At 44.3% G+C, this 131,258-nt stretch overlaps 1 protein-coding gene across 4 annotated transcripts; it reads right to left on the reverse strand.

Moving 5' to 3' along the window:
- Nucleotides 1-1,309: 1,309 nt before the first annotated feature.
- CD47 (CD47 molecule) lies at nucleotides 1,310-62,329 on the reverse strand. 4 transcript variants are annotated; one of them, XM_066622412.1, is made up of 12 exons: nucleotides 61,817-62,329; nucleotides 59,750-59,802; nucleotides 56,502-56,852; nucleotides 54,057-54,083; nucleotides 47,521-47,544; nucleotides 30,226-30,315; nucleotides 25,762-25,863; nucleotides 21,849-21,932; nucleotides 21,087-21,182; nucleotides 19,844-19,936; nucleotides 17,689-17,720; nucleotides 1,310-4,400 (listed from the first exon to the last, which is right to left on the reverse strand). In XM_066622412.1, the coding sequence occupies exons 3-12, from the start codon at nucleotides 56,737-56,739 to the stop codon at nucleotides 4,392-4,394; spliced, it is 795 nt and encodes a 264-aa protein (XP_066478509.1). In that variant the 5' UTR covers nucleotides 56,740-56,852; nucleotides 59,750-59,802; nucleotides 61,817-62,329; the 3' UTR covers nucleotides 1,310-4,391. The 4 variants fall into 4 exon arrangements, with proteins under 4 accessions (XP_066478509.1, XP_066478506.1, XP_066478507.1 ...); XM_066622409.1 differs by lacking the exon at nucleotides 59,750-59,802 and having other exon boundaries at nucleotides 61,817-62,328; XM_066622410.1 differs by lacking the exons at nucleotides 47,521-47,544; nucleotides 59,750-59,802 and having other exon boundaries at nucleotides 61,817-62,327.
- Between the last annotated feature and the right edge of the window lie 68,929 nt (nucleotides 62,330-131,258).

The following is a 131,258-nucleotide window of genomic DNA, read 5'->3' on the forward strand; positions in this document are numbered from 1 at the left end:
GGAGCTGAGTTTCAGAAGCCTGCTTTCCCAGCAGCAGGGCACAGAGGAAACTGTTTGCCTCCCCTTGCTACTGTTATCAGTTCATCTTGCTGGAAAATGGTCCCACTGCTGGGTTCTTGAGATGGAACTAGTCTGTTTTAGAGAACCAGCTACAGCGTAACAAGAGGAGGGAGACGATACGGCAAAGGAGCAACAGGACAATGGCTGTAGCATACATTGCTGTTCAAGCTGCTGATATGATACATGTACATTAGAGAGTGCAAAGTGTAATTTACTGGATGCCTTTAAAAGGGGATTGGACAAGTTTCTGGAGGAAAAATCCATTACGGGTTACAAGCCATAATGTGTATGTACAACCTCCTGATTTTAGAAATGGGCTATGTCAGAATGCCAGATGCAAGGGAGGGCACCAGGATGAGGTCTCTTGTTATCTGGTGTGCTCCCTGGGGCATTTGGTGGGCCGCTGTGAGATACAGGAAGCTGGACTAGATGGGCCTATGGCCTGATCCAGTGGGGCTGTTCTTATGTACTGTGCTGTGACGCCCCCTTCTTTCTATGTCGATCACAGATTGAGATGCACTCTGAAGGAGTTGCCTGTACAGTTTATGTCCACTCTTTGATAGCACTGGTAAGATACATTGGAGTTTTTTTTACATATATATGTATTATACACAAATGAATATTCAAGGAATATGCTGTAACACCTCTGAATGAAAGGGAACTGTCAAACGCAATCTGCTTACTTGAGTCTGGCAAGCATCCAATATGAAGGTATAATTTCCTTTCACCCACAGCTTCTCCTCAAATGTCTCAAGCCAAATAATTAAACAGCAGTTTGTTTTGTTTTCAACTACTAAATACTGTATATAACTAGACTGAATAATGTACACTATGTACCACAAAGCTTGAAATGGAGTAAAGAACAAAGTAGCAGGACTCCCCGAAGCAGGGTGTTAAACGCTTGGTGAAGTCCATTTCCATTGTATTTGCATTGAAGCTTCTAACTCTCAGGCATTTAATGATCTAAGCGTTATTTCTTAAAGATATTGAATTTTTATAAAACTACTATACAGTAATTTAGGCTGGTACTGAATACACCGTTTCAAACACTGGTCAACCAGCACATTACTGACCTTCTCCATTTTAAAGGTTCACATTTTCAATGAAAAAACAGTATTGTTATACACACTGTTAAAAAGGGAATTTGTAGCAATTTACAACCATTTGCAGGGTTGCTGTGATGGAAAAGCAGTCTAGCAGACCTTGAAATTGTTGTTGGGAGCTGGGTTGACTCAAGCAGAAACACAAAAAGTTTTAAAATTGTTTTATTTTAATTATAGTTATATTTACAAAGCTATGTTCAATAAATAAACATATGCTATGATGGTTAAAAGATTGAAGAATTTTCCAAATGGTCAAACAACAAGGATTTGGCTTCATATCTATACAAAAACTGAACCCACACAATCATTAACACAGCCATAACCACTTTGGTTTCTTAAAACATGAGGGAAAAGAATTTAGGGAATAGAACACAGCTTTTTCATGGCAGCCACAAGAAATCTATAGCAGGGCTCTTGCACGCAGCACCGTTATCATAAGGGCATGTGCAGAAATCAAGACTTTCCATTAAGTCTCAGTCACACATTTCATTTACAGGAAAAAAATTTGGTTTCACTACCAGGGTTATACTGTGACTTTACAGCAGCTTCCTTTTATACAAGTCTTAGACAAAGTTATATATGATTTGCAAGGCAAATGAAATAGCAGAATTTCAATTTCATAGGTAGCATGAGATGAACCAACTTCCATGTAATCCAAAAATGGAATGTTATGGGCGGGATAAACTACACCTACTCCAGTGCTTTGAAACTCACTGTTTGCCAACTACTACAAAACATTGAATTTGGTTTGCATTCAGAATAGTGGCAAGACTGACCCCCAGTAAATATCCTAATGATGGACAGCAGTTATCTTAAGCATTATGGCCAAGTGGACAACCTAGTCACTTACCCTGCCATCTTTATATGAATATTCATGAACTTTCTCACAAGGCTTGTTGAACAAGTGGTCTCCATTCTGGATCTTGCATTGCTAAGACTAGACATATGAATGAACCCACCCTCCTTCTACCAGTTTAGTAGTAGTTAGAGACTGAATTACAGCATGCCCCAGGGACCTAGTAAAAAGACTGGAAACATGAGCTACTAACTACCTGATGAATCTAAAAATAAACTAAATATCTGAATCAGAGGCAATATACAATATTCATGTTCCCAGGGAGCCCAGCATTCCAGATATGTGAACCAAATTTCATTCATCAAGAATTCATCATTCTCTAGTGGGTCCCCTTTTCAAACAATCTTTATGCTAATTAATTGCTAGACTCAACTTATACATCCAGCACAGGGTAGGTTGAGATTTGTCTTCCACATTTGCAGCATCAGGACTTTAGCTATGAATGAAGCCCAGTGCACCCAGCCTTCCTTCCTTCTTTTTTGTTGCACAAGAAGGGTAGTGAATACTGAGGGGACAAGTGCTGCTTTAACTGCTTATGAATTATATATATGTTTTTGTAAGCTGCTTTGAGTGCCCATCTGGGAGAAATGCGGGGTAAAAATGGAATAAATATTGTTCAAAAAAAAAACACAAAAACAAAATACCTTTTAAAATGTGAAAACAATTAAGTTTTTTTATATTTAATTCCTGAAATCTAATCTGAATATACAAAAATCAGTTAATTTCAAGTTAAGGGCTCAGAACAACAACAGTGTTGTTTTAACTAAGGCAACTGCTCTTGCAATAGATTTATAGTGGATGAACTCTCAGTGGACAGGTGATAGGCAAGACAAGGCATTTTTATGGAATATGCAATAGATGCTCAGTGGATTCTGTACAGGATATTTCAGTGTCTGCAAGAATTGACCAGGCACAAGAACAGAGTTACTTGGATCCTCTTGCATAAAACCTGTGCAAGTAATTCATTAAAAGGCAAGATCACAGGGATTACAGGCTGCAAATTCTTGAACTGAAAGCAATTTGGAAAGCTGGCAGCTTATGGTCTCTTAGAAGAGCTCCTGTTTCTATATGTATACTTCTGAGAAGTACTGACTGTAGAAAATTATTTCTTTTTTTAATGCACAATTCTCAGTTTTATGAACATTAAAGGATTACATTCAGCACTATGCAAGTTGAGATTTGAGTCACTAAAGCTGACCTTGGCTCCTGCTTTCACGGGGCATTTCAATTAAAGAACAGAACAATGGGAAAAGTTACTTGGGCTACAACATTGATCACTAAAGCACACAAGTAGTACAATATATACAGCAGGAATATTACCACATAGGTGGATGGGGACTTTTGTGATCTGAAAGAGCTGGAAATCAATCTCTTCTTTAGAAAAGACAAAGTGCCATAGTTTTCTTTAAAAATATGATCCTAGGGACAGCATTTGTTTACCCTGTACTATATCCACTGCTATTCACACCATACAGGTATGAATAAAGCTTATATAAATAGTTCTCTTATCCGAATGTTATTTCTGCATTTGCCATAGAAAACATCAAAAGATAGATTGGCTTGGATTGGTTTTTAAGAGGACAGTGAGTAAAACCAAGAGAGAAAATACTATCCATTTATCATGCAATACAAAAATTTGCTTAAGTGGTCCCATAGAAGTTTGGTCTGTGAACTTAAGGTACTTTTCAAACATACCAGTGCTGGTTTTGCTCAAGACCTTTTTAGATACAAGACCGATGTTGGCAGGTAGCCTGAAAATTGGTTTACATTAGTTCTGTACTATCAATGAAGGACAAAATAAATTGGTACAGGGCAGTTATTCCAAACATAAAAAAAATTGAGCAACCAGTCCTTCTACAATCCACCTTCAGCACTGTTGCTGTGCAGCTGCCACAATTTGAGGCTGGAGCACCACTTTGCATACAAAAATCAATGTTCGGTGGCATAGAAAATGGTCCAGTGCAGAAGGCAGCTAACATATCAACACTGTTGACACTGTGGTGGCTGAAAGTAGTCCATCTTGAAATTTGGGTTTTATGCAAAGTGGCAGTTCAACACCATTCTCAGAAGTGCAATACTAAAGAGACACAATACAGTGGGTTAAAAGAGTCTTTTGTATGCTTGTCCTCATCCACCCCCCAAAGAGAAAAGCTCACGTGCAGACACTCACTGCTCTTTTGAACTCTACTACAGCTGCTGTGAGACTATAAAATTACATCATGTAAATCATTACAGCACTTCTCCCCACATGCAAAACAACTAATTTCCTGATTTTCTTCTTCTTTGAGTAGTGCATCATCAAGGCCACGGTGTATGAACAAAAGTCTCTCTCTCCACTTGTTTCCAGGACTGTAGCAGATTCCGTTACCTTACTAGGCGTGCTAGAAAAATCAACACAAAAACATTATGCAAGATCACACTTTGAACGCTGTACTATGCTTCTTTAAAAGGCAAGATCACCTTGCAACAAAACCCAATGCATCTCAAATTGTTCTAGTAAATTGCTTTTATACCTGTAATACTGGGGAAAAAATTAGATTGAGACAGTGGATATTTTCTGAACAAAAAGCGCTATCAACTCATTTTACCACTATTTTTGTTCTGCAAACCTATCAGTATGTGGATTTCAGAAACAATTCTGAAATCTCTACACTTTTGACAATCAGCTGCAAACTGCTACTGCAAACCGTAGTATGTGGTTGGTTGGTTTTTTCCCCCAAAACCATTTACACATACTCTTGTTTACATATAAGCAAAATGTCTTATAACAAAACCAGTTTTACCAGAGGCCAAGTAATGATATATGCAAACAAGAGTTAAAGTTCCTACAGAATATTTCTAGTCACAAGAACATTACTGAACTTCTAAATAAAGATCCCAAACACTTATAATATTGGAACTGAAATAAATGTGAGCTTTCCAGATTGGAGAAAACCCATGAGGAGAATGTGCAAACTCCACAAGACAGTGGCTCCGGCCAGGAGTCTATTTTTTTTTTCTCATCAACTTTATAATGAAACAACTTAAAACAACTTTAAGTGATGACTTGCTATTAGTTTGTTGGATTACTGCTATAGAAGAAGAGTGCTAGTGACTATTCCATTACAAAACACCACCACCACCACTGTACATGATGCATGGACCCACTACAACCCCAACTCCTCCTATTGTCACAGACTGTTCACTGGTCATCAGTGAGCAAGCACCTCCTAGCAGCAGTCTATAAATGAAAGGTCTCCAAGGCAAGATCACAGGGATTATAGATTATACAAAATTCCAGCACAAGCATATTTGACTTCAGAAAGAGAGGATTTCACAGAAGCAAGGGGACTAGTAAAAAGGAAGCTGAATGAAGAGGGCTAAACCTCTCCAAAGTGTATGGAACTTATTTAAAGGACACAAACAGCACAACTAGAATACAGCACTAAATAGGAAAGATACCATCAGGGCCAGGAGGATGCCAGCATAGCTCATGGGTAGCAGAGCCTATGAGAGGAATTTTATCAGGGGGTACAAAGTTTCTTCTGGGCTCCTTCCCAAAGAGGGAGGGGGGCAATGGGATCAAGCAGACGGGGGGGGGGGAAATAGGGGAGGGGGAGGGTGCTGACAGCCAAAATAGTCTTTGGAGGCCAGGTCTTCTAGGCTTCTTGATGCAGAGCCCAGGTCTACCCGACCACGTGGCACTGGCAGCTAGATAAAGTCATACTGAAAACCAAACACACTCCGAAGTCTCTCCAAATAGATACTGTTAATGATAATAATAAAAAAATCTTTGAAATGTAGAAAATCCATTGCAGAAAAATAGCATCATCGTATTTAGGCTCACACTAGAATGGACCAAAATGTACTTCTGCAGCAGCTGTAACCCCACAGCTGGGTCCCTGAGCTTCTATACACTCCCTCATGGTTATGAGATCCACAAGCCAAAGAACTACTGTGGCAGGCCAGTTTCCTCCCAGATTTGACACTGTGTTAAGGAGGGTCATGGATGCATTCCTGGGCCTGGTGTGCAAGGCTTGCAGCAGCAATTAACACTGCATGCACGTGGTTGTGCCCCAGCATCATGCATAGGCAGTGAGTTCAGGTGAGACAGGAAAATGTCAGATCCCAGGAACTTTCTGGGCCCTTTCCTTTGGCTCCTGGGCCCCCTTTCTGAGGTTGGGCTGGGTACAAATTACCCCCTTACCCCCCTCTCCTAGGCCCTGATGGTGGAGTAAAGGAAACTATGAAAAGCAGGAAAGCGTCTTCAGAAAATGGAAGCCTTGCCCGTGTGAGACTGTTGTCAACACCACTTTTAGAAGTGCAAAACTAAAGATACACAATACATTGGGTTAAGTGTATCTTTTGTATTCTTGTCTTCATAAAAGTATCACCAACTGACACAAGAAATGTAGGCTGACAATAAGGGATGTAAAAAAAAAAAAAGATGAGGAACGCACGGCTAAAAACTTCAAGGCAAACAATAAAAACGTATTTAAATGTCAGAAACTGGAAACCTGCCAATGGCTGGACCTATAGAGAACAAAGGAATAAAGGTGAAAGTTAAAGGATATGGAGAGACAGAAAAACTGAATGAATTATTTGCAGCTGCCTTTGCTATGAAAGACATACGGTAGATGCCTGCCCCTGAACAGACCACCTTGAAGATGGAGCTTGAGGAACTGTGTCAAATAAATGTAACAAGGGATGAGATGCTAAAACACATTGAAAAATTAAAAATTAACAAATCACTAGGTCCAGATGGCATCCCCTCATGAGCCCTTAACTAACCCAATTGTGAAATTACAAACCTAACAAAAAATATGCAACTTGTCATTGAAATCAGCCTCGGTGCCAGAGGACTGCACGGTAGCCAGTGTGACACTGCTATTTTTAAAGGGACTTGGGAAATTACAGGCTGATGTAAAGAGGCTGCCTGGGAGTTTCGCACACACAACCACTCAAGTGTGCCTAAACTAACCCAATGCCCTCCACCTCGACCTTCTCTCTTAAACTGGAGCAGTGGCATTACCAGTGCATTTTACACTTGGGGCAGGTGCCACCCTTCCGCTAAACAACACTCCCCTCCCCCACATTCACAATGACCATCAGGAAAATAAACAGTGAGTTCTGCTGTCAGTGATGGCCCAGAGTTGATGCTGCTTGGCACAGGCACCCCAGAAGTAGTTTGGCAGTGACGCAATGACATTGTAGCATCACCACGTCGTGAACTGCTTCTGGTGTGGAGCCAATCAGAGGCGAGGGTCGAAGACACGGTGGCATGGGTGGCAATGATGCCGTCGTCCGGGCTATGTCATGTCACCTCCCGGAGCACCACACTGCCCTAGCCGGGTGACACATCTACCTGGAGGTCTGCAGCATGGTGGAGAAGTGTTTTGAGAAACCTTCCAAAGGTTTCCTATGGCTTAGGAATTTTACCTCAGTGATATTCCAAACTTGATAGCTGCCACAATTTCTCAAGTATACAAGCCAGAATCCTCAAATGAGGGAGCAACAAGGAACCTATGGGCTCTTTACCAAAGCTGACAGGGTGAGGGGGGGATTACACAATCCCCTGCGTGCCTTCCTTCTCAGCATTCACTTTCAGCACTTCTTTCACAACACAAGTAGAATGACTGCAATTAGCCTAAAGACAGAATTTAAGCTGAACAAGACCTTGAACATCAGAAGGCAAACTAATAGATTTTAAGTGGTTATGAAGCTGTGGTATATCACTGCTGGGGTTAAAAAAAACACAGAAACATATGCTTTTCTAGTTCATCTCCAGAAATACTGAGTCAAAGGTGAAATATTTCCCTTTATGTATGAGAAAATAGCAAAGCTTGAATCAAAGTGTGATGAGAACTGCGGAAGAACTATCGCTGCTAATTGTGTACATACACTTCTATTAAAAAACAACAACAACAACTGTGCCAACACACCACAATCACACAATAATCCACAAGGACTTACTGAAAAAAGAACAACTGATACATTCACACAAGATTTACTCACCATCATTCCAACATAACTCCTTTTCCATCTTGAAAGCCAAAACAACAAAAGGTTAGTAGTTAGATAAGCAAAGAGTTCAAAGCAGTTGAGAAGCAACAATATTAGAGTAGATTAGAATTTAAAGTTACTTTCTAGCATGCCAGAATCCCAAGTAATGTGGAAGAAATTAGAAGGCCAGCACTCTCCCCAATCCAAGCAAAACTGGTCCTTCTCTTGATTTTACATCACCGTAATGGAGATTTTTCCAAGGCCAGCTGGACCAAATGAGGACATCAAAGATCCAAAAGGCAAGAGACAGAAAGCAAAGTTTTGCCTAACATTAGGTCAGGAACTCATGCACCCCATGCAAGAGACTGTTTTCAATATCTCTATTCCAGAAAACAGAGCCCCTTTGATTAAGAGATTCATTCCTTTTGGCAAGAGAGTTGAAAGATCACCGTGCAATTTTCCTTAGAATAGCCAAGCACAAAGGTTCAGAACAGCCAAGGTCCACTGCACCACAGGCTTATACCCAGAAATGATAGTAAGACTAACATTAATTAACCACCAGTGACTTCAAGCCATCCATGATTTTACATTTAAAAATAAAAATCTGTTTTAGCCATAATAGCCAGAAACTGGCAGCTTATGCTATCACAAAAACCAGAGAAGTCTGTGAGATACAATACAAAATTCCAGACAACACCTACCATTAAGTGGTTCTTCTACAGCTTTCTGTAAAATATTTAAAATATATATATATATAAAGCCTTCATGTCTATAGTATGGATCTCCAAAATTAAATAACTCTAATTGACATATATAGTAAATAGTGATTCTACAAAACAAATAGAAGAAGCAGCAGAAGGTTAATGACAGATTGTGTTATTTCCTGGGTATTAGTGACAACACGCCTGCCACATCAGAAGTGCTCCAGGGGCAACTGCTCCTCCTCGTTACATTTTGACTGCAACAGAGAAAGCAAACACTAGCAAAAATAAGCAACGGCATTAGCAGCATCACGCACGCAATGAATGGCTTGGAAGGTACGTTGTTTACTTGGTAGTAGACTATCCAAAACCAGGTACATGCTGTCGAACCTCAACCCCAATGTTATAATCTTATCAGAAGATGACCTACGTCAATATCTTAACCAATGTTTCCTTTTAGTTATGCGGCCCTGTGGCCACATACGAGCTCTGAGCCAATGTTCACGGCCCTCAGCAACCTGGAAGTTCAGCAGTGACATGCAATTGACATTGCCAAGTGTTTGGGGATGGCTACCCAGGAGAAGGGGTCTGCACATTGGTGCAGACCCTGTAGAAGGAAAATAAATCATATCCTAACACAGGATAAAAGCTTTGGACATTAAGTTAGTATATAAGCTGTATAGGAATCTTTCTGATCGAAAGGCAGGGGGTGAATTATCAAAGACCATTTCCCCAACACAATGTTATGAACACGCACACCAAATGTAATAACTTTAACCAGAATTGCTGACCTTTTGCACCCAACATAATGCCACCAAATTCCCTTCTACATTGCTGATCTCCAACTAATCTTTTTTTTTCATAATTATTACACAGCAACAAGACAAGCAGTACCTGAGATACAAGTACAACCATCTTGTCATCAAATGCACTGTAACTCACTTAACCACACTAAACAGGGTCAAGAGAATCTTTAAAACAATCAAAATTATTTAACAGGCTTACTTTGGATGGAGCCTGTTTCAAACCCTGTTTTCTATTTGACAATTCTGTTGTCACTATGTGTATTATGTAGACTTTGTAAGATTACAAAGCCTTGCTGCTTAACAAACCTAGGTTTGGAAAGATATCTTTTATGCAATGCATAGACTATTTTATAACCCGTGATCAAGAACAGCATACAGGATACCATCCTCCAAGGATAATCAACAGCCTATGGTCTTCTTCTCACAAAGACTCCTTCCATTTGCTATATGCACAGAGGACTGTGTGCAACTTTGTCCTATCCCCTGCCCTTTGCACATTTAGGCAAAGTGAGAATTGGGTTTTTACACACACACACACACACACACACACACCCTATCAGGGACTGAACATGCACAGAGTGAACAGGTGCAGTGCTCATGAGAGAAGAGTCATTACATAACAAGGAAACTTTACAAAGATGGAGGCAATTTACCAGGCTGCATTAAAATTTTAATAATTCATATAATTCAGTTCAAATTAAATGTGTTAAAGCTCTTCAGTTTGTTAAATGTCCTCTTCTCTCCATTTAACAAAACAATTATTTTCCAAAGATAATTGGAGTTTTAGTACTGGAATGTCCCATTTCTGCTCCCCTTATCTTGCATCTTGCCAACAGTTCTGAGAGGTAGCAGGCCTTTGGTGGGTTCAAGTAGCTTTGACTTTTTTAAAAGTAGTTTTTAAGAAGTTTTTATGAATTGTATTTTCTAGCTCATAAAGTTATTCCTTTTAAGTTAACTGAAATATCAACCAGAGTCCTCAAACGTGGGGCTACGCATGCCTATTTCAAATGTTTCTAACCTCGTAACTTTAGGAATGTCTTGGGGGCTTCCATGATATTCATCCTCTTTTCTTACTTCTATGGTTTGCTTTAGCTGTAAGATAGCACTACATCTTCACTGGCACTAACCATAAAGACCGTTAGTGCTGTGCGCGCTATCGGCCATTGCCCCGCCCCACCTCGTGCGGGCAGGCTGAGGAGACAGGCTCCCATTGGACCGCGCAGTTTGGTGCGGTGGGGGCTGAGCTCACATGGGCAATTCCTGCCCACAGGAGCTCAGTCCCGGGAGCAGCAGCAACCCCACCCGCCCTCCCTTTGCAGTCTGAGATTAGCTGGTTGCTCTCGCAGGGCCGGGTAGGAATTTTTTGCTGGCACCTTGATTGGCCGTAGGTGTCAGTTTTTTCGCCTACCCCAGACAGCTGTATTGGGAGGTGTGGTTCTGATAGGTTCTCTTTCCTCTGGTCACTTGGCGTGATGCATGCGGGGCGAGGTAGGTAGGGCAACTCGGTGTCCATCCAGGGCAGCAAGGTCAAGGGGGGCGAGCCAGAACCGCCCACATGATGCCTAGCCGGCTCGAAGAGGTAGGCTGGCAAACCCCCGTGACTGGTCTGGCTACACTTGCATGGTTTGCCCAGCGAGCCAGCTGGCCAGCTCCCCTGCCCCCTTTGGGGGTGACGTAGACAGGCTGTACCCAGTCGATCGACTGGTGGCAGCCCGAGTCAGTTGGTTCGCCCTTGAGCCCCGGGGGAGGTAGACGGCTAGGTCCGTTTCCCCCAATTTTAGGCCCCCGCATGCCCTGCTGCTGTTTTGTGTTGTTGTTGGGGATAAGAATAGGCCCTCAGTTTGGCTGTACTTGTCGTAAGAGGCGACTAAACAGCCACCGGGTAGATGGGACTCCTTAGCCTGGGAAGGCAGCTCATCTGAGAGAAGGAAAACTCTGATCCCAAAACTCCACTGCTTTGTGGCTACATCCAGTTATGGAAAAGGCTTCAGGAGTCAACCTCGAGGCAAAATCCAGAGCCGGAGTCCCTGAGGCAGTTCATGGCTGAACACAGTCACGTTCTAGCAACTCCTGCGACGCCGCTGGAACCAACCGTATTGGCTTCTTCCTTTCCGTTGGACCATTTCAGCGACATGGAGAGGGGGGATTTGCTGCATGGGAAACAGTCTATCCTCCATACCTACTTTACCCAGGCTTCACGCACTGGAGAGGACACTGTTCAAGAACACTATTCAGAGCACGATACCATAGTCTTCCGAGACTGAAGGATGCCAACAAGATGTTAATAAAGTGGCCCTAGTTCAACCCAAGAAACCTCAGCCTGGCATCTTATTTGGGGGGTCAGGGGTAATGAACATTTATCAGAATTGCCCTTGAAACCAGGTTTTGTACATTCTGATTAAAAGGAAATCTTATTAGTGCTAAGATAGCCCTAATACTACACCAGGGCTAAAGCAAGACATGGAAGTGAGGGAAGAACGCACATAAGACAGGGAAGAGGGAGCCAGAAGCACCATAGTTAGAACATTGGGAGTACGTTGTCTGCATTAGGCCCCTGTGTTGATGCCTCTGAACTGCAATCTTCGAAGAGTACGATCAAGACAGTTCACATTAGATGGGTAAATGTTTTGTCATGCAAATATATTTTTATTACTGTATTTGTATTTTACATTGCATGTTGTTCTGGAGGAGGATATAAATCTTTTAAATAAGCAGATCAAACACATTCTCTCAAAAGACAACCTTGCAGGAAAATGAGCTCTATCTCTTCTTATTAATGAAACACAGCTAGTAAAATCCTAATACTACCAATGTAAGATTTCCAACTTAAGGCACAAAGTCAGCCCTCCCAAGCTGCATACTTGTTTCTTAAAAGGAAGTACAAATTCCTCAAAAAAAACGAGTGCACACCGAATTCTAGATCAGGGATGTCCAAACATTTTGGCAGGAGGGCCACATCATCTCTCTGACACTGTGTTGGGGGCCGGGGAAAAAATGAATTAATTTACATTTCAAATTTGAATAAATTTACATAAATGAATATATTATAGATTGAATTTATATGACTGAATGAAGGTCTTGCAGTAGCTCAAGGCCTATAAAAGGCCATGCACAAAGCAAGGCTAACCTTTCCTTTGCTTCCACTGCTGCATCACAGATGTGAAACAGCAAGTAGTGGAGGGAGCCCTCATCCCACAGCTCAGGTGAGAGGTTGAACAGTCGTCCTCGTGCTGAGAGGAGTTGCGTTGGGCACAACACCCGTGGAGCATGGGCTCCAGCAAGTCTCCAGAGGGCCAGAGGCTCACTGGACACTGGGGGCTCCCCGAGGGCTGGATTGGGAGCCCCTGGGGGACACAAGTGGCCCCCACGTCGGGGTTTGGGCACTCCTGCTCTAGATCAACAGAACCCCCAACCAGCAACTCTTCTGACTGAAGTAGGTTGCATTCTGATCACCCATATCACTGACCCCATACATATGTTCAAGACCCCTTCTGCATTCTGAGGAACAGATGAAAATAAGAGATTATGTGCCGATGGTACTCAGCTCCAATATATCCCCAGTCCATATCCCCAGATGATTCCATGGCTTTAAGTGGTAAATGCTAAATAAACCTGGGGGATCAGATGGAACCTTCTGCTCAACAATCCAGATGCCAAAGGGATGGAGCAGCAGTTCCCCAACATCAATTTCTGGAACCTCCCCTCAAGGAAGAACTAGACCCACTGAAGCACCTTCCCCAATTTCATCCCTAAGAGGTGGACTAGAGTTTTTGAGGATATTGAAAGCTGCAGAGAACAGGGTCACATCTCCTTGGTTCATCTCTTAGTATAGGTTTGTTCACAAAACCTGTCCCAAACTTATATCAGAAGCCAGACAGGAAAGGATCTCGATAATCAGTTTCAGTTTGCCTTTTGAAACATGTCAGGGACAACTTTTGCTTGCCCTAGATAACCAGTACCCTCCAGAAATATCTGGTGCTAGGAAGTCACAACATACTGTCTCTCCATTAAATAGGTAAACTGGAGAGTAGCTGATGATTTTTCAGGTTGGCTGAGTCCAATGAATGCCAGATGCTTGTCACAGCTGACAAGAATCTTGAAGGTGGCAGAGGCACCTAACAGCAAAAAAAGCATAAGAACATAAGAACATAAGAACAGCCCCACTGGATCAGGCCATAGGCCCATCTAGTCCAGCTTCCTGTATCTCACAGTGGCCCACCAAATGCCCAGGGAGCACACCTGATAACAAGAGACCTCATCCTGGTGCGCTCCCTTGCATCTGGCATTCTGACTTAACCCATTCCTAAAATCAGGAGGTTGCGCATACACATCATGGCTTGTACCCCATAATGGATTTTTCCTCCAGAAACTTGTCCAATCCCCTTTTAAAGGCGTCTAGGCTAGACGCCAGCACCACATCCTGTGGCAAGGAGTTCCACAGACCGACCACGCGCTGAGTAAAGAAATATTTTCTTTTGTCTGTCCTAACCCGCCCAACACTCAATTTTAGTGGATGTCCCCTGGTTCTGGTATTATGTGAGAGTGTAAAGAGCATCTCCCTATCCACTCTGTCCATCCCCTGCATAATTTTGTATGTCTCAATCATGTCCCCCCTCAAGCGTCTCTTTTCTAGGCTGAAGAGGCCCAAACGCCGTAGCCTTTCCTCATACGGAAGGTGCCCCAGCCCCGTAATCAGCTTAGTCGCTCTCTTTTGCACCTTTTCCATTTCCACTATGTCTTTTTTGAGATGCGGTGACCAGAACTGGACACAATACTCCAGGTGTGGCCTTACCATCGATTTGTACAACGGCATTATAATATTAGCCGTTTTGTTCTCAATACCCTTCCTAATGATCCCAAGCATAGAATTGGCCTTCTTCACTGCCGCCGCACATTGGGTCGACACTTTCATCGACCTGTCCACCACCACCCCAAGATCTCTCTCCTGATCTGTCACAGACAGCTCAGAACCCATCAGCCTATATGTGAAGTTTTGATTTTTTTGCCCCAATGTGCATGACTTTACACTTACTGACATTGAAGCGCATCTGCCATTTTGCTGCCCATTCTGCCAGTCTGGAGAGATCCTTCTGGAGCTCCTCACAATCACTTCTGGTCTTTACCACTCGGAAAAGTTTGGTGTCGTCTGCAAACTTAGCCACTTCACTGCTCAACCCTGTCTCCAGGTCATTTATGAAGAGGTTGAAAAGCACCGGTCCCAGGACAGATCCTTGGGGCACACCGCTTTTCACCTCTCTCCATTGTGAAAATTGCCCATTGACACCCACTCTCTGCTTCCTGGCCTCCAACCAGTTCTCAATCCACGAGAGGACCTGTCCTCTAATTCCCTGACTGTGGAGTTTTTTCAGTAGCCTTTGGTGAGGGACCGTGTCAAACGCCTTCTGAAAGTCCAGATATATAATGTCCACGGGTTCTCCCGCATCCACATGCCTGTTGACCTTTTCAAAGAATTCTATAAGGTTTGTGAGGCAAGACTTACCCTTACAGAAGCCATGCTGACTCTCCCTCAGCAAGGCCTGTTCGTCTATGTGTTTTGAGATCCTATCTTTGATGAGGCATTCCACCATCTTACCCGGTATGGATGTTAGGCTGACCGGCCTATAGTTTCCCGGGTCCCCCCTCTTTCCCTTTTTAAAAATAGGCGTGACATTTGCTATCCTCCAATCTTCTGGTACCGTGGCTGTTTTGAGGGACAAGTTGCATACCTTAGTCAAGAGATCTGCAACTTCATTCTTCAATTCCTTAATAACCCTTGGGTGTATGCCATCAGGGCCCGGTGACTTATTGATCTTTAATTTATCAATGAGGTCTGAAACATCTTCTCTTTTAACCTCTATCTGACTTAAATCCTCGGTTAGGCGGGGCCGTTCGGGCAGCGGTATCTGCCCGAGGTCTTCTGCCGTGAAGACAGATGCAAAGAACTCATTTAATTTCTCTGCCATCTCTAAGTCTCCTTTTATCTCCCCTTTCCCTCCCTCACCATCCAGAGGGCCAACCGCTTCTCTGGCAGGTTTCCTGCTTCTAACATATTTGAAGAAGCTTTTATTATTCCCCTTAATGTTGCTGGCCATGCGTTCCTCATAGTCTCGCTTGGCCTCCCCTATCACCTTCTTACATTTCTTTTGCCACAGTTTATGTTCCTTTTTATTCTCTTCATTAGGGCAAGACTTCCATTTACGGAAGGAAGCTTCCTTGCCCTTCACAGCCTCTCTAACTTGGCTGGTTAGCCATGCGGGCACTCTCCTGGATTTAGTGGAACCCTTCTTTCTTTGCGGTATACACCTCTGCTGGGCCTCTATTACTGTTGTTTTAAGCAGCCTCCATGCACTCTGGAGAGATTGGACTCTTTTTACCCTCCCTTTCAACCTCCTTCTAACCAGCCTCCTCATTTGAGGGAAGTCCGCCCGTCGGAAGTCAAGGGTTTTTGTTAGAGATTTGCCTGGTATTCTTCCCCCAACATGCACGTCAAAACGGATCGCAGCATGATCACTGTTCCCCAATGGCTCAGTAACGTTTACATCTCTAACCAGGTCCTGCGTACCGCACAAAATTAAATCCAGAGTCACCTGTCCTCTGGTGGGCTCCTTGACTAGCTGATCTAAGCCACAGTCATTTAGCACGTCAAGAAATCCGGTTTCCTTATCGTGACCAGAACACAAATTGACCCAGTCAATATGAGGATAATTGAAGTCCCCCATGATTACAACCCTGTCCTTCCTTGTCACCTCCCTGATCTGTTTCCTCATTTCAAGGTCCCCATCCGATTTCTGGTCTGGAGGACGATAGCACGCCCCCAGTATTACATTGCTGCACAAGCCTGGTAATTTAACCCACAGAGATTCTACGGTGGAGTCGGACCCACCTTCAATCTCTACTTTGCTGGATTCTATCCCTTCCTTAACATAAAGGGCCACCCCACCTCCAACACGCCCCTGCCTGTCCCTCCTGTAGAGTTTATAGCCCGGGATTGCGGTATCCCACTGATTCTCCGCATTCCACCAGGTTTCCGTTATGCCCACTATGTCAATATTTTCCCTTGTCACCAGACATTCCAGTTCTCCCACCTTTGCTCGTAGACTTCGGGCATTCGCATAAAAGCATTTATACACGGAATGCCCCAGGATGGGCTGCTTATTCGCTCCTTTGTCCCCGCATCCTCCATGCAGAGGCAGGGCTTAGTGCTGTGTGCCTATATTAATTCCTAGTACTGCATTTTACTCCTCTGCCTCAGTACTCAAAGATTCTATAGGGTACAATGTGAATAATAATCCACCTACAATATTTGCATTGATTGCACCAATTCTGCAATATTTATTAGAATGAACACCTTAAACATAATTTCTAAACTCAGTACACTGAGTCATCTAATGACATCCCTTGGATAATAAAGTTGCAAAACAGTGCTTTTCAACCAGTGGTACTAGCACCCTTAGTGACACATCAAAGTATGGCAGAAACCACTGCCATGCTCCACCTAGCCTAATCCTGCTGGAAGTAGAAATGGGTGGGGCAGTGATTTTCCAGTGGGAAAAACAGGGCTGTGCAGATTCCTGAGCCTTCAGAAAGAGACACAACTTGGGGAAAGGAGGGTGCAGAGCAGTGCCTCCACAGTGGGGCAAGCTGCTTATTCCTGCGTACAGTTACTAGCCTGGTGGCTCCTGCAAAAAAAAAAAGAAAAAAATGGTACTGGCAAAAAACAAAAACAGGCTGAAAAGCCCTGTAAAATATTTGATATTTTACCCTAAATTGCTGAGGCTGGACAAGTCTGTTACCACTGCAAAGTTCAAATCTTTCATACACTAAGTACTCTATATACATGAACGTAACTTCACAATTGTATGTGTTTAAAACAGGTATTTCCACTATAGATAGGGTTTAATGAGTTCAGTGGATGACTGATCGAAGTAAATCTCAAACCTAGAATGAGGCGGGAAAAAGATATGATTGTAAGCGTTATTCCAAAGCTGAGCGAGTCAAGTCTTGGTTGTATGGTTCAATCACTAGGAATGGACTAAGCAGTCAGATAACATACCAAAAACCATTACTACAGTTACCAATGATTTTGCTTGCTACCAACCTCATTCCAGCTAGTCATGAAAGGCTCATTACAAATCCTCTGAGCCACCTACTCACCCCAAAGGCATTAATTTTAAGCTTACCCTTGGAAGTTGATGATCTTTCATGTTGGAACCTACAGTTATAAGAAAAAAAAGAAGAGATAATTAAAATTTGTATAGCACTTTGAGTGTGCAAAGCACTTCACATGTATTATCTTGATGTGATACTGAGGCTGAGAGGGACTAATTTATCTAAAATCACCCGAGTGAGTGCATTGCAGAGCTGAAATTTGAACTGAGGAAGTCCTGATTCACAGCTGTCTCTGCAGCTCTATGCTACACCAGCTGTCATATATAAAGAGAGTGAGAGCAAATGTAGCAGGTGTTTTCTTATGGGATACACAGACAAGTTCAACATTACATTCACAAATCTTCGGATCACTATACAGGCAGGAGCATAACAAGAACAAGAATGTCAGCTTCAACATTCCAGTCAAAGATCTTCTGCAGTGTTTCCACCCTTAAGGGACTCCATCAAAATGGAGGAATTCATCAAAAGGGATGCAATTCAGTAGTATTTTTTTTGTACCAGGAAAATCATCTGCTTAATACTTCCCTGCCCAAGACATTCCGCTGCCCCAACCAAGACTGAATTTTGCTGGCCACTCCAACATACTAAAATATTGTTATACTTGAATGACTAGGGGCACAATCCCAACCCCTTATGTCAGTGCTTTCCAGCACTGACATAAGGACAATGCAGCTCTGAGGTAAGGGAACAAACATTCCCTTACCTTGAGGAGGCCTCCGTGAGTGACACCCAACTGCAGGATGCAGCACTTGTCCCATTGGTACCGCTATGCCAGTGCTGGAAAGCACTGACATTAGGATTGCGCCCTAAGCAGCATTCATTTATTAACACAATTTAAAATATAAAATGAACCTTGATTACATATTCTCACTAGGTAAACTCAGCTGGGATCATGGACAAATTGCCAGTATCTCCAGTTAAAATGATCCCATGTAGCAAGTCTCTGAAAGACCCCTGCTTGTGCGGTCAATACTAGCCTAAATGGAGCAAATGGTCTCTGGTAAGGCAGCTTCCTATGTTCTATCAACTGATATATTTTATTGGCAAATTCTAGTGATTAAAGAATATTCTACAATTTAAATAAAACTTTAAATTGTAGAATTTTCTTCATTGGCCACCTTGAGCCCTGTGCCGATCAAAAGCAAGTACAAGGCAAAAACCAGGTGCGTGTCATGTACAACTGCTACATACGGAGAATGTAAATTTTTAAGTCATACACCAGAAGCCAGAATGAAGTTTAGAAGGAGCCACTTCAACAAGCGTAAGGTGCCTATATTGATCCAGTGCATAATCTAAGGATGAAGGAGGCTACTCAGTATTTGGCTGGGCTCTGGCTGGCAGGAGTGAGGCTTATGTTGCGGACTGAACACATATACATTCACTCACTGCAAGGGATATGACTCTCTCCCTTACTTTTCCAAATTAGTCTCCCAAGTACTGTATACGAATACAGTCATTCCCCAGCTGCAGCCAAGGGCAGTCTTTCCAAGTACCCAAATCTTAGGCTGACCCGGCAGTGCTCAAAGTTGCAACCACTACGTGGCCAGAATGTAGCTCCCTGGACTGCACTGAGCATTCAGCTCAGATGCCGCATGAAGTCCTCCTCATTCAGAGGACAGGGATGCTCTGGGCAGTAGCACTGTCTGCCCGAAGCCCCAGAAGGCTGCACAACAAGACATCTGGGCAGACGTGACTGCCCAGAGCGTCCCTGCCCTCTACACGAGGAGGACTTTGCGTGGTGCCTGAGCGGAACCAAAAGGTCCGCTCACTGGGTGGACAGATCTGCACAAACACCAGATTCTGCCCCCGGGCTGTGGTTTGCACAGCTCTGGGTTGACCCAATCCCAGCCCACTGACAGATGCAAGAAGCCTCTCACTGCCATGCCAGCTGCACAAGTGCAGAGCTGATACAACTGTGCTACAGCAGTCCAATGCTTTAAACTTCCATGATGCTTTCAAGGGTGGACAGAAATGCCAGTGGCATGTACATGTGCTCCTTCCCTGATACATGAAGGTTTCCGAGCAGTAATGTGCCCAGAAACATTAATACCATAGCCAAATCAACCTGGATTTGTAATCCGCTAGTTAATCACCTCCAAAATCTCACAAGCAGGAATTCCCTTTCTTACATATTTAAATATTTACTTTAAAGAGAAAAGTACTTACCAACAATAGTCACATAGATCACACCTATTGCTGCTACATTATCAATAATTACTATGCCTGCAATCAGGGCAGCTGACTGTTTTGCAACGCATACTGTTGGAAACAAAAGGGGTATTTAGGATTAGCATTTGAGAGCGAAAGATCAAAGATGTGCTTTCTTACTGAAGACTTTTTGCAATCTTTTTTTTAATCTCCTATGATGATTTAAGTGATATACAGGGACTCTAAATCTCAGTTCAGTGCTTCTCAGTGCAATCTCAGCACTGCCAAGACACACCAATGGAAGACTGGCACTTCAAGCATCCTGAAGTGACACCAAATCCCGTATATCTAACACTTAACTACCTCATGTGTATAGTGAGTCAGTTTAGTCTAAGGCACACACCGAACTAGTAGATAAAGAATTACAAGAATTTAGCTGCATTCTAACATACAAGAAATGCATGCAGTAACAGCTACTCTTTGAATTACTATGTATCTGCAACCATCAAGTAATAATTAGCTCAGTTATCCTTCTGAGTAATCACCAGTCATTTGGAGAGTGTAGGCCCCCTCCGATCCCTACTACGGGCCTCGCTCTCACCCTTGAGGCAAACTCACTCCTGACGCACAGGTAAACGTTCAACAATACACTAGAAGTGAATGTGCAGAACTCCACTACATTAGACTGCACAGAAACCACAAAGAACCATTAGCTTCTATATCTGTTTCCTTGATGAAGGTGGCACTATGACAAGAAAAATGTATAAATAAAAAAGGTTCACATTTCTCTCTTCTGTTGCTGCACCTAAAACTGATTACATGTATACATGTATGGGCACAAGTGTACAAACATACATGGCGTAGCCACCAAGTCAATGGACATAAATTAAAATACGTAATTACAAAAAAGGACAGCAGTGGCTTTGGGTGAAGTTATGGGATATTCAGCCTTAAAAAGATTTGTCTTAAAATGTTAAATCTGTTGGCCCTACTTGCAAGATGCAGCAAAGCATGGCACAGCCACGCTAATGAAAATGTAACTCCACCTTCAGGCCATTGTTTGTTCATGAGATAAAACAGTAGTAAGCGCACTGATGGATTTGGATCTACAAAATCCTTTGTGGATTCCATAATGCGGAAATTCTCTTTTTGCATTATACTTGTCAGTGAGAAGGCAAACTGATTTCTTTTGATACTATATACAGTTAATATTTTAAACAATGTTAAAGCTATCCATATGAAAATAAAATATACTGCTTACCTGATACACATAAGGCAAATCCAACCAGAGCAATTAAATATCCAAGGGCTTTCAGAACTATCAGAATAATTGCAAAGCGTGGTAGTTTCTCAAAAACTGGAAAAATAATCTCGTATTAGGAACAGCAAAAACCAAACACATAAATGAAAGAGAACTACAGATCTTCCAAAATATAATTTAAGCCAGTGCAAATGTACTTCCGCATGAGATAATGCATATAAGCAAAAACAAGGATCCGCCATTTGCACACCTCCTAGAACTGGGTCTTATTACTGAATTTACTGTACCACAAGAGGTATAATATATCAAAGGCCACATCCCCTGAACAAGTCGACTTCCAATATTTGAGTATAGACCTGGCTACATCAAAGGAGACGTGGACTCCCACATACACACGTACATACTGGGTTAGACAAATGCCTTAGACCAGTTTCTCATCTCTAATGATGGACAGTAATGGATGAAACCAAGTTTCTTTACAGCTTGAAGTAATGTCACGGATTAAAATAAAGTACTTCTCTCTCTTCATAGGTCCCAATGCAACAGTACAACCCCTAGGTATGTTGCACCTTTGCTACCATTTGCACTGACTTTTCCCTGAGATGGTCTGTAATAAAAGTTCCTGGGATTATGACTGTAAAAAGCTACCATATCCCACAAATGCAAGGATTTCTCTTCTCCTCTTCTATCCACCCAACCCGTGTCACATATTATTATATTCTAAGACTGATTTAATGAGCTGATAAGTCAGCAGATTCTCACCTGATGCTAACAGAAAGAAGAGTAAGGGCACCAGAACGGCAGCAGGGATTACAAGCAATCCAAGGCCAACTTTTTGTGCCCCACCTGTAAAAAAGGCAGTTAAAAAAGGGAAGAAAAAAAATGAATGTCGTTAAGCATAAAGCAAAAAAGGAAGAAATAGTTTTGACATTTTTCCAAAAACATACAACTTCTATGCAAATTGTCTAAACTTTAGCCTATGTATGATCCTTCTCCCCTACATGACACCCAGCAAATGGCCTGTGTCAAATGCATCATTTGGAGGGCAAGATTTTTATATAAATAATGGTGACCCTGCTCCTCTTTTAAACATTTGTCCTGGTTTGGGGTCTGCTTCCACCAACCTAGTGAAAATCTAAGATAGACAAAGGGAGTGTGTTGCTGTTGGTTGTGCTGGATCGTTCAGCAGCTTTTGACGCCATCAACCACATTATCCTTCTGAATTGCCTTGCTGGGATGGGACTGTAGGAGCTTAGTGCTGCATTGATTCTCTTTTTATCCAAGGAGTAAGTCTCATAAAGTGATGGTGGGGTAATGATTTTAAATGTCATAGTTATCTACATGCAGTTTCCAGAGGGCTCCATCTTGTCACCTGTGTTATCCTATATCTACATGAAATCACTGAATGGCACAGGTTGTCTGAAAGTTTGGTTTGTCACCAGAATCTGAGTGGCATGTAGCTCTATCTTTCTTTTCCACTATTCCCAGAAAGCAGTTACGGTTCTAAACTGGTGCCAGAACTTGGTTATGGATGGAACTCGGCCAAACAAACTTGGCCTCTATCCATACAAGAGTTAGGCACTGTCTGTCAGTAGGAAAGCCAATTCTGGATTAGTGTTCAGCCTGTTCTACATGGGGTTGTACTCTTCCAGGTTAACCATTTGGAAGTACTCATGGATGCTCAGCTGCCAGTCCTTAGTGCACCTTTGGTTGGAACTCTAATGGCATCTCTTCCTGAAGAAGGCAGATCTGGCTATAGTTACCTATGCCAGATTTACATGCTACACGGGGCCTCCTCTGAAGGGTGTTTGGAAACTGCAGCTAATACAATAGCCTGGGACTAGTCTACTGCTGGATGCTCAGCAGAGGGACCATGTCACTCCTCTGTTGTTCAATCTTCACTGCTACCCAAACTGTTTCCAAGTATTATGCAAAGTGCTAATGACCTTGAAAGTTCTATATGGCTTGGGCCCAGGGTACTTAAAAGGTTCGCTTCCTTCCACTGGAGTGTGCCCACTTGTTATGGTCAGTACCTGAAACTCAATGGCAGTGACACATGACAGAGTTTACTTAGTCACTGCACCTACATTGTGAAACATCTTCCCCCTAAGGTTTAGGAGGCTTCCCCCTGTTCCCCCCCCTTTAGATTTTGTCACATCATAAATACCTTCCTATGTTGACAGGTGTTTGGCTTGAGCTAATTAGCCTGTGGATTGTATTGTTATGTTGTTTCTCTGCTACTGCCACTGCTACTTATTTTACCATTTCACGTTCAGTTATTTTACTTGTAAGCTGCTTGATGGCACAGAATCGGGTGAAAGATGACAGATAAATGCTAATAAATAAGAGGCCACTAGTGTAGAGGAATAAACAAAACAAAACACTTGTGCTCTCAATAATTTACATCCAGTCTAAATGATATGACTGTTGCACAATTTAAAAAATCATGCAGTTTAATCATGGATGAATTGAAGGGGATTCTCAAAGTTGAAAGGAAATCACATGATGGCACAGCTAAATGATTCAAAATATCATGTGGATAATAATCTAACCAAGAGAAAAGCATATCATTCAGACAGGGTCTTAGTCAACAATTAACAACTGTATACCATGCTTAACCATTCATAACTGGTACTTAGCAGGAAAACATATTAACACTGGTAAAGGAGAAAGCAAAGACATAATGGGACTATCAAAAGATCCTTATCCCTTAAGGGAGATGAGTTTATTATATTCCATAAGCAGTAAATTATGAAGGTGACCTATTTAAACTTCCCTCAGGGAAAAAATCATTACAAGTCACATATTTATGTAACGGTTAGCAATAGTATTAAAAAGCATCCCAAACTACTAAAAATATATCAAGAACTCTAGACAGGAAAAAAATCTGAATCTGACTTGCTCCTTTTTGTCTGAAAAACTGCTGAATTTCTACTGTAACAGCTCCTGCTTTGCCTTTTGTAGATGGCAGGGATACAACCAGGAATTGAAGTGATTTTTTTCTGTTCATCTTTTACACATAACAGCACTCTTCTCAAAAGAAAGGAAATCCAAACACTCAGAGCAAGTGAGCATACAAGTTATTACTTCCTGTATGTAATCTTAAACCATGTCAATATTCTGTATAAATAACTGGCATGTGGTTAGGTGTAAATAAATGTTTCACAGCAGTGATTTTCAACCTTTTTCATCTCACTGCACACTGACTAGGTACTAAAATTGTCAAGTCGGTTTTTTGACAATTGACAAGGCACACTATGCTGTTGGTGGGAGGCTACATCCCCCAATGGTCCTACTAATAAATGACCCTCCCCCAAACTCCTGCAGCACACCTGCAGACCATTCGTGGCACACCAGTGTGCCATGGCACAGTGGTTGAAAATGGCTGTTTCATAGGAACAGGTGCCCAGGATTTGAATTCAAAATTTAGCTAGGCACTAAGTTTTGGAATAAAGCACCTGTGAATAAAGAAGTTGGACCAAGGATGTAAGCATTACATTTATCCTAACAGGCACTATACTAAAATATATACATTCAAATACTTTACACCAGCTGTTCTCAAACTCCTACAGAGGAGTTGGGAACCAGGTAAATACTTGCACGGGCAGGCAGGGAGGGAGGCAGAGACGCTGCTGTACCAATCACAGTGCCACTGCTACCAAAGGGCTTGTTTTCTTACCTTGGGGGCAGTGCTGGCCTCCTGCAGGATTCTGGAGGTATGCAGCCCCCTCCAATCCTCTGAAGCTTCTGTAAACATCTCAGATCAGCAGCTATTTCCATTTTCACAGGAAAACTGGAAGTAGCTGCTGATTGAACAGAAAGACTATTTACAGAAGGCTCAGAGGATATTGAAGGGGGCTGCAAGCCTCCAGGGCTGTGCTGGAGGCCAGCGCTGCCCCCAAGGTAAAGAACAAGCCCCTTGGCAATGATGTACTGCTATCGGAGTAGGGCCACTCCCTGTAAGGGAGAATGCCCTGCTTCTGATTCCCCACCAGTTTGGGAATCGCTGTTTCAGGCTATTGGAAAAACTTGACATACAGCACATAAAATGAACATGACGTACTTTCTTGCTCAACATGATGCACTTTCTTGGTTTTATTAAAGTCAAAGCAAACATGCAGAATCAGATTCCAACTGATTTGGGGCAACTGAAAAACTGAAAGAAAATCTATATCATTGTTATATGTTCCCTTGCCTGCAAATCTAGGTTTTGTTTTGTCTCTCATTCTTACATGGGTGAGACTAGGGGATGACCTCCAGCTCATAAGCATTATAAGAACAGAAGTCATTCTTTTTTTCCTCCCAGCTCCAAGGTATAGAATCTACTTCCTATATTATCAAATTGCAACTGCCAGTTACTAGCCTGATGATTATATAGCAGTGATTTTCAACCTTTTTCGTCTCATGGCACACTAAAAAGGCACTAAAATGGTCAAGGCACACCACCAGGTTTTTGACAATTGACAAAGCACACCATGCTGCCAGTGGGGGCTCACATCTCCCACTGGCCCTATTAATAAATGACCTTCCCCCAAATTCCTGTTGCACACTTGTGGACCACTCGCGGCACATCAGTCTGCCACGGCACAGTGGTTGAAAATGGCTGTTATATAGGATATATGATTTCCTTATTTCAAGAACTGCCACTTAAGTCATTTGCGCTCTTGACACTTACCCCTTAGGAATAGAACAGAACCCGTCACAGCAGCAACTGTGACTATTAGTCCTGCACAACTTAAGCAGATCTTCTTAAAACCTGTCATGTCAAATTTTAATGCTTGAAGAAAAATAAAAGAGGAAACAGTTAGAAACAAAGTACTTAGAAAACAAACACACAGATTTAAAATTATGCCTGCTGGAAGAAAAAGCTTCAAGTATGGAATATTAATGTTGAATGTTTCTATAAACAATTTTGGACAGCACTGATTATAAATGAAAGGGCATAACAATTCTTATGTGATCATCACAGGCTACATAAGTCTGGGAACTGTGCAGAAGACCTGCTTGATTCTGAATAGTCACAAATTTGCAGAGGTTGTATAATCTTCTTAGTCCCAATGGGTTGCATGTCTCAAAGCAAGAGCAGGCCAGTACAGAAAATGCTGACAAATTTCAAGGGCTTGTACCAACAATTAGAAACATTTTTTTCTCCTTTTGTTGCATGATACACACAGTTATCTTTTCTACTATAATGCTGTCACTGACAAATCAGTTTTCCAATAGTTACATTTCAAATAGCCATCTGCAAAATCAAGGTCTTTCCCCTATCTCTCTAATCCATCATCAGAAACCAGCCAGTTCTACTATGATGAAGATATAGAATGTTTTTATACAACTAGTACAGACTTCTAATAAACAGTGCCCATGACATCACTGATGAGACGCATCTTCCCAATCCCTTGCAATTTTAGAACAGGTTTGAAACAGATCAATTTAAATCAAGCTTTTCACCTGTAATTCACACATTGTCTGGACAAATGTGAATACCAATCAGAAACAAATTTCAAAACCTTCTATTTTGCATCTCACATGTCTAAATAGCGGATAAACACAATTGTACAATTAAAATATTTCCATTTGGCTTTCTCCGTACACATTCAAGAAAACTAAGCCACATTGTTTACTTGATTATATGCTCAGAATTTTCCAGAAAAAGGCTAGTACTTAATGGACAGAACAAACTCTCTTACTAGAGTTTAAGAAAATCACGTTGCTATTTGGCTCACAATCACAACATCCATAATTTTAAAGATGAACACACCACATGACAGGTATTCATAATATGTATGATAAGGTACCAAATTACTTGGGGTTCAAATGAGTGGTGCTGCTGAAATGCAGAATGGAATCTCCCTGGGTTCAAGATCAATGTACCTTGTAATTTTTCCAGGGACTGCATGGAGCCTGCAAGAAGCTGTATGAGGGCAGTTCTAGAGCACCATGTTGGGAATCGCGCAGGACTCCAATGTCAGCTGTGTGGCTATGTAGCTTAGAAGGCAGGCTGTCCAGGACCCCATATGGATTGACAGCACTATGCCCTGTAAGCTGCCACACAGCTGCCACTGAGGTCATGTTCAGCTTCTCTTGGCACCCCAGAACTCGGTGATAATGGTGGCATCATCGACGGGTTCTCCAGAGCTGCCCCTGCACAGCCACCACAGAGCTCCAGGCACTTCCTAGAGGGAATTACAGGGAACACAGACTGTCAATCTCTTAGATGCACTAAGAAGTCCTCAATTATAAATACAATCTATGGTCCATTTTGAAGTATGTATAATACATGACCTTCAAATAAGTTATTTTCCTTCTTTATTTTGCACCAAAGGGAAGTCTATCTCAGGAGTCATGAACTGTGCAAGAAATAATTGTAGTTATTAACACGGCATGCCCCTCTGCAAAGCTTTTCTAACTGTAAAAAGACTTGCAAATCCTCCGTTAAGTTTGCACGCAGTTTGTATGTGGCTGTACAGACGCAGGGCTAGTACCATGACAGCACTCACTCCTACAGCTCTGGAAAAGTGATTATCTGCACAATCCATATGCGTCCAGGAAGGCTTCATAATGGAAAAAAAAATGGGGAGGGGGCAGTAAAACTCCATACACTCACACTACACAACCATATGAAGCCTCTTTAGAGACACGACATTCCAGAATCTAGACTTCTCAGCTAAGTAGTGCTGGTTTTTCCTAGCAAAATCTATAGTACTCTCTCCATGTGGCATGGTACTTTCATGATTCTGTTTCAAATTATAAGGCCTCCACAAAGAGTTCAATTCACATGTGAGAAGCAGATTGGAATCCCGAGTTCTTTCTGCTTCCACTGAACATACTAGTCTTTTAAAATTACAACTAAATTAGCGCTGATATAGAAACATTTCATTTCAAAGGCTGATGCTTTGTAGATTTAATACAGTTCTTTAGGAATGTTCCAAAAAGAGGAAGTTGGAAAAACTGTGCACTCGCTGTTACCAGCTGCGCTCTGTTCTGCCCTTGGCACTGTTAACAAATTGCCAGGTATATTTCTATTCTAGAATGTTCACTGTGGCTGTGGCATGAGGTAGAAGAGACACAGCATGACTTTTTTGTGGGGGAAAAAGAGGCAAAAGGAACCTCATAAGTACAATTCTAAAGAATAGCATTTAAAAGCTGAACAGTTGGCAGTAATTTCTTCTTACTACAGCCATGTTTTCCAGTATATTAATGCAGTAGCTGGCTTTGAAGCACAGCAATAACTAGAAATGCTCAGGAAGGGACTTTGTTACAATGCTGAATGTTTACTGAATCAGTGTGCCATGAAACAATGCCTATAGGCACTGGGTTAGCATCCCCAAGAAACATTACATAACACAGATATAAGTATTCTCGAGCACAGAAGTTTCTAGCACAGAGGTTTGGAGTTTATTAATGCATACACTTTAAGTAAGAGTGATATCTAAAGTGATTAGCCATTTTAAAATACATGGTGTTGCGCTTAATTCTTGGACTTCTCAAGACCTTATACATATGTACTGGGGTGGTGGGATCTTGTAAATAAAAGACTGAAACTCAGAGATCTAGGCAGATGAATACTGCAAAAGGAAAACATGTATGATTCTATCCAGAATGAGAACTATACTATTTCTGTCCAAGAAGCTCATATTTAAAGGCAAATGTGCTTCTAGTCTGGGATGAAGGGACAGCCCTAGCATGCTCACTTTCAGGATAGAAAGTGGTAGATCCATAAGTTTCTCCATTTTATTCAAATGGAATGAAGCTGAAGAGAGGTGGGCCTCTGAAGGGTTAAAGACCCTGCTGGGAGCAACTCCCCTATTTAGGAGAGTGGGGTAGGTGAAATGTAGAGGCACAGAGAAAGGTCTGCAGGGTGAAAGGATGTTCTTCTAGTGCAGGGGTGCCCAAACCCCAGCCCTGGGGCCACTTGTGGCACTCGAGGCCTCTCAATGCGGCCCTTAAGGAGTCCCCAGTCTCCAATGAGTCTCTGGCCCTCCAGAGATTTGCCAGAGCCCGGACTGGCTGATGCAACAGCTGTCAGCATGAGGGTGACTGTTTGACCTCTTGTGTGAGCTGTGGGATGAGGGCTCCCTCCACTGCTTGTTGTTTCGCATCTGTGATGCAGTAGCAGCAGCAAAGGAAAGGCCAGCCTTGCTTTATGCAAGGCCTTTTATAGGCCTTGAGCTATCACAAGACCTTCATTCATTTATACGTTCATCTTTAATATATTCATTTATGTAAACATATGTAAATTTATTCAAATTTTAAATGTAAATTAATTCTTTTTTTCCCCGTCTGACACAATGTCAGAGAGATGATGTGGCCCTCCTGCTAAAAACTTTGGACACCCCTGTTCTAGTGCTTTGACAAAATGGAACGATATGAATGAGCCAATGTTTTGCTGTGAACAGGGCCCATGAGAGGGGGTGCAGGGGGCCTGAAAACTTCCTGGCATCTCTGAAAACATTTGCATATATTATTTGAAGACTAGCATTCGCATTTTGTGTAAGCTTATATAGTTTGATGTTTTGTAACTTGTAGAAATTATTGTCCAATTATTGTATGAATAATTTGTATGATTAGGGTATGATAATTGTATGAACCTTTTCTGCTTGATGTTTGAGGAATGAGGGAACTCTACAGGCCTTTGTTGCTGTTTTTATGCAGTTGCTGTTTTGAAATTCTTAATGGCATCTGTATTTTTGTATTTTTGAAAAGTTTTATTAATTGCATTCAACTGCTTTTAATATTTTTATTTAACTGTCATTACTTTATTTTAGATTTTGTTGTGAACTGCTTTGAGCACTGAAGAAATGATTTTAAAATCTTTTAAATAAAATAACTAAACTAAGAGCCACAGACAGGCATCAGCTTACTGTTCACAGCAGATCATTACTAAAGGTATTATTTCCATTCACTGAAGTTACAAACTAAGGGCAAGAGACCTCAAATTAACTGCAATGTCACCTTTTATTCTATTTTCCAAAACTGGGGAAAATGTTGTTAGAAGTTATATTAAATCCACACAAAAACGTGTACCCTTACATGCTGAGTGCCAATTTTTTTTCTTTACTTCACAGGTACACATATGCAAAGTAATTACTATAAATTCAAATCCAGCATTTGAAAGAATAAGGAATTTAGTACTTACCAACAACAACTAACTGGATCCAATACAACACCGCAGCCAACAACATGGCAATAACAATGAAAGTTTTCTCCCATCGTTGTAGCCACTCTTCTACAAGTAAAAGTAATATAATATAAATGACAAAATCTTGTTTACTGTAGAAATATAAAGATGAACTAGGCTTACTGTACAAATTATCAGAGATTCAGTAACAGCTTTGAATTTTGCATACAAAGACTTATGCACTTATACAAGATGCTCCTCTGTACAAGAAGTTCCTGGATACATTTTAGTATACATTTTAGTAAACCACAGAAGAAACTAACCATTCACAGCTGACATGCAAATTATTCTAAGTTGCAATTTCAAAACCATTATATATTTTTGCCCTGTTCTCTTGGATGTCACACTTATTCTAAAAAATTTTCTCTCTCCATTCTCAGGGGAGACAGAACAAATTGAATGCTACAAGACTTCTCTAATTTCATCCTACACATTTTACACACAGCATCAAGAAGATAATAAGCCTTTGCATTTCATCTGCTAGTATCTCCAAAATACGGACAAAATGCATGTACTTGCATTAAGAGATACAAATATACAATTTTAAACTGACTTCAAGTGAGTACAGGTACCAAGACTATGACACTATTATCAGGAAGTGAATACAAGTTGCTCAAGTTCAGGAACTTGACGTATAAGTGTTCATGTATAAGTGTTGACCCAAGAAATAGTATCCATACAGTCTGTCTTAACATACTTAAATTTTAAAAAAGTTATAACAGTCAAAATTCTTCATTTTTATTATTATGATCCATCATGCTTAATTCTGGGTCAACAAACTGAGCAAACTGAAAACATGTTTCATTACAGTGGCTCGTTACCCATGCCAAATACTTATAGAATATTATACTACTACTACAGTTATATTCATAATATTAATATTGCATGCCCTTTCTGAAAACAAGAGCTGTTTGACTGAAAAAGGCAAGACCTTTGTTGAGAGAGAAAATTGTTGGGGGGAAAATTGGTGAAGGAATTATTATTATTATTAATTATATTAATTAATTTATATATATATATATATATATATATATATATATATATATATATATATATATATATATATATATATATATAATTAATAACAACAACAACAACTTTATTTTTACCCCGCCTTTCTCCCTGAAGGGAGTCAGATAAAAAAGTAGTCAGGTAAAAGAGCATAGCGCAGCAAATTAGAAAAGGATCAGGCCTGTAACCAGATATTAAAAGATGTTAAAGAGATGTTTAAAAAGATGTTTAAAAGGCTAGGAACTCAGAAGGCTTATCTAAACAGAAAGGTCTTCAGGCCTCGCTGAAAGGTTTCAAGAGAGGGAGCAGTTCTTAAGACAAGGGGAAGGGAATTCCATAGTGTTGGTGCCACTACTGAGAAAGCCCTATTTCTTGCCGCCACCCCACGTACCTCCCTAGGCGGCGGCACTTGTAAAAAGGCCTTCTCTGATGACCTAAGAAGATGAACCGGTTTGTACGGGAGTAGGCGATCTCTAAGATACCCTGGCCCAGAGCAGTATAGGGCTTTAAAGGTCAAAACCAGCACCTTGAATTGGGCCCGGAAACGAATGGGCAGCCAATGCAGCCCCCGGAGAAGCGGGCTGACAGAGTCAAACCGCCTACCTCCAGTAACTACACGGGCCACCGCATTCTGCACTAGTTGCAGTTTCCGAACCGTCTTCAACGGCAGCCCCACATAGAGCGCGTTACAATAATCTAGCCTCGATGTCACCATGGCATGGATCACCATGGCCAGGTCTGCATGATCCAAGTATGGCTGCAGCTGGCGCAACAGCCAAAGCTGAGCAAAAGCCCCCCTAGCCACAGCTGCCACCTGGAAAACCAGGAGCAGCTGTGAGTCCAGGTGGATCCCCAAGCTGCAGACCTGCTCCTTCAGGGAGAGTGCAACCCCATTCAGTGCAGGCTGATACTCCAGCACCTGCATCAAGGATTTCCGAACCAGGAGAGCCTCTGTCTTATCCGGATTTAATTTCAGCTTGTTAGCCCCCATCCAGATCCTCATTGCCTCCAGACAGCGCTCCAGGACCTCAACCGCCACCCTGGAGTCTGGAGGAATGGGATGGTTGGGTCGCAAAGCAACGGACACTATGAGGGACACCTTACCTTGATTTGGCTTCTTCAATTCCGATGAACCTACGGAGGCAGGAAAGGCTTAGGCAAGGTCTTGCGGTGGGGGCTGTGTGCTTTTGGGGTAAAGTAATCAGGATCATTCTGCACTGTCCACTATGGCACCAGAGGACAGAGGGGAACAGTATCAACATTGCACACCCAGGAAAAAGGAAAGGGATGAGAGAATCAAGGAGACATTCCAGGGAAAAGAGAACTTTGTGTGGTTGGAAAAAAACATTGGGAAAAGCAGCTAAAAAGAAAGCATTTGAAAAAAGAATGTTGGAGGGGAGATAGATTCTTTAGAGCAAACTGCTGGTCAGATGCTTTGGAAGAAGCTGAAGTACACAAGGATCATTTCCTCAAGTAAGATCATCAGAAAAGCACCACTGAGGAACAAACTTTCAGGAGAGTGTAACTAATTTGAGTGGCCTCTTAGAGTGTTTGCATTATGTATTATACTCTAATGCTGGGGTGTCAAACATAAGGCCCAGGGGCCGGATGCGGCCCACAGAAGCTTTTCATGTGGCCCTCAGGCTTTCAGCTGCTGAATAGTGCTGAGGTGTTACTGCTGAAAAGGCAGCCCACATGAAAATTGGGCTCTCCCATATCTTGAAATATGATCAAGATTCATATATTTTCTCTTTTGTCATTTGCAGCTAATGAGTTCCTAAGTGAGAAAAATGTGCTTATTTTTGGTTATGACCTGTTTAATGACATCACTTCTTGCCTAATGACATCATTTCTGACCCTCAGCAGGCAACATGAATGCTATGTGGCCCTCTGTATGAAATGAGTTTGACACCCCCTGCTCTAATGCTTACCTTCAACCCTTTATGAACTTGGATCACTTTTAATGTAAAGCATCTAATAAAATTATTTGGAAGCAATCCTACTGTGCTGGGTGTTGACTGGATGGGGACCAAGCGCTAACCAGACAAATCCAGTTGTTACAGAAACTGGCCACAGTAATGTTACCAAGTGTAAAAGACAGTTTCTGCACCGCCTTGTCATCACAACCTTGGACAAAAAAATCCATGCAATGAAGTTAAGCCTATAATATACTTGATTTTAAAACTGACTTTTGATCAGGTCAGGCCTTGAAATTTAAGTGGGGAAAAATGATGCAAAGAAACTCAAAGGAAAATTTAGAAAACTCAGCATGCATGTACTTCTAAGAGCTCTGCTCCTAACTCTGCTGTTCCCAGATTCCCAATACTTTCTCACTAAAATGAAAGAAACCTGGAAAAACACAACAACAACAAAAAAGGACCCAACTCCCTTGAATGAAACAAACTGACAAGGGCACAGCAACAGATTCAGCTTCCACATTGCAGACTATCTGATGTCCACAACAGTTACAACGTTGGTATTTGTAACATGATTTCACTTGGATGGATCTTACAACAGGCCCACAAATCTAAAAGGCAGGAATCATGAGAAAGTCAAGAGAGGGCAGTGCAGGAATAGGAACATTTTTTGGAAAAGACAAAATGGACTTAGATGTTCTCTTGAAGACAACAAGAGAAGGGAATCACGAGGAGGATGGAATATGAAACGTCTTTGACATATCAGACCTACTGAAAGGCATGAGCTGAAGCAGGCATAGTTTGCCATTCCATTAGAGACCAGTTCAGTTAGCAATGTACTTAGGGAAATAAGCCATAGCCTTAGTTTTGAGCACCTTGCCTCTTGGTTACATGGTCTGCATCATGCTCTCTTACATCTTTTCAGCGCAATCTCTTATGACAGTTATGTTCTCATAAGACAGATCAGATGCATGATCAACTCTGGTTTTGCTCAACTACTAGTTTTAGAGAATTGAACGGATGCAATAATGTATCATACTGATAGAATCAACTGAAGGTCAATTAGTACATTTCCCAAAAATGGTACATAGAATAAGCACACCCATCAACCAATAAGTCACCCGATTACCTCTTATTTAACGACAGTCAACAAACTCTGAACATGCTACAAGACCAAGAATGCCACTATGGTGGCGGCTTGTCATTTTTTAAAAATGTCATAATTCTGTTATTTGTTAGCATGGGAAGGAGAAAGGACTGCTTGCCCCATACCTAGGCAACAGACAGAGCAAATCTAGCTGCATCTCTTATTGGCTGCTTGCTATAACTGATGGCATCCTCAAACAAAAGAAGCAACACAAGTAGTCATTGGAACAAAGATCAAAGACCATTTAAATTGATAATTCCAGTCCTTCCTGACCAACAGAACCCAGAGGCTGTTATTGGGAGGTTGTCTATTTGACACCCTGATCTTTGGTATGTGAAATGCTTGAGGGTTCTATTCTGTCTCCGTGGTTGTTTAACATCTAAATGAAAGTGCTGGGACCACTGCAAAACTGTGCCTACAAGTCGTAATTCAGCCAACTAATCCAGAACACCATGGTCAATGGTGCTGAAAGCCACTGAGAAGTTCAGCAGGTCCATCAGGAATGCACTCACTTTCTAGTCCCACCAATAGATCATATACCAAAGTGATCAAGAATGTTTCAGTCTCAAAACCTGGTCTGAAACTGGACTGAAAGAGATTTAGATAATCTGCTTTGTTCAGGACCCTCAGAAGTGGAGATGTAACCACTGCTCAATCATCTTGCCCAGAAACAGATCAAGACTGATCCATGGCTATCTAGCACAGTAGGATCCAGGAAGGTCTCTCTCAAGAGGGGGTGAACCATAGCCAACGCCAGTACAGTGGCAAAGCCCCCTTCCTCAGCAATGAATTAACCACCCTCCCTGTCCATTCATGCCTGCCCCCCTGGGCAAATCTAATAAGCCAGGCCAGGCAAGAGTGTGATGGGATCACACTCCAAAAGATGCTGTCCACAGACTTGGGTTGTATAAGTTGAAAAGAATCTCAAACAACAGGACTCAAAGGCACCTTCAGTACTGTCAACAGAGAGTCCAAGTTATGACAGATGTGAGGGATTTTTATCTATGAAGTCTGTGGAAACTGGTCACAGTAAGCAACTGAACTCTTTTCTTTTCTTCTCTAGGGGACTGGATGGAGCAAATCTCAAACAATTTGGAACAGCTCAGCTGGACAACTTCTCCACAGTTGCAACGGCAGCACAGAAAAAAAGCCTTCTTTGTAACATCACTGCTACGGTGGAGGCTCTTATTTGAGCTTTAGTCAGTGTTTAGTCGGATTCTTCATGAATTTTCTACCACTTTTGCTCAAGATGGCTGCCAAACTGTTTCACTGCTGGCAGCTTCCCACAAAACCAGGAGACTGCACTCGCTCTATGATGAGGAAGGCAGAGATTACTCAGGAGCAACCTGATCTAATGCTTTGGTCATTTTCTCATTCCAGAAGTCAATCAGGGCTTCTGATGAGTCACCAGCCCTGGCACCAGGATAGTCCCCCTGAGCCATCTAAAAACTTTCTGGATCAAACAAAACCTCTGGGGACAAACCATAAAATTAGGTCCCCCGTTAGAGATGTGATTTTTTTGGTGATAATGAAATAAAAACACACAACACTGCTTCCTGGACTACTCATTTTTGTAAAAAAAAAAACAAAATCTGCAAAAAATCAAAATGTTTAAGAACACCTTTATTCCCCATTTCTGGCAAGGTAAGGGCCTGAGATTAGTTTAAACCCTTCCAGGAAGTGATCTGTCCATGATAAAGGAATGATCTTACTCTCCTGCATGTTTAGGTCACCATCTGACTGCTTAGTAGTAGGGAAGAAATCCCAAAACAATTTTGTCTTTCCTACCCACAAATGTAAATTGGAGGCTGATCAAACTTGGGTTATTTATTTACTCCATTTGTATTCCACTTTTCTCCCTGAAGGGCATCCAAAGCAGCTTGTTGGCATCCTTCAGTCTCGGAAGACTATGGTATCGCGCTCTGAATGGTGGTTCTGGAACAGAGTGTCCTCTCCAGTGCGCGAAGCCTGGGTAAAGTAGATATGGAGGATACACTGTTACCCATGCAGCAAATCCCCCCTCTCCACATCGCTGAAATGGTCCAATGGAAAGGCAGAAGCCAATACGGTTGGTTCCAGCGCGTTGCAGGAGTTGCCAGAACGTGACTGTGTTCAGCCATGAACTGCCTCAGAGACTCCAGCTCCGGATTTTGCCTCGAGGTTGACTCCTGAAGCCTTTTTCATAACTGGATGTAGCCACAAGGCAGTGGAGGTTTGGGACCAGAGTTTTCCTTCTCTCTGAAGAGCTGCCTTCCCAGGTTAACGAGGCCCATCTACCCGGTGGCTGTTTAGTCACCTCTTATGACAAGTACAGCCAAACTGAGGGCCTATTGTAAGCCAAAGCAGCTTACAAACATAAAAACAAAAGTTATTCATAGAAGACACTGGCACTAGTTGGCTTTCCATTTCATTGCTAAGCATGTAAAATATGCGACTCTGTGCCCAGGTAAAGAAGCTGGAAATTCTTTAGCTGTAAGATCAAAACACCACAAACAATCCAAAGTGTCCCATTTTATAAGAAAAGAAAGCTATGAAAGGTCTATAAAAGGTTGCTAAAAGGTTAGCATTTGATCTAGTTTTTTCAAGCATTCAGGTTGCCTGCAGCCTGCCTCCATGTTGTTATAAGGTTGTATGCTTACAGTGACCTGTACAAGAAAGAACATTTTCACTCTGGTAAGGATTTAGACAACAATAATGGTCATGCAGAGCCACCCTTCCCCAAACTGCAGATATGGGAGCCTGTCTGAAGTTTGTTTTCCCTTTCAGTGTGTTTTTCCTTGCTTGAAAAGTACATAAGCTATGTGATTTGTTCTTGATTTGTAATAACCAAGCTATGTGTGATAATCAAGCTATATAAGCAATGTGATTTGTACCTGAGATAGAGACCATTCTGTTGGTCTCTCCTTATGTTCCTTAAGCCATTTCTGCCCAACGTTGCACATATGCAACAGGGACCAACTGTGTACACACCTGTGGGCCAGGCAGAAATGGGTTAAGTCAGAAACTCAAACCTAATCCTGTATTCTCTGCTAACTCTGAGCATGTACAGATCTTTTCTTTAACAGCAGCAAGCATCAGGCTCAGTGAGTGTTCCGCCATATGCATCATTCCGCCATATGCATTTACATAATTACACTTAAATTATGTACACTTAATGCATATGGAAGTACACTACATATTTAAAGTAACTCTTTAAATGTTTCAGCGTAAGCTATAGCAATTTTTCACATTTATTTATTATTCATTTTCAATATTTTTATTCTGCCTTTCTCACCAAGGAGACCCATATCAAGCCAAACTCAAACACATTCTTTGCGTCATCCATTCTTGCACTTTCCTGGTTTATGTACTTGAAAACAGGGATATAATCTTCATTATAGTTGTGTTCCTACTATCTCCCCCTTCCTGGTATTATGCACTGTTCACATTTTTTTATTTTGGTGGTTTCTACAACTTTCTTCAAACTTCCATTTTTAATCATCTTCCAATATTTGACATATAACATTTTGCTGTTACTAAGAGATTGAGGGCTCAATTCTTTCGAACTTTCCGGCACTAATGCAGCTACAATGCAGCCCCAAGGTAAAGGAACAAATATTTCTTTACCTTGAGGAGGCCTCTGTGACTGCCGCCCCAACCACAGGACATAGTTCACATCCTTTGGCTTCCTTTTGGCCTTTTACTGGAAAGTTTGACAGGACTGGGCTCTCAATATTATGTCTAGTCTAATTCTGATTACAAAGTCTTCATCACACCAAGTCAAACAACCTATAACAAAATTCCTACATTGTTCATGTTGGGTGGCATCCAAATGAGAGCTTCTAGCACTGGGAGCTCCCTGTGCAAAGAGAACCTTTTTCATGAACAAAAGAAGTTCTTGGAAGCAAGAACAGGGGTCCCTTCCCCAATTAGGATGCTCCTTCTGTTTACAGAGGAAGCTCCCAATCGAGGAAGCACTCATTGGAATGCAACCCACTGCCTGAATAATTATAATTCAATACTGTTTTATTTCATTCCATCCACATATGTATGCAGTTTACTCCCACCACTTTGATGTCCAAATTTGCCTTCAGTGTCATCATAAATCTTACCAAGTAGAAATAAAATATATCATAATGGTGACGTCTTAAAATGACGCTCTTCTAACGAAAAGCACACTGAAAACAGAGCGTGCTTTCCAAGCAACTATGCCCATACATCTTCTGGTATCTAAGCTCACAGATCTTTCTGCTAATTATTCTTTAGAAGTTTAATTCTTCTTTAAAGATCACATAATACAGCACAGAAACAATTCTTTCCATCAAAATTTTACCAACTTCTTAAATTTAGATATTCTCCAAAGATATTCTAAACAGACCTGTTGTTAAAAAGGGTTTGCAATTCTTCTCTCTGAAAATGCCAGCAGTTCCCATAGCTGTTCCAGGCCACTAATTTCAGGTTAGTGGTTCATACCACTATAGCTACAACTGCCTTGTGGGCCCTGCATTTTGGCTTGGAGTCCTAGGCCTGAGAAAATAGACAGTCACTATCTTAGATTATTTAGCAAATACCTCAAAGGCATCAGCAATAAAAGTCTAGCAAAAAGATGAATTCCACACTCCTTTTAGATCCTACAGGCAAAAGTCTAGGATGCTGCAATATTTTGTACCAAAAGCCATAGACTGCAGAATCAAAAGGAAATTGTTTCCTCTGTCTGCCTGTAAAAGGTCGTCCACCAAGTCTACAAAGCTGGCATCAGTCTCATGATCTGAAATATATATCTAAGCAGGAAAGGTTGGGCCTGTGGTATTACCATATGCACTATTAACAGGCCACCAAAGAACATGTATGAATAGTTTATAGATCTATTTTAGTTTATAGATATATGGGCAAGAAGGGGTATCTTAGTATATAAATATTTCAATGTTCACGTTTAAGAATCTTAACAGCTTGGGGGACGGGTTGCCCAAAATAGTTGCCAGCACTAAAATAAGGTCCTAGTTTTCACTTAAGCAAAATTACTGTGTGGCAACACTGTCAATAGTAAAGACAAATTGAGGCACATTAAAACCATTTCTGCCTAACGTTTCATATACACAACAATGACCACATGTGTACACCTGTGGGCTGGGCAGAAATGGGTTAATTTGCTAAGGGTGCAACCCAAGGTGTGCCTTATGCCAGCCTAAGTGCCCTTCTCTGCTCTACTCGGACTTGCGCCACCTCCAGAGGTGGCGCAGGTTCAAGGAGACCCATTGGGGCGTGCATCCCTTACCCATGGGTAAGGGGAAGAGCTTCCCCTTGCCCGTGGCTGAGCCGCTGCAGCCAACAAACCTGTGTTGGATGCAGCGAAAGCCTCCTGGCTTGCCTGCTCCAGCGCAGGTTTGGACTGTGCCCTAAATGTCTTACTCTTCTGCAGTATTTTTTATACATTACACACATGCAGACATTTGTCTGCACAATATGTAAGAAAGAAAATAACATTGTTTGCATTTCCAGAGGAATATTTGATCTCAGAATTGTTTACAAAGAACTCCACAAAAAAAATTAAGAGCATGAGAAATGTTAACGGATGGTTTTAAACAAGCTGCCTGATGTATGCAAACTGAATAAGGAGTCAATTCAAGGTCAAAAATTTATTAGAAAAAATGAAAATTCAGTGTTATCATTACTTGGTCATTCCTGAAGTCAAACAAGTATAGCATGGTTGTAGAGATGCCATGCATTTCACTGCTATTTTCTTTCTTACCAGATGGTGGTGTCATATTTCCTTCATAAATGTGAGCGCTTTTAGAGTTACAATTAATAGGTATGTTTGGTTTGAGATCCAGGGAAGCCAGATCAACGAAAGCTTTATTTTTAAGAAGCGCAGGTTTTGCCAATAAAATAATTTTGTTAAGAACATTACCAATTCAGAGAGTACATTCCTTGCATGATGTAGCGATTTTTAGAAATTCAACACCTAAGGGGATGAAAGGAGGTAAAAATGCATTTTCAATGATTTCTCAGGGACTCTTGGGCCTGGTTTGGTTGACTTGACTTGGTTTTTTGCTTACAAAGTTACCCATACAAATTCTTAAAAACACAGTTCAAGATTTCACCATAATCAACCTCTAAAGGGGCGAATCTAAATTTGGGAGTGAATGATAGAACCCTTCCTATTACTTAGGCCTGGCTGGCTTTTTCCCCTATGCTACTGCCTGAGAGAGGCCTGTGACTTACATGGCACCTGAGGTCAGGCTGGCCCTTTTAACTTAACCTTTTTAATTCAGTATGGCAAAGGGTAGCAACAGTAAAACAGAAAAGTTTTAGTGTTTAGTCATTTTAGGGTGCAATTCGCACCCACGCTGGAGCAAGCAAGCCAGGAGGCTTGCGCTGCATCCAACTCGGGATTGCAGCAAGTAATGGCTCAGCCACAGGCAAGGGGAAGCTCTTCCCCTTACCCGTGGGTAAGGGCTGAGTGCCCCTATGGGTCTCCTCGGGCCTGCACCACCTCTGGAGGTGGCGCAAGTCCGAGGAGAGTGGAGTGGCTTGAAGCCGCTCCGCTTGACCTGGGGATGGGGGTTGGGATCTGGAATAACTGCCGGGTTTTCATGATTTTTTTACTACAGTCTTCTCTTTGTTATTTCTTCATCAAATGTTATATTTTGAATTTCACTTCATCATTTTTCTGTATCAATACACTTAGCTTTATTCAAAGTATTATACTTTTTCTTAATTTGTTTCCCTTAGCTTTTGTGAATACCTTTGCTTCTTAATTCAGGAGGTCTGGTCTAGAGGGTAGAGCCTCCGTTTGCCTGAAGATAACAGCTGAAGGTTGCCAGTTCGAAGGTTGCCGGCACCGTGAACGGCGAGACCTTCAAGCAGCTGACAAGGCGAGCCGAGTTTTTCCATCTGCTCTTTGGCCATCCTTCAAGTGAGATATGAAGGATTGTCAGCTTGCGTGGGAGGAAAACTGGAGGCCAGAATGTGATACCAGATCATAAAAGGATCCATCTGAAATGTTGCAGTTCTTGAAAGACAGAACCTTCTTCGATTGTAAAAATCCCTATAGGGATTTAGTATAGCCTGCCTGTGTAAACCGCCTTGAAATAAAGTCTGAGGAGAAATCTGACAACCATGAAAGGCAGTATATAAATACCTGTATTATTATTAGTATTATTATTAATTCATAAACTTCACTCTTCTAATTACTGCCAGGTTCGGACTAACCAAAGTGGTTCTCTTTCAGATAAAATACCAGTAACTAAGGGGGTACGCCAGGGCTGTATTCTAGCCCCGTTATTATTTAATCTTTTTTTGGTAGATCTGTGACCCTATTTGACTCATTGTGAAAAATTTGCCCCTACTCTGAATTTACCCATTCTGCTTTATGCGGATGATGCTGTTTTGCTCTCCGTCTCTAGAACTGGGCTGCGACAGCTACTAATAGCATTCCATTCCTACTGTAAATCCAATGACCTGTTAATTAATACAGTGAAGACTAAAATACTGGTCTTCTCTAAGTCTTGGAAACCTGTACCCTGGTACACTGGCAATAACTCCTTTGTAAGTTAGTAAGTAAGCGAGTAAGATCATTCAGATATTTGGGGATCACTTTCCACCACCGACTTAACTGGCTCTTACATAGGAAACTGGCAAAAGCATCAGCTGCACTCTATCGTAATGCAGTTGCTCACTTCCACTATAATAGTGGTAAGCAATACGTTCCCATAGCACTGCAGATCCTCCAGGCTAAGATCATGAGTCAGTTATTATATAGGGCCCCAATCTGGATTGAAGCTGTAAATTGGGAGCTTGATCAGGTGATGGCCTCCTTTCTAAGATGCATTTTGAGTGTACCTAATATGATTAGGTTATCGACGATGATCCTTGAGTTGGGCATCCATCTTCCCTTGACTATGGCATGGTCTTTGGCCTTCAAATTTTGGCTACATCTTCATCTTAACATCCACCCTGATTCCTTGCTTACTGACCTTCTAAAGGACCCTTACATTTCTACCTGGCATAGACTCTTTGAAGTTAAACTTCAAAATATGGGCCTTTCTTTGGAATCTCTAGCAGACACTGACCTTAATCGAGGGTATTTAACTTTAAGGACCAAATTATGGGAGGAAGAATCTCAGTTACTTATTCGTAACCTTAATCCCACCTGCTCCCCGTGTTATTTTGGCTTGACTCCCTCTTTTGGTTATGGTTTTAACTACTTCCAAAAGTTACTGAATCCTTGCAAGAGGCAAGCCTTTATGCTTGCAAGACTTAATATTTTCCCTTCCTCAGTTCTCTCTGGAAGGTTTCAAAATATCCCATTTGAGGGTAGAATTTGCAAATTTTGCCAATCTGGAACCCAACACTGTCACTCACATTTTGTGCCACTGCTCCACTCATAATTACCTCCACGAAAGCCTACTGGAGCCAATTTTGTCAAGCTTTATCAGCCCTTCCGAAGGTCGTGTGGGCTTCCTCCTTGAGGATAGCTCTGAAGTCACTACTAACTTGGTAGTAGATTTCCTGCTGGCTGTTATCAAGAAACGTAGCCACTCGTAAACTATCTTGTGGGATGAGTTAATGAAGGCAAGCTATCTTGTGTATTTTACTGTTCTAAATGCCAATAAAGGTTTATGAAATGAATACCTTTGCAAAGCATGGGTACAATTTATTTATTAAACCAAAAAAAATTGATGAAACCAGACTTTCAGTAATTACAGGATGTTGCCTGACATGGGGTAGTTGCACTAAATTTAAATTGTTCATTGCAATCAAAGGAAAGTTTATTGGAGTCAAAATGGATTTTAAGTACAGTAGTTAAATTCCATAGTGAAGCATGGATATCACACTAGTTCCTATATATCTCCTTTCAAAATTCCAACAGTCTTCCATATTTTATATATATGAAAGACAGAAATAAAATTTGTCTACATTTTCTACAAAACAAATTCCAGAACATTAACAAACTAGTGCGTTAACTTTAAGTGTCTTGCCTTACAGTTCACCAAACAAAGCCACAAGACCTTAAATACCACTGCTTTTGCAAATCAGACCATCCCTCTCTATACATGGATTTGGGACTTGCAGTTTTAACTAACTGCAGGTGCCAAACCACTGGATTTGGCGCTACCTCGACCCTCTGGTCTCGAAGGCCTTCTGAGAACCAGGGAGGCAGTGTGCAGGCCACAGGCCTCCAGAAGACTGAACAACATAAGTGGCTATTTTTGGCCCTCAGACAGCCTTCTAAGGCAGTCATTTTTCAACCACTACACCGCAGCACATTGGTATGCTGTGAGCGGTCCACAGGTGTACCACAGGAATTTGGGTGAAGATCATTTATTAGTAGAGTCAATGGGGGAATGTGAGTCCCTCACTAGCAGCATGGTGTGCCTTGTCAATTTGTCAAAAACCTGATGGTGTGCCTTGACAATTTTAGTGCCTTGTCAGTGTGCCGTGATATGAAAAGGTTGCAAATCACTGTTCTAAGACCTCCAGAAGGCTGAAAATAATCACTTCTGGTTTTGGGGTGGCGTGAGAGGCTGATCACAGAACACAGGTAGAGTACTTGTGCAGCCCTACTTAATATGGTTGCTTGCAACATGCTGTGAGGTAACACTTAGAAGCCTTCCAGAAAGACCTGAAGATCATCTTATTTCAATCTTTAAATAATGTATTTGTTTATTGCAATCTTGTACATACATCACCAGATCCGGTATTTGTTTAAAGTTAGCTAAAGCAAAACATTCAAGAATAATGTGTGAAGCACACAAGACACATATACGTTTCAGAGAATTCCTTGAAATGTGCCCTGAAGATTCTGAAGGGTCCTGAAAGCACACACTGGATTCTAGAAGCAAAACTGTTTGTTGGGGTTCAAACAAAGTTTCCTTTTATTCTACGAACATATCTACTTCTGTACTTAGGAAGCAGCCAGAGTATGCAGATGCTTCTCTTGAAGTAAAGCAGAAGTATTTTTATAACAGTGTCATCAATTCTCAGGAGCAGCTTGATCCAGCTCAACCTCTGTAGTCAAAACACTGGCCAACATCACATGCCATACTTCCAAGACAGCAGGACTAGAAAAATACCTCTATGGCCGCAATTCTCAACCTTTTTACATCTCATAGCACACTGACAAGGCACTAAAATTGCTAAGGCACACCATTAATTTTTGGGTTTTTTTACAATTGACAAGGCACACCATGCTGCTGGCAGAGGGCTCACATCCCCCAGTGACCCTACCACTGATAAATGACCCTTTCCCAAACTGGTGCAGCACACCTGTGGACCATCTGTGGCAGACCAATGTGTTGCAGCACAGTGGTTGAACACCACTGCTCTATGGTGTATCACCCAACCAGAATTCTCTGCTGTTGAATCAGCTGCTACCACTGTGGAACCCGTCAGCTACCTGCTCCTCCAATCCAGAAGGAAGGCGTTATCACTTGCTTTGCCCCTGAATTGCTGTGGTCATTGTTGGTTAGAGGTTCAAGAACAGCAGATGAACAATAGAATTCCTTCCCCTATGAGCTGAGGAATGGCTCCTTTGTTAGAAGCCTTCCAGCAAGACCTGAAGACCTTATTTCAAAAAGCCTTCAGAACCCAGTAGGGTTTTTAAAGGGTACACTCTCTGGTGCTGACCAGTGCATTACAGCCAATGGTTTTTATTGGAGGAGTGTGGAGGAGTCAGCTGGCAAGAAATGGACAGCATCCTGAGATGGGTTTTGCAGCTGTCAGTTGATACTTGGAAAGCGCAAGAACTGTGCAACCAGGACAACTGGTTCTATGAGTTTCTCTTATAGAATAAAATTTATAAAAACCTCATCTAAAAAAAAATGGGGTTTATGCAAACTGGCTTAAATCTGCAAGTCTAAGAGAAAGGCAGTATATAAATCCTGAAATAAATAAACATTGCTACTGTTTGCCACTGGTTGACTTTTAATATGGTGTTTTTATGTATTTTATAGTTTTATGTATTTTAATGTATACTTTATGTATTTTTAATGTGTTGGGAGCTGCCTTGGGTGCCCTTCAGGGAATAAGGTGGAATATAAATCGAGTAAATAAATAAATAAACTGGAGAGGCCACCTAACTGCCTTTGCTATGTTCTGGGGGGGGGGGGGAGAGGTTCCTCCCCAGGATAAAAAAAATGCATACACCTCTCTCTCTCTCTCTCTCTCTCTCTCTCTCTCTCACACACACACACACACACACACACACACACACACACAATAGCACCTGCTGTGTTCTCTTCTTAAATCTTAGATCTCAGGAAAAAAAAGGAGAGGTAAAAAAAATTGAAACAGAAGCAGAAAGTGTGGCTAGCTGCTGTAAGAGTAGAAGACAAAGAAGGGTAATTGGGAGGAGGGGAAAGCCAAGAGAAAGAAGATTTTTCCAATATGTGGTCTTGTATATTGGCATATATTCCAATATACTTAAATACATTGTTACTATATTCTTTGTTTTCCATTCTCTAATCCTTAAACCCATCCCCACCAAAATCATGCTCAACATGCATTAGTACCAACGGTAATAAAATGCTATCTCACACTAACAGCTTCTTAATAAGACAAGGGAATATGACCTTTCAGACACATCTACAATCAGGGGCCCCACCAAGTCTTATAATGTAAGGGAAAGATAATTCAATCTGTGTTTAACAAATTAGAAGGGAAGCTGTTCGGTTGTTCTGTTCCATTATTCCTTTTATTCCAGAGGTGATTGAGGCTTGCACCAGCTGAAAAATATTGGTCAGAGAGCAAACAGATACACTTGGCTCAAATATGAAAACTTAAGGACAGCATTTTGCAGTGTAAACCTGCCTTACCCATTGCCTTCTTTTTTTTTCCAGAAGACACAGAGGGAAAGAACCTTCTGCTGTCTGCTTGCTTGTCTCCATCTCCCAAAATACTGTCCTGTTTCCACCTATAATTTTGGATTTACACAATTCAAATTCTGTAACTGAACTTAGGTCTTTTATTTATCTTGCCAACGCTCACCCTAATTTCTAAGTCTTATCAGTTCCTGGTTCATTTATATTCTCAAAGAGCCAGGGTTGAATGTGGGAGAAGGTAACTGAATAAAATGAAAAATACTGCCCATAAAAGTATTCCCTTCTAAACCAAATCATGCAGTTTGATATATATTTTTACAGATAGAAAATATTTATAAACCACTTTTCAACAAAAGTTCATATAGCAGATTACATGACCAAATGAAAATCATTCGTGATTTATTTTTTTTCTGCCAGGAACACTGCAGTGAAATAATTTGATGGGAGAGTCCCAAGTTGCTAATAAATTGATTCAAATACTGAGATAATACAAAGCTAGTCCATCCATGAGGCCTAGTGAAGCCTAGGAATGGAAGAGGAAGAGTCCCTTCACTGCTCCCAGGCTCTGGCTGACCAATCTATTTTGAAGAAGTGGCAGGTAGAGGAGATGGTGGTGCGAAAGAGTGCACGCAACTCACATGCCCCCAAGAGAAAAAAGTGGGAACAAAACATTAGACACTCCAGAAGCTGTATCTGCTTGTGCAGAACTTCATATCAGGTTCTTGAATTGTCATGCTTGTTGGGAGCATGGTTGGAGATTCAAGAACAAGTTCAGGATTGGAGGAAGAGGAAGTATTTTATTGTCCTCCTCGTGGGAAGAGGTTTCTTTCCAAGGAGGAGCACACATGCGCATGTACATAGAGAGCTGCTGATTGAGCCAACTGCTGGGGAGTCACTGACCTAGAACTGGTCTGCTCCTTGGAAAAGATACTCTTACCTTTGTGCCAGCTGCAGCCCCTGCCCACTGCCAACAGAGACTGGGTAGGTTGAGGTCTTTGGTTCCTTGCCCATCTGCCTGATGCAGAGCTGTTACTGGGCGGTGGGTTGGTGTCAGGGATTTTATAGACCCATGCAGAGTTACTGGGAGGACTGTGCCACCCTGGAATTCTCTGGGCTTTTGTTTCTCACTTTACCTTTGGGTTTAAAATATGACCAATACCATGCCATTGTAGCAGCGATGCAAGTGTAACCTGGGCACAGGATTATACTTTTAAGTAATTCAATCCATTATGTAACAAATATATTGTTAATATGTTCTGGGCTTTCTTCCCTTCCCCCTTCCAAAGAGAGTATACTCAACACAGATCAAGGTTACTTTACACTAACTTCTTAAAAAAACAACCCATGGGGAAAACGGGAAATGACCTTTACCACATACCTTCACTAGTAGGTTCGCAAGGTCCTGTAATGAAAGGGGAAGATAATCAAATCTATGTCTAACAAACTAAAAGGGAGACTTTTCTATTATTCTGTTCTGGAATATTGGGGGAGATGTGATGCTTGTGTGCTCCCACCCAAGCTGCTGTTCCACACACAGAGAACTTCCTTCCCTCAAGCTTGCAGCTTCTTGTGGCTGCTTTTAAACAAAAAAAGCATACCATTAGGCGACAGTTACACATATCTCCCATGTAACATTCTATTTTAGCTCCTAAGAATCCTGACGGCATGCAAAGATAAACTTCATCAAAAAAACTGCCAGATGACATCTATCTCATTCCCATCTGTTCTCTGTATCCGCAAACAGCCTCTACACTGGCTTCTTAGGAACCAAGAAAGTTCAGATACATAAAACACTCTATCTGCACAAGTAGAAAATGCATAAATGACAACACAAGCTCACAAGTTTCTACTGGAAGATACTTAGTTAACCTGAATTCACAAATATATATGTGAAAATGGTTTAAATATGCCAAATATGTGAAATACCCCACAGATTTGGACATGCCAACCACCACATGCTTTACTTGAGGTCAAGCATTCTCTTTGAGAAGCTTCTTCTTGTGGATTTGGAAGCTAAGAGCAGGACACAAAAGTCTTGCCTAATTGGAGCAGACCCCATAATAATAATCTGTAACAAGCTATTATAATTACAGATCTTTGGATATGTTTCAGTTGTAGTTTTGACCTCTGACCCCTAAAACACTTGATATAATCAAAATCACTGGTCTAACTCCATTTGACATAAATTTCCAGAATCATTCAAGAACGCTCTTGGATTATTTCATCAATATGCCAAAATTGTAACATTACAAGAGCAAACGTTAACTAAGAGCACAATCCAATACATGTTTACTCAGAAGTAATTCCCATTATAGTAAATGCATACTTACTCCCAGGTAAGTTGGGTAAGATTGCAGCCCAAGAGGCAGAAATGACACATAAGAACAAATGGACAGTTTTATAGCAAAAAAAAAAAAGTTAACTTCTGAAAACAGACGTTGTTTGGTGTGATCATTCAGCAACATAAATGCAGCAGCAGTTGACCAAATGATTCCCTGAGAATATATTTTATCTATTTTAAAACCACCTATTTTAATAGTGACCATATCATCAATGGCAAAACATTTCATGGGATAATTGTTATTTGGGATAGTCCTTTCTTTTTCATAAACTGGTTACCCATTAAATGAATTGGTTGATCACCAGTTCTGGTGTGTTAAACAAATTTATCTCTATACATTCAATGAATGATTTCTATTTTCAACTTGTCCATCATGACCCCAGTAGCTAAAACCCCACAAGACTGCTCTACACTTAAGAACACTGGGTTGTATCCTAAGCTTTGCTTTCTTCTGTCTGCAAGGAGTTCTTTACAGGAGAAAGAAAACCTTTGCATACAATCCATTACTGGGTTTATCGACTAAACTCCTACAACATGTGACTCCTTAATCTCGTTCGTTCATATCTCTCCAGCCTAATGACTACACAAGCCCCCAAAACCACCACCTACTGGGCTTCTTCACCACCAGAACTAGCATTCCAGCAGCAGATCCTGCATTATGGCTGTTGTTAAAGCCATTCTGGCAGCGCAAAAAGCCACGAACTGCAGGAATACTGGTGGGGAGGCTGCAGAGTCCAACTGCACAGCAGAAGAGCACCCAATGACAATGGTGAGTAAGCGGCAAAAGAGCTGGGGCAGATCCGAGGAGACCCATTAGTGAGCAGGAGACTCCCAAATTGCCTTTCCCAACAGGATGCAGCACAAGCCTTTTCAGTGCAGCTGCACAGGGGAGGGAGAGGAAGGGTAGGATTCAGCTATCAATCCAGTCTCCAATGCAAACTCAAAACTCACAGGTTCGGAATACACTGATAATGCGGAGAAAACAGGCAACAGCTTCCCATTGCTTCACAGTTGTTAAAACATGCAAAGTTGCTAGGCAAACTGCCAAGACCCAATCACATCAGTGTGGCATGGTGCTACAAGATAATCTGGATGACTGAAGTTTAAATTCTTAGCCAGCAAGTCGATATTTCTCAGCCAACTCTTACGTCCCAGAGTTATTCTGTGGTTATCAAGTTTGGTGCAATAAAAGTTTTTCTCCCTAGAAAGAATTCTGCAACTTTATTGAAGAATATTATAAAAGGAAAAAAATCTTTCAACAATGCACTCATAATTTGCAACTACTTAACAAGTGACAGGCTAATGAACATGAGTATTCCTTTCTTTTAAAAAATGGAACATATTAAATTTTTATTCTAACCTCTCTCAAAAGGAGTTCAAGGTGGTGTTTCCCCAAGCAATTTTAGGTTTAAATCCCCTTGACTAGAAAAACTTCAACTTTGTTTCTTCAATGGGTCAGCCCTCTGCAACTGCACAGAGACAACAGGTCTTTATGTTCCTTTTTTAAATAACAAATGTAACCAAGACTGGTAAAGGGTGTCTATTTCCTTTTCAGCTTTTTCAGTGCATGCCTATTAAAGATTCAGGTGGAAGGAGTGGTTGTGTTCAGACAGGGTTGCATCTTCTCCACCATTAAAAACTTCCTAACAGCAAAATTCTTGCCCCAGCTGCAGCAAAGTATCTGTTCTCAGAGCTGAGCGGTGCAAATTTTGGACTCCACTCTGATTATTTTTCTTTGCTTTGGCACCAAAAGATGCATTTATGGTAGATTCCCCTACTGAAAGTAATGGGAAATAAAGAAAGCTTATAATCTAACTGCCCGGTCCTATGTAATTTTACTAGAAGGTCAAGTACCACTGAATTCAGTGGGGTTTATTCATAGGTAGGTGTGTCTAGTCTAGCAGCAAATTAAATAAAATGGATGTGACAGTCTCAGCCCATTCTGGGCAAAATGACAAATGCATGCAAACACACACAAAGCCAAGCAAGCAAAAAACAACCCCAACAGTAAGCAGAATTATGAGAGCTGATGTCATGTACTTTCTCTCACCCAAAAAAAAAAAACCAGGTTCCACATCCTTATTCATCCATGAAGTAACCACAGGCCACTACCTCTTAGCCCTCAGAATTATTATGGAGATTTAAAAAAAAAAAAAAAAAAGAGGGAGTGGAGTCACATGCACTGGTCTGAGCTCATGTTCCTAGAAATGAGAAATATAAATGCTTCTATCCATTTCTTAATGGAATGCAACAAATAATTCTGTACAGTAGTCATGTACTGAGACAATGCAGTGGCTCAGAGACTGAGCAGCAAATTGGAATGTCTTCAGTTCAAATCTTGCCTCCATCACAAACTCAATAGGCGGCCTAAGGTAACCCACCCCCGCTCTGCCTCTGCTTCATCTTTCCTATTTGTACTATGCTGATAGTAATGCTTGTTTGCCTTAGAAGGTTGGGGTGTGTGAGTGTAAATGGAATGCTAGATGCAGGGAGGTGGCAGCCAGATGCAAGTATCTTGCGGTCTTGTGTGTGCTCCCTGAGGCATCTGGAGGGGCTGCTGTGAGATACAGGAGGCTGGACTAGATGGGCCCTGGGCCTGATCCAACAAGGTTCTTCTTCAGTTCTTGAAGGCATGAAGCACTTTGCACATTCTGAAAGCACTACAGTTAAACATCAACGAACAGGGTCCTGGGAATGTTTATTCCAGAGGAACAGTCTTCGCATTAAACAGCATTTATATCAAAGCAGAGCCTCTACGCCTTGGACTATTTTTGGCAAGCTACCTAAGCAAGTTTCTGCAAGCGACTAACTTTGTGTATCTTTGGATTCCAAGGAAGAAAAAAATAACTTTTCAGAAGCAACATAACTAACAGTGCGTGTAATCCTGGGCACATTTGATCAGAATTTAATCCCAACAATGTAAGTGTGCATATACATATTAAAGCATTTTGGAACATCAGCAAGTTAGTGGTGCTGATGCCATATTACAGCTCTTGGTCCCCTTCACCATTACTGGAAGTTTAATTAAATATTTTGTTCTTTAAATCATTTTCACAAAGACTGCACTTTCAGTTTCAGTGCTCCTTGCCATTCTTTGTCAGCACTTGCAAAACCATCAAGCATCAGAGGAAAAAACGGGAATGGACATACTATCAAAAACTCCAGTGCAACACTACACTGACATCCTTCCCACAACAGCACAATGATAGTTAGCGTGAACCACAACAAAGGGTGGAGACGTTAGTGGGACAGGAGTCCACAAAATATCTTAATCCCTATATCCAGGCAATGGCAGCAGATCACTACACCAACATCACAGCTGGAATAGGACTTGAAAAATACATAAGAAACTATGGGGAGGGGAAAAGCTAATATCAAATTCTCATGCCATCTGATCCACTTTCCTGCAACAGAGCATAGGATATAGTCTACACTCTGCAGACAATAACAATACACTGACTCCAGGCTAAAATCCCAGCCAGGAAGTTGAGACCTCAAGGACACGTAGCTAAACCTCTATGGCCTCATGTCATACACACTTACTTAGAACGTACGCATGAGAACTGTTGCAAAGGGAACTATGCAGAATGAACGCTTTGCACAAACAGCACGCCACCCTCAACAAGATACTTTAACACTGGACTTCTCAGACTTCTTAGAGCAAGTACTGTGCCCAGGAGCACTCTACACTCAAGCGGAACCTCAACTCCAACAGGGGGAGCAAGAACAATGCACCCCACACAGGTAAGCAACCAAGGGCATAGAATCCCATGCTGCAACACACTGACGCCATATATTTTTCTCAGACCACACAGGAACGCAGTATCAGGCCTGGCAGCACCACACAATGCGATCCCAGCAGTTCCTCTGTGGGGTGGCTGACCTACTTGTTCCTGAGAAGTATCAGCCACTTTTCAAACTCCGCAACAACCAGCAAAGTAACAGGTATAACTAGATTTCATTGACACCTCCTACTCTTCTATTCACCAATAATTTTCAAAAGGCATAATAGCCCTGCTGGGATGAGAAAGTTGGAACCCTGGTTGTGCGTTTCTGTTTCATCAGATGCTGCTCCATTTCTGAGACTGTGGAACTTTGACTAGATCACACTTGTTGTCACACTGATGACAGACAAGGATCCCCTTCCCATCTTGCTTCAGCTGTTCTCAAGGCAGCTGGCAGGCAGGCAAGGAAGGCAGCTGGCAGGCAAGGTGGGAATCTGCAGGGAGAGGGGAGGGACCTCGCTGCTACCATTATGCACAAGACAAGACAGTTGGGAAAGGGGGGGAGGTAGCATAATGCCAACTACACCAGCGTTACTGTGCAGCAGCTGCCAGCAATGATGCAACAGGCACACACCTGTGTATCTGTGTGTGTGTGTGTGTGTGTGTGTGTACTGCTGCAATAGGCACTCTGTGTCATATGTAAGCCCAGCGTTTGGTCCATATAGCGCTCCTCCAATTATGAACGAGTCTCCCAGAGCAGCTTGGTGAACTGGCCAGTATGGCCACTATCTCCTCTTTTGCCCATACCGCGTGTTTCTGGCCAGTCATACAGAAAATGAATGTTTTCTTTGTTCTGGCAAGTCCCTTGAGTGGGCTTGAACTGGACTTGCCTGGCTCCCAGCATGGGCATCCACAGCAGCAGTGTGGCTTCGTTGAGCACTGCTGAGATTGCCTTTGGGGCTCATCCCAGTCCCTTCCCTGGCAAATGGGTTTCTTTCAACAGGTAAAACTCTTCCAAATACTTGTCATGTGTGTTTATTTTGCATGGCTGCCACTCTCTTGGGAGCTATCTTCCTCCCCTTGGTCTGCTGCATTCAAAGAGATATTTCTTGGAAAGGTGTGCTTGTATAAGTGGGAAAAGGAGACTTCAACACTAGGTGTCGGGATTCCTAGCAGTGCTCTGCTCTTGCTGCCTGCAGGGTGAGACTCTGTGGCATCTTTGTAGTGTATGCGGTGTCATGGATGTCTCCCCATGGTTGAGAGGAGGGTCTATATTACTCATAGCTGAGTTCTTATGGGTGGGGGACAATGACCCAACACTGCCCATTCATTGTTGGACCTGTGCCTGCCAAAGCCTTCCGCTTGGTTCACCCTGGTGATACTTCTTTGGAGGTCAGCATTGAGGCTGGGTAGGTTGTGGCAACTGGCTCTTTGCATGTCTGCTCAACCTGGGGCCATTGTTGGGGCCACTGCCCCATGACCAGTAGGTGGTACTGGAACTTCCGTGGATGCTGACAGAGTCGCTGGGGGGACTTTGCCACTGTGAAGTTGTTTGGACTCTTGTTTCTCCCTTCCCCTTTGGGATGAAAGGGCACACAAGGGTGTGACAGACATTGTGTCAATACAGCAGTGACACCAGTGCAACCTGGGCACAGGACTGTACTGATAAATAATTAAATTCATAATTTAGTAAAATATATTGTTACTATGGTCCTGGTTTTGTTCATTCTCTAACCTTTCCATCACACCATCCCTTCGAAAGCTCAGGATTACCTCATCAGGATTACCTTACACTAACAGCTTCTTTTTAGAAACAGGGAAACAGGGAAAATGACCTTTAACACATACCTACGGCAACAGGTGGCCCACAAGATCCTGTAATGAAAGGGGAACATGATTAAATCTATATCTAGCAAATTTAAAGGGATATTTTGTTCTGTTATTCCAAAGGTTTTTAACTTGAAGCTTTGAGCAGTTCAGTATAATGCTCAGAAAACCGAGATAGACATGGTTCAGCTTAAGGCCAGAATTCTGCTGCATAAGCCTGTCTTCTCCATCACCTTCAGTTTCTCTTTCTTTCATTTTTTTAAAAAGTAAAATGGGGAGAATAAGCAGCAGAACAGGAACATTCTCTTTCCTCTTCCCATCTATCAGAGTCTCCTCTGATAGATGGGGAGTGCTCCTTTCTGTACATTTTAAACTTTCTGTACATTTCAAACTTCAGACTCTGATAGAAGGGAGTGCTCCTTTCTGTACACTTCAAACTCTGATAGATGGGGAGTGCTCCTTTCTGTACATTTCAAACTTTAAAAACCACCCACAATCTAAAGTAGATGTCTGAGTGTCTCCCTGCATCTGAACCTAGGTTTCTTTCACAGTGTCATTTCTTATTCTTACCAGTTTATGGCTCCTTTGTATTCTCAAAGTGGTGGGGGTACGAGGTAAAGATGAGGGAGACAAATTCAGTAAGACACAAAAATCTTGCCATTAAAAAAATACTCCCTCCCTAACAAAACCATGTAGGTCACTATGTATTTCTGTAGATTATGCATGATTTTTTCCCCTGGCAGATACTAAGTTACTGTTTCCAAGGTTTCCAAATGTAACCAAATGCAACCAAGGTTTCCAAATGGTTAACAGTTTAATATAAATACTGACGTAACATGTCCTCCACAAGGACAAGTGAAAGCAGTTTTCAGGCTTCTCCCACCTAACCTGTTTTGAAGAAGTGCTGGTAGGTAGGCAGGCAGACTAGGTGGCACTGGTGAGGGATGCATGCACACCTGCCCAGAAGCAAAAGAAAAAAGGAGGTGGAAAGTTTGGGCACTACAGGCATGTCTTCTGCTTGGGCCAATCCTGAGATAATGCATTATTTGGAAGAGCTTTTGGAAAGATGAATGAGAACATTTAGTAACAACAACAAAATGTCTTCAGCTATTTTTTGTGAACTGTTCTACCTCCAAAACAGAGAGACTATCAGTTCTCAAAAGCAGATTACTATCTATTACAGGAAGTAACGCATTCACACACCATCACACAAGAAAGCAATCTAACTCCTTCTATTGAGCCTTGCAAGTTGCAGCTGCCTTTTTTTTTAATCCAAAATTTTGAAAGTTTCATGGTACCACCATCTGGCTGAGAGATAGAAGGAAAGATTGCTCTCAGTAGGTTTAGCACCATCCCGTGGCTCAGGGTAAGACTGCAATCAAAACCAGAAAGCAACTTTCTACAGGTGCAATCTTCTACACCATGTTTTTGTGAGGGCATCTCTGAGAGAAAAGTTTCAAATTTCAGAAGTTCGGGTCTGCAGCTAAAGTATGATAAAGCGGTTTTATCTCTGAATCAGTTCCTAATTGTTCCACACAGCGCACACACACACACACACACACATTTTTAGCAAACTCTCTCCCATGATCTAAGATCAAGTAGATAGGATATGATTTCGCACAGGGGTCTCCAAACCCAGCCTGCAGGCCACATTTGGCCCGCAGCACCATGTTAAGCTAAATGAGCTGAAAAGCTTGGAGACCCCTGATTTAGCATACAGACCATCAGTGTATTTTTTGTTAATATTTCTGCCCAATGTACACTGCTTTCCATTCTCAAATTTATGCTAAATCTAATTTTACATTTCATTGCCCATTCATTGAATTTCAAATTATCCTTTCCCAGCTCTTCGTGATTTGCCTGGGATTTTACTATTGTGAATACTCTAGTGTTATTTGCAAACATGATTACCTGAAGATCTCCACCAGTTCACCTGAAAATGACAAATGCTCCTGCCTCCTGATAAGGCAGGGCACCCAGCAACACAGAAGTGATCTTTACCAATTACAGAGAACTTGGAGGACATTTTCTATTTTCCTGTGCTCTGGAGTAGGCAGAAACTTCTGCTTCTTCCAAAGCACGCCACAGCATGAGGCCTCCTGCTCCCTCAGGCACAAAGAAAAAGCATGGGACAGTTTTATTGCACTGTACTGAGCTTTGAAGCAGGCAGAAATATGAAAGTCTCGCTCAGCTTCAGCATGTTCCAAACCCCAGCACAACAAGCCCTCACCCTTCTCACACACACACAGGCGAGGGAGAAGTTCATGCCCTCTGGCAAGCACAGAGGACTTAGAGGGAGTGAACTCTTGTTCACAAGTACAAGTTAGAACTGGCTACTGAGTCAAGCCAAAATTGTTAACCCTGGGAAATGTCACAGTGAACTCAACGTTCCAGAACATTTATAGATAAGAACTGAAAAGCAGTGGCTCCAATACCCGGCACAGGAAAATAAGACAAATAACTTACCGTTTGAATGCTTAAGTTCAACAATATGTTCTCCTTCTCTGTTTGATTCTACGACTTCACACGTGTAGTTTCCTTCGACTGCCTCACTTCTGGATAGAACGAGTGAAGCAACGCCTTTGGGTAGCTTTGGTTCATTCAGTAATTTGGCGCTCTGAAAAGTCGCATTTTTGACAACTTGACCATCAAATCCATCAAAAGCAAAAAATTCCTTTCCTTCTAGTCTCCACTTCACAAACATGGCTTTAGTTCTGTTCAGTTTTAGATTAGTTACAACGCATGGTAGGGTGACACTTTCATTGCAAGGTCCTATTGTCACAGAATTGTCCGGAAGAAACAACAACTGGGCAGAACCTGAAAAAAGAAAAGAAAAAATCATTAAATCATTAAACCAGTAATGGAACTGCCCTGCTATGTTCCCTGGAGCAAAGATTCACAATGCCGCCTCCCCCACACCCTCTTCCCGCTTACCTATTGCTATGGAGCCTCACGCATTGTTGGGACTGACTGGAAAAGCATTCTGAGGCTTCCAGGAAACTGCAAGTATTGCTTAAGACCGCGTCAGAACCTCACAAGGCTTCCTGCAGTCTGGAAAGCTGTGCGGATGCAGCACCCAGGGGCATCTGACCTCCCCCCCCCCCCCCGGTCCACCTCTGGTTTAAATTTGTAAACAAGGAAAATCTGCTTAAATGTTTCAAATTTTTGATACTGTAACAGGTAAAGGCACATACTAGTGCAGTGGTTCCAAACCCTTTCTTAGGTTGCGTAACCCTTGACAACCCATTTCCATAAATTGTACCCCTCATCTTAGTAAAATGTTTGTTTGTAATCAATATCGTTGCCATTATTTCAAATTTATACATTTTCAGCTACTGATCAGTATCTGATTATGCACAAATTGATTACCAAAACTAGCTGTGGGGCTTTTGCAGTCAGCTATCTGCCACTGCATTGCCAGCCCTGCAAGGTATTCTAATACAGAATGTTTTTTTCCACCATTATTCAAATCTTTTTCAAGTACTCCTAAAGGGCCTGGCAAGTATCCCTGGGGTACACATACCCCAGGTCAAGAACCACTGTTCTAGTGCATGAATAGTCCTGCACAAGTTTCACAAGGACCATTTAAGAGTACTCTTTGATTAATAGTGCTTCATGCGTTGAACCAGTGAAACCTTCAAATTTTATTTATGATGCCATCGCCGGCCACCAAAGAAGAAGATCAGGTGACAACAGCACAAGGAGGAACCAAAACCAGCCTGTAACGATCATTTTTAATGACTTGTTGAAATTGTTTTGAGAACTTTAGCCGGCACTCATTCTTGAGCATGTTAAGGGTGGGGAGAGGTGAGATCTAAATAAGAACATTTAAAATTTCCAGGTTGGAAACATAATTGCTTTACAGCAAGAAAGCATATAAAAGCTTCCTGTCCCATTTTTTGTGATGCTAGTATATTTTTGAGGTTTAAATTTCAGAAGTTTTATTAGCAACAGGAAGGCTTTATTGAACTTCCTCAACTTCAGAAGACAGGCAGCCCGATCCTTAAGAGCTCCACAGTGGATTAGACCAACTCCTAAAAACCAGCAAGGCAGAGATCTCTAATTCTGTCACAGGCCCTCTCTGGTCTCATAATGCTTAAATTCCCTGGAACTGAACATTCTGAAAATAATTACCTTTTCTCTCTTCTGGCCAAATAATAGGAACTTTGGTTTAATTGAAAGATGCTATTTTGGGAACCTCCTTAACTAAAAGCACTTGGAAGCTCCTAAAAACTACTTCTTGGTCATTAGAATAGATACCTGAATCTTTGTTCATGCTGCATCATAGGAGTATTAGTATGCAGGATTTGTGTAACATTGTGTGGTGCAAAGAGCTTCATATTATCTTCTTGATAGTGTTCTTACAACAAATGTGTAAGGTTGGCATTATTATCCCCACAGGGAAATTGTGAAACCAAGGTTCAGAAGGAGTGGCTTGCCTAGAGCCATCTGATAACTTCCAACCCATAGAAGTTTTGGTTAACAACTGATTCAGAGGGGTAGCCATTACACCAGCCTTGCTTCAGAGAGCTTATTAAATTATTTAAAATATTTATATACCACCAGAGATGATAGGGTTGCAAACATATATTCATAAGAACACAACATAACTTGAAGGTATCTACCATCTGAAGAACAGTGTTTTCAGAGTCTAGAAATATATATTTTTTGTGAAGAAGAAAAAACCTGATTCCGATTATCTATACAAGGAAGCTCACATTTGCTTTTTCTGTAGAGATTAAGGGCCCAATCCTATTCAACTTTCCAACTCCGGTGTAGCCACAATGCAACCTCATGGTAAGGGAACACATGTTCCCATACCTTGAGAAGGTCCCAGTGACTGCCCCTCCACCACAGGATACAGTGCACACCCCACTGGCACAACTACACCAGCACTGGAAAATTGGATTGGGTTGGGCCCTAAGAGCCCAATCCTATGCCTGTTTTAGAAGGAAGTCCCATCATGGTTGATGAGACTTACTTGCAGAAAAGTGTGGATAGGATTGCCATCCAATACATTATTCACAAAACCAAACCCTAGAGTGCCAGCATTCTTCCAAAAGTTGAAAGGCTGATAGTAGAGATAGCATGCCAATCCATTGAGTAGTCAAATACTCCATGAAACCAGAGTACAACTATGTGAGTAATATGTGTGATCTGGCACTCACTTATTGAGTGCCAGATGTGAGTGTCAGATTATCTTTTAAAAAAAAAATCCATTGTAGTGCCATTTGTTAGCAAGAGCACAAAGGAAGAGACCACTGCGCTAACCAGGGGCATTTTGATCATGCAGATGATGGTTAAAAAAAAAATTGAAGCTCATCCTTGAAGAACTGGTCTGTGTCCTACTTAGCATAACCGCTTTTTAAAACTGGATTTTTTAAAAAAATCATTTGCTTCACTTTATTTCTACCAATACTTTTTTTTTTTTTTTACTGAAGTAGCAATAAGGCAGACCCTGGCATTCAGGAGAAAAAAAAGACATGGATAAGAACTATTCAAAGAATCAGTCTTATTTATAGCCATATCACCTAGCATTGTCATAGTTATACAAACAAATAACTCATAATTATTTTTAAAAAATTATTTCATTGTTTCATATATAAGTAATTTGGTTTTGTCATTAGCATAATCATCAATCCTGCTGAAGGAATAAAGTAGCTTTTGTGTTCTAGTAAAGTTAATGTTTCATAAGTATTGGTACTAGACCTTACCTTTTACCTTTTTTTCCTGGCCAAATGCCCAAAACTTTTAGTATTGGGACCCACTGAAAAAAAAAAAAAAGCTTTATCAGCCACACAAAACTCAGTGGCTATAAAGATTATTTGGCCACAGTGCTTCCCCTCCAAGTAGCAAATTGTTTAACCTTGGTGCACACAGTCTAATTGTCTAGTCTAGTCATTGACTAGTCCTGCGATTTTCAACCAGTGTACTTTGGCACACTGATGTGCTGCAAATGGCCTGCAGGTGTGCTGCAGGAATTTGGGGGTCAATTATTATTATTAGAGCCATTGGGGGATGTTAGCCCCCACCAGCAGCACAGTGTGCCCTGTCAATTCTCAAAAAGCTGATGGTGTGCCTTGCCAGTTTCAGCACCTTGTCAGTGTGTCCTGAGATGAAAAAGGTTGAAAATCACTGCTCTAATATATCAGTTCAAAGGTAAAGGTTCCCCTGGCATTAAGCCTAGTTGTTTCTGACACTAGGGGCGATGCTCATCTCTGTTTCTAAGCTGAAGAGCCAGTGTTGTCCGTAGACAGTTTCCGTGGTCATGTGGCTGTCGTGACTAAACACCTAAGTGTACAGAGCGCCATTACCTTCCCACGAAGGTGGTACCTATTTATCTATTCGCATTTTTACATGCTTTTGAACTGCTAGGTTGACAGGAGCTAGGACAAGCTCACCCCACTGTGTGGATTTCAACTGCCATCCTTGAAGTCAACAGGCTCATCAACTCAGCAGTTTAACCCACTAAGCCACCATGACCCACCAAAAATTGGGCTGGGACCCACCGGTTGGCCACGGACCCACAGTTTGGGAACCACTGCACTAGGTGTCAGATATAATTTATGAAACCTGCTTCTTGGCTGTCAGTGGTGGCAAGTGTTGACAGACTCAAGTAACTCAAGACAACAGAGTAACTCGGCAACAGGAAACCATCAATGCAAACAGACGCAGGTCCCTGACAAGTCAACCTCCAAGAAAGTATTTGTACACCTGGGTACCGGGGCTGAGCGATCCATACCGGGCAAGGGCTTGAGGGCAACCCTGGTCCCTGCACATGCCTGAAGGGGGCAACCGCAGGGCCAGTGGGGCTCATTCCGCTGCAGGCACCCCACGCGTGGCATTCCCAAGCCTTCCTGGTCCCATGCTGGACTAATGGCGCTGCCAGAGTGGGAAGATGCAGCGCACACGTGCCGCAAAGTTCATGTAGGTATTTTTAAGAGCCCGGCAGGGAGCGAGAGAGAGAGGCGGGTGAGGAACTGTCATCGTCGCTGGGGAGGGTTCCTTCAAGGGCAGCAGCAGCAGCCGTCGCCAAGAACGCGGAACGCCAGCCGGCTCTGTGCCAACCGGAGCCGGGCCCTCGCAGCAGCCGCCACGCGGCTTCTCCCCAGAGCATTGGGAGCGCGTGGGCGAGCCACAGAGCGCCGCACACCGAAGTGCCTCCCGCCTCGGGAGAGGTACGGCCCTGCCAGGCTGCCAGCGCCCAACTCCCACCTCGCAGCCCCAGACAAGCCAAGCTCCTGCCCCTGCCAAGCCGGCGCAGCAGGCATTCGGAGGCGAGGCGCATAGAGTGCCTCGGCAGCTTGCTCCGCTTGTCCCCCCAGCCCGCCTCTTAACCAATCCTGGAGCGCAGCCCCCTCCCTCCCCCCCCCGCCGACACGGGTTCGCTCTGCTCGAAGGGAGCGGGGGGGAGAGACGCAACGCAAAGCAGGCAGCAGCCCTGCCTGGTTCAACTGCGCACTTTGGTGGGACGCACCACCAACCCCCCTTGGACTTCCCCATTTGGAACAGCCACACCGCCAGCTGCTCGCTCAACTCCCCCCCCCCCACCCGGTCACTGGGGAGTCTCCAGAGGCCGCCGGTGATGGGGGAAGGGGAGGGAGGGAGCGCTGCGCAGCTAGTCACCTCCGGCACTGGGATGAGAGCGCAGCGCGAGGGCGCGCGTTCTGGCGAGGGGAGGGAGAGAGGGGAAGAGGAAGGGTGACAGGCCAGACCGTGAGGGAGGAGAGGGGCCCAGAGGGGCCCCAGCCCAGGGGGCAAGAAAGAGGCAAGCAACTCACCGGCGCCCAGCGTGCCCAGCACGACCCAACACACTCCGAGCGCCCACATGTCCGGCCCAGGGGTGGGGGAGCCCGTTCTCCACCGCGCGCTGCTGCTGCTGCTCCTTGAAGGCGCCGAGGGATGGCGGGGGGAGGGGGGAGGCGACAGAGCCGGAGCGAGGACCTGGAGCCGCCCAACCCGCAGCCTGACGAGCTTCCGCTGCTCCCTCCAGCCGCAGCGAGCGGAGCCGAGCGGGGCGGGGCCGAGCCACCCCCCTGCGCTTTCGCTCTGCGCCTCGGGAGCGGAGCGGAGGGCGTCGCGGGGGAGTCCAGCTTTGGGCGCTCCCGTCCCGGGGCGGCGTGGCGAGAGCGCAGCCGCCGCCGCCGCCTCCTCCTCCTCCTCCTGCTGCTGCGGAAGAGGTTCTTCCAGCCAACGGACGGTGCGGGAGCTCTAGAACGGGGGAGGGAGGCGGTGCTGGCGCTGCTCTCTCCTCCCGCACCTGGCAGGGGTCGCGGGACGCGCCTGGAACACTCCGCGCACCCCCGGGGGGCACCCAGCGCAGCCTCTCCCGCGCAGACCTGCAGGTGTTGCGCAAGCAGCAGAGCAGAGCGGAGCGAGGAGGACTCCTGCGTCATGCGGAAAGCGGGCGCTCCTGGAGGCAGAGGCGGGGGAGCAAGCGGCGCCCGTGCGCTTTGGGGGGGGGGGGTGCAGCCCGCGGACGGAGCGCTGGATCGGGGCCACGCGACGACGCCCTTCCCTCGCCAGCTTCACGGGGGATGCCCCGAAGAGAAGCAGCTCCAGCCTTGGGGAGGACCGAAAAAGTTGTGCGAGAGTCACGCGTTAGAGCATCTTTACGCGCCTGCGGAAATCCTCAGCAGCCCGCTCGCTGGGCAATCCTATGCACGCTTTCCTGGGAGTAAGCCCCACTTAACTCACCCAGCCCAAGCCTAGGCATGTCTACTTAGGAGTAACTCCCATTAAGTTCAGTGGGATCTGCTCCCAGGTAAGTGTGTAAGTGTTGCAGCTTCCGTGGGGCTTGCTTCTGAGTAGGCATGCCTAGAATTGGGCTATCGTGGAGAGGAGATGGAATATTGTCGCTTGAGAGCCCGATCCTGTTCAGCTTTGCAGCTCTGGTGTAGCCACAATGCAGCCAGGTGGTAAGGGAGCACATACCTAGAATGCCAAGGTATGTCCCCATACCTTGAGGCTCAGGTGACTGCCCCTCCACAGTACGGTGCAGCACACACCCCACTGGCACAACTGCACCAGGACTGGAAAATTGGATAAGATTGGGTCCTGACTCCCCTCAGACCTGCCTGCTGTTTCCTTGTGGTTCCATTATCTTCTGTACAATTCTCATAAATAGTGCCTTTGAAATCTTGGACTGAATTTACGACTTGATGTTTAAATTCAAATGCAAATCTTTTTGGAGAGCATCAAACCTAACTGAATTTAGAATAATTGAGATTAGGGCATCTTTTTTCATCATCTGGAAATGTTGTGATGTTTGTATAACAAATATACAGTATCTTCAAAAGTATGGGGCTGAAGAAAATTGTGTGTGTACACATATATATATATTCTTATCATCGTCATGATGAAGACACACAGCCATTTCAAGACGGCTCTCACTCACAGAAGCTCCAATGCTGAATCGCATTCCATGACAAAACCTAACCAGTCCAGGACATTTTTTCCCCCCAAAACACCCAACATGTTGCTGCCCTAACATTATACGCAAATTAAATAAATTTACAATGCACAATGAATTCAGTAATCTATCCTTTTGATCAATATGTGCTTGTTTCAAAAACCTGAATGGATGAAATGGGTGAAGTCACACTTTCTTAATTGTGTCCACTGATGCAGGAGAACCAAAGCCTTAGCAAAGCAGATCACTGGTTCTACCATCTTTCCAGCTCCCTGAATAAAATATTTCATCTGCTGTTACTTTTGGTGTACCATCTGTCCCACTGCCTTCCTGTCTGAGCTAGCTGAGGTGTGACCAAACCCCAGACTCTGTACCCTGGGGCTTTCAGTAACTGTGTCAGGGCCAGTAACATAGCTAGAGGGCGCAAAACAGCACGTACTGCAGGTGCTGCAACGCATAGTGTAAGCCACCCCTCTCCCACTCGCTATCAGAGCCATTCTGGGCAGTGACAGCAACATGCTGGAGTTCAGACTTCCAGTTGCTGTCACTGCCCAGAAAGGCACCAATGGCAAGTGGGATGGGCCACTTACATGGCCCATTGTGGTGCCTGCAGTACTTATGGTTTTGCTCTCCCTCTAGCTATGCTACTGGCCAGGACTACTTGATCTCAGGAATTCATTGTCTCCATGACAGTCATGAGGTTTTCTCAGATCTGGCCCTACACATTTGGCAGTACAGTGCATAATGGTCGGTGACATCTCAAGAACTGCGTTTCTTGTACATACTTAGAACATGGCAAAATCTTAACCGCTGCACACTCAGGAGCTGGTTGGGCCAGTGCAAATTGGAGCCATCTACTATCTGGCACAGGAAAGTGTGCACCAGCATGGGGGTAAGGAGAAAGTGGTGGGAGGGCGTTTTGGAGGTGGGGATGGGGCATTTCTGGGCAGGGGGAATGCAGAACGGGGGAGGATCAGGACTGGGAAGGGGCAGTGTTGGAGGAGCCCTTCTCTGCCATAACCTAAACCCCACTATTGGGCCGGACAGTTGCACATGGGTTTCTTGGATATGCGCCAGCTAAATTGCTGGCACAGATCCAAGAAGGCCCATGGGGTGGCTGGGTCTTTACTCTGGGCAAGGGGAAAAATATCCCTTTACTCCCAAGGTCACCTCCAATCATCTCCTAAACTGCATATGACACCAAATCCTGGGTCACCAAATCTTGCCTGGCAGTGGTAAATATTGGAGGATGCACAGGGGATGAAATGAATGAAGTATGACAACTAGGAGCTAACAGATGAATTGATCAGTTGTGGCAACCTGAGCATAGGAACACAGGGAAGCTGCCTTACACTGAGTCAGATCTTCAGTCCAACTTGGTCAGTATTCTCAACAAAGATTGGCAGCAGCTCTCCAAGGTTTCAAACAGGGATTTTTATCTGCCCCACTTGGAGATACCAGCAATTGATATTAGCAAGTGCCAGTTGGTGCCCCTGAGCTGTGGAACCTGGGAACAAATGACATAGGTGACATGTAACAATTGGAGAGGGGGAAAGTGGGGTTTAACCCATTTTTGCCTGGCCCACACATTTGGTCCCTGTATTGCAATGCTGGGCAGAAATGGCTTAAACATAAAACGAATGTAGCCCTAAGAGAGACACCAACACTCTTACCATTCAAGAAACCAGTTGAAGCTTTCCTTCAGCTTACTGAGGGCCCAGTCCTATCCAGTTTTCCAGTGCTGGTGCAGTTGTGCCAGGGGTGTGTGCACTGCATCCTGTGGTGGAGGGGCAGCCACTGCCGCTTCCTCAAAGCATGGCAACATGTGTTCCCTTACCATGGGCTGCATTGTGGCTACATCAGAGCTCAAAAGTTGGATAGGATTGGGCCCTGAGCTTGTTAGTAGTAGCTAATGGCTTATATAATTTTGTTGTTGTGGAACAGCCTTGCTTTCCTTATATTGTTTTGCTGAAATGTTATTGATCTCTTCTGCTTTTAAGTTTAAAGAAATGTTATTTACTGTCCTTACTGCAGCTTGGCTTTTTTCTTAAATTGCTATTTACTGTAAAGTGCTTTGTGTGAAAACAGGCAACTGTTCTTTTAATTAATTAAAAAAATGCCTCTCCCCCCCCCACCCCCAAGATGGTGATGTCAGTATTTTGACTATACCGGGTTGAAGCATGATTCCAAATTGATGTTGCCCTGCAACATTTGCTGGGAACATCTGCAAAATAAATAAAGTTTTGCTAGTGATTGTAACTTGGCTCCTCCCCCAAGTGAACAAAGGCAAATGATTCATAGAATGTGATATGGGAAGTACATTGGTCAGTAGCGTCAAGGTTTGCATCACCCAGTGTGGGGAAACCAGCATGTCAGCTCCATGATGAACTTCCTCCCATGCAGTGAGCAGTGTGACGCCCTGGGCATTGGGTGTGATGATGCACCATAGCTCTGCCCCTGCTGGGTTTTTTTTGGCTATAACTTTTGATAGAATAGAGTTATTTAAACACGGTTTGTTTCGTTGCATTCTGCATAAAATTATGCATTGAATGATATACAACATGATGCTATTATTTGAAAATAGCAAGCTTTTCAAAATTTTGGCCCGTAGTGGTGTTACCCCCTTTGTGCACATCACTTGGTGTGGCCCACACCCCCAGTGATGTCACTGACAGTGGTAACATGAGTAAAGATAAAGATAGCAGATGCAAAGGCATGAAGCCTAGGACATAGTCTGAGGGCATCTTGCTGAAGCCTAACAGATCTGGGTCTGGTCAGTGCTTGGATAAGTGTCTGCCTGTACACAGTTCTTGAATTCCATGCTGGAGAAAAGTGGGATATGAATGCAAGGAATAAAAAGACTAAGGGCTGAATCCTATCCAAATTTCCAGTGCTGGTGCATCTGCAAAGCAGCCCCTAGATAAGGGAATATTTCCCTTACCTAGAGGAGACTTTCCTGTCCCCCGAAGGATGCATTGGCGTTGGAAAGCTGGATAGGATTGGGCCCTAAGTAGAAGTTGAAATCCTTGTCATGTCCCAGGGATGCTGCCCCATGCTCCAAAGGTCTCTGGTCTTCCAGGGTTGTGTCCTGACATCAAACTAATTCTGTGGCAGAGGCTGCAATCCTAACCACACTTTCCTGAGAGTAAGCCCCATTGAACAAAATAGGACTTCTGATTAGGATTGTGCCCTATGGCTAGCTCAGATTAAACCAGGTAGAAGAGAACGTTTTTTGGACAGGGGGTGGTTAAGATATATAGACGGTTTTTGGGGAGGGGGTGGGCCAGGGATCGCTCCATCCTTGGTGGATGCTTCGTTGCCCCCTGACCCTGGACTAATCCTGTTTTCTGCCTGAGAAGTCAGGCAGCATTGGGAGATCTTTCGCTGATCAGGGTTTCCCCCTACAGCAATGCGAGCCAGCTGGCTGTCAAAAGGGCAGGAGCCTGGAAGGGGGAGGGCTGGCTGGCTCTATCCAGCCAGCCTGGGTGGCAGGAGTCAAAGGTTGCAATCCGATGCACGCTTCCTGCGATCCTATGCGCACTTTCCTGAGTGTAAGTCCCCCTGAAGGCACTGAAGGGGCTTACTTCTGAGTAGACAAGGATAGGATTGGGGTCAAAGACGCTCGCCTGTAGCCAGCAGGAACGCAGGGAAGCTGCAAAAGAACAGGGAAGGGGAGGTGGGGGGGAAGTCCCTTGCAGTGACGACTGGACGGGCACAGTCCGGGTTGCCGCGCCCCACGGTACGTGCAGGGGGCGGTGCCAGCCTCCGGGCCTTCCCGGTGCTGCCCAGGGAGGCGCAGCAGCTGCAGAACGACACCCACCCGCGGTGGCTCGGCTGCCAAGGCAGCTCACCCACTCCCTGCTGACTCGCACACCCACACGCCAGAGCGGCACGTACGCACCGCCAGAGAGGCACACAACGGCTGGCGCTGCCTCCCTCCGAAGGGATCGCTGCTGAGCTGAGCTGAGCTGAGCAGAGCGGCTGCTCCGCTGCAAGGGTGGGTGGCGGGTGGGCGCGCGGGGGACAGCTGTAAATCCGCCAGGCGAGCTGGCATCGGCGGCAGCAGCAGCCCTGATTCATGTCTGCTGATATCATTCGAGGCGAGCTGCCTGGCTGTTCTGAGCGGTGGCGTAGCCAGAAGGGGGGGCAAAGCGCCAAGTTTTGCAGAGAGCCTCACCACCGCCTGCAAGCGGTCCTTCCTCCTCCACTTCCGAGCCATTCCGGGTGGTGGGAGCAAAACGGAAGCGTTTCCCTTCCCCCCCCCGCCCGGAATGGCCCCCAAGGGGAGGGGGAAGGGCCACTTGCACGCTTTGGTGAGGCTCCCTTCAAAACTTGGTGTTTTGCACCCCTCTAGCTACGCCACTGGTTCTGAGGCTCTTTCAGGGCCTACTGCCATCTCCTTTGACTGCCTGCTGCAGTACTTTCAACTTGGGGGGGGGAGAGATGGACCCCAATGCCAGTCCCAATGAAGCTCCCTGCAAAACTTGGTACTTTACACCCCCTCTAGCTACAGCACTGGTTCTAAGGCACTTTCAGGGGTTACTACCATCTCCTTTGCCTGCCTGCTGCAGTACTTCCAAATTGGGGGGGGGGGTGAAAGCCAATGCCTGTGGGATAGACTGGGAAGGGTCTTCCCAGTTAGGCCAGCAAAATCAGCCTTAGGAGACTGGCACCCAAAACTGAAAACAACTGAAAAGGGCCTCTTTAACAAAGGGCTTCCTGTTTCCCTTCCTTGTTTGCAACTGTTCGCAAAAAACTGAGGGTCTTTTTGGAGGAAAGGGTTGTTTAGTTTTTGTTTTTACTGACATGCCTGAGCACCAGTTGCAGTAAAAGTGTAACTTTTACCGCAGATCTCTGTGCAGATCTCTGTTCTCAGATCTCTGTGTATCACACTACCAGAGGACCAACCACACGTGTCATGGGAATAGTTCAAGAGTATACTTTGGTTGTGTGTTTTTTTAAATTCCTAAATAGTAGCCTTGGACAGGGGGTTCAGGATTGGGACCACAGCAGATGGGGGTTATTTAAATCCCTTTGAAACCACTATTATTAATATTAAAATTAATATTAATGTTTATCACATTTTAAAAGTGGTTTGCTCAAATAAAGCAGTTTGGATAGCATGACTAAGAGCCCAATCCTATGCATGTCTCTCATTATAGTCAAGGGGCTTATTCCCAGGTACATGTAGATAGGATTGCTACCTAAATAAATAAATGGGGTTCTGTTCGAAAAGGGCTCACAATCTAACATTCCCACAAGACCAGTTAGCCTAAGGGAAGCTATTATGATTTAACTACTCTCTCCCCATGTGCCCTGATTCTCCACAACATGGCTGCTATTTAACTTGGGGAAGGGGAATGAAAGCTCTAATAATGCATTTAATGCAATGTGTTCATCTGCAGAATTCACTTTCCATGGAAGGTTTAATTGGCTTTCCCATTGTTAAGATTCAGGCACTAGATTAAAATGATACCATTTCAGACAGCCTTTGAGTTAAGTGAGTGATCTGTTCTTGTCTGACAGTGCAATCCTATGCAAGTCTACTCAGAAGTAAGTCTTACTGAGTTACTTCCAGGTAAGTGTGTATAGGATTGCAGCCTGAGTTCTTTTTGTTGTTTCAGCATTTGTGATGTTTGATTCTTTTTTATTGCCTCTTGTTTGAATATTTTCCAGAGGTAATTTTATTTTAATTGTGTTTATGTATGTAAGTGTTAACTGCCCCTTATGAACTGAAGGAGCAACTTTTTTAAAGGTTCACCCATGATATCTCAGGCAAGCAGGAGGTGGAAACTTGGAGAACATGACCTGAGGACAGGATGTGAAAAGTTAGTCATCCCATGCCACACACACACACACCCTAGTTTATGAATTACTAACCTGGGTTGAAGTGTGTGTTCTATGCAGTTCTGTGATTCTTTGCAGGAATTTTTTTTTTTTAAAGGATGGAGCCACTATGGCTGCCATTTGAAATGACTTGTGGAAGGGAAAACCTTTTTAAGTCTTCCCCCTCTGTCTATTTTTTGGGGGACTTCTTCCTTATCCACTGCAGCTTTTGTGGACTCTGGGGAAAAGATATGGATACTTATCTGTTTTTCCCTGCAAAAGTAAAAAAGCAACGGGGGGGGGGCATTTTCCACAGAAAAACAGCAAAGGGAAAAGGTTAATAAGCCAGCTACACCAGATTTCCACCTCCAATTGCAGCTTCAGTAACTGCACTGTGCTTTTCATTTTTAACAAAAGTTCTCTCCAAACAAATCACAGCAGTGCATATTATGTGCAGTCCACGTAACCCCTTTTCCTGATTTCTGCAGTGTCTGATGGAGGAAATAAGAGACTCTGAGTCCAGTGTAATGGCTCAATCAGATGGAGGGCCTCACGTTCCGCTGCTGTAAGTCCTCTTATGGCATTGTAAAAAGCATACTGTCATTGTTGTACACTGTGGGATGGCTAGAGACCCTACATGCACATTAATGGCCCACCCAGGCTTCACTGGCAGTAGATGGTTTGGGAGAGGATCAGTGGAGGATCAGAGCAAGGGCAGTTCAGGGACAGAAGGGCAAAGATCTTGGCAGCAGTCACACATGTCAGGATCCTATCCCCCTTTCCTGGCCCTCCTGAGACTCCTTGGACTTACTCTACTAGCTAAATAGCCAGCATAGGTCTGAAAAAGACCTGCTGGTGGCCTATTGGGAAGAAAGTAAAAATATTTCTTCTTGCTTCCCCCAGGCTGTCTGGTAGCCTCCCCCACCATAGCATGCAGCCATGCTCCTGTAAACTGGTAGAGAATTAGGTCATCAGCCAGGCTGTATATTGCCCTTTTCCTGTTCCCCCTTTCCCAACTCCTTCAGCAAATAGGTTGCTGAGACAAAAGGAGGAATGGGGGAAATGAAGAACAGTCCTTCATGTAAGGGGAGGGGGAATTGTAACTGCTGGCCTCACCGCCCCCCCCTCACACACACACACATCAGCCCAGTTGCCAGCCTCATATCCTGACCTGCATGTTTTGAGCTGGATATCTAAAGGCCAAGCCTAGAACTGATGAGAGGTTTTCTCAAAAGTGTGTGCAATAGTCCTCTGCCAATGACATGCTGCTTGTGCCACAGCCCCACTTTCCGCAATCCAGCATTTGTCTGCAGAGGCAAATGCTGAACACAGGGAGAATATCTCCCCATGAATGGAACCCTACAATGGGCTCCTTGAAATGGAAACTTGGCTGTTGCATGAGCTCTTCAGACAGCCCTCCTGTGTGCCCTCTCCTCTGGAGAGGAAACACCGGAATTGGACTTAAGAGGGCAGCCTATGCAGGCATTCCTGCATGCACAGAGATTCCTGTCTTTCAGATATCTATCTCAACTTGCAGCAGGAAGGGGGTTGGGGCAACACGCTCTATGTCCTTTCTCCCTCATATCTAGTGAACGTTGCCTGTGGTGAGGTGTGAATAGAGCAAGAGGCAGGCAACCAGTAGCTTCTCCTACCCTGGATGTGATATTTTTACCCAATTTTCTCTGCTTGTTGGTGGGGCTGCCTTGAGAATTTGCCACCAATGAGTTTTCATAGGATGAATGTGACAAGTTTCTAAGGGAAGAAGATCATAGCATTTATTATTTATTATTATTTATTTATTATTATTATTATTTGCATTTATTATTATTAAGTCCCCTCCCCCAAGAACTAGGCATGTACAGTGGTTGAATTTTGAAAGAACAGATCCTGCCTCCAGGCTCACAAGAGAATGGCATCATACAGGAAGGAGAAGAAATGCCAAAGGCCGGGGAGGGGGGGATTCACAAAGAGAAAGAAGATGGGACTTTCCTCCTTTCAAATATGTCCTCTGTGGTGCACACTTCTCAGTACAACTTGTTCAAACTATGGAAAAGCAGGGAAGAGAACAGAAATGGACAATCATGTGGCCAAAGGAATCACAGGTGCATTGATCAATGCTTTCATATCATAAAACCACCTACGGGCAGGCCTTCAGCAGGCTGGACACTTCACAAGCTCCAGTGATTGATGGATGACATCAAGTACAATTGAACTGTGTTCAGCAAGAAAGTGTCAGTCACTGTGGCTTGGGGTGTGTGTGTGTGTGTGTGTGTGTGTGTGTGTGTGTGTGTGTGTGTGTGTGTGAAGTTGAAAGTAATCTGTCATCCATAGATTACTTCCTACAAGCAGGACTGGAATACCAGATTAGTAGTTTTCTTTCAATACATTTCAGCAGCTGAATTCCAAAAGCAAGTTCTGGGTTTTTCAAAATATGGGTTGAGACATAACTGAGGATTTCAACTGCTGTTAAGAACACAACACCCCAAAAAGAGGCCTGCTGGACCAAACCAAAGCTACAGCATCCCAGTGCCACTTGGGGCACAGGACCACAAAATGCCACCCCCTCGAAGCAGAAACTTTCCTCTGTTACAGAGCCTCGCTTGGCATCCACAGGTCCTCCAAAAGCCTTCTGAGGCCTCCAGAGGGCCATTAAGCAGTGCTTCTGGTTTTCTACTGCTTAACGGCCCTCTGGAGGCCTCAGAAGGCTTTCACAGTGCACATGGTTGCAGCGCAGGGCCTTCCTGGCCCTCAGAAGGGTTCCTGAGGGCAGGCAGAGGCAGCAGCAGTGGCACAACAGGCATACTGGCAGTAGTGTTGCCCCCACAGGTGCCACAGGCTTGGCCCCCCAGGGCATTTGTCCCCCCAACTCCCCAGCACTGCCACTGCAGCATCCTGCTTACCAAGATTGTTTCCTGGTACAGTTTTGTTTATATGTGAACATGGTGCTGGGCGATGCTCCCTCTAAGCCGCATGGAGGCATGACTTGGAAGGCCGCTCTCTGGGAAGTCTAGTGATGACCTATGATGTCATCAACAAGCATCTGGAGACTATTCTGCGCAGCCACACAACCACAGAAGCCGCTCCCTAGAGGAAACACTGGTGTTCAGTGCATGCCAGAAGAGGATGACTCAGACCAGTGAAGGAGAATTTCTGATTTTTGCTTTTATCAAGTGTATGTGTCTTGTATATTGGTACGTACATTTCCATCTTTGCCTCTATAAGATCAGCCATTCTGTCTCCATGCAAGAATCACATAGCCCTGAAATATTGCTAGATGAACAGGAAGGGCCTTATCTCCAATTCTCCTGCTCAGGAGTGTAGAATACATGCCAAAGGGTTTTATCAGAGAGGTCAGGGTGCCACAATTCACACTGTGTTTTTTTCCTTGAAGGACTGTTGAGATTGTACAGACATGACACTGAATATTTTCAGAACCAGAAGAGGTGTTTATGGTTTTATGATTGACAGAGGTGCTTTCTGTTACTCCCCTTTGTTCCTTTACTCTATAAGAACTTCCTGCTTCCTAGATTTAGTTGTCAGATACCATTAGGGCTCTACCCAACATTGCAATAAATTCAGTATATATTTTTTTCTTTCTCAACCAGCCTGGTGTTGTCTGTAAAATAAGTCTCCTATACACCAATCTTGTAGCATCGTATTTGGGATAATGGCAAGGAAACATCAGGTCCCACAGGCCTTTTGGAAAAAGACCACACTTTGGTTTTGCAGACAGTGGTGTTGCTAGGAGGGTGTGGGGGGTGTGGGCTGCACCGGGCGACACGCCCTGGGAGGGTGACGTGCTAAAATCGCGCCTTTACGAGCTACCATAGTCTTTCGAGACTGAAGGTTGCCAATACAAAATACAATACAATACAAATACGAGCTACTGCATCGTGCCATACACCATTGGATGCGGAATGACCAATGGAACACAATGGAAAAACCCGTTGAGATAGCTCCATTCCTTCAAAAGTTATGGCCAAAAAACTGGAAGGAAAAAATGCATGGAGCCCTATGGAAAGTGAAAGTGAGCCATAGTGCGCATTTACTTGCGAGTAGGTGTAAGTGCCATAGTCTGTCAGAAAGGGCTGGCTGAGGAATCCAAAGACACCAGAATGGTCCTGATCCAGTCAATGCAGTCCCCAAAAAACACCCGAGAAGGAGGTCCCTATTCAGCCCTATGGAAAGCAAGTGAAACCACGTGGCTGCATTTACTCGCAAGTAGGTGCACTTGCCTTAGTCCGTCGGAAAGGGCAGGCTGAGAGAACTCCAAGGACGTCAGAATGGTCCTGATCCAATGAGTGCAGCCCCCCAAAACACCTGAGGAGGTCCCTCCCCCCCTGCTGCGAGTGTATGGAGACCTATGGGAAGTGAAACAGCTTCACGTAGTGTTTACTCACGAATAGGCAGACATGCCTTGGCTGGTGGTCAGGCCAGGCAAAGGGGAATGTGAGGACACCAGAAGGGTCCCGATCTGATGGGACTGGAGTGCAACAAAAGCCCCAGAAGGCAGCCTCCCCCCACTAGAAAGGACCAACAAAGAGGCTTGAACTGGTAAGGGGAAAGTTTTCTATTTTGTACTTGCAAAGTTTTCTTCACAGCCCAATCCTACCCACACTTTCCTGGGAGTAAGCCCAACTGACTCTAATGGGACTTGCTTCTGAGTAGACATGCATAGGCTTGGGCTCTGAGGTTGCACTCCTATCCCCACTTTCCTGGGAGTAAGCCCCATTGACTCTAATGGGACTTACTTCTGAGTAGACAGGCATAGGATTGGGCTCTCAGACTTGTAAAGCCAGGTGGGTCTTTGTATTGATGTGCTTGAAATAGAAGGACTTTCAACTGGGCACTGGGAGGACTGAAGATCTCACTGATTCTTGAGGGGGGGGGGTATTGCAGGCAGACTACAGAGAAACCTCACTTGATGGAACAGGACTGGCTCCCCCTTATTTAATTATTTCTTTTATTTCAATTTAACTGTTTATAATTATTTATTTTAATTTGCTTGATGATGTCACTTCTGGCCATGACATCACTTTTAATGGGTCCTGGACAGCTTGTCATTCTAAAAAGTGGGTCCCAGTGCTGAAAGTATGAGAACTGCTGCAATAAGATGTTAGTTAGTTGACACAGGGTGTGTGTGTGTGTGTGTGACTCCACAAGTTTTCAAAATCACTAAAATCAGAATTTGGAGGAATAATACCATCATGTTATACATCAATCAATGTGTAATTTCATGCAGAATGCAATGAAACAAACCACATTGAAATATCTGTGTTCTATCAAAAGGTACTGCCAGAAAACCAGTGGGGACGGAGAGATGGTACATCACCACACCCACCATCTGGGGTGTTGCCCCGCCCACTGCATGGGGTGACGCGCAGGCCTCCTGCACTGGATGACGCGAATCCTAGTGATGCCACTGTTTTCAGAGCAACCTCCCCCCCCCCCCAACAGCTGGCTTGCTGAGATTTTTGTTTTTCTATTTCTGGGGAATTCCATGACTAACCACACCCTGAACTGTCAGCAGATTTAAACTTGTAAACAAGCCAATCCTGGGAGCTGTGTGACTTCAAAGTTAGCAGACACAAAAAATGGTGCCTTCAGCAGCCTTGGCTTCCTTCCCCAATTTCATTGTAAACTCACGCAAGAGTGATCTGATAATTAAGGCATAGGTCTTCCAAGGAACCTCTGCAGGCACCCAAGGAACCAGAGAGGCACCCATTTCAAGCAAGGCAGGGACAGACTGTCAAGGGTCATAAAGCACAAAAGAAATCCTTGGTGAGTTCACCCCACCTTTGTGCTTCCCTATGGGACTATTATATAAAAAAAGGCAAGGTTACAAACCCTCATGCTATCCATCTGTTCCCTGTTCATGCTGCTGTTGTTCATGGGAACCACCATGACCCACTGGGGCTAAATTAATCACCCCTATTCTCTCCACTACCCAAGTACCACTGTGCCAGCTGGCACCCAGGAGTAGTAGCAAACCACTGTCACCTTCTTTTAGCCCTTTCCCTTCTTCCTGTGACCCTTCCCTTGAGTGCAACTGCATACTGTTAAGAATGGGCCCGGGGGGGGGGGCAGGGAGGAGCTGACCAACTTCTGAGAGCAGGAGACAGTCAGATCACACTTGTCTGGGTGGGAGGAAATATGCTCAGACTCAAAATACCAGCAAGCTGCAGCTTTATGGAGATAGAACACACAGAACAGTGAAGCAGACAAGAAATCTTGCCAGTGAGACTCTTTTATAGCCTCAGAGACAATCACACACACAGAGACAAGTACACACCGGCTAATTCTTTGATCAAGCTCTATCCTTATGGATTTCATGCCATTCTGTTGGCTTGTGCATGAGCCACTGCACTTGGGCCTTGTGCACGAACTATAGATTTCCCCCGTGTGAGCATGTTACATGTGTCTTATAATAATAATATAATAATAATATACAGTATTTATATACCGCCTTTCTTGGTCTTTATTCAAGACTTTATTCAAGGCGGTTTACACAGGCAGGCTTATTAAATCCACACAGGGATTTTTACAAATTGAAAGAAGGTTCTCTCTTTCAAGAACCACCACATTCAAGATGTTACACTCCGATCTGGTTTAACATTCTGGCCTCCATCCTCCCACGCTCCGAGCAGATGGAACAGCTCAGCTGCAGCTTGCCAGCTGCTTCAAGGTCGCACGGTGCCGGTGGCCTCGAACTGCCGACCTTGTGGATGTTAATCTTCAGGCAAATGGAGGCTCTACCCTCTAGACCAGACCTCCTGCCCGCTCCTGCCCGCTCCTGCCGCCTCCTTATTGCACGCCCAGTACCACAACGGCCAATCAGATGCCTTCAGAAAGCCCTCATATCATGCTTGAGATATAGTCCTTTCCTGCAATTACTTCCCAGAACTGGTGACATCCTGCCCCCTCTTTTAAAGTCATTGAATTTACTGGCCATTGCCCCACCTTGTGATGTTGAATTCCATGAATTCATTATGCATTGTACGAAGAAGTCCTTCCTTTTGTCTGTTCTGAACCAATTGTGAGTCTGTTTCATTGTGTGGCCCCATAAGTTGACCAAGTGTTTCTGTGTAAATCCCTTTCCAGCCTGAGTGTCCTCCGTTCAAAACCCAAGTATGCAGCTTTGGTTCTTTGTGGTGTCTCTGTAGTGCTTATTCTCTCTCTCTCTCTCTCTCTCTCTCTCTCTCTCTCTCTCTCTCTCATAATGTAAAGGTGTGTTTTTGCTTCTGATCTGAGTTTCTGTGAACTAAAGAAATTTTTTATATAAGTGAGAGTGTGATTGCAAGTCTTGAGAGGTCAGTGGCAGTGCTCTAGCTGATCACAATGGGCTGAGATGATTTTAATTGGACAAGATTCCACTCAAGAAAGGTTGGAAAGATTGGTGTCCTGCTGGCCTCATCTGCTGCTAGATTTCCAGCTTTACTAATGCCTAACTGAAGTAAAAGCGACAATCAGAAAGTAGATACATGCGTGTATTTCTCAGAGATGTCTCCCTCCAGTCATTTTTCTGAAAAGTCATGTATTATGGATGCAGCTCTCTTCCCCGTTTCCAAGGTTTATTGTTTGACTCCTGACCTGCGTGTTTGTGCGAACAGAATACAGTGGGAGGCATGCAGGAAGTGGGGTAGGTATTTCTGTACACAAAAAGGCACACGAATGTGATTTATTTTTGACAAGGCAGCCAATATCTCTGTCGAAGGATGGACTCCTGGTCTCTGTATCATTTATTGTTCATCATTTCAAAAGCAGGCAAATAGAAATGCACAGTTTTATATAGAGAGCAGTCTGGCTGAATAACTTGAAAAAAAAATTGCAGGGCACTCTGATGCTGTGGATGTAGTGCCCATATAAGACAGATGGAAGGGCAGGGCCTGTGAGTGTGTGTGAATTCATGCATGCCAAGGTACAGCTAAGGGAAGATTTGCTGATTAAAAATCTCTTCGATTCTGTGCTGATGAGTGTTGGCAAGTACACCCACTGAAATAACTCCGCAGCTGGTTCCTTCTCCACAAAGCATTCTCTAGTCAAGCATGTATTTGTAAGTGACTGTATGGATCAGTTTCTCAGTGTATACTGCCCTTAGCAAGTCGGCCTTCTCCAGAGACCTTGGCATCCTGCAGCTATGATTTTGTGACTGCGTATCCATATGCCCCCCACAGCGGATACCCGCCCCCCCTCCATTTTCTGTCATACTACACAACACAGAAAATGAAACATGAGGATAACTTTGTTTCTCTCTCTCTCCTCCGGAGCCCAGAGCTGCTCAGGAGCAAGCAAGAGGCCACACGCAGCCTTTGCATTAGTGGTATTTGTCAGCCAGAAAAACTCATTGTTTGGAAATCAAAGCCACCTGCTGTTGTTCCTGGAGAGTCAGGATATGTGCAAGAAATCAGGGTTGCCAGACATTCAAGTGACACGGCCTCTGCTCTGAAGAGAGTGTGCACCCAGGCGAAAAAGCAGGTCCAGAAAGATTCCTTCCTGAGCCGTTGAGACAGTAACATAATAAATCTCCTAGGATAAAGTGCAATATGGAGAACAAAAAAGGCCTATACAGTGTGTCCCACAAGACAAAGTTGTTGTGAGAACAAAATTAAGGCCTGGAAGAGCTGCCTTCCACCTATGGAAATCCACAGGGACTGTGACAGGGCGGGAGGTAGAGGGACTTTAAGCCTGCCTCCTGCCACAGTCATTATCTGGATCAAGGGTCCCCCATGGGTGCTGTGTGTTCTGGACTTGAGTTGGGTCTGGTTCTTCAGAGAGCTGGTCATCCTGTCACAACTAGCCCATCTTTGAGACCAACTGAAGCACTTGTCTCAGGCAGCAGATAAGGCAGAGGCATCCTCCTCCCTCTGCCTGCCTTCCTCTGCTCCTCCTGCTCCCAGTCCCTGGACTTGATAAGGAGCCAGTGTGGAGAAGAGGAGTGGATGAACTAGGAGGCCATATGTGTGTGTGTGAATCCTCTGGTCACTGACTGAAAGGTTATCCAGCCTTCGTAGACAGCTGTGCTAACAGCAGTAGCAACAAGTATGTGTAATTACTAGATCCCACAGTACAACAATTTTGTTGCTCCCTCTTCTGCACAAAACATACATAGGAGCAGATTTTATATGTAGAAGATGTTCCCTATATATAGGATGGTTAAAGAAACTCTTCCAAGCCCTTAGCCAGAAACGTTTTCATAAGATCTCTGCCTAAGGAGGTGGGGTATCATTGCACAACAGCCACAACATAAACACACTTTGCAGTGATTTCCTTGTACAGGTTGAGCCTCAGTATTTGAGAAGGTTCCCTTCCCAGAACTAATGGTTGGCAAAAAAAATCACATTAAAGCAAATCCATTTAAAAAACAATGTCCCTTTGCTAATCAGTCTCTCTCCAGGTACTTAAGAAAGGCTTCACTCTGAGCCAAGACCTCTCCCTTCACCCAGATTGCAGGGCTGGGAAAGAATGCAAAGTGGTTATCATTCATTCACATGCTCAGGGGGAAGGGAGAAGTTGCTTGCCTTGCAGTGAAGCTGTTCTAAGTGCCTGGAGAGAGATTGATTGATGGATTGTCAGCCAGCTGCCCTCTCTCGCATTAATGAGACTATTGTTAAACAACTTTTTTCCTTTAATTTAAATGGCCCTTCTTATTGAATTGAGATAAAACCATGGGTGAAAAATCCATGGATAATTAGGTTAGACCTATATTACATCCTTGTGAGCAATTGGGCTGAATACTGCCTGCATGCTTTTCTTTTTCTTTATTTATATAGTGCCATCTATGTACATGATGCTGAACAACAGAGGAGAGACCAGGTCCCTGCCCTGAAGTGCTTACAATCTAAAGATATGCCCAAGTGAGAAAGAGAAAGAGAAAGAGAAGGGGTAGGATAAACCCTACCCCTTGTGGTAGGATAAACAGGAGAATTGTGATTATTTCATGTCTACATGTAATAAGATACTTTATTAGTGGAAAACCTAGATAGGTGCCTGAGGGAGCCATCTTTCCTACTTTGACTGAGCTGATTGAATGGTAAAAAGGGGGGAGGAATCCAAAGGAAATCCCTAAATGGTCTAGTGGCTGACCCAACCCGCTAAACAAATGTAGAGACCTAAGATGTACAGCTTCCTTTTATCCAGAAAATGCACACCTGTGAAGGTTTTTTTTTACTTACTTGATTGCCAAACTAGTAACTAAGTCGGGAAAGAGAGAGAGAGAGAGAGAGAGAGAGAGAGAGAGAGATCTGTCATTCTACTTGTCACATAAGTACAACAGGATGGTATGTACCAATATTTGATACACACTAGCAAGGAGATACTTCTGTTTCCTGTTAAACATACTGGCTGCTTGTGGTAGTCATCATTATATAGTAGATTTGCGATGCAGAGAAAAAGGAGAAGATGGACAGGGTGAACATGAGACACTTCCCAGAACACTGCGTATCATTTAATTCTTGGACATTATACGTCTAGGTTGACAATGTTCTGGACCTTGGACTAAGCCCTCGATTGCAGGCTGTCAATCAACCTAAGCTGGATGGCTTCTCATTTGTGTTGATTGATGGATGTGGTGACAATGGGTCAACTTCCCAGCTTCTTTCTCCCAGCCTTTCTTTCCCCAGTGTCACTGCCTTGGGGTCTTTCAAGCACATTACAGGCCACCACTGTAGCCCTTCTCTCTTTCTTTTTTACTTTGCTCTTTCTGCCTCTGCTATTGGTAATAAATTATAATTAGACCTGACTAGGGAGGAAAATTAACTATGGAAACAAAACAAAACAACCCAAGATGCTGTATTTCCACAAATCAAGGCAGACTGGTGTGTTTCCTGGAGTCTCAGTCATGTTTATTAGGACAAACACAGATTAATTATGAAAATTCCTTCTGATTCCTCAACTCTTGTATTTCCACTTGTATGCATAAGTTCTGCCTGCTGAGGTTTGTTTTTCAATGTTGGCTTTGTAACTTTCTTCCACCACCACCACCCCACACACAGCTTGGGGGGGGGGGGGTATTCAATCCCTTACAAACTTTGAGAACCTTTAATCTGTGGTGAAACATAGTCACTAACAGAGGACTTCTGAAGGCAACACTGCTGGGTTCCCTGCAGCCAATTTGTGAAAGATGTGTGTTGGCTCTGCAGAGCTGGAAAATGTACTCCTTCAAACAACACAGTATTAGCTGTTTAATTCTATTAATATTAACAGAATTTGCAGTCACAAGATGTGGTGATCATCACATGGCTTTAAAGGGGATTAGGCCTTTCAGTGTATGCAGTAGTGTTGCTATGGGGGGGAGGGCAGTAAGTATTGGTGCTGCAACACTCCATGTAAGAAGCTGCTCCTACTTGCTGTCAGAGCCATTCTGGGCAGCAGCAGCAATGTAGATGTTGCGGCATCTGCAATACTTATTGCACCACCACCCCATAGCTACACTACTGAATGTATGGTAGTCATGATGGCTATATATCATGACATGTTCAAGCCCAGTGGCGTAGCTAATGATTGTGTAGCCCAGTGTTGAGCTCAAAATGATGCCCCGGAAGTGATGTCACAACCAAAAGTGTCGTCACACCCAGGCTTTTTAAAACATGAAAACCGAGGTAAAACCTGCCTCCCAGGATGTTTATATGTTTAAGGGTGCAATCCTAACCCCTTATGTCAGTGCTTTCCAGCACTGGCATAGCGGTGCCAATGGGACATGTGCTGCATCCTGCAGTTGGGTGTCACTCACGGAGGCCTCCTCAAGGTAAGGGAATGTTTGTTCCCTTACCTCAGAGCTGCATTGTCCTTAGGTCAGTGCTGGAAAGCACTGACAAAAGGGGTTAGGATTGCACCCTAAGGGCATTAAATTGTCTTTCTAATGATATAAAACATGAAGGCATTATTCATATATATCAAAATTTTACAATTTTGGCCACTATTGTTAAACTGAGTTTGTTGTCCCCCTAAAGCTGGTTGCCCAGTGCAACAGTTACCTCCTGCACCCCTTTAGCTATGCCACTGCTCAAGACCCTCCACTGCAGCACAATTGTGGTTCATTTCCTTCAGAAAAGAAATCACTGGAAGCTTACAGTGTCTTTGTTATCTTTGCTCTATTTTAAATTAAGCAATGTACAGGTTTAAGCATGGGATGGAATCGATAGTGCTCTCCTGAAAGCAAACAACATTGGCTCACTGGGTGTTCTAAGTATGGCAGCTGCCAGCTGTTCCTCTTGGCTTTCATTCTAGTCTCTTCCAGATCAAATCCCAACTTTCTCAGTCTATTTCAGTATCTGCCAGCTCAAATGCAACCTTTGTCTTCCACCAGTGGAGCATTCATTCTGCCAGCGGGCAAGTGTAGATAGGATCGGGCCATAAGTATCACAGATGAGATATTAGTATTTTCAGTAAAATACATATACATGAATATATTTTACTTTGTCCCTAAAGCCTTCAGCATTATTTCTCTGAACCAGCTGAAATCCATGTGTGTCAGCAGGCTTTTGCTTTTATACACCTGTCACTTTCTGAATCAGGAACTATGGACACCAATCTCATGTGCATTTAAATGTGGTTGCCAGCTATTTACACTGTATTGGTTTTGAACAGATAGACGTTTACATTCAAATATGCATCCTAGCACAACCAGTCATATGTCAATACCATTTTTAAAAGTGTTACTAGAGTTGGATCAAAGAATAAGAGGCAATTCTTCCAACAAACAGCCTTTCACAATGAGTTCAGCACATGGTAGATACAGGAAAATGCCAAGTTAATGTCAATGATGCAACCACATAAACCCATGGCAGGAAACTGTGCAAGTTGTGCACACTTAACTCCGCTCAGATTGGCTTTTGATGTTCTGCTGTAAATGGTTGAGCATCTGTACTGTATTTGCAGTGGCATGCTGACAGCTCACCACCCAGGGATGAGTCCAACACATGGTGCAGGTATGCACATGACTGCCACACCACAAGTTAAAGTGACGGGAAATCTGAAGGTCTTGGAAGCTTTCACATAGACACCATACAATGAGACGGCCATGGGAATAGGCCCTGATGGTCAAGAAATAGTCCAGAAACTTGAGCTCTTGCTTTACTATGCCTCTGCCTGAATATATGAGATCCATCTTATCGGCATACAAATTTGGCTCTGTGAACTGTTACCAAAATAAATAGGATCAACAGCAGCTGTAAACCTCCATTGCCAAAAACAATAAAACAGCTGGCAAGACTGGAGGTAGTTTTATTTCCAACATGTTTCTATTGTGGGGAACTTTTTAAAGAAAATATAAAAAGCTTCAATAAGGTTCTGCCCAGGGGATGGCAGCTGCAAAGATGGAAAATTCCATGCTAAGGAATTCCATTAGGAAAGGGATTGAGAATAGGACTGATCATATTGTACTGCTCCTACATTCCTCTGTGGTATGGCCACATTTGGAATACATGTTCTTACAGTTCTAGTTGTCACATGCTCTGCAGGATATTGTAGAGCCAGAAAAGGAGCAAATGAAGGCAACCAAATTGATCAGAGAGTTGGAGCCTTATGGCCTGCCTTATGAGGTCAAGCTACAGCATTTGGGCTCTTCCACTTGGGAAGAAAAAAAGTAATATTAATGGGCTGCAATTGATGTGATCAGGGCTGCAATCCTATACCCAGTTACCTGGCAGCAAGCCCATTGTACATAGTAGGATTTACTCCTGAGTAAACGTGTACAGGATTGGGCTGTGAGAAATATGCACAGTGTGGGGAGAGAGAAATCTCTCTCTCTCTCTCTCTCTCTCTCTCTCTCTCTCTCTCTCATAGAACCAGAAGTCATCCAACAAAACGGATTTCAGGCAGGAGACTTAGGATGGACAAAAGAAGGTACAATATTTCTTCACATAGTACAACACAATTAGCCCATGGAATTCATTGATTCCAGCAGAGGTTTTCTATTTTCAGCAGAGGTTAAGACAAGCCAACCCTCAAGAATCCTCATGGAGTTCTGCTGAATCTTGTCTGAAATTTTCCCAATCCTACCAGCTGTTCTTTCTTTGATTTTGGTTCTGTGAACTAACCCTAATCCAAGTGCACACACCATAAGTTTATTGTCAAGGGAATCCAAGATGGCCATATGAAGCTGCTTTATACTGAGTGGCATGATTGATCTTGGCTAGTGCTGCCCGCTTTGAGTAGCAGTAACTCTCTAGAGCAGCCATTCTCAGTGGGAGCCATATGGGGGCTCATTTCAAGGGGGCCACAGACTAAAAACTATGAAAAGGGGATTTTATATTTATCTCTTTGTTTTGTATCCTTGCTTGACAGGGGGACCTTGGAACTTAAGGAGAGTTTCGAAGGGGCCGTAGCCAAAATAAGGCTGAGAATGGCTAAAGCCTCAAGCACAGGCTTTTCCCATCACCTGACCCCAGATCCAGTCAACTGCAGATGCCATGAATTGAACCTGGGACCTCCTGCATGAAAAGTATGTGCTGAACCGCTGAACAATGGTCCCTCCCTGCTCTAAGCTTCAAGCAGTATTGATTCAATTTAGTTGCACCTCTGTTGTTAAATTTGGCTCAGGTAACTAGTGCTTCTGGAAGCCTGATTTGATTTCTAAAAAAAGGTTCTAACTTCCTTCTACTTTTTTGGGTCAAAAAAAGAACTTCCTTTTTAGATTCAAACAGTGTTTAGGGTTAGATTTCCCCCACTGATGTAGAAAACAACAAAATATGCCACCATCTTGCCAACTGATCTCTTTTAGCCACTGATTGCAGTTTGTGTGCCTTTTAATGGTAATTGATATTCAAACAGCTTTAAAAAACACAATTGTGGAATGGCTTTACAGCTTGTTTTTGCAAGCAACTCTTGTCTCTGTCCTGGCATTCTCATGCTAGTTTATATGCATTAATAAATAATAATTATACTGAGTGACAAGTAAAATTTGTTGTTTTACAAAAAATATATTTTTACAAATACAACCAGACTGTTTAGTGGATTTCATGGACTGAAATAAATTCATTACCATGTGTACTGGGACATGCAACAGAATAATTTGTTGTGATTTCTTATGTCTGTCTGTCTGTCTCTTTTTTTCTTCTGCCAAACTCATGAACAACATGCTGGGCGTATCTCTCCACGATTAGTATAATTAAAAATCAAGGTATGTCATGGTTGAATGTGAGTGAGACTATCTCATCAACATGAGTGATCCCAGCTAGACATGCATTATTCATAACTGACTGTTTGAATTTCCAGTTAGGAAGTATGGAAATTTGAGGATTGGTTCAGACATTATGAGTGTGTCCTGCAATGTCTCTTCAATGGTAGCTGTCACCACAACATGAGTTATTTGTGTGTAGCAGCTCACCGAGAGGGTGGGTAATTTCCTCCATGTCACCACACACTTTTGCTGTTGGGGGAGAGGTGTTTTGGAAAGTGTAACTGAAATTGTCAAATCCACATGACATGAGGAGCTGGTGCACTTGACTGTTTCCCCACATGTGAAGCAATTTAAGATGTACGTTAATGTGTATGTGGCCTTCCATTATCCAGCCGTTTGATGTTGTGGTTTTGTTGTGAATATTCAGGCAGCACTATCATTTCTGCAATCTACAGATTAATCAACCACAGTTTAGTATTTTAATCCACAGGGTGCAAATTTTATACAATTGAGGCAAATTTTAATTGGTGGGGATGGCACTGCATGTTTTTAACTTTTATAGGTTTTGCTAGTTAGTATAATGACACAGCAAAAAGAAAATGATATTTTTGTCTGATAATGAATGGTAGCTTTAAGAAAAACCATTTTACAAAGTACCACACTTCCTTCAGTAGTCTTAAAAAGATGCAATAGAACCAGTGTGTCTAAAGTGAGATGTGGCAATCTGTATTTGTTTGCCTGGTGACAGCCTAAACAACTTCATATATTAACATGATATGATAATCGTGTACAGGAGATAAAACACCAGGGAAAAAATCTGCTTTTTTATTTACTACATTCATATCTCACCTTTCTACTATCATACAAGTCAAGACAACTTACATGAAGTTCTCAGAAGATCCCCTCTCCAGGCATGGAGTAAATTCAGACCTGCTTAGCAGGCTGTAATATTGTACGTTGTGTGCCTTCAAAACATGACTGGGGTGCAGGGGTAGCCCATCCATTAGGCAATCTGATGTGGGTTACATCAGTAGTGGATTGCAGAAGGGGGAATGACAGGGTCATGAATTTGTGGTACCAATCGGCTAGAGCAGGGGTCGGCAACCTGCGGCTCTAGAGCCGCATGTGGCTCTTTCAGCTGTCTGCTTTGGCTCCTTCCGGTGAAAGTGGCAAAGGGGTTAACAGGAGGCACCTGTGTTGGGAGAGCAGGCTGCTTCCCTCCACCCCCTGAGCTCACTGCCCTCCTCTCCCTTCACCCCCACCTGCCCTGCATTGGTTTCCCTTTTCAATTTTGCCCGCTCTGCAACTCTCCCTTCCTCAACTCTCCAGCAGGCTCAGCCAATCAGCATCCAGCAGGCTCCTGGCTTTTTCTGTTGGAATGGCTCAGGGCCCTTCACTGGCTGACCACCAGCCAATCCTGAGCCGCCCTCCTCCTCAGCTATTGCAAGCCCTTGCAGCCCGCATTTCCCTGAGCAGGTCCCCACTCAGTGCAAGGGGAAGCTTTTCCTCCACAGCAGAGGAGACATCCTGTGTGTCTACTACTCAGTAGTAAGCCCCATTACAGTGGATGAAGCTTGCTCCCAGGAAAGGGTGCCTGGGATTGCAGTCATGGAGCCTGCTCCTATGCATGTCTACTCAGTTGTAAGCCCCATTACATCAGATGAAGCTTACTCCCAGGAAAGGGTGCCTGGGATGGCAGCCTTGAAGCCTGCTCAAGGCCAAGCGCAAGGACGGGTGAGTGGGAGCCCATGCAGGTCTGTTCCAGAGTAAGCCCCGATGTAGTCCCTGGGCTACTCCCAGGAAGGTGTGAAGGGCTGTATCCTCAGCCTCCTCCTGTGTAGGTCTACTCACAAGTAAGCCCCGCTGTAGTCAGTGGGGCTTCCTCCCAGGAAGGTGTGGAGGGCTGCAGTCTCAGCCCCCTCCTATGCAGGTCTACTCACAAGTAGTCAGTGAGGCTTCCTCCCAGGAAAGTGTGGAGAGGACTGCAGCCTGAGAGCTCCAACCAACTTGTCTGCTCAGAAGTCCCATTGTAGCCAATGGGGCTTACTCCCAGGATAGTGTGGAGAGGGTTGCAGCCTGAGTGAGGGAGGGCAGGCAGGCAGGGCAGAAGCTGGCCTGTGGTCCCCCCCCCAGCTCTGGCTTCTTCTCTGGAGTCTGTGTCCTTTTTTCCTTCCAGCAGGGTGCCTCTGGAAGGTGGGGGGAGTTCTTTAGTATCCATGTAAGAAAAGCAGATGTCATAACCGCCATAGGTATTGGAATCCTGGAAGATCTGGTAAGGAGGTAGATGTGGTGTCAGCAGTGACCCCTTTAAGGGTAAGGCCTGGGCATCCAGCAGAGTGTGCTGCACAGCTGCAGCCACTTGAAGGCAATAGGGCCCTCAGGGATATAAGGAGCACCTGAGGAAGGGGGTGTGGGTTGTAGAAGGAGTGCAGGTTGGAGGGAGGAGAGGGGAGGAGGCCTGGCCTATTGACTTTGACTTGGATACTCTGACTGATTTGACTGACTTACTTTGGAATCTGATCTTGGACTGTGACTTGGCTTACTGACTTTGAACTCTGCCCTGGATACTCTGACTGACTTTGTGACTAATGTACTGCTGGAGACACTGGAGTTTGGTGTGTGGCTGCTGTGCCTAAGACCTGCTGAGGACCAAGGGTCTGCTGTAGTGGTGGGAGGCTGCTGGCAGGAGAGAGGACCTCTGCAGGTTGAACAGGCAAGCTACCCTGGAGGTGGGGTCCAGCAGGACTGCAGGGCAGAACCAGGGTCATTTGTTGGGGGAAAGAAGGGGAGCTAATTTGCTTAATGTGGACCTAATTCTCCAGGCAGAGAATGGCCTTGGAATCAGGCAAAACACCATAGAGGACCAGGCGTCTGAAAACACAGGACAAGAATGTATGATAAAACTAACTAAAAGCTACAAGAGGGGGCTACATTATAAAAACGGAACCTATAAGAGCATAAAGGTGAAAAAAAAAACTATATATGCAGTATTATCTTCATTTTAGATGTCAAAAGGATTTTGTGGCTCCTGAGGTTTTTTTCCCTCTGGAAAATGGGTCCAAATGGCTCTTTGAGTGTTTAAGGTTGCCGACCCCTGGGCTAGAGTCTGCTGCTACTGCCTGGCCTGTTGCAGAAACTAGCCCTGTTGACCCATTTTCCTCCTGCCAAAAGCATGGCAAGAGTCTTATGTGTGTGTAGTGCAGAGGCATCAAAGGCAGACCCAATGTGGCAACAGGTACTGTTCTGGGCTGCACCACTCCTGCCTGGGACCTTCGGCTTGGGAAGTGGGTCCCACATGACTGAAACCACTTAAGGTTTCTCATTTTAGAACTGCATTTGTTATGTAATATGTTTGTCAAACATCTGAGAAGATACCTGGCTCAGTTTGGCGAAGTACTACCAACACAACTTATGTAAACAGTGTCAGCTTCATGCAGAATGACAAGGAATTCCTTGTCATTCTGTATTCTGTGACTTCGGGCCCAATCCTAAAGTCCCACTGCACCTTTGGAACTTACATTCCAATGGTACAGAGTGCTTTGTGGCTGTTGGGAAAGGTGAACATCGTACTACATGGCTGGCCCTGGCACCAGTTAAGTAAGCCCAGTCTCTGGGGAGGAAACTGGGGTGGAAAGGGGGGCAGTTTGAGACTGGGAAGGGATGTTATCAATGACAGCAGTGTCGCCAATCCCCCTTCCCAGTCTTGTTCCTCTGACCGGGGGTCCACTTGGACCTGCACCAGCAAAATAGCTGGTGTAGGACTGAGTAGACCCTTTTGGGACATTGGAGGCTTGTCCTTGAGCAGTGGTTTTCAACCACTGTGCCACAGCACACTAGCCTCAGGTGTGCCATGGGGCCAGAGAGTTAGAGCCAGAGGAGGAATTAGGGCAGCTGCAAGGGAGAAGCTTTGACTCTCATGCTTTGACTCTCATGGGGCAGCGGTGAAAAAGGAGCAGCTACTGCTGCTTTGCAGCATCTCCTGCTGTGAGCAAGAGGAAGGCTGCAATCCCATCCTCCTTTACCTGGGAGTAAGCCCTGATGACTATTATGGGGCTTACTTCTGAGTACACACACCTAGGATTGGGTATCAAGTCCCTTGTCTGCCCTGCCTGCTGACTGGGCAACCAGAAAAGCCTGAAGGAGGTCTGGGTGGAGTGAGAAGGTGGGAGCCAGGGTCAGGCAAGCAGGTAGGAAGCAAGGAGCCTGCTGAGGCCACCAGCCTAAGAATGGGCTGGCTGAGGGTCCAGGAAAGTCCCTTCTCCTTGCCACAGTTGCCTGCAGCTCCCCAAAGAGACCCTCCCTGCCTTGCCTTTGCCTTTCAGAGGAGGTGCATTGGGCCACAATCCTACCCACACTTTCCTGGGAGTAAGCCCCATTCACTATAATGGGGCTTACTTCTGAGTAGACTTGCCTGAGCTGGGCTGGGCTCTCAAGTTCCTCTCCTAGCCCCACTTTCCTGGGAGTAAGCCCCATTGACTATAATGGAACTTACTTCTGAGTAGTCAGGCCTAGGATTGGGCTTTTGGGCACTTTTTCTGAAATACAGAAGCAGGCAATGGGGGGAGAATGTGAGGCAAGTGATTCTGGATCTTTGGAAGGTTCAGACAAGTGAGGGGAGGGACAGTAGGAGAGGTGCTAACTGCAGTTATGAGATGGGGGGAATGTCCCTGTGGGGAAGGGGTGGGGTGGGGGAAAGGAGGAGAGAGGTGCCAATTGCCTGCTCCTATATTTGAGAAAAAAAGAGTGCAGCTGAAAGCCCAATCCTAGGCATGTCTACTCAGAAGAAAGTCCCTCAGGCACATTCCCCCCAATGCCCCCCCCAGTCTTTGGCTGCAATCCTAACCACACTTTCCTGAGAGTAAGCCCCATTGAACAAAATAGGACTTACTTTTGAGTAGACCTGGTTAGGATTGTGCCCTTTGTCATCTAATGATTTAATTGTATTAATTAAAAATTAATTGTAATATAGTAATTTAATGTAAGTAAAAAAACTGGGAGTGTGCCTTGACAATTTTAGTGCCTTGAGCTGAAAAAGGTTGGAAATGGCTGCCCTAGAGCAAAGGAACAAATGTTCCCATACCTCAGAAAGGGCTCTGGGACATAAAACTCCCCTGTGGGATGCAGTGCATGCCCCCTTGGTGCAGCTGCACAGGGGGAGTTTGGTGGGGTGGCTGTTCCTGTCTATGAGTCTTGAATCTATGGGGTATCTCATACAATGAATATTTCCAGCTTTCAGTAGTACATTTGACTGACCAGTGTTTCTTTTCTTAGTCACAAAATGTCTTGACTGGGCCAGCATCTGAGAGCTGACCCTCTTGTGACTGTTATCAGTGATGATAACCAACTGGGTAACCATCGATATCTTCCCAAACCGTGTTGATCTGGTTCCATTAAATTGGTTGTCAGCCATACAACTCTCTGCTCTTCCCTGTCTTTTGCACTGCTTTTATCAAAGTCCTTGAAAAAGAAGAAGGGCAGGCAGTTCCTAATACATAAGGAATGTCTGATAGATCTATAATTATATCTAATGGATATAGAAGAGAATGTGATGCATTTTTAATGCATAAAATAATCTGTACTTTTAATTAGTTACATGCTGTGTAATTATACTTCAAGGGTGCATTTCATAAATGGGTATGGGAGATTGCTCCCTTTTGGTGTGTCAACTTTAGGGCATATGTGAGGCTTATGTGATGGAGAAGTGGGAATTACAACAAGAGTCATCCAGGGGACATTACAACCAGGGGACATCCACTAAAATTGAGAGTTGGGAGAGTTAGAACAGACAAAAGAAAATATTTCTTTACTCAACGTGTGGTTGGTCTGTGGAACTCCTTGCCACAGGATGTGGTGATGGCGTCTGGCCTGGATGCCTTTAAAAGGGGATTGGACAAGTTTCTGGAGGAGAAATCCATTACGGGTTACAAGCCATGATGGGTATGTGCAACCTCCTGATTTTAGAAATGGGTTATGTCAGAATGCCAGATGCAAGGGAGGGCACCAGGATGAGGTCTCTTGTTATCTGGTGTGCTCCCTGGGGCATTTGGTGGGCCGCTGTGAGATACAGGAAGCTGGACTAGATGGGCCTATGGCCTGATCCAGTGGGGCTGTTCTTATGTTCTTAGTGTAGGGACAAGATTACTAGCCATGTCTTTTTCTTACTGAATTAGGAGTATAATTGCAAAATGCCTGTCATGGGGTGTGGATGGGTAGAAGGAGAAAAAAAAAATGTGGCAGTGGCCTTGGGGGGAGCAGGAGCACAGTGTGCTTCTGTGTGCAAGAAGTTATGTCTTGTCTGTCAGAAGCATCTTCAAATCCTTTGTGCCAAGTAAGGTCCCTGAGCAAAGTATCCTTGTGACTTCTTGTAATCCCTCTTCTGTGTGCTCCCAGCAGTGCTTTCTACCACTTGCTGCTTGTACAGAAGGAGGCTTCAGAATTGCTTACTTGATTGATTTGGACAACTGCGAACAGTTTGCCTGCTACTGTACTTTCATACTGCTGCCCTTCCCCCAGGTTACCACAAGGGCAACTTTTGCAGTCCAGGGTGAGAGCATAAGACAAGGCAAAAAGCCCCTGCCTTTCCTTTGGTTGGAGGTATTGGTTGGGGTGCTTAACCCATGCACAGTCTCTCAGTGCATGATTGGAGGGCAATGCAGTGGCACAAAGAATGAAAGATGGTGGTGAGAAGCAGCGCTGTCATGAATTGAGAGTGAGGAGCAACAGGAGACTAGGTGCAATAGTGCACCAGCTGTAATACCAAACCATGATGTCTGCTATGCCAGTTCAGGTTGGATACTGGGCACTTGATTGTGTGTTCCCCAGGGATGTAGGGGCAAACCAATGCAGCAATGCAGTGCGTTCAAAACCATCTCTTCTGTTGGGGGTACAATAATGGCGGTGGGTGCATAAGGTGCCCCTGCCACTTCTTGCATGCCTGTGCAATTGCGGAGCCATGCATCTCAGCTTCACATCTGCCACAAGACTGTTTGGGAAGTAAGGGCAGAAGTGCGCTTGTCCCCACAGGGACCAAGAGAGGGGAAAATGGGCTTGGAACAGCCAACAGCTGGGAAAGGGACTCATAGCCCAATCCTGAGCTGCCTGGCGCACGGGGCTGCAGTGGCGCTGAAAATGGCTGCTACTACATTCCATGCACCCCAGGTAGCCACCCCACCTCCTTGGGAGAAGGTAACTTTCATCCCCTTCCCCCAGGTAAGGCGAGTTGCCCTGCAATGGGGCTCCTTGATTTTACAACGACCCAAAAGTTGGTGTAGAATTCAGAGCCTCTGTGTCGAGCGGACAGACACCAGTCCCACCTCCCTCCTGCCCCACTCCCTCCCCAAGCACTCCTCCTCCCCGCCCTCTCCCCACCCTCCTTCCACCTCCCCCACCCTGGATTACTTCCTCCCCGTCTCCCCCCCACGCCCCCACCTACCTCTGTGCTGCCATCGGTCTGTCCGAGTGGCAAAGCTCCAGTGCTCCACCAGCGCTAGGGCCCATAAACGTGCCCATAAACGTTTGCGACAGTGTGCACTGGCTGTGAGCTGGTGTGCACTGAATAGGATTGGGCCCCCAGTCTGGTGAAACTGGAGATCTTGGTAACATTATTGTGGGAGCTGGCAGCCCTTCCTCACCTCATGGATGGGCAGGTCCTTGGCCTCCTACATGGGAGGGGAAGATTAATCTTTGCCCCAATCCCATCCAGGCGAATGTTGCATCCAGTGGTGTGTGTGTGCGTGAGTTGGGGGGATGCAAACAGGAGGGTTTCACAGCAGAAGATGTATGTCTTTGGGCTGCCTATGGGTCACTTCAGACATACACCACCTATTTTAGAGGAGCATGTCCAAGAAGTGAAAGAGTGGGAAGGATTTCAAAAGAGGGGAAAAGATAGTGTGCGCTATTGCCACCTGATCCACCCCAACCCTCTCCCACTCAGCCTCCAGTTTCCTCCCCTGGAGTGCCCGTTTCCTTCCCCTCCCTGCCCATGATCCACCCCCTTTACTGGTTTACCTGTTGTGCAGCAGGTCACCAGCTTAAGCAGTGGAGGCTCCAGAATGGCCACCAGTGGCACGCTGTGCATGCTTCCATATGGCCTGCTATAACAGCAGAATTCTGTTCTGCTGTCATTACTAGCCAAATAAGATTGGGCTGCAAGACATAGAGCCCAGAGGAAGACTATCTCTGCCAGAAGTGGTGCCAACCATTCTGCATCCCTTGCCAAATGAAGAGGGCTGTGATAGCTGCAGGGGTGACCAAGGCTACTGCTTGGTGCCATTCCGCTATCGCCCAGCCACCGGATCACACTATTCAGAGCTTTATTTGTCCTACTGAATCAATATTTCTGGGGAATTCCATTCTGTTTAAATTTGGTTTAAAAGATGTGTGCCTTTATAATTCTTAAATTCCGTGTTCTATCCGGCAGTTAATATCTACTGTCATTTCATTCGCCTTCGAATGGGTTTAGCAATATTGTTTGAACATCTTAAAAGCTTTAGGAATGCACTAACATGAACACACAAGGACTGGGGTACATCATTTGTGCTGGGATGTGGATGAAATGCTGCTTGAAGGAAAACTGAGTTCCCAAACTGGGAGTCTAAAAGCAGAATGTCAAGACTGGACCAACAGATCAGCCCATTCTGAATGCTTCTCTTTCTCCCCCTCCTGTGAAAGAGCAGAGCTCTTGCCATTGGGACAATCCCAATCTACCCTCCTCTTCTCACCATGAAAGACTCTCTGGACACAATCCTAACCAGGTCTACTCAGAAGTAAGTCCTATTTTGTTCAATGGGGCTTACTCTCAGGAAAGCATGGTTAGGATTGCAGCCTCTGACACTGAATTGTGGCTGTCCCTGGGGACTGAAACCTCTTCACTACCCACACAAACCTACAGCTCCAAGATCTCCAGAATCCTCTCCATTCAACCAGAGAGGCAGCCTCTAGTCCAAGCACTGCTCATTGAGCTTCTGGGAGAGGCACTACCAGAAGAAACTGAAATCACTGAAGGTGGTTTCACTGTCCTACTGCCCTCTCTTTTTCTTTCTCTGCAATGGCAACGGAGAAGGGCACGACAGGGATTTCTGGTGGCAACACAGCCATGATAGCTGGGTTGGGGAGGACTTGGCTGCCCTGAGTCTCCAGCTGCCACCACCTCCCCCTCTCCACCTGCTCCTTGTTCACAGCAGCTGCTGGTAGGAGGAAGTACACAGGCTCAGAGGATGATTGCCAGAGGGGGCCATCGCAGAGGCAACTCCTCTGCTCATTGTTCTACTGAACACTGTTCTTGAGCATGCACACCCTCCACCCCTGTGTGTCTTGCTACAGTACCGTCAGCCTTGCTGGCACACTCTGTCAGCGCTCTAGCGGGATCAGAAGTGACAGAGCAGAGCACTGTCCTGCTCTGGCAGCTACACCATTGCTGATCTCTTAATAGTGCCACTGGGACTGAGGTGTGACTTGCCTCAGGTTACCTACTGTAGTGAACTCATGGCAGGAGTGAAGCTTTCTACCAGCACAAGGCTGCTAAGAATCCTGGGACAAAGCATTGCACTGTGCCTCCCTAATGCCCCCCACCAGCCTTGGCTTTAGGCTTTGGGATACTCCCACTGCCATTGATACTGAGTGTCAATTGGCCAGTGCCCAACCACGCAAACAGTTAGCAATCCTTCCCTCACTCTATTGTGTGTGTATCTATATATAGAGAATGAGAGCGGGAAGGAGAGATTAGAGTTGCCAGCTCAGTCTGAAGCTATTCCTGAGGATTTTTTTTTTCTTCAACATAATGTCGTGTCATGCAGTCAAGGAGGTCACATTACAGTCTCCAGGATTATTTTCAGTAGTCACCTAGAGACTGATGCCGATTCCTGGAAACTCTAGGTCAGTGTTTCTCAAGGTATACTCCGGAGCTATCTGATCCCTTCCGGGCCTCCACAAGCATACCAGAAGTGGCTGCCATCTTCCCCCTACTCAGTTTGCTCTTCTGTCCCTTCCACCTCCCCTGTTCATTGCTGTCTTTCCTCATTCTACTCCTGTTCCACCTATTTGCCAGCATATGGCACTGGGCTCAGCATTCCTTGCATGTACTACGCATGCATGGGCTCAGTGCATGCACTCTAGAACTCCCTGAACTCCACACACATGCCTGTGGGCTCCCTGAGATGCCCTTTAGGAGTGTAAAGGGCTCTGAAGACTGAAAGGGTTGAGAACCACTAGGCCAATCTTCAAGGGTTGGCAAGTGTGTGTGTGTGTGTGTGTGTGTGTGTGTGTGTGTGTGTGTGAGATACAACCATCTCTAAAAATTCTATAATCTAGGATCAGTGATTTGTTTTATTGCTTCATAATGATTTTGTTTTGTTTTTGCCTTCTGCGCACATTCAGCTGAACTCATGCATCCAACTGAGCTGAAGGGATCTCTCTCTTCCATATATGGACAAAAGAGATGATATTTCTGCAGGTGGTTGTCCATGGCTACAAGTTCAGTGCATGAGTACTACAGCAGCTGAACCACAAATCCCAAGGGGGCAATGTGATAATGCAGCAATAAGGGGTAAGAAACAGCTGGAAGAAGTCACCAACACAGAACGAAAACAGGTGCATAGAATTGGCCTGTACTCTCAGCTAAAAGCCAGCCTTATGCTTCTGTTTCCTGTTTTGCAATGTGACATGTGCATGTGTGAGGTGCCATCAGCAGTCATTATGCATGCACCACATAAGAGACCAGGTGAGAACTCTTAACAAGAACATGAGCTTTCTTCAGGAGCCAATTGAGTTAGCCTGGAAAGCACAAGCAAACAAACAAGAGGAATCAAGCTGGGGGAGGCTACCCATCACTAACTAAAACACCTTTTAGTAATGACCAATGATCCGAAATTGCTGTGAAGAACTCAGACTGATCCTGTTGATACAGGTAATAGGTTTGCCTGTTGCCAAAAAAGCCCCCTGAAACTCAGCGGCATAGCTAATAGAATGCAGGGGGCACATTGCTAACCCACACCCCCAATGTCAGATCCCAAGGCTGAGCCGGAGGAGGTCTGCCCTGACATGTCTCCCTACTGATGGCACAGGGGGTGCAGAAGAAGGTACTATGGTGGTGAGGATGCCTCCTTGCCACTGCAGTACCTTCTCTTGCCCCTCTCACGGGCGCTCAGAGAAGTTGTGAGCTGCTCTGAGCAGTCGATTGCTTCTCCCCCCCCCAAAAAAAAGTGATTGGCTGTTCAGAGTGGCTCACAACTGTTCTGAGCACTGTTAACCCAGAAGTAATTGGCAGTGACATCATCATGTCACTGCAATTACTTCCAGGTCAGGCACATGGGGGGGTGAGAAAGAGAGTCACAGCCCTGCATGCCACAGGGGGCAGCTACGCCACTACTGAAATGGTTGAAAAGGGCCATTTATCTTGCCAGCTGTAAAATCCATCTGACCAAGTGATCATTGCAAGGGAGCTTCAGTGATTTCTTTGTCTGTATATGGGTGAGAGAGAGAGAGATAGATCTCGAGATCATTTTGTCAGTGGCCTTCACTACCTCTGCCAGACCTGGTGCTTGGCAGACTGAACTCCTGCCAACAGAAACCTCTTCCCTGCAACCAACAACTTTGACAATCTCATCTTGAACTCTGATCCTGTTGTGAAATAAGCCTGGTGCGCACACAAGTCTGAGGCATAAAGACATTACTGGCAGAACAGGCTTAGCTGGCTCCCTGATGCCTGGAAGGAGAGGAAAGGAAAGACGAAAACCCTGCTCTGGAAAGAGCTCTTGGCAGATTTGGCCCTCTTTTTAGAAAAAGAAAAGGCCGGGATCAAGCAAACAATGGGAGTGTTATCCCAGCTTGTAGACACTGCAAAAAGGCTACTGCTTGTATCAGCCAACACTTATCTTAACAGGCTCTTTGTGATTGCAGCAGCAGATATGTAATATTCCCTCTTCATAGCAACTGGAACATTTCCAGCTATTCAGAGCAAAGAGCTGAAAGAGCAATGTGAAAAACACCGTTATTACAGGGTTTTCAGCTTTCCAGCCCCTCCCCCCCATTCCTCCAATCATTTAATTATGCCTTTTACTCCTGTTTGTGTCTTTCAGATGTCTCACAGGCTCTGTCCTAACCTAACCCCTTTGGTTTTTCCCACCCTCTCTCATTAGCATTCAGGCTTCCTTTCAATTTGATGCTCGCTGAACATCTCCTCTGCTAGACCCAGTTGCAGTTGCCATTGAAAGAAAGAGGCACTGCCCCAGTTTGTGACTGGCAGCCACTGCATCAGTCAGGCATCTTTCCCTTTTTTCCTTTCAGTCAGGCTGCTCAGCTTAGCTAAAGGCCACACCATGTCACCCTCCCTCTCTTTTTTCCACCACTCTGCTCTTTCGGGGGTTGTTGTTGGTGGAGCAGATTTTTTAATTGCATTAGTCAAAAGAGCTTCTTTGACTTCCATCATTTGGGGGATTGAGGGATAAAGGAGATTGGGGTAAAGACGAGTTTGCAGTTTGAAACTTGGGGCGTGCAAGTTTTGTCGTACATACTGTCAGTTTGGCTTTCAATGACTGGAAAGCACAGCTGGTGCCAGGTTCTAGGAGGACCCCTCTCTGTGTGTGTGTGCACTTGCATACATGCACACAGAGCCCCACCAGAGCAGTTTGGAATCCAGGACCCTGAAAGAGGTGTGTCAGAGGTAGCTTTCCTCTTCTTTTCTTGCCCAGGTGGCCAGGAAAGCAAAGTGGAGCAACCTGCAGGCACTTCTTCCTCAGGATCACCACTGAGGGTGGAGCATCTGAGACAGCTTTCACAGCCATCAGTGTCAGGAAATGAGAGTTAAGAGCCCAACAGCCTTTTCTCCTGCTTTCTGCAAAAGGGCTTCCTTAGAGGCCAGTGCCCCACTGCAGTTGCAGTGGAGGAAGGCAGAAAATGCTCCTTTGAGTGACTTGCACTGCTGCCGCTGCATTGGGGGGGGGGGGTTTCAAAGGTCAGCATGTTGACCCCTGAGCCAGAGACTGACTTACCTGACTTCTGCAGAAAGACACATGGCTGGGGAGAACAAAGCAGCTCTGAGTTCTTAGCATCTCAGCTGCCTTTCTCTCTCAAGCCACGTGGGGACCTTCATATCTATATTCTGCAACGTTCACACCCAATCAAACTAGTCCTCTTCAGAGGATATACTCTCTGTGGATGGCAACATGTGATGGGGGACATGTCCTCATGCTGAGATACTCCCTATCACACTCCCAGTACTTGTCTGCAGGGGGCAGCCTTTGGAAATGTCTGCTGAGCAAACCTCTTGCTGCATTCATTTTGTCTTTGCTCAGTGTTACAAATATATGGAATATCCTTGAATTTCTTGTGCCGGGCCCGTTTCCCAAATATATGGCATATCCTTGATCATCTTGTGCCGGCCCTGGTTCCCAAATCTGTGGAATGTTGCCCCTGAAGACCCTCTGTTCCTTTTCTCTCTTTCCCCTCCTGCTAACAACACAATTTATACTTTCCATTTTATCATCACAACACTCTATGAAGTAGATTACGTTGCAAGACGGTCACTGCCCAGATGGGATATGAAACCAGCTTTCCCTGATGCTAAAACCAACATTATACTACTTTGGCATTAAGCAAAACAGTGTGCCAACACACTGCAGATAGGGCTCAACAGAATGTGTTTTGAGCGCTGGGATTCACCTCCTGTGTAGTAATAATAATGAACAGTGACTCTAAGCATGAGTGGTGTGCCTTTCGATTCCCACTCAGTGCCCAATCCTATCCAACTTTCCAACCCCAATACAGCCTGGAGGTAAGGAAACAAACACTTCCTTACCTTTAGGAGGCCTCCATGATTGCCCGCCCCACCGCAAGATACAGCACACATGCTCTGTTGGCATGGTTACATCAGCACTGGATATCTGGATAGGATTGGGCCCTCAGTCCCTAAAACCTGGGATTAGGGACCCAGGTTGTCAGGTGAATTGATATATATAGAGATATTTTTGTTGATAGCTATCGGCAAATAAAAACACAAAACACCACATTTTTCAATCACCTCTATCTATAGATAATGAATAAGGAACACTGAAATCGTGTATTCAGTTGCAAATAAAAACACAAAACACCACATTTTGCATTTTAATTCAATACATTTTCTAAAAAAAACCCACACTGTTTTCAAGCACCTCTAGATACAGGCTCAGACAGTTCCAGTCTCTGGATCTCTTTTTAGAAATGAACCACCATTTGTGAAACTCCATATGGAAAACGTTTTTTTGTTGTTGTTTTTTAAATTGCTTTTATTACAAGCACATTAAACAAAAGAGAGTTTTCTTTTTAAAGAACCACAACATTTCTTTAAATGTTTAAACCAGTTTATTTTTAATTTCAGTGTTGCTGATAAAAATACAAATGGATGGATTGCTACATTATCTGGGAACAGCAGGGTCGGCCTGACCAAGAGCAAGCTAAATGAGCCCTCCCCATCACCATCCAGCCATAGATGGCCATAAATGCAGGGAAATGAAGGCAAATGATGCTCACACTGCTTCTCCTCTCTCCTTCCTGATAAAAAAGAAAAGGAAGGGGGAGAGATCCAGAAAAAGGAAGCAAACGTGTGATTTTTATAGGGAAAAAAGAAAGAAAAGGGAGGGGTGCCATTTGGTGCCCACATCAGGCAGAGAAATGTTGTGGACCGGCACTGAATCCATGTTCGTCAGCAGACAGTCTGGTTACTGTACTTCTGCTAAGGCAGATTTATGTTAAAGAAGACCCTGATCCTTCAGGCAGCAGCTGCAGTTCAGCAGTGGGTGAAAGGCACCAGTGAGTGGCGCCCAGTGTAAACTTGACCTGTGCTATAAAACAGAAGCCTGTTTGTGTCAATTTTGTTTTCAAATGCCCAAGAAGAACAGATAAGCAATGGCGCTACTGTCTGCAATGTGTCTGCATCCATCCAGAGGAAAACCTATGGCAAGAGTAGAAAACAATTGACCACTCATTAGCTCATAAGCATAAATGCTCAATCCAGATAATTGCAAGAATGGGTTGGAATATGCACAGTGACACAATACATACGCCTGTGGGACTTTGCTGTGCTGGCTCCCCTTAAATAATAACTTGCCATTACTGAGGTCCTCAAGGGTTTCTTGGAGATATACAGCCCAATCCCACTGAAACCCCTGCATGGCAATGCAGCGGCGCCAGGGTGCCCTTCGCTACATCCTGCAGGGGAGTTTTGGCTGTTGGAGGTCTTCTTGGGGTAAGTCCCAGAAGCTGCTATGGGTCAGATCAGACCTGTGCCAGAGATATTGCTGGTGCAAGTCCGTATTGACCCATCCAGATGGATCAGACCTGGGAAGGGCGTTTAGATTCATCAGGTGCCACTGCTACTAAACCTGCCCCTCCCTGATCCTCCCATCCACCATTCTGCCTACCCCTGTCCTGTCCCATCCCCTGCACTGGGCTTACCTGCTGCAATGGGCCTCTCAGTATCTACCAGCTCTAGCCTTCCTGCTCGCGTTCTCGCTGCTTATGCTGCCACAAAGCACTTTGTGAACATGTTCCATTGGCACTAATCTTCAATAGGATTGGGCCAAAGGAGTTCCATGTGATAAATAGCTTAGTGTGCTGAATTAGGAGGACCTTGAGGATCTGATTTTAGCTCAAATCCCCTCTTGGTTGTTACATTCATACGGCGATCTTGCACCAGTTATGATGTCTTGCAGCTAAATCTCCTTCATAGTATTATTGTGAGGATAAAATGGGGCAGGAGAAAGCCCTTTAATGCCACCCCAAACCCTCTGCAGGATGAGTAGGGTGACATAGCAATGTAACAAATGATGACCACAGGACTGGCTGAGTCCATGTCACCACTTGGTTCCTGGGGGTGCTTCATGTTGTGTTGAGCCCCTGAACGCTCCACCGTCAGGGTCAATATCTTTCTCTTTAGAATCCATGTCATTAATATGCTAAAAATATATCACTTCTTTGTCTTGTGGCAAAATTCCAGCTTAAGCAATTATTTTGTGCCACGCAAATTTCATTTGAATGATCTGGCTTATGGAATTTAGTAGCAACCACCTTCGAGGCCAAAACCTTAATGATTAAGTGTTGTAGTCTTTCATCAGAATAGTCTGTAAATTTCAATTTGTCTGTCTCTTCTTATTATGGGTGTGAACAGTCACATTACTGATTCTTCAGCTGTGTGTCAACAGATGTCAGTGGAGGAGTTGCGTTGGGTTTCTAGATGGGGAAGAAGAGAGAAGCAAGGAGAGGAAAGAGTGAAAGCCGAGAGGGAAGCAAGATGAGAAAGGAGGAGATCACAACAGATGAAAAAGGATCTGAAGACTTCCCAACACTTTTTTTGAATTGCCTTTACTGTTTTTAAACTCCCCAGAGCATGTGCATGGGAGTAAAGCTCTTGGTTCAAGCCCACACAGAGCCGGAACTGTTTCCCTTAGAGAGATGGCTAACAGGCCCTGTTCATCCCCACCCATTGCCATGCACCAGAAGGAGCAGGGGTTTTCACAGGGCAAAGGGAAGATCTGGAGCTCTGCAGTCTTTCAGTGAGTGAGTGGAGTGGATTGTGGCTCATGCCAAAGAGGCAGGTTGAGGATGGTTCCCAAAAGGCAGCCCATGGAAGGGGGACAGGTAGCATGACTGTTGTGCTGAAGAATCAGGGAAAGGGGTAGGTGACTGAGCAGGACTTGAATCTGTGAACTGCATGTGAATTGCTTGGTTGAAAAATTGCCAAATAGAGAGGGAAAATAATGATAACAGAAAGTTGGAGGGTGCACACCTTACAACTCCCACAAGATAGCCTGTGTGGAGAGGGATGCTTATTAAGAGATATTTAATATTTTAATATTTTTTACAGGCCTGATTCTTTTATGACTTGCTGCTGCTCTATGCTCTTTTTACCTATTTTTTTTTACTCTGACTGCTGTTTTTAGTATGTGTTAATATGTTTTTATTTGTTTTTAAATTGTTTTTAATATGTTGTAAGCTGCCTTGAGTCCCTTCGGGGAGAAAGGCGGGGTAAAAATATTATTATTATTATTATTATTATTATTATTATTATTATTAAGGTCTGGTCAAGTTTTTTGGGCCCAAGAAGATCCATGGCTGTCCAGAAGGATACAGTGCAAGGCTCCAGTGCAAGTCCAGCCCTCAGAAGCTCTGTAGCTCACATCTGTTGGCCAAAGGAACCACTTGTGTTCTTGTCTCTGTTTCCACCAGTTCCTATGTACACACCATCAGGGCCTAGGAGAGGAGGGTAAAGGGGGTAATTTGTACCTGGGCCCAACATCAGAAAGGGAGCCCAGGAGCCAAAGGAAAGAGCCCAGAAAGTTCCTGGGATCTGACATTTTCCTATCTCACCTGAACTCACTGCCTATGCATGATGCTGGGGCACAACCATGTGCATGCAGTGTTAATTGCTGCTGCAAGCCATGCACACCAGGCCCAGGAATGCATCCATGACCCTCCTTAACACAGCGTCAAATCTGGGAGGAAACTGGCCTGCCACAGTAGTTCTTTGGCTTGTGGATCTCATAACCATGAGGGAGTGTATAGAAGCTCAGGGACCCAGCTGTGGGGTTACAGCTGCTGCAGAAGTTCATTTTGGACCATTCTAGTGTGAACCTAAATACAATGATGCTATTTTTCTGCACATGAACTGGAGGTTGTCCGTGACTGTGTGTACCTTGGCTCAACGATCTCCGACATTCTTTCTCTCGATACCGAGCTAAACAAACGCATCGGTAAAGCATCTACCACGTTTTCGAGACTTACAGTCTGGTCCAATAAGAAGCTGATGGAACATACCAAGATCCAGGTCTACAGAGCTTGCATCCTGAGTACACTTCTGTACTGCAGCAAGTCATGGACTCTTCGCTCACAACAAGAGAGGAAACTGAACGCTTTCCACATGCGCTGCCTCCGACGCATTCTTGGCATCACCTGGCAGGACAAAGTTCCAAACAACATGGTCCTGGAACGTGCTGGAATCCCTAGCATGTATGCACTGCTGAAACAGAGACGCCTGCATTGGCTCGATCATGTCGTGCGAATGGATGATGGCTGGATCCCAAAGGATCTCCTCTATGGAGAAATCATGCAAGGAAAGCGCCCTACAGGTAGACCACAGCTGCGATACAAGGACATCTGCAAGAGGGATCTGAAGGCCTTAGGAGTGGACCTCAACAGGTGGGAAACCCTGGCCTCTGAGCGGCCCGCTTGGAGGCAGGCTGTGCAGCATGGCCTCTCCCAGTTTGAAGAGACACTTGGCCAACAGTCTGAGGCTAAGAGGCAAAGAAGGAAGGTCCATAGCCAGGGAGACAGACCAGGGACAGACTGCACTTGCTCCCGGTGTGGAAGGGATTGTCACTCCTTTTCAGCCACACTAGACGCTGTTCCAGAACCACCATTCAGAGCGCGATACCATAGTCTTTCGAGACTGAAGGTTGCCAACATTATTTTTCTGCAATGGATTTTCTACACTTCAAAGATTTTTTTGTTATTATCATTAACAGTATTTATTTAGAGAGACTTAGGAGTGTGTTTGGTTTTCAGTACCTACGTGGTCAGGTAGACCTGGGCTCTATATCAAGAAGCCTAGAAGACCTGGGCTCCAAAGACTATTGTGGCTGTCAGCACCCTCACCCTCCCCTATTTTGCCCCCCCCCATCTGCTTGCTCCCATTACCCACCTCTCTCTTTGGGAAGGGGCCCTGAAGAAACTTCTGTACCCCCTGATTAAATTCCTCTCATAGGCTCTGCACACCATACCATCCGGACTCATAAAGCCTGGGTGAAAAGTATGAGGATAAAGTTTCTATTTCTTACCCTTGTCATGTATAAAGAGGCAGATACTAGGGGTGGGGAAGAAAGGAAGAAATTGTGTGGCAAGGGTAATGTCAGATGTTGGCCAGGTCACACACTGACTGAGGTCCTGTTCCCATCAAAAGGCCGACCTGGTCAGGCTGACCTCTGACTGTTCAGTACTGGTGGCAGAGAGAGCACTCAATCCATCACCCCAGGGTTCTGTCCAAGGCCTGCCAGCAACCTGGCACCAGACCTGCTATACAGGACTAACAGATCTCCTTAAGTGAATCTCTGGAAGTGGGAGAAGCTTTTCTCTGCAGGAAAAGTGGCTGAATCAGGCATGAGTGTGGGCGTGATTGTAATATTGTGGACCTTCCCTTTGGGATTTAGCTTCCACAGCTTTCTTCAAACAAAACCAAGAACAAATCCTGGGCCCTTGAGATGAATTCATAGCGACTGCCTCCTGCAAACAGAAAACAGTATTCTGTTTGACTCAGTAATCATTTAACTACCCAGTTGAACTGAGTTCAACTCTACCCACTTCTCTCTACAACTGAGAATTGTGTCTCCGTGTGGATGCAGAATGTGAGAGCAAGCTCTTTTTGGGGAGGAATTCCAGTCTGCAACATGCTTTCTTCTCCCGTTAGTACGGAATGCCTCTTTATAAGATACGGACCTTTTGGAATGATTTTTAATAATTGCATTTTTAAAGTGCTTGGCAATGTCACAGCATTGCGTAGACACTAAGTTCCCAAAAAGAATCCGCCTCTTTTCCTGTGCTGCCAAACTAGCCCTAAATGAGTTGGAAGTTGGATAGCATTATATATTTATTATGCATTAATATCACATTTATCTCACATTCAATTCAGAGTACTGTCAAGGTCACATCTTAAAAACATTTTTTTTTTTAAAGCCAATTTAAACAGTTCAGAGCAGGTTTTTCTGGCACCTGTTTGCATGTCTTTCTGAAGCTATGTGAAGGCTTCTGCATTTTTTCCAGGCTTTTAAAACCAGATTGGGCTGTGAGTCATACTGCCTTGCCAGTCCCTGCACCACTGAAATGTCCCTTGGCATACCCATTACATTTTTTTTAAAGCATTGAAAAAATTGGCAGCAAAACCATCCTGCCCAGCTCAGCAGAAAGTCCAAAATAGGCCTGTGATGCTGACATAATTTGTCAGTTCCACTGGGTTTTCCAGAATCATGTGGGGAAACCCCTGCCAATTTCATTATGCGTGACTGGAGTACATAGTCTTTTTTGGGGGGGGAGGGGGGAAACAACAAAAACCCGTTAATACAATTGATGAGGCTTCTCCTTCATTGAATAAGAAAACCATGTGGAAGGAGTGGAGTCATCATCATCATCATCATCATCATACAGGTATTTCTATACCGCCTTTCTATGTCCTCAGATTTCTCCTCGGACTTTATTCAAGGCAATTTACATGGGCAGGCAAGTTAAATCCCCGTAGGGATTTTTACAATTTGAAAGGTTCTATCTTTCAAGAAACCACTACAATCAGATGTTTCTTTCTTGATCTGGCTGCACATTCTGGCCTCCATCCTCCCAAGCTCAGAGCAGATGGAATAACTCGGCTCAGCTTGTCAGCTGCTTCAAGGTCGCACGGTACCGGTGGCTTCGAACTGGCGACCTTCAGATGTTATCTTCAGGCAAATGGAGGCTCAACCCTCTAGACCAGACCTCCTGCCCCTATCATACTACATATCATACATCATACATTATCATACTAGCTTCAACACCATCACCCTGCAGACACGACCATGACCACTATCAAGTCTCATGGCACTTACGTGGGGACTTTTCAAGTGATTTGCTCCTCCCATGTTATTTCCTCTTATTGTACATTACTGGAGTGTTATGGGACGAGGCGATAGGGTAGTGCTAACCATATCACTAGGAAAGCATACTCCCTTACAGCCCAATCATGTAGAGAACCTACAGCAGCAGATCACCACTGTGGTGTATGTCAGAGCTGCCAGCAGAAGTGGCCAGAGGCTCTGTTGCCTGCCACACATGGGCCCAGTCAGTCTTGGAGTAGGTAAAGTGCCTTCAAGGGCAAGTTGTGGGCAGTGTGGGAGATTCAGTGCAGGTTCAGTAGGTAGGACAGGATGGTTGGGGGCTGGATCTCAGTGACAGCGGCATGCTCCCAGATATTATCCCCATTTTTCCAATTCAACATGCCCTCTCCACAGTCTTATGCCAACAAAATAGTTGCTGGGGGTCCAAGGAGACCCATTAGTAGCCAGGTAGCCTACAGAAGGTAAGTGTTTACTTACCTCCCCCAGGCTGTCTGGTCTCCCCACCACCACTATTGCATGCAGCATGTGCTCCATCCCTGGGGTTGCATGGCAGAAGATGATGGGGGATAGGACTGGCCTCTTAGTTTACTTACTTGGTATGTCTTGGTCAACTGTTTTGAATGTTAAGGACCCCAAATCAATAAATCAACATACTTCCATGGCATAATTTTCTTTGAATTTGGAAAAGAATTATTATAAATACCTCAATCAAACTGGAACTTTGCCTAGAACCAAGATAAAACGAGTAACCTTTCATAAGTCATAAATTATGTTTTCCATACCTCGGTGGTATTCAAAGAGGGGAAGATGCCAAACTGCCCTTTCCCCCTATTATTTATTTATTTATTTATTTATTTGTAGAACTTAGGAAAAAGTGGTCCTTGGTGATCAGAAGTAATTTTTTGGGGGAAAAAATTAATTCAAAAAGAGTTATCAGAGTTCATTTGCACAGAAAACAGCTGCAATTTCTCCATATTTTTCCATAGCAACTGCCCAAGGCTAACTGAATAGTGGTTCCAAGTGTGTTAAGGGAATGAATTTTCAGATATCCTGAAATCAGCTCACATCCACATTGCATTTGGTGCAGAAGTAATTAAATTGGACTGATGTGCCTTCCGGATGTATGCAAAGAATTAAAACTGTGGACATGCCTGGCATTTGTGGCTGGAATCTCTAGTCCATTCACTACTCTTGAATTAGAGAAGGAAATAAAAGCATCTAAGATTTGGTGTGTCCCCTCCCCCCCAAATCAGATTGTGATTTCGAAGTGTGAAATCACAGCCTTGTAGGGAGTCAGACCTTTGGGCCATCTAGATCAGGATTTTTAATGCCAACTGGTGGTGGCTCGCCAGGGTTTCAGATTTTTTTTTTCTCTTTACCTACCTGGGAAGACCAGGCATTGAAGAAGAGACAGTCTGCATACAAAACATGCACTTTACCACTGAGCTATGGCCCCTTCCCATTTTACATTTCAGTATTGAAAACTGAAAAGTATTTTTTTGGTGTATTTCTATCCCACCCAGCAACAGACTTGCTTCGCTTCAGCAAGGTGATTATGCTATGTGTCTTCACACCATGTGTCAGAACTACCATGAGACAAAAACAGAAGGCTCCTTGGTTTTTATTGCCTTTGGCACATCTGTGACCATTTTCCCTTCTCCTCTGCACACAGAGCAATGTACTGTTCCTTGATCGGAAGCCAACATTGTCATGTTTCTGAAAGAAACCAGCTGTTTCTCATCCCAGTTGATCCTACAATTGACCTGTGTGTAGCACAAGCTGTATGATGAACCATCACAGTGGCAGACCTCAAATAATGATTTTGATTTGCCTAATGCCCATCTCAGAGTTTGGATTTTGACATAGCAATTCGAAATCCAGCTGTTTAAAGTCTGCCATTGTAATCTAAGGTTTATTCTTTCCCATGATGCCTCTGGTACCAGTAGTATCACTAGGGTCGGTGTCACCTGGCACGGTAACTCATGGTGTCACCCTCATGGAACTTAATGTTGGATGTTGTGGGAGCAGGGCCCAGGCATCTGACCCACTGGCTGCTTCAAAGGTGTGACGGGGAAGGATACTCTACTGGGCAGGTAGAGCTGAGCTCTATAGCTTCCAAATGTGAGGGCTGGTCTACTGGATAGGTAGACCAGGGCTCTGGAACTTTTGATGTCACCCTGCCCTTGGTGTAACCTGGTGCAGTCTGCACCCCCTAGTGATGCCATTGGCAGGTACAACCACTTGAGCTTATTGCTTTCCATATCTAAGTTCAGGTATAGCCTGAGCAGAGCTGCTGCCTGAATTGGGGCAGATCTGCTGCCCCTGCTAGCATGCACCCCCTTTAAGAAAACACCTCTTGCATATTGCAGCATGTGTGCACCCCACCACTACTGTTACTGTTACCTCCTCACTCTCCTACTCACTACTAGGGAAGCAGCCAGGTGGGCAAGGAGAGGGGGCAAGGTTAGGCAAAGCGCAGTAAGTCTTGGTGATTCAAAACCACCACCTCCTTGTTCTTGTTCCCTTTGGCCCAGTTTGAAATAAACAGGAAGGACAGAACACACAGGAAGACTAAAGCCGTTCTTGCTTCATTGACTCCAACACGTCAAGCTTCAAGCCAAATTGGCCAGAATGCTCATTTGAATTACAAATGCCTTCCTTTTGCTTTCTGTTCTGCACCACCAACAATAAGATCTTCACATGAGCAAACTTTCAAGGGCTCAAATGCACTTGAGGTCTCTCATTTGAATATGCTCTTCATCTCTGAGGCCCAGAACAAACATGCAAAAAGCCCACAAGGAAATCAGCAATTCCCATGGAATAACTGCGCCGTTGGATGCAAAGCCACATGGTTTCCTTACCTGTAAGAATTTTCCCAAGAAAAAAACCAAGTTCCCTTTTCACTTTTTAATTCGTGAATTCTGAATATTCCACACAGGTTTTGAATTTATGGTAACAAAATTCACATGGGGGTTGAAATCCATGAGTTTCAAGTTCTTGGAGGAGGTTAAACAGTACCCTAGTCTGTCTCCTGGTGGAGACTTCCTTCACTAGAGCGTCTTCTCCCCTTGCTTTTTGCTTTAAGAGGCAGCCATTTCCAAGAGCTGCTGAACTGTTGAGACCCCTCCCTCCAATCCACTGCTTATGGAGCCTCTCTTGTAATATTTCTCTTCCTGAGGCAGTGCTGGAGGCAGAAACAGTGCCACAGGGTCGCTTCTGCCTTGCCTCTCTCTGCCTGGGCTGCAGTGGGTGCTATAGTTCGAGGGAGATGATGTGGGCAGCATTTTTCGCCAGGGAAGCAGAGGAGCCTCTCTACACAATGCATTCAATGGTACAATTCAGAGCATGCTTACTCAGAAATAAGTCTTCTTATGTTCAGTGGGGCTTGCTTCCCAGAAAGTGTGATTACCACGGCTCAGTGCAAAGGGAGCTGTCACGGTCACTGTCCCAATTTGACCCTCTTCTCACTCACTCATAGCTGTCCTCAAGGGAAGGGCTGGAGGCTTCCATCCTCTCCTCTTTGCTTCTGAGATTCCACAGTGTGGCCCGGGGGTTTGCTTCTATGTGAGTGAGTCAGCCCTCAGAACACACCAGAACAGTAAAGAAAGAGTAAGCAAAAGCCTTCTGCAGGGCAAGACCAGGAGTTTACTGCCCTCAGGAGGGCAAATTCTGAGGGGGAAACTCTCATCCCTCTCAGCAGGCAAGGATGCTGGAGCTAGGATACATGCACATACAGGAAGTCTGCCGAGGGAGGATTGGCAGTGCCAGTCTAGGGTGGTTTTTGGCACATATACGCCCCTGGACTGGAGTTACCATGTGGTTGCAAATCCCACAGGGGTTGAAACTCATGGATGTGATTCACAGACATATTTTCCCACAGAGTGACTGCACATTTGGTCTGGGTCTTGAGATAGATGCATTTCCCAGTTGGTGGCACTTCATGCTATCCAACAAAACCCACACCCTTGTACTAAAATAATAGAACCGTATTGGAGACTAGTGTTCCCTCTTAAGGGGCTGGCGCTGCTGCACAGATCCCATCCATGGCTGCACTTTGCCATGGCCAGCATTTCAGCGATGACATCACTGCTGGACTTTCGGAAGAGCTTAACCTGAAGCTCAGTTTCCCCAGAAGTCCAGCAATGGAATATCACCAAAGGCCAAGTGGCTCTTAATTGGGTAATGTATATTTACCAAAGGGGGAGAAAGTATGTCCAATTCTTAGGGAGCATACAGATACGAGTGAAAGGTCTTCTATGAAATACTAGTTCTGTGCTTTGAATATCACAACAGAAATAGAATTTGAAAGGCAACTTCTCAGACTCACTTAAGGCTGCCACCTACTCTGCGCACAGTACAGATGTAAGCAGATCAGATGACCCAGTATTGTCTGACTCCTCTTTCATAAGTCCCTGTAATTCTCTTCCAGTAAAGGCTTGCGAAAAGCTTATGCTTTATGATGCCATCTGAATTCAGGGCTAACAATGCTTACCAGCAAACGACAAGGAACAACAGCTAGTCCTCGCTGAACCAGTATTGTTTTTCAATTCGGGAGGAAAGCTTACCTTGTTGTAACAATGAAAGAGATGTAGTGTATTCAGGTCACAGCAGGCATATGCAGTCAGCACCATAACAAAGTAGGTGCCTGGTAGAGTCATGTAGAAGTGTGCTTTGTGAACAATACTCTCAAGATTGCAAGATTTCCGCACATTTGCTGTCATTTGGTGTTACAGATATTGCAATTGAAACTGGTGTCTAAAAGCGAACCAGTGCTTGCTTTGGCCATAGCTATACTGCTCATTATAGTGGCCTGGGAGCAGGCCTGGCCCAAGTCCAAGTACTCCTTAAAGCGAGTGCAAATTCCACCATTTCTGTTGCCACTGCATGCAACACCCCCCCCCCCAAAAAAAAACCCATGTGGAAATTGGTAATTCACTTTTCTACCCATTCAACTGGCTCCTTCCTCGTATAGTCCCTTTGTACAAAACAGGAAGTATAGGACTGGTTGTTCCTAGTCAGTCTTGCACTTCCGCTTTTAAAAGCTGTACTTCCTATTTTGTATGAAGGAACTACATGAGGAAGGAGCAAGGTGAATTGGTAGGAAAGTGAAAGTCCTTTTAAATAAGGACTGTGTATGGAAGAAGAACTCTAAGGTGGTAGGAAGCAGACTGGTGGAGGGTTAGAGAGACAGTATCCCAAGTCTGTTTGCTGGTCCCCCCAACACACTGCTTGACTCTTCATGGATGGACCAAACAAGCTTGGGAGATTTGGCTGCATTTCATATCCAGTGTTCTTTCAACCAGCATACTCTCATTCAACTGATATTGCCTAATCCTTTTGTGTGCTGTAAGAATTAGGGTCACTCCACCTGTTGAACACCTGAGATTTATTCAAACTTCTGGACTTTTAGATGATTAGGTGACGGTCTTCATTGTCGTCGTCATCATTGTCATCATCGTCATTGTCATCATCTTCTTCTTCTGCCATTGTTCAAATGCCCACATGCATACTCAGTGCTGGTGCCAGGTTGCTAGGCAAAGCCCCCATGGTTCTCCGCAGGCCACCCTCTGACGGAGCACTGGATGTTGCCACCAATACTGAAGGTTCATGATACTGCCCCTGATAACAGACATTCCTTGATCACCATTGTGCCAAGACTGAGCAAGGAATGGGTGATTTCACAGCTATCTAGTAATTCTAGTAATTGCAGGGCCTACTTTTCAACATTTGTCATTGATCTGTACTGGTGGACAGTAGAAAACAAAAGAATCTGCACAGAAGAAACTGGAACCCCCTACACCGAAGGGATCAAAGGCTAACCAAACTGGTAATATGAACTCAGGGAGGCATGAAAGCCTGTATCAGTCTACAATGTTCTGGAAGAGTAGGAGCAGGAAGTCTTGCTTTAAAGAACATCAGCTGGACCAAGGGGGTTATTGCTCTGTAATTTAAAGCATCCCAAAAATATGGGCTTGGCTTAACATTATTATTTGTTTTTCTTCAACAGCCTTTTTGTTGTTTGTTTTGACTGCTGGGCATTTAATTTACACTGCAATCATCTTTACCTAATCCCAGCCCCCAGAGCCTCACTTAGATTGAGAGAGAGAGAGAGAGAGAGAGAGAGAGAGAGAGTGAGCTGAGGTTTTGCAAATGTCATCGGCTAAACCTTATGAAAACATCTAAGTCATGAGACTAAAAATGAACCAACAAGGTCTGGCAACTCAGTTGCCAGTTGCACACATCTTTGATTTTTCATCTGAAGCTGCAAAAAGTCACAGCTTCTTCTTCCTCTTCTGACTTTGTCATCCTCATTGTAGTATGCTGACCAGCAATAGTTGCTGCTTCTCAAGAATTTATAAGACTGTATTGAGGAAACATTACATTGGCCTGTCAGCTAGTTAAGGGGCTTATCTTTATGGATACATACATCCAGGGCTTTTTTTCTAATGGAACGCGGGGGGACGGAGTTCCGGCACCTTTTTGCAGGGGCCCCTCCCCTTTGGAGGCATTCCAGGAGGGGGGAGCAAAACAGAGGCAGAGTAGACAGGCACAGGATTGGACTCTAAGGCTGCCATCCTATCCACAGTAAGCCCCATTCACTAAAGTGGACTTCTGAGTAGACATGCATAGGATTGGGCTCTTAGGCTGCAATCCTAAGCACTTTCCTGGGAGTAAGCTCCATTCACTAGAACGAGACTTACTTCAGAGTAGACATACCTAGGATTGGGCTCTTAATCCTGGCAGAGATATATATCTGCACCCGTTTTCACATGCAAAGGGCAGGTGAAAAGGGATTCTACGTGTGTACAACATGCTGTCCAGCCTTGCCAGAGATCTTCCTCGTCCTTCCCCCACAAGATGCCCTCCTCCAGCCAGCGTTTGCAGCTCCTCTCCAGCAATGCAAAGCGGCTGCTCAGGGCAGCAGAGAACATACAATTGCATGCCAAGCACCTTCCCAAAGACACAGAGTATTCTGATACCTGAATTAAATAATATTTAATGACTTGTTTGCAAACGTAGCTGTTTCTATGTGCACCTAAGGACCCCTCTCGTGTAAGAATTTCTTTTTTGTTCTTACTCCCACAGTTCCTTAGAGTAATTTTACTACATGGAACTCATGTAAGCCATCCATTCACTGTTTCCTCTCCTTGAAGTAGTGCCACACTACATACTACACGCTACAAGTGCACCTGTACAGTATTTTTCCCTGTGTGTAGAAAAAATAGCTAGAGGGAAGGGGATGTGGAGATTGACAGCCCAATCCTATGCATGTCTACTCAGAAGTAAGTTCATCTTTAGGGGGAAGCACATAAAAATATTTTATTTCTCCAATAAAAAATGGTTTAAAAATAAATGAATGAATGAATGAATGAATGAAAGATTAACAAGTTGTGAGTTCCTGCACCTTTTTTTCCACAAAAAAAGCACTGCATACATCCATGCAGTTAAGGAGAAATCAGTACATTTCATGTCAAGTCTGACAATCCTATCCAATTTTCCAGTGCCGGTGCAGCTGTGCCAATGGGGTGTGTGCTGCATCCTGTGGTGGGGACGCAGCCACAGAGGCTTCCTCAAGGTATGGGAACATATATTCCCTCACCTCAGGACTGAATTACAGCTGCACTGGAGCTGGAAAATTGGGTAGGACTGGGCCCTTAGTCACTGCAAACTGCAGAACGTCACACAGTATTTGCTAGCTAAACAGATACAACCAATTTTTAAAATGTTATACATTTGGCAACTGCTCAAAACCAAGGGTGGCTTATGCCCCTAAGGTGTCCACTGCCACCTCTGGACAGGCACATGAGCACCCCTTCCATGGAGGGTGGGTCTGTGAGCAAATGACTGGGCACGAACCTGACCCCCATTTACTCACAAAGACTGTGCTAAGCAGCTTCCCTGCCTTGCGCCTCTACTGTTTGAAATGAACAAGAGCAGGGGATGCTGGGATGTTGCACAGAGCCCAAGGAGCAGTTTTTTTAAGTAAAGGGGATGGGGAGGCTGTGTAGGCTTGAAAGCACCTATCCCTGTCTGCTTGCTGCTTTGTAAGCACCAAATAGGGGTTAAGAAATTATTTGGAGGTGTGACAGTTTCCTTGTCCGTCCGTCCCCGTCCCCGTCCCCCCACAGGAAGCAGCTGCAGCAGCAACAATGTTTTCTTCTGACTTACTCCCAGAAAGATCAGAGTACCCAGTGAACCAGCAGGCTGCAGAGGGCAGTGGACAGACGGGCAGGTGATTCATCTGTTTCCTGCCCCTCCAAGGGTGCTGCTTCATGCAACCAGTTGGGCTGCCCTTGATCAGTACAGTTCAATGACATCAGATAATCGGAGGCCAATGAGTGCCAGAGTCAGCATCCAAAAGGAGGCAAACCCAATGCCAGAGGTCACTTTTTGAACATGGTCAAAAGAGTCTTGTTGTACCTGAATGAGGAAGAGTTTTAGTATAGCATAAGCTTTAAGTCTACTTCATCCAAAGCAAAAAGTGTTATCCTCAGTTGGCAAGAATAGATACACGCAGATGGATATAGAGGAAGAGGGAAAGAATGTAAACAGTAAGGTCAAATGGCCATGAAATTCAAGCTGTGTAGTCTGGGGAAATTCTGCGCAAAGCTTAAATGCAAGGCTGGCTGATCCGTGAGGCCAGTTGGAGGTGCAATTCGGACCAGCAGGTTGAGGGAGGCAGGAAGCTGACAGCAGGTTCCCACACACACCCCTGTCACTTGCTACAGCAACCTGTTCCTGTGCATGCTCCTTGGTGTGTTTGCAAGAGGAGGATGTGTTGCATCTAACTTCCTCCTCATCCTTCAGCAGTGTTGCCGCCAAAGATCATAACAGCCTCACAAGAGGAGGTAGTCACTGCTACAGTCCTCTTGCAGCTGCCACTTCTATCAATTCCTTTCTGTCCTCACTACTTTTTCTAAACTGGTTGGGGAGGGGGGAGAAGGATGTAAGAAGTAAAGAGATTTCAATCCAGGCTCCCTCCCTCCCAACCAGCCAATTTAGAAAAATCAGCCGAGGAGATAAGGTGATGGCGAGGGTTGCACACATGCAAGTTGGTGGTGAGCCGTGGAACTTTGCACTACGTTGGCCACCAGATTGGCTTGGGGGTCGGTTTGCTTAAATGCCTTAAGAACAAAGCTGGCATAGCAGAATGCCTGAAAGATGGAGCTGTGAATCAGGGCTTCCTTGGTTCAAATCTTACCTCTGCTCTGGACTCTCTAGGTGGTCGTAGGCAAGCTGCTCCCTCAACCTCATCTCTCCTCTGCTAAAACAAGGGGATCATGTTGGCCTCACAGTTTTTGTAAGGAGAGCACCAAAGCAGTTCACATGAAACCCTTTGCACCTTGAAAAGCAAATGCTAAATATCATGATTAACTTTGACAAATCACAACAGCAGCAGCACTAGGTGAGAACTGCTGTTGTGAATTGTCACTGTGTTGTTCTTATAAAAGCTTTGCACAGAATTGTCAGAGAAAGAAATTGGATTTGAAGTTGGATTGACAAGTATATGAGAAACAGGCCCTCCTATTCAGTGGCTCCTATGCTATGGAAACATCCTCCCCCGTGGAAGCACAGCTGACCATTCTACTTCCTGATGAAAACAGAAACAAAATACATAAAGATGATTCTTTGACTTTCCATAAGATTGTAATTGTCTGTTTTGCTCTTTCCCCTTGGGCTGTGGCATCTATGCTAGTTCGGTTAAAAAAAAATCAGTTTGCAATGGTATTGCTGCTGTTTGATTTAAATTATTGTGACCTTAATTATAATGTATCTTTTAAATATTTGCAATCTGCTTTCAGGGCTCTTTGGCTGAAATGCGGCATAGAGACATTTCCTGTAAATAATTAGATAAACCTTTAGCCTGCTCTCCTCGCTCAGAGTGCCTCATATGGCACACAAACATGGGAAGCTGAGGTTCAAAATTAGCCCATAATCTGGAATCTCCAGCCCAAAGCAACTATTTCATGTTGTAGTCAGTGCTGGGTGCTCGCCTCTGCTCCCCAAAAAACCATACACACGTCTCTGTGATAATCTACTTTTTCTTTTCCCTAGCAGGGTCCTGTGATTTTCTCCAGATGCAAATGCCCAAAATTAATAATTGAAACTCTCCTTTTTCCTGCAGTTACATATTATGATGGCCAACCTTTTGGCCACAGCAGCAGTGTCTTGATGCGCAGGCATTCACAGGCTCCATGGTGTGACAAGCTGCACCCAGCTGATTTCTACAGATTCTGGGGAAAAGCTTTAGCATAGCAATAGTACAGTATTCATGCTTTGCAGGTAACTAGTCCCAGGTTCATCTCCTAGCATCTTCAGGTAGGGCTGGAAAGACCCCTCCCTGAAATTCTGGAGAGCTACTAATGCCAGTGTGGACAAAACCAAGTTAGATGGGCCAAGGAACTGCTTGGTGTAAGGCAGCTTCACAGGCTCACATTAAATTGGTGCTCATTTGAGATGCCAAGCCAGATTTTCTTCCCCAGGTCCATTGACAGTGCTGCTTTGTGTCTGGAAAGAGCTGCACCTGTCACACTGTTGTCTGCCATGCCGTTGTTATAACTGATCCCTCTCCCCCCAAATAAATGTAACAGTATACATAATCCTTTGCACAAACCTGCAGCAGTACAAAAAAAATTTGCAGCTCCCCTTTTGCTTTCATGTAGCAATAAAGACGTGTCACCCACCTTAGCCAGATTAAGACCACCCTATCGTGCCTCAGGTTGATGACTGACTCTAAAGAACAGCAGCAGGTTGGAGTGGGGGGGGGGGAGCAGGTACAGAACACATTACTCCTGATGCCTGGCCACCTGCGCAACTGAGCTGCCTGGAGGACATATAGACACACACACACACATCTGGCTGTGAAAATGTGCCACATTTGGGCATGTTCAGGATTGATTCCCCCCTGGTGCGTGTGCGACAGTACAGCTAAGTGCTTCCTCTTAGGTCTTCCATTAGCTTTCAGCTGCCATTTGAAGCATATTCTCTGCGAGGTGAGTTGCACTGAACCGATGGAATGTGTCTCTGCGTAGCAGCAATTCGGATCCAGCTGTGACAATAAGTACAGCTGCAGTCCTGTGCACTCTTGCCCGGGAGTAAGTCCCATGGAACACAGTGGGATTTACTTCTGAGTATATGTGCACCGGGCTGGGCTGTTAATCCTCGATGTAATTGTACTGCAGTTGATCTGAGGACTTGTTTCTCCCCACCCCGACCACGCAGCTCATGTTGGGTTTTTTTTGTGGTTTTTTTATACTGTGCAGAAAAACAACAATTAAGCAATAAAAAGCCACGACTACACATTTGATCAGCCTGACGAGTAATTACAACCTGGCCCTGCTGACACTCTGCAGCAACCTCTCTGCCTCGAAATGAGAACTGCTGCTGTAGATACAATTACTGTATAGAAAAGTGACGAAGGAAGTGCCCCGGGTTTGTCTGGCTTGGGGCACAGGGCAGCGGCAGTACGCTGCTTCACGGCTGCCAGAGCACAAGCAGCTCTTCTCACAATGTAGCAGTGGCCTGGAGAGTGACGTGTGTTCTGTGAACGTCTGGGTGGGTGCCTGAGCTCACACCTGCTCAGCGAAGATGCAGTGCAGTGTTGATATTCTTGGAAAATCCAACAGAAGCCAGACGTTTAAGGAAACAACATCTTGCTGGCTTCTTTTGTTTCTGAAACAACAGTTGCCCAATTTGGCAAGGGGATTCACTTCAATCATCCAGATCCAGCTCTCAGACACTCCTAGTCTCCCTGAGAAACTTTGGCCCCAAAGACCCAATTTTGGTGCACAGCAAAGTCATTAGTCCTTGAATAGCACTTTTCATAAATCTAATCAGGAAAGATGCTAATTTTGCCACTAGTGGGGGTTGCTGGGTTCTTTCTTTTGTGAAATGGAATAAAATAACACTGTAATTATTGTAATTGTAGTAAAATAACATTGGTGGACTGTGGTGATGGCTGCCAGGCTGGCACTTGAGCTCAGGTGCAGAAGCAACATTATGGTAGGTGGAGACTCATGCACAACATATGTGAGCCTTAGTGTATCTGCACCATGTCCAGTTTTATTAGTCTGCTTGATCGGGGAGATAAGGATATACAGTTTTCAAATGGTGACCAAAAAAGCCCTTAGCCATGCATTACGCCAAAATATGCAAAGGAGAACAAATGGAAGCATACCAGATTATCCATGTCCCCCACCATGCCAATGTGCTTGCTGGCCACACTTCCTGTGCACCCATACAATCACTTGGCTGCAGGCAGCGGTGCCAAACATGGGGAGGTTTCCTTTGCGCAATGTGGAACCCTGTGGAGACACACACCCCTGCACTTGGTACTGCCCTCTGCAGACAAATACCAAATGCACAAAAGCCCAGGGGACATGAGAAGTGAGCACACTGGCACAGGGACAATCCTGCTGGCCCAGCTAGGGATCTGTGGCCCACAAGGGCCAAAATGCCTGATATGGGAGACCTTGAGCTTCCCCTTCTTTTCTTGTTTACGCATTAACCAGTGGATTTGCAAGTTCTTTGTGTACACACTATGGCCCACCCACATGAATGTTAACCTGTCTAACATGATACTCCGTTTGCATACTTCATTTCTCCTTCAGAACGCAGGTGCTAAGCTGGCTATCCAGGGAACTCCCTGGCAGCCACAGTCGCACTCTACCACCTGATCTCTCCTGCACCCCCCAAATCCTCCCACAGACAAACAGGATTAATACAATTCTTGGTTCATTTCTCAGCCCTTTCTGAAAACTGCCATTTCTAAATCAAGGAGTAAATGCCACACAGTGCACGGAAAGGATCTTTGAACTCTAATCTCTTAAAGCGGCTACGATTGTTTGTGCAACCAGGTCCCCTTGGGGTGTGGACAGTCAAGAAAATATTTTATTTTTCATTTTACATGGTGTTACTACATAGATAACAGAATCACACATACAAATAGCACTACTACACCTCAAAAGTTAGAGGCAAAGTTACATCCCAATCAGGCAGCACACAGTAGTTTTCAGAGGCCAACCTAGAGCATTAGCACCCATGATATAGGTTCCTTTCTGTTCATTTTGCAGGGGTTAATAGGAACAGAGAAAACACTAATGTTGGCTTATGACTTTAAGATGTGCTTATGAAGGACACAGGTTGAGAGGGGGATCCACAGTGACATGGCTCCAGAGCTTGAAATGCTTCCTGAGAGTTCGTGCTGGAGAATTGGTTCCTCCACCCTTGGGTCATTTCACAGGATTCAGGCTCCTGTGCTTGTTCCTCTCTTTCATGATAGGACTAGAGGTGCCAATCCATGGGGAAAGAGAGGATCCTGTTGGCCAGTTTCATGACCCACGTACAGACTCCAGGGGTGCGGTGTGGGTAGGTTTACATCATAGTCATCTTGTGATTTTAACAATATTGCCCCAGGCCGAATGCCACCCATAAGAGCCTTTCCAGTTTTCAGAAAAAGAACCCTCCCTTTGCTTCACTGACATTGCAGTGAAAGGATGAACAGAAGGATAAACAGATCAACCCCGGAGTTCTCAGAAACCAGCAGAGACACTGAACAGGTCCTTCCAGTTATCTTAAGATCATATGAACGAAATATGGCTTAGGCCCACACCATATGTGAAGGGGGAATTTAACCATATAATAATATAATTACACCAAACAGCTCCCAACTCAGGAGCAAGCCCCACTGAGTTCAGTAAGAAGCATCCTTCGGTTTAGTGGTGCATCCTGGCTGGATGCCACTGATCTGGCTGCACAGTTGTCAGTATGTTTCTGGGCCCAATTCAAAGTGTTTGTTGTTACCTTTACATCTCAACATAGCTTAGGTTCTGATTTGCCCATATACTCCACATTCAATTAGTGTCAATTCTTTAATACGATAGTTGTATCATCTGATATTTAAAAATTTAGTGTAAGCTGGCCCGGCGGCTGGCGTGGGAATAAAGAGTGTGACAGAATTTTAAAAAATAAATAAGTGTGCACAGGATTTCAGGCTAAGCGTTCTGATAATGCAAATTGTAGATGCATTATTTTTCCTTGTTTGTTTGTTCTGATAATCTAAGCTGGATGATCACCTTATCCTCACCACCACTCTAACATTTGGTCTTGCAGAATATTTCATCAAAGAATGACACAAACAATTTCTAATTTTATTAATCATATGAATAGAAAACCTTGCAACAGACACAAGCACTGGGTCTGAGCTTAATCTGAAGAGACTGATTTAGCTTTAATGCTGCTTCTGTTTCCTGCATTGATCCATCAGCAGAATAAAAGACATGGATAATTGCTTTTGTAGAGCAGGTTTTTGTGCATGTCCATGGTTGAGGCCGCTGTTAAGCTTGTGCTTTTAAAGAGGGCACTGTGGCTATTTGCTGGATGAATAAAGGCAAAAGAAACCCATTTGCACAAAACCCACATTCAGTGTATCATTGTTCTATCTCATTGTTCTGTAGACATGCAAATCAATTTGCAAACCTTGAATAGCAATGCACAGTCCTACACAGCCCTAGATGCAGCAACAGCAATTTGATATATGGATCAAAGACACAATGGGACTCAGATGTTTTATGGGTCCTCACAATGACAAAAAATTGACATGTAAGTCAGTCAAGTAGCACAGGCTATATTGATTGAAATAAGTAGCACCCATACAATATCCCACCCATTGAAGCCCTTTCCATTTTAGTATGTTGCTGATGAAAAATCCCCCACTGACCATCTGCAAAAGCACCAGATCTGCTTCAGACTCAGTTTCCACTCAGTCCTATACTGCCCTGTAGGAATTAAGATCTTTCACCCTGGGTGACATCATAAAAAATGCAATACAGACCATGGTCTTATTTTGTGAGCAAATGTGGGTGAACATCTCTGCATAATTGAGTTTTGATGGGTCATACAAAGGAGATCCTGGCTCACAGGGATTTCATTGTGCATTAGCTCATACAGGCACTTTGGATACAGGATAGGCAGTTAAGAGCTGCTTTGCAGTGGTCTGAAGTGTAGAGCGTGAGACTCACGCATACCAAGTGCTAATGTGGCATACAACATGAGAGTGAACTGTGAACCAGACACTGAAACTTGGCTTCAAATTTTGCCTCTGACATGGAATGGCCAATAAAATTACTAGAAAAGAAGGAATAATGATCCAGTAACAAGGGTTAGTATGGTCATTAAGGTAACTGAACAATTTGCATCTGGCAATGGGAGCGGAGAGCTAACCCCTCCCCCCACTTTCTTGCCAAGATGTGGGCCTAATCAAAATCAACATTCCCCTGCACTTTTAGAAGACAAAATACAAGATCCAGCCCCAGATCTCTTACACTGCAAAGAATTTGGCCTGTAAATAATGCATGGAAAGGGCTCAGGTCACAAGCCCAGTTTGCAAAACTGGCAGGGTCAATCCAGAGTATAAAATGTGACTCCTGGAGACAATTTGCTGGTGGGTCTCACACAAGGAGGGTCTTCTTGACCCTTCTAATTTGGATCTTCTATCCTCTGCCCACTGCCCAAGCTGCCCTTTTCAAAATGCAAGTTGTGAAATTCAAGATCGCTCTTTGTTTAATGCCTTTGCATGCAGTTAAATTGTTTGAAGTAGCTTACGTGTTAAGCCAATTTGGCAGGGGTCGGCCTGTGGTCCAAGAACAAATCTCACACGTAAACCAAATTCGAAACTCTAATCTTTCAGGAGCACCACACTGCTGTCACAGAGCAGGAGGTGGAGCTGCCAAGTGCCACACAGTTCAGCTGCTTGAGACTCCCCAGATGTTAGACACAGCTGTACACTAGAAGGCCAAGACCGCTGTTAGCCAAACAGTTAAATCTGCAACTTTACTGTAAAAATATTTTAATCTTCTGAAAGCTTAGTCATAAATTTACACTTCATTTTCTTGCGAAGTAAGGAATCAGAACTCTTTTTTTCCATTTTTACAAAAGGAAAATGAGGTACAGTAATTGGAAATAGCAACTGCAGTGAGTAGAATGGATATGGCCACCTCATTCCTAAATAAAGTTAATTCAGAAGTCTTACTTGTTTTAACAGATTTAATTTTCAAGTAAGTGAAAGATTCATGCAGCAAAATCCTAAGCATGTTCAGAGTGAGTTCAGTAGGACTTGTTTCTTTGAAAATACACTCAGCCTCAGTTTTTAGGTTATAATTGGACTCTACCAGGGGCTACAGTGGTTTCCAAACTTTTAGCACTGGGACTCACATTTTAAAATATTCTATAGGGACCCACTTAAAAAAAATGGTTTCACCTTAGCTGCTCAAGGCTCTGCTTTTATCCTTTTTACTATAGTAAGGACAGCCTTCTGGATTGGTTGTTGAGCTCCACATTTATCAGACTGGGACCATTCTGGTTGCCTTGCATTCCCCTTTGCCTGATAAGAGCCAAGGCATGAATTAACATGCATGCATGCTTCACTTTCACTTTCCATAGGGCTCAATACATTTTCCTATTCAGCTTGGAGGGAGGGACACTTCCTTCTCTGGTGTTTTTGGAGGCTTGCATTCACTGGATTGGGACCATTCTGGTGGTGTTGCATTCCTCTTGGTCTGCTCCTCAATGTGGACCAAGTCATGCCTGCCTACTTAAGCGTAAACATGCACAAGCACTTCAGTTTCACTTTCCATAGGGCTTAATACATTTTCCTGGTCAGCCTATTTATTTCACAAGCCACCAACAATCTGGTTGCGATTCTCTGATGGGTCTTGACCCATAGTTTGGGAAATACGATTGTATAGCATTAAGAATCTTTTTATGCCATTTTCTCTGGGTACAGTCAAATCTCCTCATCTATATTAACAGCACTGGCCTGGGAAGACAGACAAGTATATCTCCTTGATTGAGACCCTCCCGCTCCTGCAAAAGGTGGGATTTGAAAAACTCAACATGGTTTTGGTAAAGCTGCATCTCTTCAACTCATTGCCAAGTGATAGGCTCCTCTCAGAACCTTGTCTACGATCAGGTTATACCTCCTAATATAGTCACAAATGGTAAGACAGGCTGATCACCACATGTCAGGGCAACAGGGGAGGATAGCCCTTGCTTTCCTGGTAGCAGAATGGCACAGGAGCGTAGGGAGACAGCACAAGAAGCAGGCGATCCCAAACAGCCAAAGGAGCAGACACAGGCTTGTTTGTTGCAGAAGCAGGTATTGGTAAAAGGAGTAGGCAGAAGAGTAGTCAGTCACATGGTCCAGAAGTCAGGGATACAGAGAGGCACAGTCATGATTAGCACAGTCCAAGTCATGGAACAAACCAGCAGCACGACACACAGAAACTTCACCACAGCAACCTACACCTGGTGTTTGTGCTTGCCCCTATATATACCGGGGCCAGCCAATTAGAATGGGCCACCTCATAGTCACAAGACAGTCTTATGACCCACTCTGATTGGCTGTCCAGTGGTGTATTGCACCACTCCACCACAGCCTACGTGACTGCACACATATCCCCAGGTCACATGGCTCCCACCTAATCATACATATACAGTGCAGCTGTTCCTTTGCTGCATTTCACACCAGGCCTGGACATCAAGGCCCCTCCTGCCACATCCTGACTTACAACAATTTAGGGCCTGGGAGAACAAAGGCTGGACACCACACATGTAGTATCTCACCATCAAAACAAATTGTGGGGGAAATGCAGCAATAAATAACATGAATAGACAGGCTTATAGGGAAATCATTTTTTCATGCTAGCTATGACTGTGAAATTTGCACCCTGGATTACAAACACCAAAAGGTCACACCCCATTGCATCACATCACCTGATGAAAATCAAGTGGCAAAACAAGATGCCCAGGGGAGGAGATTGCATAAGTGTTAACTTATCTGGAAATTATAATATTTCAGATTTAAGCAAGCAGGGCACTATGCATATGTAAAAGACCCCCAACTGTGCCCAGAACAGAGCAGTTCACCTGTAAGTGATGTTCAAGTGATCATCTGTGCAGTCACATGGTTGTGCCATACTTTGGGAAGCCAACAACTCAGAACTCAAGAATGGCACTCCAATCCCCCCTATATTTTAGACTCTGCATGTATGCCCCAAGGAGAGGGGTCGCCAACTATGAGAGAGACCATGAAGAATATGTCTTTCCAGATCATGTTTGGACAGTTAGGCGACATGAATAAATGGTACTGAAGTTATTTTTAAAATCAGCTCAAGAAATGCAATAGCCCACTGTGAAATATAAAGGCATAGCCATTTGTCTGGGAGGGCAAGCAGCAAGATTAAGAACCAAGTCCATTTGAGAACTGATATAGCTGTGAAGAAATGGGAATAAACAAACCATACTCATATGCCAGGGTCCAGTATATTCTTGTCCTGATCACATCATACCTTCATGATGCAACCAACACTTGCCTCCACAACTGTAGCTAACTTCACATCTCCAGCATGGAATGGGAAGAGGTCCAAGTGTCATATTTGATTATGAAAGACAACCATCATCATGTATATTTCAGATCATTTATGATGTACTTCACTTTGCACTTACCAGCACAAATTCTGTGCACAGTGGATTCTAAATTACAGTTTAAAACATATGGCTGGTCCATGCTATAGTTTTATTTTGACCATGTGAGCTGTCTAAACAACATCTGCGCTCACATGGACAAACCTAATGGGTTAGCTGGGAGCCAAAAGAGATATGGCTTGAAAAATCCATTTCCCAGGGGTTTTTGTTTTATTAACTAGCAGTGCCACAGGTTTGTTTTGAAGATTGCCACTTTCCTACTCTGGCAGTGTTTAACCCTTTCCTCACAAGAGTTAACCACTCTCTCCAAAAGTCCTCTTTCCCCAATCTTCAAAGCAAGCCTGTCTATCTGTTGATTAAAAACTCCAGACACTGGCATATCAGGAGGGGGGGGGGTCAGCAGGTGCAAGTGCTCCTCGGCAGTACATAAGAACATAAGAACATAAGAACAGCCCCACTGGATCAGGCCATAGGCCCATCTAGTCCAGCTTCCTGTATCTCACAGCGGCCCACCAAATGCCCCAGGGAGCACACCAGATAACAAGAGACCTCGTCCTGGTGCTCTCCCCTACATCTGGCATTCTGACTTAACCCATTCCTAAAATCAGGAGGTTGCGCATACACATCATGGCTTGTACCCCATAATGGATTTTTCCTCCAGAAACTCGTCCAATCCCCTTTTAAAGGCGTCTAGGCTAGACGCCAGCACCACATCCTGTGGCAAGGAGTTCCACAGACTGACCACGCGCTGAGTAAAGAAATATTTTCTTTTGTCTGTCCTAACCCGCCCAACACTCAATTTTAGTGGATGTCCCCTGGTTCTGGTATTATGTGAGAGTGTAAAGAGCATCTCCCTATCCACTCTGTCCATCCCCTGCATAATTTTGTATGTCTCAATCATGTCCCCCCTCAAGCATCTCTTTTCTAGGCTGAAGAGGCCCAAACGCCGTAGCCTTTCCTCATAAGGAAGGTGCCCCAGCCCCGTAATCAGCTTAGTCGCTCTCTTTTGCACCTTTTCCATTTCCACTATGTCTTTTTTGAGATGCGGCGACCAGAACTGGACACAATACTCCAGGTGTGGCCTTACCATCGATTTGTACAACGGCATTATAATATTAGCCGTTTTGTTCTCAATACCCTTCCTAATGATCCCAAGCATAGAATTGGCCTTCTTCACTGCCGCCGCACATTGGGTCGACACTTTCATCGACCTGTCCACCACCACCCCAAGATCTCTCTCCTGATCTGTCACAGACAGCTCAGAACCCATCAGCCTATATCTAAAGTTTTGATTTTTTGCCCCAATGTGCATGACTTTACACTTACTGACATTGAAGCGCATCTGCCATTTTGCTGCCCATTCTGCCAGTCTGGAGAGATCCTTCTGGAGCTCCTCACAATCACTTCTGGTCTTTACCACTCGGAAAAGTTTGGTGTCGTCTGCAAACTTAGCCACTTCACTGCTCAACCCTGTCTCCAGGTCATTTATGAAGAGGTTGAAAAGCACCGGTCCCAGGACAGATCCTTGGGGCACACCACTTTTCACCTCTCTCCATTGTGAAAATTGCCCATTGACACCCACTCGCTGCTTCCTGGCCTCCAACCAGTTCTCAATCCACGAGAGGACCTGTCCTCTAATTCCCTGACTGTGGAGTTTTTTCAGTAGCCTTTGGTGAGGGACCGTGTCAAACGCCTTCTGAAAGTCCAGATATATAATGTCCACGGGTTCTCCCACATCCACATGCCTGTTGACCTTTTCAAAGAATTCTATAAGGTTTGTGAGGCAAGACTTACCCTTACAGAAGCCATGCTGACTCTCCCTCAGCAAGGCCTGTTCGTCTATGTGTTTTGAGATCCTATCTTTGATGAGGCATTCCACCATCTTACCCGGTATGGATGTTAGGCTGACCGGCCTATAGTTTCCCGGGTCCCCCCTCTTTCCCTTTTTAAAAATAGGCGTGACATTTGCTATCCTCCAATCTTCTGGTACCGTGGCTGTTTTGAGGGACAAGTTGCATACCTTAGTCAAGAGATCAGCAACTTCATTCTTCAATTCCTTAATAACCCTTGGGTGTATGCCATCAGGGCCCGGTGACTTATTGATCTTTAATTTATCAATGAGGTCTGAAACATCTTCTCTTTTAACCTCTATCTGACTTAACTCCTCGGTTAGGAGGGGCCGTTCGGGCAGCGGTATCTGCCCGAGGTCTTCTGCCGTGAAGACAGATGCAAAGAACTCATTTAATTTCTCTGCCATCTCTAAGTCTCCTTTTATCTCCCCTTTCCCTCCCTCACCATCCAGAGGGCCAACCGCTTCTCTGGCGGGTTTCCTGCTTCTAACATATTTGAAGAAGCTTTTATTATTCCCCTTAATGTTGCTGGCCATGCGTTCCTCATAGTCTCGCTTGGCCTCCCCTATCACCTTCTTACATTTCTTTTGCCACAGTTTATGTTCCTTTTTATTCTCTTCATTAGGGCAAGACTTCCATTTACGGAAGGAAGCTTCCTTGCCCTTCACAGCCTCTCTAACTTGGCTGGTTAGCCATGCGGGCACTCTCCTGGATTTAGTGGAACCCTTCTTTCTTTGCGGTATACACCTCTGCTGGGCCTCTATTACTGTTGTTTTAAGCAGCCTCCATGCACTCTGGAGAGACTGGACTCTTTTTACCCTCCCTTTCAACCTCCTTCTAACCAGCCTCCTCATTTGAGGGAAGTCCGCCCGTCGGAAGTCAAGGGTTTTTGTTAGAGATTTACCTGGTACGGCCAACCCCCAGCTGTGCCGCATGGTTCTGCACCATTCTGAGACAAATCCACTGCCTCTCCAGCTCTCAGAAGACCTCTGGATGTGACTGGTTGGGGGTGCACTTCCAGGCTCGTCCTGGGACAGCACAGGGGCCAGGACTGTCAGGAGAACTTCTGCATTCTATGTAATTTAGCCCTGGACAGTTACAACTAGAGAGCCCATTGGATTTCCTATGATTATGCTTTGACTACAACAGGCCTTTTTAGACCTCTAAGCATGACCTTCCAGAACACACAATCCATTGCAATGCATTAAACTGATGTGGTTAAGAAGGGCAGACAGATTTCATCTATAAAACACGTACCTATATCTACTGATATTTGTCTCAAAACAATCTTACAGTAACATGGAATGTGGCAGCTTGATAATCTACACTTTTCCACCTACTTGGAAGACTGTGGACAGCAAGAGGTATAGACTAAGACACCAGATGAGTTTTGGGTAGGAATACATCAGAGGGAATCATTGGTTACCTGCATAATATTCTGTACCTATAGTAGCTGTCAAACCTGTCCTCCTAACCTTTCCATCTCCATCCATATCCTGGTTCCTTCCCTGCAAAACACCACTTTTAGAAAACCTGGGTTTCTGAAACATTGTACATTAATAAGTGAAGCTTAATTTGCAGAACATATTCCAATTGTAAAATTATGGTTGTGTTTTGTTTCAACACACAAAGGATATGTAAAATTATGAAAAAGCACAAAAAACGAACAACAAAATCTACCTGCTGTAGGATGTTTTTCCAAAAATTGTTTGCCTTCAAAAGGATACCCTATATTGGATACCTATATTGGACTTTTGTTCAGCCCATAAATATTTCTAACTTACATGTTTATCAAAAATACATCATTAGTATTTGGTAAAGGATCGAAAGTCAGTCATTGTCTGAGTTGCAGATTTCAAATATCAGCATCATTATTCCAGAGACATCATAGCCTGTTTTTACTGCAATGTACAGTACTTAAAAATATCTTTTTACACCCTTAAGATGAAGACATGTATTGTGGACTAGAGCCCGTAGTCCGCTGTAGTCCATAGACATTTGTGTTACAATGAATGCATTAGGCTGTAAGGTACCACAAGACACTTCACCATTCTTGTTTTTGAGCACTCGGACCTGCCAACACTGGGGCTTAATTTGGATCAATAAAACTGGTTGACAGTTCTACTGCTGAGATGGGACTGGACCAGCTTCCCAACATGCTTGGAATTTGTTCTTGAAAGTGATACCTTCCTGTTGGGCAACACATATTCATAAAAACATTTTTTCACAAGCATAAGTGTCAATTTGAGATCTCCATTAATTAACAAATGTTAAACAAAAAACAGTTCAGGAGCTGCACTTTTAACTGGATACTCAAAATTAGCGGGTGATAATGTATATCCTGGGTCCTATTTATTTAAATGTTTATATCCCACTTATCCTCCCATAAAATGGGATGCCAAAGTAGCTAACAATCTAAAATACAAAGACGTAATAGAGTACAACAAAACAAAAAACTCACAAAAGCCAAAAGCAGCAGAAGAGAGATCATGAAACAGTAAAAAGCAACCCTATAACAGAAAAACCTAATTGCAAGGCATTCAGGTCAATTACAGCAATTCTATTTAGCACCTGCATAGCACTCTCAAGTGTTCAAAGTACTCACTCTATTTTATACTGATGAGGTCCTAACAAAAAAACCCTCTGTGATAAGTATTACAGTATTAATCCCATATTGCAACTGAGGCTGAGAGGCTTGCCTCTGGTCATCTACTGAGGTCATGGCAAAGGCAAGATTCAAACTCGGGAAGTCCAGATTTGCAGGTCATTATGCAACACATTACACTAGGCTCATATTCTGGTATTACATATAATTAAGAGACTTTCTTGATTTAAAGCCTCCTAGTCTAAATTGTACAAAAGCAATAACCATTAAAGGTAGAGGAAGGATGCAGACACAATCCCCCAGAAGACAATCTTTAAGAAAAATGGTTCAAAACTTTTCATTAATAATCCTCCCCCCCCCCCCCAGAAATACAACCACATTCAACAAATGCAGGTATATGGCAGCAAAACTAATTCAACACAATGGAGCTCATAAGTGAAAGATGAACAAAAAGTAGAAAATTCCTGAAATTAATTTGATTGCTGAGCATACACTGTAGTTTAATCCACAGAAATTTTAACGAAAGTGATTCCTTAAAACTGGGAAAAATAGGCTATGTTACTTGCTACACATGCAAAAACGTAGCATTAGCATCATTATGGTTCCAACTGCACCCTAACCCAGAGAAATGGCATAAGACGCTTTGGTGCTTGCAATGAAAAACCAAAATTGCATGTCTCAAAGTAAGTGATAATTTGCTGCTCTTTAATAGTATTCAAAATTTGCTGCTTGAAGCAGTTTACCACACCCCTGCTTAATGGTAAGGCCATCCTGCACCAGTTACAGCAATTTAATCAGCTGCTTGCCCACGTGTTTGAACAGCTGATATCCATGCTGCAACCACATCAAGTCTTCCATCCATGACTGTCTACTGTCTTCCAGCTGATGCTAACAGCAGGAACTAAAGATCTGTTTGACTGTAGGAAGTTTCCTTCACATATGATCACAGATAGAGCTTCTCATCATGTGCATGTAACATCTGCCAGTGGTTTGGAAATTTTGCACACAACACATTTGTTTAATGATCAGTATGGAAACAGTCATGTGAATTTAGCCCCAAGTGATTTCTAACCTCCACTGGGCACCATTTAAATTCTAATGAAGTCAAGTTTGCTATTCTCCAGACTTATCAGACCCAAGTGTTATAGCAGAGGATTGTTTGTACTCCAGTGACTGCAATTTTAAGGCTGGCACAAACAAAAACTTTCTGTGTTTTAGCTTGACTCTTTAACCAGTTTCATAGAGCAGAACCTCAACAATCAACCAAGCTCCAAAGAGCCTAGGAAAAACAGGGATAAAAATCAATCCAATAAACCTCAGGGTGTAAAATTCTGGAAGCACAACTAAAAAACAAAGCTAGGATCTAGAGCTAGGATTCTCAGAAGCAAGATTATAAACTATTAAACTGATTAAAGTACAACATTCTTCACAGGTCTGGAAATGTCTGACTACTAAGCAAGGGAGCTCAAGTTTCAGTTTCCTAAGATGGATGACAGGTGTTTACTTGTCCTCAACACCTACAGCCACTGCATAACTCTTCTTCACTAATGCTAAATGTTTGCTTATTGCAAGTATGTAAACCAGGAATAAATTAGATGCAACATTCTGGCCTAAATGGAAACAGTTTGTAAAGTTAAAGCAGGTGGCCCAGTGATGTCAGAATTTATATGTGGATATTAAAACAGTTAATTGAATTTCTAATGCAAGGATTTTCGACTAGGCCAGGGGTCGGCAACCTTAAACATTCAAAGAGCCATTTGGACCCGTTTTTCGGAGAAAAGAAAACCTCGGGAGCCACAAAACCCTTTTGACATCTAAAATGAAGATAACACTGCATATATAGTTTTTTTTTTACCTTTATGATATGCTGTAAGTTCCCCTTCCTGTGCTAACCAGACAATATACTTATTGTCAAGATAGATATATCTTGACTGAGGGCCCAATCCTATCTAACTTTCCAGCACTGATGCAGCCCAGACGTAAGGAAACAAATGTTCCCATACCTTGAGGAGGCCTCTGTGACTGACTCCCCACTACAAGATGCAGTGCATGCCCCATTAGAATGGCTGCACCGACACTGGAAAACTGGATAGGATTGGGCCCTGAGACGGCACTCTGAGGCACACACAGGGTGACCAGATGTCATAACAATAAAAGAGGACAAGTCACCCCAAAATGTAGGATATTGAAGAAAAATGTAGCACCACAAAATAAAAGCTAAAAACACTCATCTATATTGATCAATATATAGATTATATATTTATTATATATTGTATTATTGATCTCATGTGCCTAATTTAAAATTACTTATTATTGAATTTAAAACTGTATTACATATAATTTATTAATTACAAGAGGGGATGTGTTGCCTGCTCACAGGGAAAAGCAGGACATTTAAGTTCTTTTCCAGGACATGGAGCTAAAAAATAGGACATGTCCTGGAAAAAGAGGACCTCTGGTCACCCTGGGCACACACTGGGACGGTGCATGCTAAGACAGCACCCTTGAATTTAGCACTCTTCATTTTCCCCAGGTCAACCCCCATCTTTCTTGCTCCTGAAAGAGCACCCCTTTCTAGGGCTCCCACAGCCCCATCTCTGCCCTCCTGCTCCCCATGGCACCCCAGAAAAGCAAGGTAAAGATGGATTTACACAGGCAGCCCTTCCACAGCCTCCCTCTTCCCCACTCACCCACCCTTGCAAAGTCAACACTCCCCCCCTCTCCCAATGCTCTGCCTCACCTATTGCCCTAAAAGACAAAAGTTAGGTCATCCCCATTGCCTCACTGTGCCAAGTCCCACACCACAGCTGTGTGCACAGGAGATGCCCACAAGGGGACTGCAGGCGCCTTCTGCCCTCTCCTGGGAGCTGCCCCTGCCTCCCCCCACCCAGGCAGCCCTGTCTGGGCTCCCCCTCCTGCCTCTGCGCCCCCACCAACCCCCCACTGGAAGCCCACCCGCCTGGCGCCCCCACTCTTTGCCAGCCACACTCAGGATGGCAGGACGCCAGGAGGGGAGCCTGGCTGCTGTCAGCCACACTCACCATATACAGGACGTAGAGGGCGCACAGCGCATTACGGGAGCAGGCGAAGCCCCAGCACACCATCTTCCCAGGCAGGAGCGGCCAAGCCCCCCTTTCCCTCCCCCGCAGCACAAAACAATCTCCCGCTCCCCCCAAGGGGAAAGCAGCAGCAGCCCGGCCTGCACAAAACAATCTCCCCATCCGCCCAAGGGGAAAGCAGCAGCCGCCTGTCCTGCCCCTTTAAATCCCAGCCTGCAGGAGCCAGAGCAGCAGCCGCCCCTCCTGCCCCTTTAAATCCCAGCCTGC

The sequence above is a fragment of the Tiliqua scincoides genome, chromosome 3, assembly GCF_035046505.1.
Source record: "Tiliqua scincoides isolate rTilSci1 chromosome 3, rTilSci1.hap2, whole genome shotgun sequence".
Classification (NCBI taxonomy): Eukaryota; Metazoa; Chordata; class Lepidosauria; order Squamata; family Scincidae; genus Tiliqua; species Tiliqua scincoides.

Coding starts and splice junctions, on each gene's coding strand:
- CD47 (XM_066622409.1), bottom strand. CDS start 61,865: ATGTGGGCGCTCGGAGTGTGTTGGGTCGTGCTGGGCACGCTGGGCGCC. Junction 25,864..30,225: donor GATCCAGTTAGTTGTTGTTG/GTAAGTACTAAA, acceptor TTTTTCTTCAAG/CATTAAAATTTGACATGACA. Junction 21,183..21,848: donor CTTCTTTCTGTTAGCATCAG/GTGAGAATCTGC, acceptor TTATTTTTCCAG/TTTTTGAGAAACTACCACGC.